At 33.5% G+C, this 144179-nt stretch overlaps 4 protein-coding genes across 5 annotated transcripts in view; 3 read left to right on the top strand and 1 right to left on the bottom strand.

Moving 5' to 3' along the window:
* The first annotated feature begins 5655 nt into the window (after window positions 1–5655).
* On the top strand, window positions 5656–7371 carry LOC132738709 (uncharacterized). The gene has a single exon (XM_060726301.1). It carries the CDS (start codon window positions 5656–5658, stop codon window positions 7369–7371), a length of 1716 nt encoding a protein of 571 aa, XP_060582284.1.
* A 17672-nt stretch (window positions 7372–25043) lies between these two features.
* LOC132738708 (E3 ubiquitin-protein ligase TRIM33-like) lies at window positions 25044–25772 on the top strand. Its single transcript, XM_060726300.1, has one exon. The coding sequence runs from the start codon at window positions 25044–25046 to the stop codon at window positions 25770–25772; it is 729 nt and encodes a 242-aa protein (XP_060582283.1).
* Window positions 25773–42692: 16920 nt separating this feature from the next.
* LOC132738707 (nuclear receptor coactivator 3-like) lies at window positions 42693–101752 on the bottom strand. Its single transcript, XM_060726299.1, has 22 exons — window positions 101703–101752; window positions 88816–88988; window positions 86175–86275; window positions 75434–75523; window positions 71561–71648; window positions 70785–70874; window positions 69237–69353; window positions 68661–68790; window positions 66629–66735; window positions 64793–64940; window positions 63206–63939; window positions 61214–61818; window positions 58695–59533; window positions 57887–58626; window positions 57003–57085; window positions 55996–56163; window positions 53343–53639; window positions 51840–51919; window positions 49191–49627; window positions 48669–48791; window positions 47334–47482; window positions 42693–46934 (listed from the first exon to the last, which is right to left on the bottom strand). Exons 1-22 carry the CDS (start codon window positions 101750–101752, stop codon window positions 46866–46868), a joined length of 5418 nt encoding a protein of 1805 aa, XP_060582282.1. The 3' UTR covers window positions 42693–46865.
* A 38665-nt stretch (window positions 101753–140417) lies between these two features.
* The window catches only part of LOC132738718 (protein smoothened-like), an 18225-nt gene continuing 14463 nt past the window's right edge, over window positions 140418–144179 (top strand). Inside the window, exons 1-4 of one of the 2 annotated variants that reach the window (XM_060726310.1) lie at window positions 140418–140512; window positions 142023–142372; window positions 142787–142912; window positions 143280–143492. In XM_060726310.1, coding sequence (XP_060582293.1) covers window positions 142058–142372; window positions 142787–142912; window positions 143280–143492 — 654 coding nt within the window. In that variant the 5' untranslated portion in view covers window positions 140418–140512; window positions 142023–142057. Of the gene's footprint in view, window positions 140513–142022; window positions 142373–142786; window positions 142913–143279; window positions 143493–144179 lie in introns of those variants that run through there. The other variant, XM_060726311.1, reaches the window with a different exon arrangement.

The following is a 144179-nucleotide window of genomic DNA, read 5'->3' as shown; positions in this document are numbered from 1 at the left end:
AACTTGAATGCTTAAATAGAATACAAAAGCTACCTTAAAATATAACGTATATCAAACAGTTCTCTCTTGATTGACGTAAGAAAAGTATTTGCAATTTAAATCAACAAAATCTGGTTTCAAGCTACGTTTTTATAAACGCATAAAAAAGTTCAAAATGATTAAACAATTATCAAATGAACAAACAATTTTTAATAATACAAATGCATGTTATATGTCAAAATAATAGAATGAAATGTTATTGTGTAAAACCAGAATAGACATGTAGTGATGGAATAGTGCAATCTATGGAAGCCCTGCAGGGACATTTTAAATTAATATTTAAAACTAAAAATGAAATTCTTAATATTCAAAATTTTATTTTAAATATTTAATAAATAAATCTTATCATGAAAATGGACGCGGGAAACCATTCCCTTGACAGATTGACGCCACAAGTAGCGGCAGCGAGAATACGAGTTTTATATACAAGAAAAACTGTTTTTAGAATCACACTAGGACACGCACACGCACATAATTTCATGGTGAGGACTGGCTTGGGCGGTTAATTAATTTATTTTTGCAAAAAACAATCCGTCCCAGATTGCAGGGGTTTAAGGTCAGAATTGGGAATATATGATAAATTGGTACAATTGTTCACCGCCATGACAAGGTGTGTCGCACGTAAGACCCAAGCTCAAAGGTCAAGATCGCATTTACTGGTCTTTTTTATACCTCCATTTTTGATGCAGCTAGAAAATAAGCATTACAATCAAGCAGACTGGACATGCTGCCCTTTAGGATTTAGGTACTGTTAATCTTAAATAAAAAGCCTTTTTTTTCAAGACGAGTGTTTAGAGGCCACCATCATCCTATTATTATGATCATTGATTTGCCTTGGGAATTTACATTACCAGTCTTATAGGTTGAAGTAGTGTGCTTTTAAATGCCTGCAGTTTGCAAAAACCTTGCCACAGGTTTGGTAAAAAAACTTTAGATGTAGATCAAGGAATACTTCCTACATCTAGCAGATTATATTCTCGAAGGTTGTGCTCATTGAAAGTAAAATGACAAATAAATACAATGTCAAAAAATAATCTATGCTGAAAGAAACCTCATTTTACCACAATTTATCAATTAAGAGGCGTTCTAAAATAAATTGCACCCATTAATTGTACAGCAACATCATTACATACATTATTGACTGGTTTACAATACTTCAACATTGTTTAACAGCTGATTTTATCGAAAATGATTGGGAAGGTATAGCTGAAACTTTTAATTTAAGTCATAATATTTTCAAAGATTCTATTATTTATGTTTTGGAGGTTATATAGTTTGATATCAGTTATAAGGTATGTCCCTCTAAGGCTAACATTGTATGAAATTGTATCTTGATAAAACCTCTTATATATTTATTTTAGGCAACTGCTGTGAAGAAAGACAGAGAACAGGCAGTGCATATAAAATGAAAATGGGATGGCAGAACAACCGAGATGGAAAGTACAGAGTTGATACTGAAGCAAAAGGTGGATAAGCACGAGTAATGTATTACACATTTGGGGAAAATCTGGCAGTAGAAAGGATAAGAAATCAAGCGCTTAGTTGCTATTTCCCGGACGAAGAAAGTAACATGGACAGTGTGGAGGACTACGACTTCTCATTGGCTTAAGCATCAGGACAAGTGATTGACAGTTATACTGATGTAGACCAAAATCCATGCAGTTTCACAGAGTATTTTGAGCTTACAGTTTGTATGCATCACAGTGCCATATATACCTGAAAAAAAAGGAGAACAAAGTTTCATGATAAATGGAGTCCCTATAGAAAAGAGCGCAGAACTATTTACATAAAGTACAGCAAAATTACGCACTCATTATATTCTGAAGAACAATCTGAAGTATTTGCCAATCAATATCGCGGTGCTTAATGGGTCTGGTAGTCCAGAAAAAGATAATATAACAATATGATCCGTTTGAAGAAAGATGAGTATGTGGTTTCTAGAACACAGTTTTCCTAGACAGAGATGAAAACGTTTATATTTATCTAGAAGCTTCATCGCAGCAACATTATGTATCGAATGTGCTTAATCAAATATTTTGTTTTTAAATTGATGATAGTAATTGTTTGATTCTTGGTAAATCACAATTGTTCATATTAATAATTACATTCATTTAAAAATAGTTGATAAACGGAAATTTATTTTGTAGTGGTGTCAATCGTGGGTTTGTTTTCATGTGAAATTGTATGCAACTGACATATATGCTGTAGCCCTGTGATAATAATAAGCATACAAACTAATTGACAATTATAGATTATGATGTGATTATGAATATTATAATAATGTTTGCTTCTTTAACATTTTTATCAATGTAAAAGGTTAGTTTTTAGTACCTGCCAAATGCTCAAAGCACATTCGTGGCATATGTTTATTTTTAGTGACAGTTTTTGTTCTATTTAGTTGAAAAATAATCATTTTGTTGAGTTTGCCTAGTTGATCCTTCAGTTCTCACCCACATGGCAAAACGTGTTATGAATACCGTTTTAATTTTATGTTGTATGCTGTAGTTACCCCAGATTGTTATCAATTGGAAGTTGAACCTCCTTTGATTTTGTACTTTGATTAGTCACTGAAATTAAAGAGTAAAAGTTGTTACTGCCTTATTTTTAAAGTGGACTGTAATTATACTTTTTAGCAAACAACTATAGCCTATCTCTGAATGGTTTGCCTGCTTAATGCTCGGGGAAAAGTAAGGGAAATTTTCTACTTGATGGAAACAGTGAATTTGCGTTACTTTGGCAACAGTAGCATAAGGGATGATACCTAAGATGTCAAAGTACTGTACTTCTATTTCTATCGCGGAACCTGTAACCAGACATAACATCAGACATCAATCTTGTAACCAACTGTTTTAAAAAAAGATGTCGAAAATGATGGGGTTTTCTGTCATTGTTAATTTCAGTCATTTTAGCTCACAAGAGTTAGATTTTTTACAATAAACGCAAAATAAACAAAATATTGATGGTTTAAAAGCTTGTCACAGACTTAGTGGATCAAACAGTAGTATACAAAAGTTTATTTGCCAGTTTATTTAAATCAACATTTTAGGTGCATAACTATTTCCATTGAAAACTGTTCAGAAATGAATAGAGCTCTGTGTTTAATTCAATAAAGAAAAAAACCTGATATATCTTGATTCCTTTTTAGCTCAGCTCAAATGTGAGCTACTGTCATTAGCCGCTGTTTGTCGTCTGTCGGTGGGTCTCTCAACATTTCCCTTTTGAACACAATACAGGTCACATTTTGTATCTTCATCAAAAAATTTTTTTTATTGTTTATCTAATTGATTTTCTAGGTCAGCTTGGGTTATCTGGGGTCATAAACTAGGTCACTAGTTCAAATAAAAAAAACATATAAAGAACACTTTGGATGCTGTATTTTTTACTTGAACAACTTAAAATTTTATGAGAATATTTGTCTGGATAATCGTTAGGTCGAGTTTGAACCTGGGTTATATGGGGTAAAAATAGATCAAATTAAAGAAAAACATTTTGAACACTACAGATCGATTGTTTTAGAAGGAACAACTTGTAACTTTATCATAGGTCATATATGTTGGTCAAAGTTGAAACTTGGTCTTTTGTGGTTAAAAAGTCCTAAAATTTGACCCCTTCTGGAGAACATTTGGCAAATTTTTCGTACTGCCTACAAAGAGCTCATAAGGTTTATCTTCTAATTTCCTATATACGGTTTACTTAGCTTTCTAGTAATGTTTACTCTAAGTCAGATTTGTCATGCAATCATTAATGAAAAATCAGAATGTTTCAAGAGAGGTCTCGGGTTTAAGTTCTTTTATTATTTTCTTTTCCGTTTGATTTATGACCTGTTCTAACAATAAGTAACGCGAACTCGCGATCGGCCTAGAAATTTTAACAAGCAGTTAAACATATAAAGCACATACTTCGGAAAACCATGAACATTAATGTTTAATGTTTATTCATTAAAAAGTATATATTATTGCCTAGTGTTCAATCATCTGGATTTGTTTCATATTCAATATCCTACAAATCAACATTAACACCATAATCAATAGAGCTTGATAGTTCTAGTACATTAAACAACATTCTATTTCTGGTCTTCCAGTACAAGTGCCATCATGTTTTTGTGGTCGCATAATGTGTAAATTCCAGTGAAAACAATGCGATAAAGTCCAGCTTGAAGAACATCCGTTACATAAAATCGCAAGCATTCTGCATGAATAGGGTTTGACGTATCAATTCGTCCACGAGCTCTCAAATCCTTCAACGTATTCATCCACCATGGTACAATAAGCCGTCTCCGCTAAACTGCAATTCTTTTACGATTTCTTGTGGAGTATACATGACACGGTGACACCCTTAATTATTACAACGAAGTATCCTCTTTAACTGACGAAGACCAAGGCGTACAATGTGGCGACAAAGGAGAAGTAAAACAATTTCTGCGTACTTGAATCCATCATGAAAATACTGCGTAATCACTTCTAACCTTCAGATGGCAATAGGGATGACACAATTAAATGTTGACACAGGAGTCACTTTCAATAAAATGTTAAAGGCAAACATCAACGGGATCTCCATGTTCACGACCTTAAAAGAAATAGAAATAAATGAAATATAGCGTTATTAAAACAAAAGGGCTGGGGCTATAAACATGTAAATATTGTTATCCACCACCACCAACTAAACATTATCGTTAGACAAACCTAACCCCCTGACTAGCAGCTATATTTCTGTTAGTTTTAACACTTCAACAAGAACAAAATGTAAACTTTCTCAACTGCTGCTTTTGACACCATGTAATCAATTAAATGTAAAGTGGTACCGTATCTAGCGTCTTTGATAAATCTAACATAATCGTTTCAACTGTTAGCATGAAAAATATAAAAATCGAGATATAATAATTGACGGAATGTTTATTGTATACAACCCTCGTATATAAAAAATGGCAATTATCTGTAAGCAGCTACATCGAATTTGCCAGTTTTTCTTCGTGCAAGAGACCGTTCAATTCAAATATCCGCGCCTTATGTATTCTGATCTTATTTTAAGTATTAATAGTTAATTTTTAAATATTAAGAATTAAATTTTAAATATCAAGTTTTAAATTTTAATTTCAAATGTCCCTACAGGGCTTCCATAGCAATCAGTCATCTTTACACAGAATATGTAAAATGACAACATACGTTTTGAGATTTAATATTTTAGAAAGTTTGTTTTCTTGTTTTCAGTTTGTTTTCTTGTTTTCAGACGTGAAATTTTTTTTAAAAAGAACGTATGATGTAATATGATATAGTGTATTTCTATGATCAATATAAATACCCGTATATGATTACTATCAGAAAAAGAAAGGTAAAGTTACTAAGTTGCTCACACATTTAACCGATTTGTTTTCTTCTTGAATATGTTCCAATATTTAAACGTTATGATTATTTATAGACAAAATTTACAACAAGCAGGGAAATATGGGCTTACATTTATTTTGTTTGTAAGAGCAACAATTAACGGATATAACTTACTATCGTAATAGTCAAACTTGAGAAAAAAACTTTAAATATAATTTATATATCACAATTCAAAATTTGAGAGGAATTTCATTGCTTTCATTGTGGTATAAAGATTGATTTTCATAAAAACAAAATGGAAGTATCAGGTCGAAAGGAATGTGATAACAATCAAACAACTTACCAAGGGAGACAACGTCGAATTCTTTGTCAGCCCTGTGAGTGTGAGGGCGACACAATAGAAGCGGTGGCATTTTGTGAAACTTGTAAAGAGTTCATCTGTTCTCCATGTTTGAAGGTTCATCGGAAATTGGCTATAAGTAAAAATCACGTAATCAAGTATAAGAATGAAATGCCAATATCAGGAAAAATGAAAAAAGATCCATGTACGGAGATGTGTTCAGTCCATCCTACCGAAATAATAAAATTTTATTGTGAAGACCATAATTATGTTCGATGCGGAGATTGTATGGTACTTAGTCACAAGACGTGTTCTGTTAAGCTTGTCAATGATGTATCCGACAACTATGATACCAGCGAGGAATTCGTGCAGATCAAGAAAAAGATAGAGACCCTTCTGCGTAGAATTTCATCTGACCAAAGTGATATTGTAAATAACATAAAGGCTTCTGATGAAATGAGAGAAAAAATTATTAAAGACATTTACATTTTTCGACAAGAGATTAACGAATATTTGGATAATGCTGAGACAGATCTGCTGAAGCGAATAGATCAGCTTACATCTAAACAAGTGTCTCAGCTTGGGCATATGCAAAGAGAATTTGAGTCTATGGAAACCGAGATGAGAGAATATCAAGATAAAATGAGTAAAAATTCAGATAAGATTAATCAATTGTTTGTAAAAGCAAAATTTGCTCATGAGAAGATTGAAGCCTGTCAGAATTCAACAGAGGCGCTAGCCTCTAAATGTGAGATCGAAATATTTGACTTTGTAAAGTCTGAAGTGTTAGAAAAACTTGTAACAGGCAAACTTCCCTTTGGTATTATCAATAAGAAAAAACAGAAGTTACGTACACACAGCAAAAAGAGCATGACAGATGTTCAAAGACTGCTGTTAAAAAGATTTGATGCCTGCAGGTCAATTAAAGACACCAAATCTGGTTTCATAACAAAAATGAAATTAATTTCCTGTGATGAACTCTTGATTGTTGATTATGGAAATTATTGTCTAAAACTTTTAAATGTAGAAGATAATGAGCTGACCTGTATTTTAAAAACAGATGGAAAACCATGGGATGTCACTGCAATCAATTTAGGATTATTCGCAGTAATTTTAGTCAATACAGGTAAAATACTATTCGTAAATAAATCAAAAGGTATTTCTAAAAGTCACAGTATTAAGGTCAGACATGACTGTAGAGGAATCGACTACCGTAACGGAGTTCTTGTTGTATCATTCGACTCTCCAGCATGCGTTCAGCTACTTGACATGAAAGGAAAATTAATGAACGAGTTTGATATCGAGAAGCACTGTCCATGGCCTTATTATATAGCTTCATGTAACGACGATAACGAAAGTTTCGTTGTGTCTAATGTCTTTGAAACTACTCTTTTTGAATTCACTGTTGATGGAAAAGTAAAAAATAAGATAAAAAGCAATGGTTTAAAATCACCAAGACAACTTGTCATGACACATGATGGGACGGTTATTGTTTGTTGTGGTGGTATCAGTGATAGACTAATCATGGTAACTCCAAATACAAGAGAGGTGCATCCTATTGCTGTGAAAGGTGTCAAGAGTCCCCTTTGTTTTGCGATTTCCGATGATTTGACGAGGATGTTTATTTATGACAAGTCAAATAAGGATATCAAAGTATTTGATATCAATTGACATATATTGTAGGCACAACTAGATGTGTTTTTGTTAAGTACTTTCGGACCCTCATTATATAATTATGTAGATCTTCTATCTTACTTATCAAATTGTTTGAAATCCATTGAATGAACAACTAAAATATGTTTTCACCACATATTACCGGACACTTTCACACTGTAACATGTACAGAGTTATAATGGATTAATATTATCAATGATATGTAAGATATTTTTTCTATAACTATACATTGTTTTGTTCGTACTCCGAAACCTATCTTAAATACATCTTGACTGTTTGACATATTGTAAATTTTGATGTCGTATGCCATTAATCTGATTTGTTTTGACATCAACTACATCTTTATATTATAAGTCATAGATATTTTGATAGGTTATATGCACACATATAAACGGTTGTTTGTATAACCCGAGTCGTCAAATATTTACAATGATAGCTTTAATTTACAGTCTCACATTTCTTTTAAATCATTCATATTAGAAAATGTTTTGCATTTTGTTACTGAATATTTTTTATTGCAGGGTCTCTTATATAACACGTTTTGAAGTTTTTCTTTTATATAACACTAGACTGAATATCATTTTAAGTTTGTGTATTAATTGATTAAATCTTCACGATCTGATAAACCTTGTTGTCAACCTAGAAAATAAATGAATATTAAATCGATACATTTTAAATGAAGTTTTTGTAGAAACCCGTTAAAAATATGTGTTATACAAAGAAACAAGAGACAAATACAGAACACATTTATTTTTTGTTATTGATATTTATCATCCCTTTAATTAATACATACAAACGACAGGCAAATTATCTACAACATAATATACAATGTATATAATGCCTTACAAAAGCAAACATTTGCTTGTATATAATATGTACTTGTTGTGTACATGCTGTGAGCTAATAAGGAAAAGTTTGTTTAAGATATACAGCATTAAATGGGTATGCTGTGTACCATTTCAAAAATACACAACAGAAAACCAGTTTGCCTCTAAAACACCTCATACTGACTGATCGTTTTGGAGGTAGTCTTTTTATTGATGACCTGTGCAGGTCACCCTTCATTTTTTTATGAAAACCAAATAACCATGTAAAAGTGTGGTCAGTGTAACAATATTATTCTTTTCTTTATCTAATTGAATAAAATCTTTTCAAATTCAAACTGTAATAAATTGTCAATTATTTAAGGGTCGCAAATTAAAAAGAAGCCATTATGACACCTATTCACGAACTAAAGAAGCACGTGTGTAACAAATGAAAATGTCACATGTACAATTAAAGTGCATCAAATGTAGCTTAAGTGATACATATTCAACTTTAAGCGGTACAAATGCAAATAAAGTGATACAATGTAACTAAAGTGGAACTACAAATTTAACTTAAGTGATACAAATGCAAGTGAATGAATACAAATGTTGCTAAAGTGATAGAAATGCATCTAAAGCGGTGCAATGTAAGGATTTAACCCACTTCAGTGTTTTAGCAGAACCTCTATATGCTTGTAGAAATTATGACCACAAAGTAGGAAAATATTGCAGTTTTTGCAAATTCATAGATTTCTCATTCATTATCACTATATAAATCGGTGCAAACAGATGAAAAAGACGTCATCTTGTTTAATCATTACTTGTCCGGTATATACCTAAATACGGTATTTAGTGTTGTGTTCAAACACTTTTTGAAGTCTGACTCCAAATTTAATTTAAATGTTACCGTGGGAATATACCTTTAAGCGTACAAATGTACCTTAAGTCCTACAAATTTCACTTTAGTGGCACAAATGTATCTAAAATCAAATATTTAACATGTAATGCTTTATAAACTGTCAAGCTTATTTGACAATATGAAGTGAACAGAAAGATTTATTTTTCTTAGTTTTCATCAGTAGGCTCATGTCTTATTTAGATTTCTAAGATTTAATGAAAAGTTTCCAAGTAAAATTTCTAAGTTTCTGTTCAATGTTGTAAAATAAACTTTACTATTTTGCACCATGACTGATAACAATACTTGCTATCTATTTCTTTCTAAAATAACCCTTCTTTATTTTGGAATGGATTATATCATGGTACAACTAAGGATTCCCCAATCACGGCGTCATGTAGTTTACTTACCGCGCTTATTTAAAATATCGTATTGAAGTTCTAAGATCTTAACGATTTTCATTAATTTGAAAAATTAGTAAAGTTAGTAAAGTATTATTATAAACTAAAATGCAAAAGAAGATAAACCAAAAGTACCACTACATTTTCTATATGAAATACGATTTATGTACATGAGTAGTATAGGGGCCTCTTTAGCCCCAAGACTGCGCATGCGCGGTGGCCATTTTGTTTTCTATTGATAGTAACTCATTTGCATAAAAGAAATGACCTTACTACACATGCGCGCGGCCGTGTTGAATAACAGACGCGCGGCGGCCATTTTGGATTATTTTTAAGAATGACATTATCACGTTATAAATAGAAATAATATCTCCCGGAAGTATACGGAGCTGACTCGTATACACGATCTTAGGGCTTGAATCGCGGACATTGAAGGTCAGGTCCTCGGCCCTAGATGGGGAGATAATCACCATTATTATAACTACAAATAACCTTTTTATAAATACGTGCTTAACTACACATATCAATTAATAAAATCATTGTTCGAATAAAGTAGAGTCTCTTAAAAAAAAATGCAAACGGCTTGATTATATTTTTAATTAGTAATAAAACTGACTAAATATTAATATATTATTTTTTAATGTGTTTTTCTATAAACATTCCAAATAAAAGAAAATACATTAGTAATAAGATATAATTGAAAACCGACTGACTAATTGACTCTCTATAATACTATCAATAAGACAATTTAATTTATTACTTTAAATTTGTTTCTTTATAAAATTTTAAACATATAACAAAATATATATGAAATTTATTTTCAATTTAATTCGATATTATGACTCTGTCAAATAATGTTTCTATATAAAATAATGATAAGGACATTTACTGTAAAATAATTTAATAAATATCTGCGTAAAATAACATACATACGATGTTGACTCCTCGGCGGTCCGAATCCAAATGACACAAATCATCAGTGTATTATTTCTAAAGTGCTCTGATCACGAGTGTAAAGTCGCCACAATGTATGGCGTGTGTTTATTTAGGGACGGAAACACTAACAATGGCCTATTGAAAATGTAAAAGTTAATCCTTTAAAGTAGCCACTTGGTCTGGCGTATGTTTAATTAAGGGACGGATATGCGGACAATGCTCCATTCAACTGTCAAAGTTTATCGTCTAAAGTAAAAGCGGGTAATTAATTATTCATTGAAGTGTCAGTTTACCACTGGGGCATAATTTTAAACTCATTTTGGAAAAAAGAAACGTTTTAAAACTGATCATCACGAATGTGCAAATTAAAAAAAACTATTATAACCGAACAAAAAAAACAACATAAAAAAGCGTTTTTCGTCTTTTGTGCAACATTTTACGATATACATTTTGATTTTTTTCGCATCAAATGATAGACCTGACAGAAATGCTTCAAAATAAACCCTAGGTTCTCGATTCGATTTTTAAACCGTTTTCGAGTTATGGGCCCATTAGCGTTTTTAAACCCATTTTTTAAAAGTTTATAAAACCCTTAGATTTATATGCCGTTTGAAAGATACAGAAAATGTATTATTATATAGATCTATCTTTTACTGTTTCTGAGATAGGAGAGAAGTTTAATATGGCAAACAAAATCACTCATGCGGAAAAACGCGCATAACGTTTTCGTTTATGAACGAAACATAGTCATGTTTGGTATCAAATTGAAGGTCTTGACGAGTACATTCTGACGCTGGCGATAGTAAAACGTTAATACTGGAAGTCAAAATCACTCATGCGTAAAAATATATATTTTGGTTACTAGAGCAACCGAATCCGATATGATTTTTAATTGTTGACTACCAATTGAAAGATTAGTTCATTACCTTTAATTTACAACCCCCATTGTCGATTCGATTTTCTGCCGTTTTTGAGTTATGACGCAAGAGCGATTTTAAACCCTAAATTGCGAAAGTCATTAAAAACGTTACAACTGTTTACCAATCGATTCGTCTCGTCGCGCTGATTAAGAAAATATATATTTTTTATGGGTTTATCTTTTACCGTTTTTGAGTAATTCGAGTTAAAATTCACCGGAAGTGACGTCACAGAAATTTCAAAATCGAAATCTTCGTTATTACTTGACCGAATATATACGTGTTTGGTATCGTTGGAAAGCATTTTACCACGCCTGTTACCTGACGCTATTCAAAAAAACCATTGGACCGGAACTGAAATCACTGAAGCGTAAAAACGTGTTTTCTGTACCACGCCTGGACCGATCTAAGGCGTGTTTTGGTATCAAATGAAATGTCTCAAGCCGATCTTTATGAATACGGACTAAATCGAAATTAAAATCACTCATGCGTAAAAATCATTAAAATAACTAAAATAAGCTTACCCCAGTCTTAACTCCTCGCAATCTAAATCGGAAATGAATGAATCGCTACGGTTAATCGTAATAAATGGAGTAAAAAGAAGCGTTCTGATTGGTCACTGATAAGACAGTACTTGCACATTTTCATTAGTCTAACTGCAACATGATTGGACTAAACAGGGAGAGGCGGGGACTAGTTGTCTTGTATTACGGGGCAAAAGCAGTAGCATAAGGCTATATAATGGGAATAAATAAAAACAAAACACATAGTAATTTATATTTTTATTTCATACAGAACATTGTTTTAAAACTAGTGATATACTTGTGTTTTGTCACTTCTTTTTTCTAATTAGTTTCTTCATTTTAGACACTACTGAACGATCATTGTGCGACTTCTGATACGGATCAAATTCTTTGACGATGTTTTTCAAAGTCTTTCCCTGATATCGTTTTTATGACAAAGTATGTGCAGTAGAGGCCGCACACATTAGACGAAAGTTTGTTGTAGTTGGCCGTAATTTCTGAGATATTTCTTGTTAAGTATCTTCTCAAATCACACGCCATAGCTTTCTGGACTATTTCCAACCGAGTCGAAAATATTTCGTAAGGTCCGTGTCTAGGAAAATAGAAGGCTATCCAATGTTTTCCCAGTCCGTTACTCGTATCTGTGTTTTGAAATCACAAATCTTCCATTTTGTTTACGAATTTCATCAGCCGCACACACTGTCATTGGGTATCTTTTCAATATATTTTCTAGTCTGGTAATTATCCATTTTAGAAAGTGAACCGAGTCCAGTCAATATCCTTTTTACGCTTCTTAGGCGCCGACGTTTCTATATTGGAATCACATAATCGTTTTACTTCCGACTTTGCCATTCAACCGCTTGTGTTACGGAGCTAACCATATTAACCACAGGGCGTTGTGCATTTTGAAGCTTCTCTTCCGTTTTTAAGCTTTTTCTCCGTTTCTTTGAGCTTCGTTTCTAGTGTCACGAGCCTTCTACGCGAATAACCGCTACCTATAATGTACCGCCTCTATGATCGGGTGTCCACGAAACCGTCTCTCAAATCTTTAAAATGCTGATACCATTTATCTGGGTCATTTATATACGACACCCATTTTGTTGTTATATGATCGTACACCTCTATGGAACCCAAGATCATTCTTACGGTATTTGTATTCTCCATCTGATATGTGATCTTCATTGTCATCATCTTTATTATTCTCACCATTAAATCCTTGATGTCGTGATTGGGCCATAACGCCTCAAACCGGTCTTTTTCTAAGTTTAACGGCTTGTCGGATAGATTCTTCAATGGTCATGTCGTGCTGATGTCTACATTTCTTCGCTGACTGGAGAATTTTGTTGCTGAGTGGGGTCCTCTTGTAATGCGTAAAAGTCAATCAGAAACTGGGCATAATTTGTCTCATCTTCTTTCTCAAATATGGCAACGCATCATTAGCAGTGCGAGCATAAGCCTCATCAAAAGAGTACTTTTTGATCTATGTAACTGTTTTTAGCCCGTCTTTAAATTGTTCTTTACAAGACTGTCGTAAAGGCTTTTGAAATCTTCTATCCCATATGTCATGACGTTTGCGTTCTTCTTTGAGCTCTTCTTTTATACGCTTACCAGGAGGTCCATAAAAAAGCTTGTCTCTTTACACCTCTATCACCACCTCTCTATATGCTCTTTATCAGTATCATCATCTGCATCTTCATCATCATCATCATCATCGTCATTTATCGTCGTGTCAGACGAATTACCTTCACCGTGTAACTGGTTCTCCGGAGGTATGTCCATCTGTTTTCTAAGTTCTGGATTGTTGCCTCTAAATGTCATTACATAAACGATTATGTTCAGGTGTACTGGATTTAAGATCTATTACCAAATAACCGTAATGTTTCGCCGTAGCTTGTTTTCGAACCGTTTCATAAAAAATGGCACTGGATGTGGGATATATTCTTTTGGCCAATGTAGTCGTCACTGCTGTCCGTCGATAGGATTATTGAACAATCTCAGGTACTGGGGTATTTAAAGCGATGTCCCCTGTAAGCTTTTCCTTGAGGAAATAAATTCTGGGTGAGATAGATAATAGATATGTTTTTGTGGTGACTGCCCTTGGTAAAAAAGATCAGCAATTCTTTGATCGCATTTGGCTTCTGTCATTAAATCGTCAGAAACAAACAAGTTCCTTTTACGGGTATTAATAATATCCTCTTTACTATTCAAGTAGTCGGGGATACCTCGTACAAATTCTATCCAGGGTATTCTACGGGGAAGTTCATCGTACAGAGGCTTGCCATTGCCCCGTAACACCGTATGATGTGCTCTGGTGGCGGATTTACTAGATCGGATAAAAAGCAGTGTTTTAGTCCATTCAGTTTTTCCACTACCACTAGGCCCGGAGACGACCATGGAAAATGGGTGTTGAAAATTCATCTTTTCTGAAGTGTCCCTATGAGTGATTTGTTGCGATAATGAATCACTTTTAACAGTGTCATCACTCCCATGTACAATAACGTTGATGTCTCAGCATGACGTCACGTCTTGAGAAAGACTGCTGGCAAACAGAACACTGATTCATTATTAAAGTGGTCACAGAAGTACACTGCGTGTATTCTTTTTCATCTATTGATATGATCCATCCTTCTTACGCTGTAGACAGTTTTCTTTGTGATGGCGGCGGTGGAGGTGGCGGCGGCGGCGGCGGCGGCGGTGGCGGCGGTGGCAGTGACTAAAAGAATTACACTCTTAATTCATGTAATCTCTCCGCTACAATATAAACGGAAATATGTATTTACTTATTATACTTTACTCTTTCTGCAGTGTCATGACCTTGTCTATACTTGAAGTAAACCTCTTTAGGCTTATCCACTGAAGTAGGTTCAAGTCTATGCCGCGAATTGTAGCCGTTCCATTAATGAACTGTCTAATATCAAGGAATACATAATTAGCCTGATTGAACATTGTAGCATATAAAATTGTCTTGAAGATGAAACTGCTCAACGAAAGTGCATACAGTTGGTTCATGCAACTTTGGTCGTATTGTCTCTATCGTTGGCTGGTACACCACAATCCGAGTACACGTAAATCAAGAAAAACAGGTATAGTACATATCAAGGATATCACAATAATCCCTATCCATTTGATAAAGTTTAAAATGATAAGCAGGGATGTGTTTCGAAATGAAACACTTTCCTCAACGTCAACATTTTCCAAGATTTGACGCATTGTCATAGCCAATCATTAAGTGTTTCTGGTTGCCAATCACCACCGCTAGAGTTTTTGAAGTCAGAATGACGAAGGGGGCTAAAGCGCTCTCTTATATACTCTCCACTGGGCAAGTCATATCTTTTTTGGTAAGAACGTTATCGTTCTCCATTTTGATTGGTTGATAAAAAAATAGCAATACCGGTTTAAACCTGTCGTAACTGGACCAAAAACGATAGGCTATAGTAACTTGTCATAAATAGTTTGATAGGCAAGGAGTAAAGACTGGGGGTAAGCTTATTTTAGTTATTTTAATGATTTTTACGCATGAGTGATTTTAATTTCGATTTTAGTCCGTTTTTCATAAAGATCGGCTTGAGACATTTCATTTGATACCAAACACGCCTTAGATCGGTCCAGGCGTGGTACAGAAAACACGTTTTTTACGCTTCGGTGATTTCAGTTCCGGTCCAATGGCTTTTTGAATAGCGTCAGGTAACAGGTGTGGTAAAATGCTTTCCAACGATACCAAACACGTATATATTCGGTCAAGTAATAACGAAGAAATCGATTTTGAAATTTCTGTGACGTCACTTCTGGTGAATTTAAACTCGAATTACTCAAAAACGGTAAAGATAAACCATAAAAATATATATTTTCTTAATCAGCGCGACGAGACGAATCGATTGGTAAACAGTTGTAAAGTTTTTAATGACTTTCGCAATTTAGGGTTTAAAATCGCTCTTTGCGTCATAACTCAAAAACGACTGAAAATCGAATCGACAATGAGGGGTGTAAATTAAAGGTAATGAACTGTTCTTTCAATTGGTAGTCAACAATTAAAAATCATATCGGATTCGGTTGCTCTAGTAACCAAAATATATATTTTTACGCATGAGTGATTTTGACTTCCAGTATGAACTTTACTATCGCCAGCGTCAGAATGTACTCGTCAAGACCTTCAATTTGATACCAAACATGACTATGTTTCGTTCATAAACGAAAAGTTATGCGCGTTTTTCCGCATGAGTGATTTTGTCTGCCATATTGAAACTCTGCTATCTCAGAAACAGTAAAAGATAGATCTATATAATAATACATTTTCTGTATCTTTCAAACGGCAATAAATCTAAGGGTTTTACGAACTGTAAAAAAATGGTTTAAAAACCGCTAATGGGCCATAACTCGAAAACGGTTAAAAATCGAATCGAGAACCTAGGGTTTATTTTGAAGCATTCTGTCAGGTCTATCATTTGATGCGAAAAAAATCAAAATGTATATCGTAAAATGTTGCACAATAGACAAAAAACGCTTTTTCTGTTGTTTTTTTGTTCGGTTATAATAGTTTTTTTTATAATTTTGCACATTCGTGATGATCAGTTTTAAAACGTTTCTTTTCCAAAATGAGATTAAAATTATGCCCCAGTGGTAAACTGACACTTCAATAAATAATTAATTACTCGCTTTTACTTTAGACGGATAAACTTTGACAGTTGAATGGAGCATTGTCCGCATATCCGTCCCTAAATAAACATACGCCAGACCGAGTGGCTACTTTAAAGGGATTAACTTTAACATTTCAATAGGCCATTGTTAGTGTTTCCGTCCCTAAATAAACACACGCCATACATTGTGGCGACTTTACACTCGTGATCAGAGCATTTAGAAATAATACACTGATGGTTTCTGTCATTTGGATTCGGACCGCCGAGGAGTCAACATCGTATGTATGTATTTTACGCAGATATTTATTAAATTATTTTACAGTAAAAATCCTTATTATTACTTTATATAGAAACATTATTTGACAGAGTCATAATATCAAATTAAATTGAAAATAAATTTCATATATTTTGTTATATGTTAAATTTTTTATAAAGAAACAAATTTAAAGTAATAAATTAATTGTCTTATTGATAGTATTATAGAGAGTCAATTAGTCAGTCGGTTTTCAATTATATCTTATTACTAATGTCTTTTCTTTTATTTGGAATGTTTATAGAAAAACACATTAAAAATAACATATTAATATTTAGTCAGTTTTTATTACTAATTAAAAATATAATCAAGCCGTTTGCATTTTTTTAAGAGATTCTACTTTATTCGAACAATGATTTTATTAATTGATATGTGTAGTTAAGCACGTATTTATACAAAGGTTATCTGTAGTTATAATAATGGTGATTATCTCCCCATCTAGGGCCGAGGACCTGACATTCAATGTCCGCGATTCAAGCCCTAAGATCGTGTATACGAGTCAGCTCCGTATACTTCCGGGAGTTATTTTTTCTATTTATAACGTGATAATGTCATTCTTAAAAATAATCCAAAATGGCCGCCGCGCGTCTGTTATTCAACACGGCCGCCGCGCATGTGTAGTAAGGTAATTTCTTTTATGCAAATGAGTTACTATCAATATAAAACAAAATGGCCGCCGCGCATGCGCAGTCTTGGGGCTAAAGAGGCCCCTATACTACTTACATGTACTATAGGCACTTATGCTGCTGAAATTTACTATTCAAAGCCACTTGTTTAGATTTATGTAATGGATAAAATATGCATGCAAATTCTCATTTGAATCAGCTAGAAAAAAATCAAAATGCTTACAAAACAAACAAGTGAACAGAAAAAACCTGACAGTGTTAACAATGCCCTTTTTTCCCCTTTATGTTTTCGTGATGAAGATAGGCTTTTTGTTCATTAATTCACATCACCAAATTTCAAAATATTTGATTTTTTATATCATTATATTCAAAATTGTATTGTTCTGAGGTTTATTTTTTTTAGTTAACTAATCAGTAGATATGTAGCGTTGTAATTGTTAAATGGTAAATAAATACCCCTTCTTAATGTTTCACAAATGAAAACAGGTAACTATTTCGGTCATAAATTTTACCGAATTATTCCCCCCCCCCCCTTGTTATGTTCTAATATTTAAACTTCCTGTTTTACAAGTATTTATAGAAAAGTTTACAACAAGAAGGAAAATATAGGCTTATATTTATTTTGTTTGAACCAGCAAGAACTAAGTATCGTAAAAATTATCGTTGTCAAACATGACGACAAACATTTTATGTCAATAACATCAATATAAATTTGAGAGGATTATATTGCTTTCATTGTGGTAAAAAGATTGATTTTCATAGATTCAAAATGGAGGTATCAGGTCGTAAGGAATGGGACGATAAAAATTCAACATCTAACCAAGGGAGACAACGTACAGTTCTTTGCCAGCCTTGTGAGTGTGACGGTGATACAATAGAAGCGGTGGCATTCTGTGAAACTTGTAACGAGTTCATCTGTTCTCCATGTCTTAAGGCTCATCGTAAATTAGCTATGAGTAAAAATCACGTGATCAAGTCGAAGGATGGCCAATATCAAGGAAAAAGCAAAAAAATCCATGTTCGGAGTTGTGTTCAGTCCATCATATTGAAATAATAAAGTTCTATTGTGAAGACCATAATTCTGTAGGATGCTCCTTAGTCACAAAACCTGTTCTGTTAAACTCGTCAATGATGTATCCGACAGCTACAATACCAGCGAGGAACTCATGCAAATCAAGAAAAAGATGGAAACCCTCCTGCGTAGAATTTCATTTAACGAAGATGATTTGGTAGATGGCATAAAGGCGGCTGATGAAATGAGAGAAAAGATTGTGAAAGATATCCATTTTTTCCGACAAGAGATTAACGAATATTTGGATAATGCTGAGAAAGATCTGCTGAAACGAATAGATCAGCTGACATCGAAACAAGTGTCTCAGCTTGGGCATATGCAAAAAGAATTTGAGTCTATGGAAACTGAAATGAGAGAATGTCAAGACAAAATAAGTAACAATTCAGATAAAATAAATCAATTGTTTGTAATAGCAAAACTTGCTCAAGAAAAGATTGATGCCTGCCAGATTTCGATCGAGCAGCTAGCGTCTAAATGTGAGCTTGAAATATTTGATTTTGTAAAGTCTCAAGAGTTCGAAAAAGTTGTAAAAGGTAACATTGCCATTGGTGTAATTAATGAACAAAAGCGGAAATTACGTACACACAGCAAAAAGAGCATCAAAGATATTCAAACGACGCTGTTAAAAAGTCTTAATGTCAGGTCAGTAGACGACACAAATGAATGCTTAATATCAGGAATGGCATTAATTTCATGTGATGAACTCTTGCTTGTTGATTTTAAAAATTATTGTCTAAAACTTATAAAAGTAGATGAGAAGAATGAGATAACCTGTAGATTCAAAACAGATGGTCAACCATGGGACATAACTGCATTCAATACAGGATTATTCGCAATAACTATAGTCACAACTGGTGAAATACTATTTGTAAATACATCGAATGGTATTTCTAAAAGTCACAGTATTAAGGTCAGAAGGGGATGTAGAGGAATCGACTACAATAACGGAGTTCTTGCTGTATCGTTCAGTAATACAGCATGCATTCAGCTACTTGACATAAAAGGGAACATAATGAAACAGTTTGATGTCGCAAAATATTGTACATATCCTCATTATATAGTTTCGTGTAACGACGGAAACAAAAGCTATACTATATCCGATTACTGTAAAAATGCTCTTGTTGAGTTTACTGTTGATGGGAAAGTAAAGGATGAAATAACGAGCAATGACATGGAATCACCACAACAACTTGTTATGACACATGATGGGGCGATTATCGTTTGTTGTCAAGACATCAGTGATAGAATTAACATGGTTACACCAAATACAAGAGAGGTACATTTTATTGCTGTGAAAGGTGTCAAAAAACCAATTTGCTTGGCGATATCTAATGATCAGACGAAAATGTTTATATATGACTGGTCAAATTATGATATCAAAGTATTTGATATCAATTGACATATATTGTAGGCACAACTTTTGGGTTTATAACGTGTTAGCGGACACTCTCACATTGTATGTGTAGGTCCTCTATTATTTTTTTCAAAGCGTTTGATATCAATTGCATATAAATTTTATATATTATAATGAACAAATATAATAAGTATACTTTTTTGGATATTTACAAATTAAATTTAGGGTAATCACATATAATCAGATCCCCTCAGGTTGTTTATATATTTTATTTGTTCATATGAAATATTTAAGGTATCACAATTTCTGTTCCATATGCATTGATAATCAATGAATTAAGAAATATTAAGAAATTTGTGATAACCATGTTTAAATGCGATCTTCATCATGTATGTTTCAAACATTTTATCAATAAATCAAATTTATATAGATATATGAGGGTTGTTTAACAATAACACAGTGTGACATGATTCATTTAACGTGTACAGATTGATTGATTAATATTATCAAATTCACAATGATATGTAAAATATTTTGTTTTAGGTGGTACATTGAAACTTATCTTAAATATATCTTGAGTGTTTCACATATTTTTTCTCTTTCAAATAGTAAGATAAGCATCTATGTTAGGAGAAGTGAAAGGCACATTATGCCTAAGAAGCGAATAAATAATTACTTCATTTAAATGTTATTATTTTCAAATAATGGTTTAAGAGTATATTACTTGCTTTTTAACCTAAAGAAATTCGCATTAAATGTGACGTTATTTGTCATTGAAGTAGCATAATATAAACAAAATGCTTCTTTGACTGCCATACAAAATATCAATCACTGTTTCTTACTTATTGCCAAAAAACTGTCAGAAGAAAAAGATTAAATACGCTTTTGGAAACCAAACTAACAGAGCTTTTGAGAAATAAAAAAGAAAGCATTTCTTCGACCAATGTGCCTTTAATTAAAGATTCAATAGTTACTATAACATAACTTTTTGCATTATTCAAAACATTTATAGCATTTAAATGATTATTATAATGATTAAAATTATTGTTATATATTACATAGACACTTGAAATATTACGATTTATTAGAAACAGAAGCTTGGATGTCGTGTCAATCATTCTATTTTGATTTCGACATTATGGTTCAAAACAACTACATCTATATATAATAAGTTATATATTTTTTGACAGGTTATAAAGTCCAATATAAACGGTTTGTACATATAATCCAGGCCGTATTCTATTTTAAGAAAAAAATCATAAATCGACAGCAGGATTTTCAAATAAAAAGCGACGTTACAAACGTGTAGTATTTTAAAATATCAAATACTCTCTTGACAGCTTTAATTAACACACTTTTCACGTTTTTTATTCATTTTTTATACTAGAGAATATTTTGTATTTTGTTACTGAACATTATCTTTTTATTATAGTGTCTTTTATAGGACACGATGTAGAGTATTTAATATAACACTAATCTGTGTATCATTTAACATTTATGAATAGAAGAAATAAATCTTGATGAACTGATAAGTCTCGTTGTCAATCTAGAAAAAAGATATAATTATTTAATCGACTTTTAATTTGTTATAAACATCTTGTTACCCCTTTAATACATACAAACACCTAGCATTTTATCTTCAACATAATGAACAATGTAGAAGTTTCCTTACAAAAGCAAATATCTGCAAATATGTGTATAAAATATGTACATTTACTATGTGTGTACATGCTGTGAGCTAGATAGGAAATGTATGTTTTACATATACAGCGTGAAATGTACATGCTGTGAATCATTTCAAAAAGTACCCAGGAGAAAACCAGTTTACATAAAAAGTCATACTGATTGGTCATTTTGGAAGTCGTTTTTCACGCGGAAGTGAGAATTAAAAAGTGAATATTTAGTATTTAAACGACAGGTTATATTTACTGCATTCATCAAATTCAGAACAGTTGTTTAAGGCCTTAGCTTCTGTGACGACTTTTCTTAAACGAATGAATGCTGAAGACAGGTTAACTTCTAACATACACAAAACAGTAAAAATGAGCCGGGTCCTGACAAAACCAACATAACGGGTCTGCGACCAGCATGGATGCAGACCAGCCTGCGTATCCGTGCAGTCTGATCAGGATCCATGCTGTTCGCTAGCAATTTCTTTACTTGTTATAGGGTCTGTAAGCTAAAAGCATTGATTCTGATCAGACTGCGCGGATGCGCAGGCTGGTCTTGATTCATGCTGGTCGCAAGCCCATTATGTTTATTTTGTCATGACGCGGCTCAAATATATGGTTATATGGTACTACCTCATTTAGACTAATGATAGAAATATACCAACGTCAGAGAAATAACACAAAATGTTCATATATCTGTATTTCTAAGACTTTTTGGCATTGTTTTAGTATGCCATATAGTGTTTATCAAAACACTACAATGAAATGCTATACTATGCCCTTTCCGTTCATCTCCGTATATAGGAATCAAACATGATTGACTCTATGATGGTCATTTTTTAAAACCCATATTGACCTAATTGTCTTAATTTTTGTGTCCTGCCTAGCTGTGTCGGCACGTTTTAGGAAATGTTCTTGCTGCCCTTATTTCTGAGTCATTGAATATTTTTGTTATGGTAATTGAGTTTTCTTTTTATACGTGTCTATTGATCATTGATTCTTGCCTTTGACTTATTTCAAATTTTGTTTGTTAAAATTCTCCGTCAGTGCTTTACAGTGTGTCCTCCTGTTTTGGTACTCTGCCAGTGGTCCAGTTTAGCTGTTGTTTGTATGGGGATACGGTAATTGAAGGCAGCCCTTCATTGATGATCTTTGATTGATACATGTTATACAATATTAAATCCTTTATGAGTGTCTATCGTAATTTATTATGAATGAAAGATGCAAATATTATAGAATGAACTTCAAAATAATTATTTTCTACAAAGCAAAGCTACGCCACTCGTGAGAATACTGTTTTTAAAGCCCACTCGATGAAATAAAATTTCATCTTACACACAAACAAACAAATATCCTCTATATAACTTTACTCTAAGGTTTGCACTAAAAGAGGATCATGCGTATTCATCTTAAGTGTTACTGCTAGGAATGAAATGACGTATTAGATGTTTACTGCCGAGTATATGATTTCATGTTTACTTATTTAAAACAAGACCTAAACTTTTTAAAAATTTAACAAAACTGATATTTGATATACACTCTAGTGAACATTTAAGTACAAATATCTTGCAATAAATGCCCATAGCTGCATCGCTCGTAGTTAAAATCAATACATTAATCAATACACTTTATACTTAGATAAAGTACCTACGTTTGAAATTACTTTGTTTATTCACAATATATGGACCAAATCTTTTATGAATTCCGCTACATACACTTATATGTAGAATGTTAAATTCTCGTCTTTCAGCAATAGATATACGCATGTTCATGTGGTGTTTTAAAATTTCTAACGCCATTTGACATTGTTTAACAGAAGGTAAACTGTACAATTCAAATATGAAAGTTACGAATAAAATACTTAAGCAGTGAGTATTAAATTTTTAGATATAAAGCCCATTTATAAAATAAAATGTTCTCAAAATTTGAGATATGACGTTTCTGAGTAGCTCAAAAACTACCTTTAAAGCATAATCAATGCAAATGTATCGTAAAACCTTGTTGAGGAATGGAATGTCAAAAAGAGTACATAGTTGTACAGCCTCTTGCAAAATCAAAATGTTAATCAATAGATTTTCCACTTAGAGATACAAATACCTAAACATGAGCAAATAAAGTATAACATATATAGAGTAGTATTCTCTTGCTAAACGTAAGAAAATTATAAGCAATTTAAAGCAACATAATCTTGTTTCATGCTACGTCGTATATACACAAAGAAACAATTCAAAATGCTTAAAAATATCAAGATGAACACACAATATGTCATGTGTCAAACAAATCAAAAGAAAAAGCATTGTTGTGTGAATAGGAGTAAAGACATGTAATGATAAAATAGTACAGTCAGTCATGTTTTACACATAACATGTAAAAACGTCAAAACAACTTTTGTATTTATACTTTTCTTATATGTATTCGTATATTGTCTGTGATTTAATATTTTGGATAGTTTGTTCACTAATCTTTTAAAAAAAATGTAATATGATGTAATATGGTAAAGTATATTTCTTTACCCAATTTAAATACCCGCATATAATCACTATCAGAAAATATAAGCTAAGTAACTACTGTCCTAGGTTGAATAACTTGAGCCTTTGTTTACATAACAAAAACAATAACAATGCGAAAAATAGGTAAGGCAGATCAATGCCACAACCTATAAAAATGAAAATAAAACTACATGTTATCATATGACTTGTTAGCGCAGTAGGTAGAGCAACCGTGTCGGTAATGTGTTTTACCCGTACAGGCAGAAGTTCGACTACTGGTACGACACGTTTCTTTTACCTCAGAACAGTCAAATGTTCAGAAAACAATGTTGACCCTTTTTTTCATATACATACATGAATACGAGATCGAATATTTTATTACACTGCGATCAAAAAATACAAAAAGAAAATAGAATAGAAATAAAAAAAATTATTTACTATAAAATATATATCATAGGAAAAAAACAAAAAGGAAAACGAAAACTGAATAAATAATAATGATAAAAAAACAGATCAAGAAGTAAAAACTGTGGTTATAAAATGGCACTACGTGGGGTTCGAACCTATCAGTACAAAACATTAAAAGTTACAATAACTACGATCTACCGGCAGAGCCATAACGGTAATACACAAACGATACTGTAAGAATTATGCTATATATAGCATATGTTAGTGTTTACTTTTACGATATTGGATAATAATCCAGATAACCCCGTTTTTGGACATTCCCATGTACCGTTAAGACCAAATTATCATCCTAGGACAGTAAGTCAGTCATAAATTCAACCGATTTGTCCTCCCCTTTGTATATATTCCAATATTTAAACCTTCTGTTTATTTATAGGTAAACATAACAACAAGCAGACGAAGTATTGTATAGCATTTTTTGTGATTGAAAAAGCAATTATTAACGGATATAACCTACTTTCGTATTATTTTAGGTTTTCAACACTTGACGAAAAATATTTTCTATCACAATTAAAAATTTGAGAGGAAATTCAATGTTATAAAAAATATTTTCATAGATTCAAAATGGCGGTGTCGGGTCGTAGGAAATGGGACGATAAACATTCAATATCTAAGCAAGGGAGACAACTTACATTTCTTTGCCAGCCTTGTGAGTGTGACGGTGATAAAATAGAAGCGGAGGCATTTTGTGAAACTTGTAATGAGTTCATTTGTTCTCCCTGTTTGAAAGCTCATCGGAAATTAGCTATAAGTAAAAATCACGTGATCAAGTCGAAGAATGAAATGCCAAAATCAAGAAAAAAGCAAAAAGGTCCTTGTACGGAGTTGTGTTCAGTTCATCATACTGAAATAATAAAGTTTTTTTGTGAAGACCATCATTCTGTTGGATGCGGAGATTGTATGATCCTGAGCCACAAGACGTGTTCTGTTAAACTCGTCAATGATGTCTCCGACAGCTACAATACCAGCGAGGAACTCGTGCAAATCAGGAAAAATATGGCAACCCTTCTGAGAAGAATTTCATCTTACCAAGGTAATATTTTAGATGGCATAAAAGCTACTGATGAAATGAGAGAAAAGATAATGAAAGAAATTCACATTTTCCGACAAGAGATTAATGAATATTTGGATAACGCTGAGGCAGATCTACTGAAACTAATAGATCAGCTGACATCGAAACAAGTGTCTCAGCTTGGGCACATGCAAAAAGAATTTGAGTCTATGAAAACTGATATGAGAGAATGTAAAGACAAAATAATGTCACTTCAGACAATATTAATCAATTGTTTGTAATAACAAAACTTACTTATGAAAGGATTGAAGCCTGCCAGATTTCAACAGAGGAGCTAGCGTCTAAACGTGAAATTGAAATATATGACTTTGTAAAGTCTCGAGAGTTTGAAAAACTTGTAACAGGCAAACATCCCATTGGTGTAATCAATGCACAAAAGCAGAAGTTACGTACATACAACAAAAAAAGTCTAAAAGATGTTCAAACAACGTTGTTAAAGAGTCTTAATGTCAGGTCAGAAAACGACCGAAATCAATGCTACATAACAGGAATGGCATCAATTTCATGTGATGAACTCTTGCTTGTTGATGGTACAAATTATTGTCTTAAACTTTTAAACGTAGAAGAGAATGAGATAACCTGTAGATTCGAAACAGATGGTCAACCATGGGACATAACTGCAATCAGTTCGAGATTATTTGCAGTAACTGTATTCATAAAAGGTGAAATACTGTTCATAAAAACATCAAATGGTATTTCTAAAAGTCACAGTATTAATGTGAGACAGGACTGTAGAGGAATTGACTACAGTAATGGAGTTCTTGTTGCATCGTTCGACAATCCTGCATGCGTTCAGCTACTTGACATGGAAGGGAACATAATGAAGGAGTTTGATATCCGAAAACATTGTCCATCTCCTTATTATATAGCTTCATGTTACGACGACAACAAAAGCTTTATTGTGTTCTGTTCCAATGAAAATGCTCTTTTTGAGTTTACTGTTGATGGGACAGTAAAGGATAAAATAACAGGGAATGATATAAAATTACCAGAACAACTTGTTATGACACATGATGGAGCGGTCATTGTATGTTGTCCAGGCATCAGTAATAGACTTACATTTATTACACCAAATACAAGAGAGGTGCTTCCTATTTTTGTGAAAGGTGTCCAGAGTCCTTGTTGCTTGGCGATATCTGATGATCTGACGAGGATGTTTATATATGACAGCTCAAATAATGATATCAAAGTGTTTGATATAAATTAACATATATTGAATAGTCTGATTTTATCGACCTGTCAATTATGAATACATTACTGGACTCATTAAAATATTCGATCCCACTTAGTCATGGATTGAAAGTCACACCAGCCTAATGTGAAGGTTTTCGTTAATTCACAATATATATTACGCTATAACGCTGAGTGCACTTAGTTTATAGATACAAATTAAATTAAATTCCATCGTACAGCGTACATCTCACGGAACTTACCGAAAATCTACCGAAGATTAATATACTGTGTGCATCGACCTTGTAATCAGTATGTAATTTACAGGTTAATGAAACCAAATAATAGGCACAACTTAGATGTGTGTTTATCACGTGTTTTCGGACAAAGCGTCAACTTTTAATACCAATTGAATATACATGACCAACTTAGATTTACGGTTGTCACATATAATTGGACACTACATATATTTTATTATCATATGGAATCTTTTAAAGTATTTCTGTTTCATAAATAGAGAAATAGAATAAGAAATTTCTGAAAACCATGTTTACATTCGATCTACATCATGTCTATTTCAAACCGTTTCTATCAACAAATTATATCTATTCAAGGATATGTGGGATGTTTATCAATAACACAGTATGTCATGATTAATGTAACATGTACAGAGTGGTTATTGATTATTCTAACACGACTCGCATTTTTCCCTATTGAACATAGAATTACCGAAATTGTGTGTTATTATGCTATAAAATCACTGTTTGACGTTCTATATTTAGACATGTGACGTAATCATAATACACGTGACGTAACCACTAAAAATGGGATTTAGCTCAATACAGGATTGGAGCAGTACCTCTAGACGCTTGCAGAAATCATGATCACAAAATAGACAAATATCGTTTTTTTCGCCGAATTTAACATTTTTCCTTGATTATCGTACTTGATTCGGTGTGAAAAGATGAATTAGACCTGTTAAAGTTCATTCCGTTGGGTAAAAAGACAAGATTTTAGCATTCAAGCGCCTTGTCCGGTATATACCGGAATACGGTATTTAGTGTGGTGCTCCAATCCTTTTTTTAGTCACAGCCCTAAAAATGTGACGCGCTGACAATAAGTACGGAAACAAATCAGGCGCAATTTAGCTAAATATCAGGTACGGCAGCATTTATTTGTTGATGTCGTGTTAGAATCGAAATAATATATCCAAATCGGTGATTTTATTGCTTGATAACATCACTGTTTGTCGTTCGGATGCGCATCATTATATCACTCGGGCTACGCCCTCGTGATATAATTCCTGGCATCCGAACTCCAAACAGTGATGTTATTGAGCAATAAAATCACAGTTTGGGATATATTATTTCTTAAATATCATCAATGATGTGTAACATATTTTTCTTTAACTAATCATTTGGTATTCCGAAACTTATCTTTAATATATCTTGAATGTATGACATATTTTAAGTTTGTCTCTCTCAAATATTAAAATATGTATTTATTATGAAAGTCACATTTTGCCTCAGAATCGAATAATTATTTACTTCATTGGAAGGGCAAATATAAACGTTATTATATCAAGTAATGGTTTTGGAGTATATTACTCTCTTTTTGACTTGCAGAAATTCGCTCTTAATGTGAAGTTATTTTTCTTAAGTGTAGCAAAATATAAACAAAGTATTATTTTGACTTCCATACAAAATATTAAATCACTAACTGCTGTCAATCTAGAAAAAAAATCCATTTTATTTGTTATTGATATCTTTTTTACCCCTTTAATACATACAAACACCTGGTATTTTATCTTCATCATAATGTACTTTGTAGAAAATCCGTTACAAACTAGAAATGTGTCCATAGGACACGGATGCCCCCACACGCCACTGTTCTGTCAATCTTATGACTCTAGGTCAAATATTTTTTGGACTACATGTGCCACAAGTTGAAAACTAATTATCAACAAAGCGCCATAATTCTGTTAAATTTGGTCGCAGCAAAAATTCCTTCCTTTACTACCATCTACACATTAAGGTTGTTAATCCCTGGAAGTTTAAGCAAAATCTGCCATCCGGTTTAAGAGGAGTTGCGTTCACAAAATTTCTACATAGTATCTAGTGAAAAAATCAACAAAGGGCCATAATTCTGTTAAATTTGGTCGCAGCGAAAATTCCTTCCTTTACTACCATCTACACATTAAGGTTGTTCATCCCTGTAAGTTTAAGCAAAATCTGCCATCCGGTTTAAGAGGAGTTGCGTTCACAAGATTTCGGGACGGACGGACTGACGGACGGACGGACAGACAAGTGCAACGCTATATGCTCCCACATTGTAGGGGCATAAAAAACACATATGTACATTTTCTTGCTGATATATATGATGTGAGCTAGAAAGGAAAAGTATGTTTTACATAAAGAGTATTAAATGTACATGCGGTATACCATTTCAAAAAGTGCACAGGAGCAAAACCAGTACACCTCAAATACATCTCATACTGATTGGCCATTTTGGAAACACGTTTTTACACCGAACTGAGAAAATAAATGTCTTTGAACAGAAAATAACACTTATTATTCACTGCATACACTTATCAATTATTAGTACAGTAGTTAAAGGCCTGGGCTTCTGTGAAGACTTTTCCAAAACGAATAAATGTTGAAGAGTCGTTAACTAGTTACATACACAAAACAGTAAAAATATATGGTTATATGGTACTACCTTATTAAGACTAATGATAGAAATATACACAAAGTCAGAGAAATTATTAAAATGTGAAACTATCTGTATTTCTAAGACTATTTGGCTTTGTATCATGTTATGCAAATCACTGCAATGAAACGGTGTTGTGTCGAGCTATGATATGATGAGGTAATAAATGATAAAATAATATTAAATGACATATCATATAACAGTAGTTGTAACACGCTTATTGGCAGTTTTAAAATGTTGCTCCGAACTATTTCAAAGGAAATTATGGATCATCTATTTTCATTGTTTTAGTGTTGAGGATTATGTAGCGCTAAAGCCGATATGATAGAGGTCGTGAGCGAAATTGCATATTCCATCAGACTCTAAATGAAGCTATTTGTTTTTGATGTTTTTGTTGGTTTTTGTTTGTTTGTTTTGTTGGGTTTTTTTTCTTTCATTTCTTTCGAGTATCTAGTATGTGCGCTTATTAGTTATGATACATTTTTTCTCTCTAAACGTCGAAAGGTGAGCTTTATTATGTGGTGTTAAATATAAAAGAAATGTTAAAAATAATGAACGTTTTTAAAGATCCTGTATGTTTTGTGATTGATATTGTTACTGTCTTTAAATCGCGACAATTTCAAGCAAGGATATCAACATTGTCCATAATGTTCAATACATCGTGAAATTTGATGGCATGTTCGTGTATTTCGTTTAACAATTTTCAAAGTCTGTAGTCATTACTAAACAAAAGGTAAATTGGTCAATTGGCTATATATATAGAACCTTCTGTGAAAATTTGCTATATGAGGTTTAAGAGTAACTGTCCAAGAATTTAAACTTTACTTTTCTGTTTAATGTTATTATCTAGTCTGGATTTCATAAACAGTTTTAACATCGTGCATGTTATTTAAAGTTTAGTGCTTAATGATTTTGATTAGCATAAAGTATAAATGGTATCATTTTAAACTTGAATGCTGTAATAAAATACAAAAGCTACCTAAACATGATTAATAAAAATATAACGTAAATACAGTAGTATTTTCCTGTTGAGGAATGGAGTGTCAAAAAGCGTACATAGTTGTATTGCTCCTTGTAAAATCAATATGTTAATCCATAGATTTTATACTTAGATACAAATACCTAAACATGATGAATTTAAGTATAACCTATATACAGTAGTACGTAAGAAAAGTACAAGTAAAATGGTTTCCTGTGGTGAACATTGTAATGATATATATTTCATTTAACTATTTTCAACATAATATTTTTTTTATTTTTTTTTTTTTGGGGGGGGGGGGGGGATAAATAAACGTTTGTATCAGGAATATGGTTGACAATTGAATAAACGATCACTATAGAAAAACTGGTGACCGTTGAAGACCGGAGAAGGTCGAACATAAAACAATTATTTCTTTTTAAGAAAACGATTAAATAGGCCTACCATTTTATGAATAATTCCGAGCAAAAATAAATAAAGTATTATTATCTTTATTTCCTCCATTACTGAAGAGCATTTACATTATACATATTACAGATAGTACAAAAGATCATATATACAGTAGATATAAATACAAGATTGTTTTAGAATTATATAAATTAGTAAAGAAAAGGCATAATTATAATATGTACAAACATACTAAAAGAAAAATAATGCAATTAATCTGTGATATCTATCAACAAATGTTAATTGAATGAATAAATATATATATATAAAGGGAATAAGCTACTTAGTTGCATAGATATCAGGTTCATATGTATATATCAAGAGCATCAGACCTGAGCTTGTTTAGTGTAACAAAATTACTTAGGTGAAGGCAGAGGTAAAATTCAATTCAATTAAGTAAAGTTTAAAGTTACAATAATTTTAATTTTGAGGAAAGACGATGAATAATTATTGAGAAAAAAAAAAACAACAAAAAACAAATTTTATAATATTTAAATGATTGCCAAAAAACACATTAAGTAATTAGCCTTAACCGAAACGAAATTATCAAGGCGATTAAGATGTGTTTAAGCTAGGCCAGTTATTGTTATTTTATATATGAATAAGGACACTTACGCAAACTATCAATTATTGACTATCTAAAATCTACATTGTCTATGATTTAAATTGAGCGATAGTGGAAAAAAAAAAAGATAAAAAGGGATTCTTAATGAAAACAACACTTACATACGTTAACCTTAAACCGAAAACGAAACATTAAGGCGTGTAAGTTGTGTTGTGAACAAAGAGTAATGATATCACAAAAATGTACATTTATAATAAGAAAATTCATAAATCAAACATAAATAATTGAACATATATAACATTCAGTATTAAATCTTTATGTACACGTTCATAACTCAATATAACTTAATGCAATGAAGTTATTCGCCATCTGCTTATATCACAGTTTATACATTGCTTAGGTAGTCATGTTATAGACACTTGCTAGGAACACCTTAAAACATGATACTCTCAGGCTATCGTTCATGTCAAAAGAATCAAAACCACTGAACATTTCTAAAAGTTGTGATTCTGGTGAAAAGGAACAAAAGATTTCGAATTGTTGTATGCCTAACATATGTGACAGGTTAGACCATAATGTAGATCTGATACTCTCCATTTTCTCACAGAAGAAAATAAGATGTAACACAATATAGTCAGTGGGTAATTCACATTTATCACACGTTACTTCATAGCTTCTTGAGAAAAATTTTGAAAGAAGTCTGAATGCATAGACACATTGAATCTGATATGTTTTATACTGGCGACTGAATCTCCATAACATACAAGGTTCATACTTTGAGTGCAAGCGGGAGAAACTAGATAGACTGGCATCGCATAATATTCTATTGCGCCATTCGAATTCAACAGTTTTGTGAATGGCTGATTTGATCGTGTTTTTCCATGCGTATGAGGATTGTATAGTTCCAGTGTTCATGTAAATTCGTAAGAACGAAGTTAGTCCATACCGACCTAATATTTTGTATAAATCTGGGATAAATCCAGACACTTTTCTCGGTTCCAGCATGTACGACGTAAGTCTATTTGAAAATACTTGTTTAATTTTAAATTTTGTATTCAAACGACACAGTAAACCGAAGAAGAGGAGTTTCCTTTTGTCAATGATGACGCCTATCGGATACATGCCTAGGCTGCTTAACACGAAGTCTGTTCTTGAATTTGTCGGAACGCTTTGTATATGTTTTATGCATTGACGGTGAGCTCGTTCAAGGGGAGCTAACTGTGCGTCCGTAATGTCATTCCACAGTTCACTCCCATAAAGCGCTCGCGGTAAAACTACTGATTCATATATTTTCTTAGACGTGAGCGGGTTAAACCCATGTTTTTGTATTCCACAATCCGCACAGCTATAAAATGTTTTGCGGAGTTTAGTACAGCTTTCCTCTATATTTTGTGATAAGGATAAAGACTTATTACAAGGAACCCCTAGGTGCAAATAACTGTCCGTTTCTTCGATTTCTCTGCTTCCAAGTTTCCATTTTACGAGGAACATTAGATTTGTCATTGAAAACAACTACTTTACACTTATCTGGATTGTACAAAATTCGTTCGTTTTGAGCATTTGCATAACATATGTCAAGAAGGTTGTCAAGACCGTGTTTAACATGTGATATAAGCACCATATCATCCGCCGACGTTGGACAACCACATCGTATATCATGAAGTTTGAAGCAATATTCATTATTTTCTATTTCATTCATCAGCTGATTAATGAATACGATATATAGGTAAGGACTTAGGCACTGCCCTTGTCTGGTACCTTGCAGAATCGGGAACCAGTCCGATGTATAGCCTTGTGATTTAACACAGCTAAAGCATTCTGTGAAGAATGATAATATTGCCTTGAATATTGTAATGTCAATTCCGGTATTGTATAATTTGATTAATAGAAGAGATGTCCATGTTCTGTCGAACGCTTGCTTGGCGTCTAGGAAACACGTATATACCGGGGAATTATTTTCTTTTGCGTAGTTGATACATTCACGTAACATATACGTTGTCATCAGGCAGTTCACATTTTTTTGAAAACCTCCCTGTGATGAGTTAAACTCTAATTTCCCGTCATCTTCAATTAACTGCATGAGGACTTTTTCATAAAGTTTAAGCACACAAGAACACAAAGATATTGCTCGGTAACTGTTAGGATCAGTTTTCTTTTTATTGCCTCCCTTGAAAAGTGTTGAAATAATCCCCTTTTTTAAATCGGTCGGGGTGTGGGATAAGTTTAACATTCCATTGAATAACTTTAATAATACACATTGAAGTAAGGACCCACCGTGAGTAATGTTTTCATAATAAATTTTGTCATTTCCACACGCCTTACCATTTTTACATGATTTAAGTGCTTTCAAAAGCATTTCTTCGTCAATTATATGGTGTTTTCCTTTCCGCTGTGGTAATGCCTCTTTTAATGCTTGAAAGTCATTCTCAATTTTAATCCTATAGTCCGGGTTGAATGATGCTTCTTCATTTGGTGAGTAAAGCTCACTAAAATAATGCTTCCAAGCGGAATTAATTTCTTTCGGGTCATTCAAGACACAGCCATTAAAGTTCATTTCAGACCCGGCAGTGAATGGTTTCTTATTTCGTCGCTTATTAATTAATTTCCAAAATTCATTGTTATCGTATTCAGCAGCGGAGTCTATATCCTCCTCTTGATTCTGTAGATAACGAAAAACCGTATCTCTGTGAAAACTCCTAAATGCTCGTTTCGCAGCTTTGTAGTTTTCGTGGGTGGGCGTGCCTTTCAATTGATTTTCACTTGACCATGATTGTCTTTTTTTCTTCATTTCATTATGTAGAGTTGTCAGCGTTTCGTTCCAATATGGTTTAATGTAAGGCTTAAAGCGAACTTTTGGGATGTATAAGTCTGTCGCTAGGTTGACAATAAGAACGATAGCCGAGTATAATTCGTCAATAACTGAAGTTTCACTAATCTCGAGACTTAAAGCGCATTTTAGAACGTCACTATTGTCTAAGAATGATCTATAAGCACATAAATCTTCCTGTTTAACATTTCGCCAGTTAATTATATTTTGTGTACTTTTTCTGAAAATTTCTTTCGCTACATGTACATGATAACAACATACAATAGGCCGGTGTGTAGAAACACTAAGAGCATCGTCATCTAAAATTTGACAATTAATTACATTTTGTACACAAGTATCCTGTACAATTATATGATCAATGAGTGTCTGTCTATCACTATTGTACGGTACATTGCTGAACTTTGATCCTTTACATATAGGAAGAGTGTTTAATGATTTCAGATCAAATTTTGCCATGAGATTTGATAACAGTTTGCTTCGAGAATCAATATGGATAGGAGTTGAAATGCGACTGGATTCAAGTTCAGCATTGTAGTCGCCAATTATAAATAATGTACCTTTATTTTGATATGCACATATAATATTTTCTAAATCTTCAATGTATTTGTAGATTTTCAGTGTAAACAATTTATTGTTTGTAAAATTGAGATAGATATTAAAGAAACATTGATAATTTTCAAACACATCATTCAAGTTTTCCACTTTAAACGGTAAAATAATTATAGAAAATTAGAAATATCACGCAATACTTTTTTTTGTTCTAACGTACCGGCAAACGGTACTTAGCTAGGTTTTCGAAAAGGTCAATTAACCAGTCATGTGCGGTTTACATATCACATGCTCCTCCATGTACCGAAAACAGGTCACGTGCTCCTCCATGCGTCAAAAGTTAAACGCGTACCAATACCCTGCGGTCTCCAGAGCGCAGGGAATAAGAATTTAAAGCAACAGAACCTTGTTTAATGCTACGTCTTTATATACACAAAAGGGAGAGTTCAAAATGCTTAAAATATCAAGTGAACAGAAATACATGTAATGTGTCAAGCAATACAAAGAAATAACGTTGTTGTGTGAATATGAGTAAAGACATGTAGTGATAAAATAGTACAGTCAGCAATGTTTTACACATAACATGTGAAAACGTCAAAATATATTGTTTGAAATAGCAATAATAAATGGATATAACTTATTTTCGTTTATAAAGTTTACGTTGACAAACTTGACAAAAATATTTTCTATCACAATTCAAAATTTTATAGTTTTTTTTCAATGTATTACAAATATTAATTTTTATTAATTCAAAATGGAGGTATCAGGTCGTAAGAAATTGGACGATAAACATTTAACATCTAACCAAAGGAGACAACATACAGTTCTTTGCCAGCCTTGTGAGTGTGACGGTGATACAATAGAAGCTGCGGCATTCTGTGAAACTTGTAACGACTTCATCTGTTCTCCATGTTTGAGGACTCAAAGGAAATTAGCTATAAGTAAAAATCACGTGATCAAGTCGAAGGATGAAATGTTAATATCAAGGAAAAAGCAAAAAGATCCATGTACGGAGTTGTGTTCAATCCATCCTACCGAAATAATAAAGTATTATTGTGAAGACAATAATTCTGTAGGATGCGAAGACTGTTTGGTCCTTAGCCACAAAACGTGTTCTGTTAAACTCGTCAACGATGTAACTCCAAAAAGTATTTGACCTAGAGTCATGAAACATTACAGGAATGTTGATCAACATGTGTTGTTGTGCACCTGGGTATTTTCGTGTGGATATTTTTAGTATTTTTAGAGTTATTGCCCTGACTTTGTAAAATTTTGCAATTTTTTCAACTTGTGTCGCACGTAACTCAAAAAGTATTTGACCTAGAGTCATGAAACTTTACAGGAATGTTGATCAGCATGTGTTGTTGTGCACCTTGGTATTTTTGTGTGGATATTTTTAGTATTTTTCAGAGTTATTGCCCTTCACTTAGAAATTTTTTTTGCAATTTTCAACTTGTGTCGCAAGTTACTCAAAAAGGATTTGACATAGTCTTTAAACCTTATGGGCAGGTTGCTCAGCATATTTAGATTTGCACATGGGGTTTCGCTTGTGGGTTTATCCAGTATTTGTAGAGTTATTTCCATTGACTTAGTAAAAAATTGACAGAACAGTGGCGCGGTGGGGGCACCCGTGTCCTATGGACACATTTCTAGTTATGTATTGCATCACTGTCGTATTGTCGGTACGAATCAGATCATTCTAGGAGTTCACAAATGGTAGGAAATGACACAGCTAACAACACTGCTTTCATTCCATACAATGTATGTGCATAAATTTCTGACTCGCACACCAACGGTTGCACTGTATAACCCTTCATATGTGATCCCCAGCCGTATAAACTTGCATCGGTGGTAATTATATGTGGGTATGACCTTGTTTGAAATTGATAACCCTTCAGAATGTGCTGATCCTTAACCACCACTTCAGATGTAAACGGAGCTCTGGAGTCTGTTAAATTCATTCTGACTGGAGTCCAATTTGTTAGTAAATGTAACTGCATAGGGCGCATGAACAGTCGTGCATTTGGTATAAGCAACAGTCAAGAAGCAATCTGGTCATGAAGAACAAGAAAATGTTTTGCTGTTGATTGAACAGATAGCAAATCGATCACAGACGTCTTTCCAATTTTACTCTTGTTTCTGTCGGAAACACATGACCTGTTTTCAAAAGAAACAACCCCTATATCAACTAAATCTTGACTTGGGATTAAGTTTGACTTTTCTTTGTTTACCATGAATCCTAGTCGTAAAAGGAGACTTAAGATTGAATTTCTCTTCAGAAGTAATTGGTTTCTGGTTTTATCTACAGCTAGCCAATATTCTACGCATATTCTGACGATGTTAATGTGCCGTTACTGTAACTTCAATTCTTGTAAAAACCCTTGGACTCACTGTTGGGCCGAAGCAAAAAGCTCGAAATTGATAAACTTGTTTTTGGAAATCAAAACGAAGAAATTTGCGATGTCCCTTGTAAATCTTTATGTGAAAATAAGCGTCTTTTAAAGGGATATTCAGGCAAAATAATGACAAAAATATTAAAGTGATTTTTCTTGGAGACTCAGCATGAATTTCTGTTAAAATTCTATATATTTTGGGTTTGAAGCGTAAATATATATATATTTTTTGAACAACATTTAGACACCAATAGAATCATCAAATAGTTTTAAAACAATTCAGGTGACTTGAACAAAACCCTTGAAGTTACAATCACAGATATTGTGGATATTTGTGGATAAAAGTCATTCATTTGCCATTATCTTTAACGTTTCCTGAGTTCACTTTGACAACTATGGTGAAATGCTAGTGCTACCCACGCGGGTTAAGTTAGAAAACCACCATTTTATTCTTTATATGGAGACAGGTTTTTTTTCCTTTGACTGCCTTATATATTTATTTTGAGGGTATTTACAAAATTCAAAACTAAGAAATGAACATTTTACCTGTGTCTCCCTTTAAGTCTAATGTTAAACGTTTGAAATAGGTTCAGGACTTTGCTTAGGTGTCCATTTTGAAATAAAGTTTCCTTAAATACTTATTCATATCACCGGTCTTATTTCCCCATTTTCTTTCGTACTAATAATAAAGTGCTGTAAAAACCGCAATGTGCAATGGTTTTGTCTACTTTTTCGATAGCTTTCTTTTTTTAAAAGGTTTTCTATTTCTAAAGCTATTAGATTTGTTTGAAAAGATGGAACTCAAGTTTCCTTTATTCCATTGAAAACTACAATCTTCAAAAAGTCTAGCTTGTAGCCGTATTGAATGATGTCCAGTACCCATTTGCCTGTCGTTATATTTTCAATTCTTGAAAAAAAATGAGACAAACGGCCTCCGATATTTATTTCTGGGAACTTCGCAATAACACTTACCTTGTCATTTTTAACTGTGTATCCTAGTCGTTCCTTGACACTTGAGCGTCTGGTAAAATCTGTTTTCCCTAGAAAAACGTCTTCCCTTATGATACCGAGATTTTTCCCTTTTTTGAATGCGTGGTATGCGAAAATCAGAGAAGTTTGACGGTGTTCTAGAAGTCATGCTTGAAACAGTAGCAGAAGGCTTAGATCTCTTCAAGTTTTGGTACGATTCTTCTATGACTGCCTTACGTTTTCTATTTAAACCTAACTCCTCTGGAAAATGTTCCTTTATAGCTCTCCTTTTGTCTTTTCTATTTTCCAAATTAGAGTTAAGTAGTGAACCAAACAAAAACAATCTCAACCATATCATCAAGAGATGGGACTTCTAAAAAAATTCAGTTCTAGCGTCTACAGGAAATAACTTCTGATAATACGTCAACAGTAGAGGGTTATTATCCGGCGCTTAAAAAAATATGTGGGTTATTAATATGGTAAATAGAGATTATCTAAGGCAGTGTCAGGTTGAAGAAGTATTTACGAAATAAAACAAACTTTTCTTCCATACAGATTATTTATTTTATTTGCAAGAGCAACAATGATTCACTGTACAACAATAGACATACAAGATATCTCATACAGCGGGCTATTATTTACAATCTAATAGTGACACCTATTTACAATAACTCTCTGGTACACTTCTTATATACAATCTCTCATATGAGTCGCGTCAAGACAAAACCAACGTAATGCGTTTGCGACCAGCATGGATCCAGACCAGCCTGCGCATCCGTGCAGTCTGATCAGGATCCATGCTGTTCGCTATCAGTTTATCCACTTGTAATAAGGTTTGTAAGCGAATAGCATGGATCCTGATCAGACTGCGCGGATGCACAGGCTGGTCTGGATCCATGCTGGTCGCGAACCCATTATGTTGGTTTTGTCATGACACGGCTCAATTATTTACAACCCTTTATTCAACAATAGAAGGAAAAAACAATGGATAGGGACAACAACAGAAAAGCCATGATAACAATAAAACTGATCAACAACTTTCCCTTCTTTTCTATTTCTTCTTGGACAGACAGGCTCAATCAAAGCAAGCCCACAACATTTACAATTTTGCCGCTTTGGGCTTTTCTTTAGGGATTCTATTTCACTCTATTTTTTATTAAATTACAGGTACCAAAAAAACGTCTGCTATTATTAAAAGCTCAATCGTTCTGCTGAGATCAGGTTCAATGTATAATAATGATAGTAGTGATTAGAATGAAAAGCTTGCTTATTTCACCATGAAATTTAAAAAAAAACTCTTTAAAAATGATGCAAATATCTATATAAAATACAGACCTATAAAACTGTTTAAACTTATTAAAATATTAGTAACTTTGCTATTGATATAATTAAATCCTCACAGCACAGCCAATTAAACCTAACTGTCCCCCCCCCCCCCCAAACCTATCTCATACAGTTTTCTATCCAAGTTGTTTTGAAACTGTATAATACAACTTTTTTAACTGTCTTAAACTGAACCTAGTTTTAAAAATTTTTTAAATTCTTAATAAGCACAATAATAAAATATTGAGACTTAGGGTTCAGCTATTAAATCAATTTGATAAAGATATAAAAATTACCTCAATAATATAAAATGGTTCATATAAAACCTCTAAAATTTTAAAAGGAAACAATCAAAATTAAAGAGTTTAAGAAAAAAGACCCGAAAAAATAACAGATCATATACATGTATAAAGTGCTTTAGAAAAGGAACAAAATATATCAAAATAACCATAATTTTTTTTTTAATTGTATGGATTCAGCGCTTTTCTATTTTAATAAGACCCTAGGGGATTGTAACAAACATGTTGTTTCTATACTCCTTACTAGAAAGAATAAGCTTAAGCTATGGTCAGACCAAATAATTTTAACCAAAATCCATCAAAATTTCCAACCTACTATTGTTTTGTCAGTGTGTGAACGGTCTAACAGCATAAAGAACCAGGGCAAATCAAAGGAGTTAGGGCATAAAAATCCAATGTTAAAACAATATTTGTCACTCCCTCCCCCCCCCTAAAATGTTGTCATTCTGTAACTAATCTTAATTAATATGTTTACAAATCATTCCCAGTTACTAGAACATAACTCTTGTAATTTGTTTTGTTTTTTATACTTTAACCTTACATGAAATATAATTTACCGATAAACAGTATTCCGAATAAAAATATTATTAAAAATATTCACTTTTAAAAATACACTTGTAAGAGAAATTAAAAAGAAATCATTTGGTGTGTAAAATTACCATAAAATTCTCTATAAAACAATTTCACATGATTGTATTTTGTTTATTTTTAAAGGAGATATGAGAAAAAATAGCAACAATTTTTTAGAAGCGTTCAATACAGATTCCAAGCCTTACTTGATCTTCCAAAATTGACAATCACCCTCAATGTGTTCACCCTGCTTTGAAGTTGGAAGAATAACTTTGAAAAAGAATGGGGATTTCAATATAAAAGCACAAAAATTGAGTTACCAACGCCTGAAAAGACTGCACAGAACTGCAATGTGGCCTGACGTCTATACTACTGGCAAAGGCTAAACACATTCGATTCGAGAAGGTTAAGGGATAAATTCTGCAATATAATAACTGACAATAATGGTAAATAAAACATACTGTTCACTAGGATAACGTGTGATCATCAATATCATCGAATGATTATCCGGTCAAATATCAGAACATGTTCCTCAGAATAAACGAAAAACTTTAACAATCATAACAACCTTCACAAGGAACATTTGATTAGAAAATCAAACAACTAAAATCACACTTGATTCATCATCAAATCCATTTTTTAAAAACTGGAACCTTTTCATGCTACACCACAGAAAATACACAAAATTGTTCAACATATCATTATCTGAGGCGCACTGAATATAACACTTTCTCCAGTGTCCCCTCTTGGGGCAAAAAAACTCATATTTATATACAAAATACTCTCGTATAAAGCATTATTTACAGCAAATTAAAAGTAATATATATATACATATATATATACAGTATACAAAAAAACTTGACAAGATGTAATATATACAAGAGAATTTGATGAGATACTAAGTTTCTTGATTCCCTGCCTGATAGTCTTACAATAATATTTTATAAACATCTTATTTTATAAACATCTATGGACAAAATCGAGTTCAGCAAAAGATTTCAGAGAAAAGTAAAAAATATGAAGAAAAATCTGCCTCCTTCCTGAACAAATGTTCAAATTTGTTGGAAAAGTTTTTTTAAAGTAAATAAAATTCATGATAGTCATTTATTTTGTAAAATTGTGTTTTTATAATATAAACATTACATAATAGAGAGATGTTTTCTTCCAATTTCATCAGAAAGAATATTAGTTTTCTAAGTATGTATTTAAATAATAGACCCTTAAATCTATAATATTAATACATTCCGTTCACTAACTAAAGATCTTCAACTTTGTATCTAAACATATATGAACACTTATACTATATGACATATGGAGCCGCGTCACGACGAAACCAACATAGTGGGTTTGCGTCCAGCATGGATCCAGACCAGCCTGCGCATCTGCGCAGTCTGATCAGGATCCATGCTGTTCACTATCAGTTTCTCTACTTGTAATAGACTTGGTAAGCGAACAGCATGGATCCTGATCAGACTGCGTGGATGCGCAGGCTGGCCTGGATCCATGCTGGTCGCAAACCCACTATGTTGGTTTTGTCATGACGCGGCTCATATAATTTCATTAATATATATATATATATATCTCTTTTTTATTTTCAAAATAAAACAGGTTTTCACATACATATGACCATCTGTTAAAACTTCCTATGTACAAATATAATTCTATATATCTATGTACATGTAAAAACCTGCCGTCAAATAAGGTTTAAAATTGCACTTCAAAAATGTATAAACAATAAACAAATCAACGAATGAATTCTATAAGAATTTAACCTATTTATGTCAAGGAAAAATTTATCCTAGAATCCAAAGCAATACTTTGTCTAGACCTCAAACAGTTGGAATAAAAATCTTTAAACTAAAAAATCTTAAAAATCCTGTTTGACCAATCTATTTTAAAATTTCATAGAGAAAAAAAATTGGAAATTAGCAGTTTAAAAAAAACCCCTAAATTCAGAAAAAAATCATACCCCCCTTTTTGTTGTTGAAAATTTCAAATCATGATCAAAAAGTTCACTGCAAAATGGTGGTGCAGAAACAAAGCTGAAATTTGTTCAATTATAGTCAATGAGAAAGACCCATTAACCCATAACATGCTGAATTTCTTAAAATGGACTTGTCCAGGTTCAATTTCTCGAAAAGTCCATTTTCAATTAAAGCTATATCAGAGCCAATAGTATAAGAGCTGATTAGACTGCATTAGTTGTAGGCTGGCCTGGCTCTATACTAGTGGCAAAGACTTATAACTTTTGTTTCCAGCAAAGTAAGAGTTAACACTAAAGTTAGGAATTTCAAGCATATTCACACACATATACCATTACATATCTCCTCAAATCTTACTTTTTGTTTGTTTTTGGTTTTATGTCACATTGACACATTATAGGTCATATTGCAACGTTCCAGCTTTATTCCGTGCATTATTTCAGGCACAAACGGGCACCTGAGTAGAACCACCAACTAGTAAGCTAACTGGATAGCTTCCTCACATGGATGAATCCAAAGTCCATGTCCGGATTTTAACCCACAGCGGTGAGGGGCAAGTGGTTTGAAGTCAACGACCTTAACCACTCGGCCACGGACGCCCCTCAAATCTTATTTTTTAAGTCCATTCGACATAACATGCGCAATATTCCTTACTCACTATTTATAGGTAACAATCAACTGAACAATGCTGAAATATATTTGACAGGGTTCACAGCTAGAGAAAACTATATAGGACTAGCTGTAAGGCAAGTGTAGTATGATTTCTCCCTGTGTGTATGTGTCCAGATATTTCCAGTCTAGATATTTCCCCGTTCTGTATCTGTCTGATGTTAAATATTTGGTTAATCTTATCTATATTCAAATCATAGGGAGAAAATACAAAGCTCGACCTTATATTATATATCTGACAAGTTCAAATAACATTGTTCAACTATCAGGAGCGTTTTAGCAAGACTCTTTCAGCTTCATTGGTGGAATACGGTCATATACTGCTGTTGGTAATGGTTTTATCATTGATGTTACATGGAAAAGGCCAAATGAACTCAACTGTTGAATATAGGATACCCCGTAATTTTATTGGATGCTGTATTTCTAAAACAAAAAATACTTGACACAAAAAAAAAAATAAGTCACATTTTGACAATTCTGTGTATTTCATTATTTCACTTGCTTTTAAATAAGTCTGGTAAAAAGAGCTGTTCTTAAAAGTCTAAATGCATATTTTCCTTAAATGAGATCCAAAAGTTTCCAAAGACAGATAGACTGTAAATAATTTCATAATTTGGCTGATGTGGCAAATTATATAAAGTGTGGGTTTTGCTTTTTTTTTTCATCAAAATTTACCGAATTTCACGACTAAAAAAAAATCTCATTTGGCCTGACCTTGACCTGTTTAAACACTGGCTATTGCCAAAAGGCTGTTCTAAGTATCTGGTGAGGTATTTCAGTGCATGAAAAATGAAGAAAAAAAAACAACACTTCTACACTTAAGCAATAAATCAAACGAATTGCAAAAGCACATTCTGAAAACTAAAAATAACTACATATACTGACATCATATTCTTGAAACTGAAGCAAAGTTAAAAGTTGTATTTCAAGTAGAAAACATCAAGTTTTTACCTGACAAATTTCTTAAAATTGCCTTCTTAAACTAGTTTCAATTCTTGGAAGCTGTACAATATCCAATTTAGGGAAACCAAAATGAAAATTCTAACATGATCCATATTCTTCCCTATTGAACATAGAAAAACCAAATGTGTGTGTAAATATGCAATAAAATCACTGTTGACAATCTATTTTTAGACATGTGCATAACCATTAAAAGTGTGACACACTGAAAATAAGTACTGAAACAATTCAGACTTAATCCAGCTTTTTATCAGGTATGGCAGCATACATATGTTGATTTTGTGTTAGAATCGAAATAATATATATCGCAAAAAGTTATTTTATAGCTTGATAAAATTTTTGATATTATTTAAAAAAATTTATCTCTTGATATTGCCTTTCAGATGCAGATCATTATATCAATCGGGCTACACCATTATAGCTTCAAGGTAAACTGTCATTATAGCTTTAAGATGTTTTACCATTCACAATAAAGACATCAATGTTTATCATTTATAACTGATATATTTACTGAGGTGTAACTCTAAAAGTTTGTACCCTTGAATTAGATGGGGAAAAAACAAACAAATTTGCTAAGTTCCCGGGTATCTCTATTGCCTGAATAACATGAAGTAAACCACTTAGATATTTATTGTAAACTGCATCATAGATCTGTCAAATATCACTGTTGGGAGCCTTAACAATGATATATCATTTAACAAAAAAAAAAAAGGAGAAAAAATAACACAGGTCAACAAATCATGAAAAAATCTCTTCATAGAACAAATTCTGAGCAAATTCAATACTTGATTTCAAGTAAATTTGACTTGATTAAATGCCTAGAAACAATACTAATAATTGTCTAATAATTGTCACTGGATGCATTGCCTAGCAACAGTTGCCTTATCAATTGCCTAGCAACTGTCACCCGACATAATGTCTAGCAACTGTCACCTGACATAATGCCTTGCAACTGTCACCTGACACAATGCCTAGCAACTGCCACCTGACATAATGTATAGCAACTGTCACCTGACACAATGCCTAGCAACTGTCACCTGACATAATGCCTAGCAACTGTCATCTGACATAATGCCTAGCAACTGTCACCTGACACAATTCCTAGCAATTGTCACCTGACATAATGCTTAGCAACTGTAACCTAACATAATGCCTAGCAACTGTCACCTGACATAATGCCTCGCAACTGTCACCTGACATAATGCCTAGCAACTGTCACCTAACATAATGCCTAGCAAGTGTCACCTCACATGTCAGGCAACTGTCACCTGACATAATGCCTAGCAACAGTCACCTGACACAATGCCTAGCAACTGTCACCTGACACAATGCATAGCAACTGTCACCTGACATATTGCCTAGCAACTGTCACCTCACGTCAGGCAACTGTCACCTGACACAATGCCTAGCAACAGTCACCTGACACAGTGCCTAGCAACTGTCACCTCACATAATGTCAGGCAACTGTCACCTTATATAATGTAAGGCAACTGTAACCTGACACACTGCCTAGCGACTGTCACCTGACACAATGCTTAGAACCTGTCACCTGGAACAATACCTAGCAACTGTCACCTGACAAAATTCCCAGTCACAATGCCTAGCAACTGTAAGAGGACTAATATTGACAATATACCTAGCAACTGTCATAAAACATAATGCCTGGCAACAATCACCTGACACAATGCCTAGCAACTACCACTCCACTAAGCATTAATCACATAGAACTCATATTTGTAGCACAAATCACTAACAAAACACTTAACAAAAAGTGCAGAAATTTCATAATCTTTATAATTATACTTTAATAGATATCCTTAAAAAATTCATTTATATTAAAATATGTGAAGCTTTGTCGATATCAAAAATCCAACCCTCTCCATAGAGATCATGTCTATCTCTGTAAAGATATATATTTTGAGATCAAAACATACTTTATAATAATCAAATTCCATTGTGGCACAGTGAGTTTTAAATCCAAAACAGTTTCATGCGCAAGTGTAAGCTTTCCGAACATTTTCCTTAAAATCGAGGAAAAATAAATATCGAACAGCTTTTGTCTTTTTTTCTCTGTATATATTTTACACTTTATCAACAAAGTCTTCACAAGATGTTTGTGTCATTATTACAGAAAACCCGTACATGGTCAGTTTTCTCAAGGGAGACGATTCTCGCAACAGCGTAGCCAGTAACAAGTAGTCACCATGGCAACTTTCAATCTACTTTCACTTCACAAAATATCACAGCTGTTTGAAAAGCACTTGCAGCTTAACGAAAAGTTGCTTTTAACAGAAGAAAAAAACAAAGTATTTCTTTCGAGCATTAAGTCTTGATCACATTCTTAGTCCTTCACTAATCCATTCACTAATCTCTTTGTTAACAATCAACTTTTGCACAAAGTATTTCTTTTTTAATTCTGTTTTTTCACCAACCCCTTTCTTTCACAATGCAACACAAACTCCCTTCCTTCCACTATTTTTCTTGATTTCCACTTTGTGCTTTAGCACAAGTTATTTCTAGGAAAGAAAAATCTAATACTTTTGTAAAACACTTAATTGCTTTTGTTTCTCTACACAATATCTGTAGTCAGCAAAACATACCCGAGATAATCCAATTGAGCACTAAAATGTGACTTCTCTATTGAAGAGTCTGTTCAAAATAAACTCCCTGAAAGGAGAGTTCCAGGTTCTCTTTTATGAGGAATACTCTCCATTCTTAAAATGGGAGCTTCAGAGTAACTTTATCCAATCCTATTGGAGTAACTTCCCCTTTTTTCTTAAAAAAAAATCCTGCAGAGTGGGGGCAGTAAAAGATACTCTCCCCTGAACTGAGGTACACTTCTTTAAACTTCTGATGAAGAAAATGTATGAAAAATATTTACATCCCTAAATAATAAGCCTTCATCAATCTGACAATAACTGCTGCAATAAACTGTCCTTCTGATTGGCTGGCTTGATTTCTTCTATAGGTGTCTATAAATAGAACAAAGTGTCTAAAATAAGGCATCTATTAATAGAAACATGTGTCTTAAAATAGAACAAGCAAGTATTGGTAATACAGTGAATTTCCAGATCTACTGGTGGAGGAAAACCTCAGGTGCTGCTCAGGCAGTAACGGACACCAGAGTAGAGAACCACAGACACTCCTTAAGCTAGCTGGATAGCTTCCTCACATGAATGAATCCAAAGTCCCTGACAGGTTTTGAACCCCAAGAGGTGAATGGCAAGTGGTCGTAAGTAAACAACCTTAACCACACAGCCACGCATATCCCAAGGATGATTTAAATAGCCTCATATAATACCTCATTAAAAAAATAAAATACTACATCTAAATGATTGATCATTTACGGTGAAAACATGACTAATACTTACCCTTGGTTCATTTTGTACAACATTAACAGACGAATGAGGATCATTGAATGTTGAGGTGCTCGTGTCCGCGGAAGCCGAGGTTGCTCTATCAGCACCCTGAGACGTCAACTGCTTCCGGAACAAACTCGTTGCCTTACTATCAGGATCTGCTGTAATTTAAATAACAACACTATTATTCTAGACATTGTAGTATTGTATATGTTATATTGTATAAGTACTATTTTGACTTATATCACTGTATTGTATATAGCATCACTTCTCCGGCCCTGCCCCGCCCATGAAAAAATCTTCTGCTGTTATACAAGAGGCAGTGTCTTTTGCGAATTATGATACACACGTTAACACATGCACAGATATAACCTAAAAAACATGTTATAAATTTTAGACCCTTATAAATCAATTTTAGTTTGTTATAAATGGAATGAATAAACTGGAATAGAACTATATAGTGCGCGCAAATATGGTCCATTCCTGCTGCGAGGTTAAACAAAACAAAATCGCACAACTTTCACTTTTTCTCTCCGTACTTCACTTCAGTGAGGTTATATTTTCTGGTCCTTCGGGATCAATGAAGCCAGCACTATTAAGTGTTGAGAATTACCGCTCAAGCCTGTGCTAGGGGACATGAGGGATGTTGCACATATTCATTATCCCTCATGTACAGACTCAATCAATTTTGAGTAATTCTTCCAAGGGATCACTTTGTTTCCAGATTTCAGTAAGTACAATTTTAAAATACTCAAAACAAAAATACAAGGCAGTTTGTATCTATTATTGAAATTTATCTAACATTAGAAAGGGGAAACAACTGTGACTTTGTTCACTGCAGCAATACATGACTGTATCAAGTTACCACCGTTCAGTTTTATATACAGATTTTATATCATCTATTCAATGTTACACATTATCCAGGTGTCTTATGGGAATGACCATACTTTCATATAAAGTCTATAGCAAACCATAGTCAATATTATAGGCAATTATTTTGACAGTATTCATACCAATTATAATATATACAGATCACAGAAAAACTCCCAAGGCCACTTCTGAGCATATTTTCTGGCGCTAATGAGATAAGGCCCTGGAAAGTTTCATTTATGCCCTGTTCCCAGCATTATGAATATATAACCATGAGAAACCATAACAATCTTAACCTTAGTGCAGTAACAGGTTAACTCCTATTAAATTTTAATAGGAGTTTAGCCTGTTACTGCACTGAAGTGACAAGCTAGGCGTTAACCTATTACTGTGATAAGGTGGCAAGCTGTGATCCTGCAAAAGGAAATCCCACAAATAACATAGAATTCAAAACTGTTAATATTTTAAACACATTACCTGAATTGGCCAGTTGCTGAAACTTAACGTATCTGCTTTTTGCTTCTTCTCTTTTCTTTGGCACAATCACTTCTTCTTTAAAGTCAGGCTGACTAATGCCATGATCTTGTGTCATCTCATTAACTGGGGAAGATAAGTTAGAAATGGACAATATAAGAACATACATTATTTCAATTAATGGTACATTTGATGCTTTACATCTTGATTTCCATCAATTTAAAATGTTGTCAGTGGGAAATGATTGTTACTTCTTGACTGGGAAATGACTTTATTCAAAGGTTGTTACTGCTTGAATAGGAAACTATTTAATCAAATAATAATGTTTTATTTAACATTGCAAAATTTATGATGTCAAACCTTCAGTACTAAATGCCTATCTCAATAATTAGTTAACACACACAACTGTTGAGTAAAGGCCATTTTATCTATTTTTATCTATAGATACCAAAAATAAATCTTTGGTTAAAGATGCATAAGCGAAATTTCACTTTTTTAACAAATGTCAAAATGTTTTATACTCACTCTGTTCTAAAATATCCAGTGGTAGTTCAGACATTGTGTCTTGTTCCATTGACTGATGCTGCTGCGTCTGCTGCACAGATGACATGAACTGTTGTGTCTGCTGCACTTGATGTGATTGGTGCGCCGACATCATGTGACCTTGCAGAGAATTATGCATTGACACCTGATTCTGTATGAAGTTTTGATTTTGTAGTGAATTTTGACCCTGAAGACTATTTTGAAGTGAACTTTGACCTTGGAGACTGCTCTGAAGAGAACTTTGACCTTGAAGACTGCTCTGCAGTGAATTCTGACCATGCAAGCTGTTTTGGAGTGAACTTTGACCTTGAAGGCTGTTCTGAGATCTTGCATTACAAAAATTGCGCAATTCTTCCTTGATTGTCTTTGGAGGGCCGGGAGTGTTGACACTTAATGGCACATCTATTGGCTTTTTACTGCTGTAATAAAAGTAGAATATACAATATGAATTTCACAAGTTATTATGAAACTTCATAATAATATAAATAACAAGAGCCCGGTTTGAGCCGGGTGATGCTCCCCGAATAGGTTTTGGACACAGGAAAGTACACCTCTTGTAGTTTCAGAGTTATGTCCGTGGAAAAAGTTCAAAGTGCAATAATTCTAAAATTAGGCAAGGCAGAGCTACAGTTCTTTGCACTGCACTTTAATCAATGTGATCTATCAACCTACAAAGTTTCTTGATGATATCTCTTATGATTTCCGAGTTATGTCCTGGACAATTCAAAAAGTAAAAATAAACAAAGGGCAATAACTCCAGAATTAGGCAAGGTAGAGTTATGATTCTTGTGCACTGCACATCTACCCATTGAGATTTATCTACCTACAAAGTTTCATGTTGATATCTCTTATAGTTTTACAACTATGTCCTGGATAAGATTTTTCTAAAAGGGGAGATTATTCAAAAATAAGGCTTAACAGAGTTATGGTTTCTTTTGCACTGCACCCTCTACTCAATGAGATCTATCTACCTACAATGTTTCATGTTGATATCTCTTATAGTTTTAGAGTTATGCCCCGGACAAGATTTTTCTATAAGGGGAGATAATTCAAAAACCAGGCAAAATAGAGTTATGGTTCTTTGACACTGCACTCCCCCTTGATGCCCTCTACCACTGTATGAAGTTTCAACAAATTATCTCCAAGGGTTTTCAAGTTATGTTCCGGACAAAGTTCAAGTTCAAAGTATTAAAATAAACAAAGGGCAATAACTCCAAAATTAGGACAAAAAGAGTTATTGTTCTTATGCACTGCACATCTACGCATTGAGATCTATTCACCTACAAAGTTTCATGTTGATATCTCTAATAGTTTTAGAGTTATGCCCCGGACAAGATTTTTCTATAAGGGGAGATAATTCAAAAACCAGGCAAAATAGAGTTATGGTTCTTTGACACTGCACCCCCCCTCAATGCCCTCTACCACTGTATGAAGTTTCAACAAATTATCTCCAAGGGTTTTCAAGTTATGTTCCGGACAAAGTTCAAAGTATTAAGATTAACAAAGGGCAATAACTCCAAAATTAGGATGAAAAGAGTTATTGTTCTTATGCACTGCACATCTACGCATTGAGATCTATTCACCTACAAAGTTTCATGTTGATATCTCTTATAGTTTTAGGAGTTATGCCCCGGACAAGATTTTTCTATAAGGGGAGATAATTCAAAAACCAGGCAAAATAGAGTTATGGTTCTTTGACACTGCACCCCCCCTCAATGCCCTCTACCACTGTATGAAGTTTCAACAAATTATCTCCAAGGGTTTTCAAGTTATGTTCCGGACAAAGTTCAAAGTATTAAAATTAACAAAGGGCAATAACTCCAAAATTAGGATGAAAAGAGTTATTGTTCTTATGCACTGCACATCTACCCATTGAGATCTATTCACCTACAAAGTTTCATGTTGATATCTCTTATAGTTTTAGAGTTATGCCCCGGACAAGATTTTTCTATAAGGGGAGATAATTCAAAAACCGGGCAAAATAGAGTTATGGTTCTTTGACACTGCACTCCCCCTCGATGCCCTCTACCACTGTATGAAGTTTCTACAAATTATCTCCAAGGGTTTTCAAGTTATGCTCCGGACAAGACAACGGACGGACAGACGGACAGACGGACGGACGGACAGACGGACAGACGGACAAGGCGCCGACTATATGCTCCCCCGAAATTTTTCGGGGAGCATAATAAAATCATATTAAACCGTATTTCATTGTGAGGTTTAAGTAACAAGTTATATGGCATTTTTGACATCTTGCAATGGCAAAGAAAGGTTTTATGTATCCCCTGATATATTATTTCATGTAAAAACGTGCCATCCAGGTAAAACTACATACATACAGGTAAGCTAAATTGATAAAAAATTATGCCTCTGCTTTAAGTTAACAGTTAGCAACTATATAAAACCACACAAGAACACAAATAATAAATAACACAATAAAAAAATATCAGTAGAGGTTTCAGTAAGTACAAAAGAAGCTTATTCAATTCTAAGAGGTGTTATAAGTATTAGTCTAAAAGGAATATAAAAGAACCTTACCAAAACAGAACGGTTAGCCTATAACATGTTGCGAGAAAATTTTATCAAGCTACCGTATCATTAATATTCCTTCGATCAAAAAGTATTACAAACCTGTCGAACAAACTTGTCAGATCAATGTCCATACTGTGTGAATTCAAACCCAGCTGGCCGCTCCCTTGATTCTGAGATTTTTGGGTGCCCGGAAAGGGTTTTTAACCGGGGAGGCCATAACCCCTTTCCCCCAAAAGAAACCCCAAAACCTCCTTGGGGTTTTATGGACTAATCTGCTGCGTCTCTAAATTTTTGGGAAAGTTCGTATCCCATTATAAAAAAGAAAATCAGAAAAGGGTTGGGACCCAGGACCAAGGGATTTGAGATCCCCGGGGAAAACCCCCCCACCTAAGATTTCAAAATTTCCCTTTTTCAAACTCACAAAAATTTTTAAGAGAACAACATAAGAATATACAATGACTGTAAGCAATGAATTCTTTTATAAATAAATATCAAAAAGCATAAAAATATCACTTTTGGATATAAAGGATAAAATACTATTGACAATTCAATACTAATAAGACTTCTTCTGTTTGTTTGATTTAAGTCAAACCAACACTGTACATCGAATGGCGAGCTTCCAGTTTTTCCAGTGGAGGAAGACCTGGGCTGCCTCCTAGTGAATAATTTCAGGCATGAGCGGGCATCTAAGTGGAACCACTAACTTTCTGTAAGCTAGCTGGATAACTTCCTCATATGCAAGAATACAAAGTCTCTGGTGGGATTCGAACTCAAAGCAGAGAGAGGCAAGTGATTTGATGTTGGTCACCTTAACCATTGGGCCATGCTCAAATAAGGAAGCTAAAGTATAAATGATAACATAATCAAAGCAATATGTTAAAACAAAAATTTCCAATGCATTTTAAAAGAAAAAATCTATAAAAAAAATTTAAAGGGAAACTATTTTTCTTTTAAAAAAAATATTTTTCATAGATCTTTCAAGGGTTTTTTTACTTGTTGGGCCCCCTGGGGGGTTGTCCCCCCGCTTTTTTTTATAAACCGTTGTTGTTGGGTTTCTGCTGCTGGGAAAATACAGAAAATTTCCTAAAAATGTTTTCCCCGCATACTGGCCCTTTATTAAAGGGGGGAAACCCTTTTTGGAGGGAAGCCGAAGGGTTTCCGCCAGATAACCATCTATTCTTTATTATATTGAGCAGTTCCCTGTTAATATAAAATTTATTACAATTGATCAATCAAGTATTTTCAGGTACCTACCTGAGTCATATTCAATACTTAAAATTTTTCAAACATCTTTATGTGTTTTTATCAGTCTTCAAAAAACATACAAGCACCAAACCCAGGAATATAATTTCTATTTGCGGTCCAAGTAAAATTCTATTCAGGCTAGCATAACATTTAGGGAACATTGTCTGTCATGCCATGTTTTGTTAACAACTTCTGTTAAAGATTTATGGGCTGGTTAAAATTGGTTCAGGCTATATAATATTGTAATGGACAAAGCCCAACTGGCTATGAAAATTGAACATTTTTCAGGCAGACCATGTTTTATTATTGATGCAAATTTAAATTCAACCACCAGCAAATAAAACAACAACAACTTACCTGCGGGGATATAGCCATACTGGTCGGCCCTGGCCTAATATTCCACTGTTGTTGCTGCTGCTGCTGCTGAGCCTGATTAAAGTTCGGAGACAGCTGCGGATTTGGTGGCATCATTGAACCCATGTTGGGATTCTGGGCCGGCTGACCTGGTAATGTCTGATATCGCGGCGACATTGGACCTGGGATCTGGTTCCGCTGAAGGGTAACGTTCGGTGCCGTCCCACTATTCATGAGCTCCGACAGGTTTTCCATTGGAAACGGCGGCATTACATTATTACCTCCCATAGATAGATTGTCCTACAATTATAAGCCAATAAAAGTCATTGATTATGATACTGTTAGTGTATACAAATTTATTTTAGTTCGATTGTGTTGGAAGCTATAAGCTTATTGAAGCACTCTCAAATCCGTTCCTGGAACCAACCAGTACTAAGCAATGAATGTAAAGTTTCTTGCTCAAGGAAACAACGGCTTGCCCCCTGACAGGGTTTGAACACACACTAGTCAGCAATCCTTAGATTACTAGTCCGATGTGTTAACCACCATGATACTGTTGATGAAAAGAAAAGGCATAAAGTGTTATGTTTAATAACAATCATTCATTGGTAATTCATAAAAATGCTTTCTTTCAAAGCTAAATGTACAACCAACTAATTAAATTCCTATTTTATGGTTTAAGCATATGTTACACTAGTAGAATTTTCTAAAATAGACTTATCAAGCTGACATTTTAGAACTGTCATTGTATCAGTTTAATGATAATCAATAAGAAAATCTCAAGTTGGTCAGCTAACAGTCTAGGGCCTTGCAAGATAGCACTAATTGTCATCTTAGAGCAGTAACGGGTTAAGTCCATCTAAATTAAAAAGAGTTAACCAGTTATTGCACTAAGGTGACAACATGTGCATGCTGGCCGGACTCTATACTGGTGGCAAAATCACAAAAGCTAGTCACAACTTGGGGGTTCTATTGGTTGCTATCACCATTTAAAGGAGCTACATTCATGCCCTGCAATAAATTCTGAACTGATCATCAAATATTTTCAGAGTTTTTGTATGTAAGAATATATGAACAACAAGCAAATTCGTTGAATTTATATCCCCCGCCGAGTACTGGTTATTATTAACACAACAACTGAAGACATAAGGCTTTATTTATATATTAATCATGGCATAAACAGTAATATTCTTAGAACTTGATAAATATTCAGGGCAATAACAGAGCCATAACTTTGTGTTAAATAGTAAAATCTGGAAATGCCAATGAGATGTATGCATACTACATAACTAATCAAGGGCCATAAATCTGAGTTATAAGTATCTGACTGGAACAAGGCGACTATATGCACATCTCCTCTTGATATTGATGATTCCCATAAAGTTTCGTTGAATTCCAGCCAGTAGTTGCAGAGAACTACTCTGGAAACGATTTTTACTCCATATGCATATTTGCATAACTAATCAAGGGCCATAACTCTGAGTTAAAGTGTGTCTGACCTGAACAAGCCGACGATATGCTCATCTCCTCTTGGTATTGAAGGTTCCCATAAAGTTTCGTTGAATTCCAGCCAGTAGTTGCAGAGAAGTAGCGCGGAAACGATTTTTACTCCATATGCATACTGCATAACTAATCAAGGGCCATAACTCTGAGGTAAAGTGTCTGACCGGAACAAGCCGACGATATGCGCATCTCCTCTTGGTATTGATGATTCCCATAAAGTTTTGTTGAATTCCGGCCAGTAGTTGCAGAGAAGTAGTGCGGAAACAATTTTTACTCTATATGCATACTACATAACTAATCAAGGGCCATAACTCTGAGTTAAAGTGTCTGACCGGAACAAGCCGACGATATGCGCATCTCCTCTTGATATTGATGATTCCCATAAAGTTTCGTTGAATTCCAGCCAGTAGTTGCAGAGAACTACTCCGGAAACGATTTTTACTCTATATGCATACTACATAACTAATCAAGGGCCATAACTCTGAGTTAAAGGGTCGGACCGGAACAAGCCGACGATATGCTCATCTCCTCTTGATATTGATGATTCCCATAAAGTTTCGTTGAATTCCAGCCAGTAGTTGCAGAGAACTACTCCGGAAACAAAATTCGGACGGACGGATGGACGGACGGACGTACTTAGCAGACGTGTTTGTGGGGTTATTCCTTTGATCTCTTAACCCCACAAGAGCAAATTTTTTTAACCCCATAAGAGCATTTTTAACCACATAATACATGTCTCTACGGAATGAACACCATACAGAGTGCCTGTACATAAACCTAAACCTCATAATGTAGCTCTCGTCTGCTCGTTCTCACACGACAGTAATTATGTGGCTACTCTATTGTTCTCTCTATTGTTCTTTTTAGCCACACAAAAGAAAATAGCCACATAAAAGCATTACGGAATGAATGACATCAAAGAGAAAGAACAGTTACCTATTGTCCCTCTTAGCCACATAATTACTCTCCTGTGAGAGCGGACGGACGGACGGACAACGCCAAAACTGTATCCCCCTCCCGATTCCATCGGCGGGGGATAATTAAAGAAGCCAACTGAGAACAGTAAATACCTTGGTCTTACTCTGTAAATGTGCAACCTGACCTGGCTATATAATTGCAAATATTGACCAACAGGCCGCAAAAAAAATCTTACCTGTGGTCCCCTTTGACCTGAATACTGCGGACTGAACTGTGAACGTTGTTGCTGTTGTTGTTGTTGTTGCTGCATCAACAATTTCTGTCTATCTTGCTGTTGTTGTACATGTTTGTTCCGTTCCCGCATTTGTTTTAACTTTTGCTGTTGAAGCAGTGATTGTCGTACCTAGAAAGACAGTACATGAGATTTACATAATTTCTTTTTTTAATTAAATTTAACACAGTTACAATATACATACACTACTATTCTAAGGTTATATATAGTTATCCTGACACAATATCTGGGGCGGTTTATGTAGTTTTTTTTTAGATTTTAAGTCACATCAACATTCATTCTAAAGATCATATATGAAAACTTTCTAGCTAAACTGAAAGTGGAAGACCACAGGTTTTCCTTTGTGCATTGTATCAGGCACAATGAACATGTTTTTGGGGTGTGTGTGTGTGGGGGGGGGGGGGGGGGGGCCTTGGATTTACATCACACCAACACTGTATCAAGATATTAACAGAACTTTCACTTCAAAGCGGGCAATTTGTGACTAGTGACTTCAATTTCTTTGCAATATATAAGAAATTTTTATCAAGCAGACAAAACTTTTGACTGCTTGCTTAAGCTCAATAGAGGGAGGGTGCTGATTCAATCCTTGGGCGAAACATTTTTTTTATGATATTGATCTCAGACATAGAGTCTTATGGCCATTAGTTCTTAACTGCTGAATGAGCAAACAATGTGTGATTTGTAATTAGTCATTTGCTCAATAGCTGGTAAATACCGGTAAAATATCCAATTAATACCAGTTAATTTGATTGACCGCCAATATATGACCAAAAATGTGTTAAACTCAGCATTTAAACCAATTAAACAAGCATAAAAAGCCTTCTGAGCATATAGCCTTAAACATCTGGCTCATATCTGTAACTTAGGCAAAGTAATGTTTCTGTTCATTTAACCTGGGGCCTTATTTCTTGTGGGCATCTATATAAATTATTCATCAATATACCAACCTGCATGGCCGTAGAATTGGGATTCGAGTTAGCAAACATTGGCCTCTGTTGTTGTTGTTGTTGTGTTGGAGATGGTAAGGCACCTGAAAAAAAAAAAATGGTCATAAATTACCTCAAAATAATCATTAAATGCATTTACAGTAATTCCAACATGACCCGCATTTTTTCCTATTGAACACAGAATGTGTGTGTCAATTTGCAATAAAATCACTGTTGACGATATATATTTAGCAATGTGATGTAACAATTAAAAATGTGACATGATGAAAATAATCACGGAAATAAATTGGGCACAACTTTGTTTGCTTATAGGTACGGCAGCATCTATTTGTTGATGTCATGTTAGAATCAATATAATATATCCCATGCAGTGATTTTACAGCTTTATATAATCACTGTATGTTGTTGGGATGCACAGAATTATATCACTCAGGTCATGCCCTTGTGATATAATACTTCGCATCCGAACTCCAAACTATTGGGGTTATATTATTTCTTAAATGGCTATTTATTTCACGGATAATTTTACAATTGTAATGTCTGATAAGCAGCCTTGTGTAGAACAAAAACTGGTCATCAACGAGTTATTAGAATTCTTACCAAGGTAAGGCTTAACAATGAATTTTTCATCTTTAGAACAACACTTCCCAGCATGTATTTATTTGTCTTAACAAAGGAAATTGCTCTGCAGAGTTTGTTTTTTTTTGTATACCAAAACAGAAAGGTCCAGTATAGGCTAACAGGAGAGTATGTATACAAAAGATCAGAATTGCCACATGTAAATATATTTAGATAAATAAATTTATGTTATACTACCTATATTGCATCATTTTTCATAAAAAATATTTTTTATATATGACACATAATGCTGTCAAATACCTTACCTTGTGGATGAGGAAGTCTTGGCCCCTGTCCAGGATAATTTTGCCCTGTTGGGGTTGCCTGGTTATACCCAGGCAGTTGCTGATGGGGTCTATTAGGAACACCCATACCTTGACGCAGAGACCCAAGATTTTGAAACCCACTGGGTGCAACCTGATTTCGCTCCGATAACTGATTCCCTATCATATTTTGCTGAATTTGGGAACCGGTTGATTGATTGGGTACCGGAATATTCTGACTAAACCTGGCCTGAACACGTCCACTGTCTAAACTAGGTGTCTGTACATTAGATGCCGACACCCCTGTTGATAACACAGGCATATCCATCATCAACTGCTTCTGAATAGCGTCAATGGCAACCTGTTCATCCATGCTTGACACGTTACTGTTGCCAAGCAATAAATCGAGGTTAAAATTGGATTCATTAAGGGCCTGCTCCAACTGTTGTAAAATATCAGAGTTTATGTTGTTGTTATTTTTCTGGTAGGAATTGTTATTCAAACTTGGGTGACTGGACAAAGATTGAGCACTATTGTTCACCAGTCCGACAGGTTCCGGCTTAACATTTTGATTCGACTCTGGAAAAGATCCCAATGTAATACCCTGCTGAACGTTTTGGGGGCCTTTTTTTGAAAAATCTAAAGGCGACAAGGGGTTCAGTATTGTCTCTAGTTTCCCACTTCGGTTATATTGGGGCCCCCAACTACTACCACTGCCCTTTTTTATAGTAGTTTTGTAGAATCTATGTAATTCATTTTAACTGATTTTAAAACCTGAGATGTTTTAAAACTACTGTCATTTAAAATTTACAAAATTCCCGAATTTGAATTCTGTCCAATCTCCATCATGGCATCGAACGATTGAGTAGAAGAGATTGTATTAATGTCTTGTTTCGGCGCACTTAAAGCACGCTCCAAAGTCGACAACTGGTTATTGTTCCCACTATCCGTACGTGCTCTCTTCGCTTCACTCCCGCTACTTGCGGAAATGAATGACGAGGGATTCACTTTTAAAAGTTTCGACGCGATATTTTGTGGAATTCTTTGTTGTGGTATACCAGATGGCTGTATCGTACTTAAAGTATTCACAACAATATCATTGTTGGCCTTTTTAGACAAAAGCTGAGTTAGTAAAGCATTCTCCTTACTGAGTTTTGATGATTGGGAGGATGACAATCCCCCCGATAATGCACTATTTTGTTCTGTATCACTCTCTAACATGTCTGCTTTCCGTTTTAAACTCTGAATTCGTTCGCGCATTGTCTCTCTTGCCCCGTCGTTCGAATTATCCTCCCACAATAAATGCAATAGTTTATCGATTTTTTTCTCGCGTGACACTGCTACCCCTTCACTCGCCCCTGCCGCATTAGATGCCCTATTGTCAATGGAGCCATTCATCGAGGCAAAGGCACTCGAGTTTGTATTAGTCACCAGATTATGACCCAAGCTAGAACTAGAGTTAAACAATCCTTTCAATAGTGAGGAATCTACATGACTATTCTGTGACTTATTAAAGTTTTGCATCACAGGTGATGTGAGGGGTGAGGAAAGGGGAGGCATGGGTAATGAGTGAGTTGTAGTTGACTGAGGCTCCTGAGGGCCTGACTGGTGCCGTTGGCGGGCAAGTTCTGAATCGATACTTGTACTCTCCTGAAAACAAACAAATCTGTTGTTTTAAATATTCACCTAGCAATTACTATATTACTAATTTTTTTATACTTGAAGTAGTATATAAATAGCAAAAATTTAGAGAATATGTTAATCATCAACATTTAACATTGCAACCTCTCTTAAAACATTTTAAAAAAACCAAAAAATAAAAAATTAAAAATAAATATAACCCTAAATGAAGACCCTTTGTTACATCAAAAATAGTCATTTTTAAATTTAAAATAACCCGCCACCTATTAGGTGAAAGAGGGTGGTTTTTTTCTTAGCCCTTCTTTAAAAAACCCAACATTTAAAAAATACACAAAGTTAAAAAAATTTAGTAAAGATTTTCAAAAATTGTTTTCGTTCGTTTACAAAAAACATTTTTTCGGGAAAAAAAGGGAGGTAATTAAACTCACGGGCGGGAAAACTGGATCTGCAGTTATCTTTTTTCCTTCAAAATTAAAGTTTTTTTAAAATTTAAAAGGTTTTTCCCTGTTTTTCATCCAACATGTTCTTTAAATCTGTGCTCAGGAGTTTTTTAAAAAATTTATCATGTTCAAAAAAGGTTTTTTAAAATTTTTTCCCAAAAAAACCAAAACCTTTTTTTTTTTTAAATTTTTTTTAAAGAGAAAAAGAGGAATTTTAAATTTGAGGGTAAGGTTCAATACAAATTTTATTCACAAGTTGATGAAAAATTATTTTAATCAAACCCTCTGGCGAAGTTTTTAATTTTATTAATTTTTTCAACGAGGTGTAATAAATTCAGTATGACCTTACACAAAATTTTAATATTCTATTTAATCACATACCCAAAATAAAGACTGTTTAAAGTGAAATAAGAGTCATTTTTTTCATTAACGCGTCTATAGTATAATGCTAACATTTAGCGCGTTTGCTTTACACTATGCTTGTATAACGCTAATGACGTCACGTCAAAATAATAGGCACGGCCGTTTAACATGCAATACCAATATTTGTACGGAAAAGTCGCAAAATCACACTCCACCCGGCACGGGCGTGTGTGATAAAACATGTTTATAAATTTCACAATATCTTCATCAATATTTGATCCAACTTTGGAAACAGTTCTGCAGTCCCTATAGCTCTAAAATAGTGTGATAAATTAATTTCTTTACAGCTACACAACACCTGATAAAAGACACAATTTAAAATCAAATTTTAATAAATTTCATCCTGCAATATAAAAATACATAAATTGATGTGCAAACTGGCCCGGCTCAATACTAATAGCACAGGGCTAATTACTTTCTGCGTTCTAGCCGGTTAAATGTAAAAGAGAAATATATGAAGAGTTGAAGTAATATACATATAATCTAAAACCATGTTACATTTAGCATGCTTTAAGTAAAATGTGTCAGAATATTGTATTTTCATTACCATATCTATCAATGTTGTGAACCTTTGGCTTCATGATCCATACAATTTTTTTTTTTTTTTCATTTTGATTGGTTTTACAATGCACTATATATATCACAATTTAGGTCAAATGGCATCAAAACATGCAAGATGATTTTAGCTAACCTCCGGTGTTACAAAGTTTCATTTACAAATGCGTTAAAATTCATTAAAAGAGAACTTTAATTTAGTGATGCTCCAAAATAAACCATACTCTTTTATAATACATACACGTATATTCTATAATTATCAAATTTTAGTTTGATATTTGCTATTTACCTTTAACAAAATGTTACTCGGCTTTTTAGCCTCAGCCTCATTTTTCTCCATCTCCACCGTGCTAGCAGTCTTCACAGCTTGTGCCTCTGCCGTCTGCTCATTTTTCACTGAAGAGTTGTCTTCCTTGACTGATCCGTCATCAGTACCGTCCTCTTGACTAAGTAACGATTTTAACAAAGGATTTGTGTCCTTATGGTCTGTATGAACGACGTGTTCCCCGTCGTCATTAGATGTGCTCTGTGGCTTCTCGGGCGGGCTCTGACCAGGTCCGGGTTGAGGCGATTGTATACTGTCAGCGGGCGACATCTCCATGTACCCTTGTCGACTGTTATGCCGACTCCGCCCACTTTTCGGTGTTCCGGGCTCCGACTTCCTTGAACTGGATGGAGGACTATTATGAGTGAGCAACTGACAGAGTTTTCCTGAGCGTTTGATTTTTTTGTCACCAGTAATACTCTCAAGCCCGGTAAGATGCTGCAGAAGACGCTCGTGCGTGTATGATGATTGGTCATCGAACAGCTGGTGACCCCCGGATTGTCCGGCACTACTGGTCATTGGCTGGTGCCCCCAACCTGATGCTGGCATACCTGATATAAATGCAAGTCTATTAGTCTACATATTACCTTTACTAAGTAAATGATGAAAAAGATAAATGATAAAAAGACAAGAGCGATCAGTGATCACATGTGTCGCCTCATGAAGGCCAATTTCATGTTGGGACAAGTTTTGTGACAGACGGACAGACAGACGGACAGTGCATAACTAGACTTACTTGGAACTAATCATTCCTGTAAAGTTTGGATAAAATTGCACCAGTAGATTATGAGGAGTAGTCCGGACAAACTTTTGTGTATCTGGCAACACACAGAAAAAAAACACCTTTTTATCATAGGGCCTAACTCGGCCAAAAATCATTTACCCGGAAAACCCGTGCAATATGCGCAAGGACTTGAGCTACAGATCAATCCTGTAAAATTTCATTGAAATTGCATTAGTGGTATAAGAGAAGTAGTCCTGACAAACTTTAAAAATAAAAATTATTAAAGGGCCATAACTCTGTCAAAAATCATTGAACCGGAAAATGCTGACAATATGCACAACTAGACTTGGTACTGATCATTCCTGTAAAGTTTAGATGAAATTGCATCAGCAGTTTATGAGGAGTAGTCCGGACAAGTTTTGTGACGGACGGACAGACAGACAGACGACGGAGAAGTGATCCCTATATGTCGCCACTACTCCGTAGAGGCGACACAATAAATGATAATTTATAAATTATAAAACTAAAGATGATATTAAAAAGAATTATGGAAAGATTTCAGACCATGTGTTATTTGAAAAACAATGTTTGTGAGCAGGAATACCTGCTCATTCTGTATCAAAAACAGGAAAAACACATCTTTCTGTATCAAAAGTATGCTTTTATTCTAACATGTTTTTTTTTTCAATATCCTTGTAGAAAAGTACAATAATCTTTTTTCACTATTATCAAGTAAAAGAAACAAACATATCAAGCTAAAAGTTAATGTATTTTTTAACTCATTTTTTCCCCATATTAAAACTATTACAGGTATAAAACATTGACAATTTATATTCTATTTCTTGAAGAGTTAGAAACATCAACCTTCTACACCTTAAAATATGTCAGTTACATTCTCACAACAAGTAAGGCAAGCGATTTTAAAGGCGATGAAAATCAGTAGCCCTGTAGATTCATTAATAAGAGTTGCATGGACAGTGAATAAGAAACCCAAAATTTCTGCTTTGATATGTTTTACAGATAAACCTGTGGACAAAGGCCACCTAAAGGAGAACCCAGACATGGCTTTTATAAACAAGTGGCCTTTATTTAGAGGTTAACATGTTCTATTTAATCAATGAAAGGTTTTTAAAGAATTAAACCTTTATTTACAGGTTTTTTTGGGTTTTTTTCAGAGGTGGTCTATAATACAGGTTAAACAGAAGTTTACTCACCTGGTGAAGGAGAGAGCATTGGAGATGGGGTCCGTGGAGAGAATGGGGTACTAAAGTTACCCTGCCCCATACTAGGTACAGGTGACGCAGCGGGACTACGTCTATTATATCCCATTACACCTCTCTGAGCGGGAATTTGAAATCCCCCATTTCTACTCTGCGTGTAACTTGGACTCTTTTGAGGTTGTGGAATCGGGGATTGACCCTGCATCTGTCCAAGGTCAAGACTTGAACTCCTTTGGCCAAGTTGCCCCAAGAGCACACTTGGTCGTTTGTTTCCCGAGCCAGTCATATTGTTACTATTCGTAACCTGGCTACGCTGCGACGACGTGGACAAGCTTCGCTGCAACTGCTGCTGAACTTGCGACAACTTCACTTGCGACGAACTCCACGAATTTGAAAAAGACGAGGTAGATGTATTTGCAACACTTTGGTAAGTCGAATTCATATGTGAATTTCCCGTACTGCTCACTGAGGAGTCCGATAAATTTCCGTCCCAGCCAAGCTGGTTGAAAAAGTCATCACTACTATTGTCTTTCACTCCGAATAAGTTTGCCGAGTTTAAACCCGGCATAATGTTATTTCCAACTAAAGCCATATTGGCCATGGATGTGTTCACATTTGATATAGGTGTCTGAGCTTTTAGAAGTGTCTGTTGTATTCTAGGTCCGATGATTGATTTCATAAGACTTGTAGAAGCTGAACCTTTGAGTTCATTGTCAGAATCGCATTCCCTAAAAAGAAAAAAAAAAACGAGTAGATGATGAAAGAAAAAAAAATTGTAAGAATTAAATTCCCTGAAAAATATTTGATATGTAAATAATGATCGGACAATTATAAAGAATCACAAGACCTAAAACTGCAATTCCCGATAGAAAAAAAACAACAAAAGACAAAAACAAAAATTATTTCTCAAAAATGGTCAGAATTACCACCTGAAATGTCAGAGGTGTGGATGGACAAACAATATTCTCAGTTTATTAGATTTTCCCTGATCTTTATTAGGCATTTTCTCACATTCACTAGTAAAGATTTCCACTTACACTGATGGCTAGTGTGATTTCCTTTGTTGTTTTTTTTTAGCTACAAGCTCATGAGCCATTGGATGTTGGCCCAATGTGGCTTTGTGGGATTCAGTGGCAAGGGGCAGGTGATTTTGTTTATACAGAATTTATAAAAGTTTGATTTTGTAGAAAGCTATAAGCTTATAGACACACTTTTGATTCTGTTATTGGAACCAATCAGTACTGAGCAATGAGTGTAAAGTTTCTTGCTCACGGAAACAACGGCTTGCCCCGGACAGGGTTTGAACCCATGTGGCCAGCAATCATTAGATTACTTGTCTGACGTGTTAACCACTCGGCCATGACACCACTTATAAGCCAAGTGATTTGAAGATAATGGCCTTAACCAATCAGCATCCAAATGGCCATTTCTGCTTACCATCTTTTTAAAATGAATACCAAACCATACCGTTTTTTAATTCACAGTATCGATTCACACAAAAAAAAAGTTCATTATCGTATTTCACAGACATGTAGATTGTAAATCTGTTTCATAAGCAAGTTCAAGATCAAATGTTTATACCTGATAATTGAGTGAGTGGACATAATAAACTCTGATGATCCATTGATGGCATTCTGGAACAACTTGCTCTTAGTCTGAACAAAGGCATAGCGGCTTTCCTGCATTTTAAAGCGGTACACACCGCTTGTGTTACTTCCATTATTAACAGCTGAAAAAACAAGGTATAAGACTAGAATTTTTTTCAGCATAAAACTTGTATTATCCCTTACACTGCTGGCACCAAGCGTGATTAGCTTTTGCCGGCAGTATACAGCCTGGCATGCCTGTACATCTATGCAGTTTGACTATTGGTAGCTCAATTTTTGTAGTACTATACTCATATCCCTCAAACTTTGAATGGATGGACCCAAATTCAAAGTTGGACAAAATTACAAAATTTAACAGGTTTAGGCAAGACAGACAAATGCAAGGATAGTTAAAACACAACTGCCACCACCTAGTGGGGACCACGCCCAACTTTATCTTATTTCTAAAGTCATACACATCACAGGAAGAACATTATGGTAAAGAGCTAATAAATATGGCCAGCAGAAAGCGTATTTTGTTTCTACGGCAATTTCTGTTAATAAAAAAAAACAAAAAAAAACAAGAGGGCCATAATGGCCCTGAGGTCGCTCACCTGTATATAGGCCCCCGAAAACGGGGCCAGTTTAAACCCCAGGGCTTTTATTTGAACAAACTTGGAATTAAGACACCCATTAGAAGATGTTTCATGATGTTCATGATGTTATGTTTTTGCTATACACATATAAGGAAAACAATGACCTTCTCCCCCCCCCCAGGCAGAGTTAATTTTAACCCAAGGGCTTTTATTTGAACAAACTTGGTAGAAACCCATAAGAAGATGTTTCATGCTAAACATCTAAGCTCTAGCTCATTGGGTTTTTTAAAAGAAGATTTTTTAAGTTTTTACTATACACATATAGTTAAAAACAATGACACCCCTGGGGCAGGGCCAGTTTTGACCCAAGGGCTTTTATTTGAACAAACTTTGTAGACACTTATTAGAAGATGTTTCATGCTTAATATCTAACTCTAGCTATTTGGGTTTTTTCAAAGAAGATTTTTTAAGTTTTTGCTATACACATATAAGGAAATCAATGACCCCCGGGACGGGGCCAATTTTGACCCCAGGGCTTTAATTTGAACAAACTTTGTAGACACTCACTAGAAGATGTTTCATGCTTAATATCTAAACTCTAGCTATTTGGGATTTTTTCAAAGAGGTTTTTTAAGTTTTTGCTATACACATATAAGGAAAATCAATGACCCCCGGGGCAGGGCCAATTTTGACCCCAGGGCTTTTATTTGAACAAACTTAGTAGACACCCATTAGAACATGTTTCATGCTAAATATCTTAGCTCTAGCTCTTTGAGTTCTTTAAAAGAAGATTTTTTAAGTTTTTACTATATGCATATAGGGAAAATCAATGACCCCCCTGGTGCGGGGCCAATTTTGACCCCAGGGCTTTTATTTGAACAAACTTGGTAGACACTCATTAGAACATGTTTCATGCTAAATATCTTAGCTCTAGCTCTTTGGGTTCTTTAAAAGAAGATATTTAAAGTTTTTTCTTTCGGTTGCCATGGCAACCAGAGTTCTGCATGGAATTAAATTCTTTAAACAATTTTTAAAGGTGACCACCAAAGGAACATTCCTGTGAAGTTTGGATGAAATTGGTTTAGTGGTTTATGAGGAGATGTCATTTGAAGCAAAAGTTTACGGACAGACGGACGGACGCCGGACGGCCGGACGCCGGACGAAAAGCGATCACAAAAGCTCACCCTGTCACTTTGTGACAGGTGAGCTAAAAACAGATAAGAACATCAGTTTACCTTCTTGTAAATGTTTGGACAATTGTTGCAAATCATTAGCATGACAAAACTCTTGAATATTCTGACCAACAAAGTCCGGACAGCTAAATCGCCCTGGGGCTATTCCACTGAAACATGAAAAATAGAACATTTCAAACCATAATTTGTTGTTGTTGTTCTTGCCTACAAGTCCAGAAAAAGGAAAACATCCGATGGGCACCTGAATTATTCTTATGTTATTTCACAAAGTTATGAGATAGATTCATTACATTAATAATTTGTTGTTTTTGTTGTTGTTGTTGTCACGGACAGTCGATGCTGTATTACACTGCTTCTTGCTATTCCTATTTTAAGATCAAATATTAATACAAGCATTTCAAGTTGTTTGCTTAAAGTCACATTATGCCTCAGAATCGGTTTTTTTTTTTTTTTTTTGCGTTTTTTTTCTCCAAGTGTTTACCTGGTTTATAGCAAATTTCGTTTGCATTCTAACATAAACAATTTGAAAGCCACTCCATAGTTTCAACACCTTTCATCTCGAAATTTTTATCACACCATTTGTTAGGAACTTGTACGACAGGCGTTAACTACAAATTTGTATATTCCAACAACCTTCATATGCATTTCTACGAATAGTTATCACTCTAATTGTTGTGAAATTGTTACTATATATATAACCTCCTGCAAATCTTTCATAACTAATCAAGCGATGGCCTATGTTGAGTGATTTGCGATATTTTTTTACGTTTTGATCATGATTTCGGGTACTGCTCCAGCATTGTAGCGAGTTAAATCTATTAACAACAGTTTTTTCTAAACAAAATTTAAATAAGTTATTTCTCAGCGATGAAGAGGAGCTAACATAACATTTATGAGGAAAAGATTCTGCATAAACGAATTTACTTAATTTTTTTTTCATTTTACAGAAAAAAAAAGATAAAAAAATTTACCAGTGAAACACCAACTGAAGATAAACAGCACTAATAATATTCCAAATCCATGCAGTAAAACATTATTATCAAGCACACAAACTAAACAATCCAAGTTTTGGGGAAATACTCATAAATCCCTCATCTGAACAACAACTGAACAAAAGATCAAAACACATATCAAAATGATGTTCACAATTACTAACATAGTACATCATCTAGAATCTATTTTTAGCTACAGCTTTCGTAGGATTTTCATTAGCATGAATATGATTGTTCATTTTGGTACAGTTTTAAACACTAGTATCGAAAACAATCAATATATAGGGATACATTTTGAAAAGCTTTTGTTTTCTTGTGCATTAATCATCGGTTGACGCAATTGATTAAATGTCAACAACCCTGATTTCAAGAGTAAACCAGGTGCTTTTGTTCATACATTACTTTCTGGTTCAATACCATCGCTAGGAAGATTTGTCTATTTTCCAAAAATATAGCCGATTTCTCTTTTTACCCAGAGAATTCAAGCTGTTGACGAGATTTCACCCTAAACCTGAATTTCATAAATGAACTTGTCCAGCTTTGAATTTGGAACAGTCTTTTTGAATTTTTTAAGGATTTCATTAATCAATGACGTATAAGGAATAAACTGCCAAGAGTATAGAGCCGTGTATGACTGTACGGATGCGCAGGCTGACCCGACTCTGTACTGACAGGAATCACTTTCTTTTCCAGCAGGTCAGATGTTCTAACCCACAGCATAACAAAGTCATCAGGGATAAAGGGTACTGATTTAATCAACTATAACAACTTAAATCTAATTCTAGAATGACGTAATAACAATCACACTGTATAAGTGGATACTTCGGCATCTCGAAAAGTTAGCAAATTTGAAATTCCAGACATTTCGAGTGATGAAATATAAGCGAATTGTGCAAGGGTAGAATTTAACGACAGGTTTGTTGATATTTACGCTAGAGGAGATTTCAACCCCAATCAGTAGTTTTGGAAATACAAACTTCCGCTCAAAAACTTTATCAAAGTGTGACACCAATGCCTAGGTGAGTACAATAGCTCTCCCTATTCTTCAAATAGTCAAGCTAAGAAATGAGCCAAATACACACCTGATATCACAGCCAATTATTTTTCCATTTAAATCCTGCTTTGTAGTAAACTGTTCCACTCCAAGCATTGTATTTGTCTTCTCAGCAAGAGGGAGTCTACGTGCGATACACACTAGACTGGAGCTCGTGTCTGAAAATAATCAGGTCAAAGGTCATTTGAGAAAATATAATCGGGTCAAAGGTCATTTGAGAAAATATAATCAGGTCAAAGGTCATTTGAGAAAATATAATCGTGTCAAAGGTCATTGTGGTGAATTATTGACGTCAAATGTCATTGTAGTTTGTTAAATATAATCAAGTCCTAAGGTTATTTATGATAAAATAATTAGGTCAAATGTCATTGTGGTAAAATAATCAGGTCAAAGGTCATTGTGGTAAAATAATCAGGTCAATGGTCATTTTAGTATTCTGAACATGTTAAAATATTGGTCATTTGGGGTCAAATACAACATCATCAGTCAAATACAGTTTAATGATTATTATTCAAACATACAAGCTCAAATGAATCAGCTCATATGTAATTGTAAAAAAAAAAATCAAGGTCATTTTTAAAATATCACAAGGCCAAGTACTTACCATTATTCTCCGAGTTTTCAATGAACGTATCAAATGGGTGTAGAATGGATGAAATTTGCAAGCTTTCGTACTGATGGACGTATGTTTGTTTGGTTTCCAAATCATCGTTATCATTGCCTGTCAATGAAACACAAAATATTCCCCTTTATTTTCTAAATAAGAAACTTTTATTCCACTTACATAAACTCTCCTATTATTAACATAAATCCACATGGTCAGTTTCATAAACTCCTACCATATACATTAATCTACAGGGTCAATTCCATAAATTCCTATAATTTACATTAATTTACATCATCAGTTTTATAAACTACAAAGATCAGTTTCATAAATTCCTATCATTTACATCGATCTACATGATCAGTTTCATAAACTCCTATTATTTACATTAATCTACATGGTCAGTTTCATAAACTCCTATCATCTACATTAATCCACATGGTCAGTTTTATAAACTCCTATCGTTTACATTAATCTACATGGTCAGTTTCATAACCTCCTATCGTTTACATTAATCTACATACGGTAGTCAGTTTCATGATCTACATGATCAGTTTCATAAACTCCTATTATTTACATTAATCTACATGGTCAGTTTCATAAACTCCTATCATTTACATTAATTTACATGATCAATTTATAAATTCCCATTTCTTACATTTATTAAAACTGTAATGAATTTCATTTTCTTTTATTTATCACAGTTTATATCAATTTAATTTTAAATTTCTTACATAAAACTATTAAATTAAAATCTATAAACTCTCTAATTCAACACTGAAATCAAATGATTTAATTTCATATAATTTCCAATAACTTTCTAATTTTCTTTTAAATCTTTATTAAAATACTGAAAACAGCACAATACTGTATACCCCTTCCTTAATAAATTAACATAAACTCCCTACGTTTTACCAAAGCACATAAAACAGAGAAACCAAGCAGTTGTTAAAAAATTGACACTGAAAAACTGATAACTCACAATGTTTCACCTTGAAAGTTAGAAATTAAGTAAAGAAGAATAATAATAGTCATCATATGAATATCTGTCCGGAAGGTTCACTCTCATTGGGTGGTAACGAGGCTTGCTACGATGCCACCCATGGGCAGGTACCCAAGGGACAGATATTCTAATCTGAACCGCCAACACATATACCAGATTCTATCATATTTTAAATGCTTTACCTCAATAAAATAAATTTTTCATGGACATCCATAGCTATTTTCATAATGGCAAAATGACGTCAACCAAGACTTGCAGTTTCATTCGTAAAAGGTGCTAAAATGACATCATTGTATAGCACAAAACCCTCTGGTACCCCACATGGGTAAAACTTAAGGAAACGCCAGTCTGATATCCAAGAATTATTACTCTTATCTCACTAGTCCCTGTCAATGTGTTAATTTTTAATTAATTTCCTTCAATATTTTTCAAGTTTTTAACCGGATAAGAGTGTGACGAACAAACAGACAGACAGAGGGAAAGATGGACGGATGGGGAGTCATCACTATGCCCCGCCCCTCTCACAATCCTCTGCAGATACTTACATGAAGGTTTAATAAGCAGCCGACAATTGAATACACGACCTTTTCCACCAAGATTGTCCGACGGCCAACTTATTCCTCCAATGCCACTACCTGAAATTTGAAGTTTATTTCACAAGCTGACATTGATCATTTGTTAAGCTTAAACAAGAGCCAAAGTCAAGCAGACACACTAGAATAAGAACATTGTAGTGAAAGGGTGAAGGGTTCTCAAAGATTACACCATTTTCTTGTACCAAATTCAATTAAAAGTTTATATTTGATCTAGACATATAAATTTTTTTCAGGCTCGGCTGATATGAGCAGAATGGGCTCAGCTAGCCCCTTTCAGCCCATATCAGCCGAGCCTGATATGACTGATAGATATCAAAAGACAGCAGCATATCTTTCTCTTTTAATGGTATGTAATACATACATAATTTCTATAAATTGATCAAGAGTGTTTCAATTGGTGTCCCCTATCTGTACACCGGAAATTCAATTGTTTAAAGTTATGGAACATTGCAAAAACTGTTAGTGTGCTCCAAGAAATTGTAAGTGACATATTTGTTTTCGATAGTATGCTACCTTCATTTTTCACTGTATTTCTTTAATGTTTACATTATTCAATGCCACTAAACTCTAATTTTCACAATAAAATTATCGTTTGTGTAGGTTTTACACTAGAAAAAATTTCAGCATAATTTCTTGAACTTGTATTCGTTCCACATGCTTTAGAAAATGTAACGCCCCTGTGGTGCGTTTATATGAGAATAAACGAAATAAACAAAGTTACTTACTGACTGACATAGGAAGAAGGTTGTTGCTGAACTGAGCATGGTCTCCTACATGGATTATATTGTAAACACTTTTGCCAATTAGATCATCCTGAAAGCAGAAAATAAATAGCACATATATAGAGGATATTGAATGAGTGAAGGTTCAGTATTGAATTTATTGAACAAGTTGAATAAATCTAGTACTAAAGCTTAATGAATCTAAAATTTTATTTATCTCATATCCAAATGAAGAACTGTTTATGGGAAAAATAATAGCTTTTTCTATTTACGCACTCATATTGTATCGCTAACATTCAGCGCGTCTCTAGGCTATAGCAACTGTATAACTCAAATGACGCCACGTCAAAATATATGCACAGCCAACCAATACCCTTCTTAGTGAGTCGCAAAAGCAGCACAGGTATGTTATAAAAATGTTTCTGACACGCTTCAATATATTTCCCTATTAACCCATAGCCTGCGTGCGACATTTGATTTCTACCCACTCAACTAGTCCTTACCAAGATCAGCTGGCACATCCGCACGGTCTGATTATGGTCTGCACTGTACCCACCAAAATAACCCTTAAATTGATCAATGGTTTTGTCCAGATTGGAAATGGACAAGTCCATTTTAGATGATTAGCATGTAATTAAAAAGGTTAAACAGCAGTAAAATATGCCTTGGTATACAATATACGTACAGCTTAAAAATGGAATGCTTACACAACATATGACGCAAAATGTGGCATTAATAAACTAAATGACGTCAGGAAAATTTCTTCTCCGCTCAATGATGTTCAACAAGTATTTATCATTTCTCTTTTTCATTAGCACATTAGAATGGAAATAGATGTCGATATTGTTAAGATGACTCAACAGTATTACTAAACTGTTGTATGTTTACTACGTATTTTGTGCCGGAGGTTTTTTTAGAACACAAATAAAGTTATTTGAGTTCAAGAATCTATTTCTTGCATTGTAGTATAATAATGCCGGCTTTTTGTTCAAATGCTTCCGTAATATTTCATAATTTATGTTTTATTTATCACACACGCACATGCCAATTTTCCTACTCTGTAAAAAACAATATTGCACGACTGTGTATATATTTGTGTTTTACAAATGTATGTTAATGTCACACTATGGGCACATTACTGATAAAATGATTGTTTCTACTATAAACAGTTCTTATAATATTGTGGGGTATGTGATAAATAGAATATTATATTCATGTATTAAACTCACTAGAGATATGCAAATATAATTTAGTAATAAATCTTAGTAAATTTTTTTTCAAGTTTTGTTTTCTCGTCGTATATTGGCTCATCTTGACAGGCATGAAGCCTTAAAAGCAAACAATATTTGAGCCATGTCATGACAAAATCAACATAATGGGTTTGTGACCAGTATGGATCCAGACTGTTCGCTTACCAACTCTATTACAAGTAGAGAACCTGATAGCGAACAGCATGGATCCTGATCAGACTGCGCGGATGCGCAGGCTGGTCTGGATCCATGCTGGTTGCAAACCTATTATGTTGGTTTTGTCGTGACACGGCTCATTCGTGAATAATGAAAACAATGATTCAGGTCGGCTTTTCTAAAACTGCCTGTGGTTGGTTGGAACATGAAGTAAACTACAACGCATCACCTTAGTGCAATAACTGGTTAACTCCTATTAAATTTAGAAGCACTTAACCCGTTACTGCACTACGGTTACAAATGTAATTTGTTCAATATGACAATCCTACAAGCAAATATTCTCGTAAACTGAGCCTTGTCAGAAGAAAACGGTCCCAGGAGTAAAATGCCTCTCCATTGATTCAATCAACAAACAACTAAAGTCTCTTACCAAGTCAACAGCCGATTAAACAATTTAATTATTATTATTTAAGAAGAGTTTTCAAATAAAATATTTCTAAATTGAGTACTTTTTAAAATAGGAAGTTTAAAACATCTTCGGGGGTTGTTTTTTTTTATTTTGATTGAAAATGTTAAGAAAAAGCATGTAAATCTGTTAGTATTTCAATATGAAGGATAAATTACTTGGAAATATCTTTTAAATGTATGTAAACTTACCTGTAATCACTTTATTATGTGATTTAAACTTACCTGCAACCATCATGTAGTTTAAATTTACTTAAACCACAACAAATTCATGTGCTTTAAACTTATCTGCAACCACTTTATTATTTCAAGTGTATAAACTTTACTTTAACCACCATAAATTCATGTGTTTTAAACTTGCCTGCAATCATTCATTTGAGACTTACTTACTTTTAAACCACTATATAATTTCATGTGTTTTAAACTTACCTGCAACCACTTTATTATTTCAAGTGTATAAACTTTACTTTAACCACTATAAATTCATGTGTTTTAAACTTGCCTGCAACCATTTTATACATTCATGCATTTGAGACTTACTTACTTTTAAACCACTATATAAGTTCATGTGTTTTAAACTTACCTGCAACCACTTTATTATTTCAAGTGTATAAATTTTACTTTAACCACTATAAATTCATTTGTTTTAAACTTGCCTGCAACTATTTCATTATTCAATGTGTTTTAACTTTACTTACACCGCTATAAATGCATGTGTTTTAAACTTACCTGCAACCACTTTATTATTTATTGTGTTTTAACTTAACTTACACCGCTATAAATTTATGTATTAAACTTACCTGCAACCACTTTATTTTTTCATGTGTTTTAACTTTACTTTAACCACCATAAATTCATGTGTTTTAAACTTGCCTGCAACCATTTTATTATTTAATGTGTTTTAACTTTACTTACACCGCTATAAATTCATGTGTTTTAAACTTACCTGCAACCACTTTATTATTTTATTTGTTTTATCTTTACTTCCACCACTATAAATTCATGTGTTTTAAACTTACCTGCAACCACTTTATTATTTCATGTGTTTTAACTTTACTTTAACCACCATAAATTCATGTGTTTTAAACTTGCCTGCAACCATTTTATTATTTAATGTGTTTTAACTTTACTTACACCGCTATAAATTCATGTGTTTTAAACTTGCCTGCAACCATTTTATACATTCATGCATTTGAGACTTACTTACTTTTAAACCACTATATAAGTTCATGTGTTTTAAACTTACCTGCAACCACTTTATTATTTCATGTGTTTTAACTTTACTTTAACCACCATAAATTCATTTATTTTAAACTTGCCTGCAACCATTTTATTATTTAATGTGTTTTAACTTTACTTACACCGCTATAAATTCATGTGTTTTAAACTTACCTGCAACCACTTTATTATTTCATGTGTTTTATCTTTACTTACACCACTATAAATTCATGTTTTAAACTTACCTGCAACCACTTTATTATTTCATGTGTTTAAACTTTACTTTAACCACCATAAATTCATGTGTTTTAAACTTGCCTGCAACCATTTTATACATTCATGCATTTGAGACTTACTTACTTTTAAACCACTATATAAATTCATGTGTTTTAAACTTGCCTGCAACCATTTTATCATTTATGGTTTTTTAACTTTCCTTACACCACTATAAATACATGTGTTGTAAACTTACCTGCAACCACTTTATTATTTAATGAGTTTTAACTTTAAACATTATAAATTCTTATGTTTTAAATTAACCTACAACCATATTATTACTTTTATGTGTTTTAAATTTTCTTAAACCACAATAAATTCATGTGTTTTGAAATTTACTTAAACCACTAGATAAATTCATGTGTTTTAAACATACTTAAAACACTATAAATTCATTTGTTTTAAACTTACCTGGAACTATTTTATTACTTCATGTGTTTTAAACTTATTTAAACTACATCATAAATTTATGTCTGCAACTAATTTATAAAGTCATGAGTTAAAAACTTACCTGTGAATATTTTATAAACTGGGTTACGTTGTCAGACACAAATTCAACTTTTCCTTGTGAATTCACAACAAATAAGAACCCATCCAAAGCCTGAAATGTGTACAAAAATATATATTATATATTTCTTTAACCATGCAGCTTATATGTATACTACTGGTGCAATAATATACCAGTACTGGTGGAATAATATACCAATACTGCAATAATGTACCAGTACTATTGTAATAATATAGCAATACTGTTGCAATAATATACCAGTACTGGTGCAATTATATACCAATACTGCAATAATATACCAGTACTGTTGCAATAATATACCAGTACTGGTGCAATAATATACCAGTACTGGTGGAATAATATACCAATACTGCAATAATATACCAGTACTGCAATAATATACCAGTACTGTTGCAATAATATACCAGTACTTTTACAATTATATACCAATACTGCAATAATGTACCAGTACTATTGTAATAATATAGCAATACTGTTGTAATAATATACCAGTACTGCAATAATATACCAGTACTGCAATAATGTACCAGTACTATTGTGCAATAATATACCAGTACTGGTACAATTATATACCAATACTGCAATAATGTACCAGTACTGGTGCAATAATATAGCAATACTGGTGCAATAATATACCAGTACTGGTACAATTATATACCAATACTGCAATAATATACCAGTTCTTGTTCAATAATGTTACAGTATTGGTACAATAATATACAAGTACTGGTGCAGTAATATACCAGTACTGGTACCATAAGATACCAGTACTTGTACAACAATATACCAGTACTGCAATAAATGTACCAGTACTGGTCAACTTAAAGCCATTATTTCAAGACACCTTTGGTCATTATTAAAGTCTTAACTACCAGTCACATAAAGAAAATATGCTAAATCAAGCACATTTAAAGGCACATTTTACATGAAAGTAGCTTTATGTCAATCATAATACATTTAATAAGGGAAATGCACCAACTTCAGGTCATTCAAAGGGACACTTCACAAGGTAAATACATATTTAAGCACATTTCAGAGGCACATCTTATATGAGAAATACAGTAACTTGAGCTACTGCCCTCTTCAAGCCTTCAAAAGAAATGCAAAACACTACTGTAATTTATGAAATCTTATAAATTACCTATGTTTGCAAACAGACTTTAAGTCAATATGTAAAGTCCTTTAACACGCTAGCAAAAGTGGTATTTATTACATAATGCAAATATTTTCATTGAAACATTGAAATCCAGACCTTTTATTACATTTCGTCAAGGCCAGTGTTATCAACTCGTATTGCCTTCACCGTAATGTTGTGTTCACCATAGAAGATAAATATAACAAGAGCTGTCTTTCAGGCAGCGCGCTTGACTATTCTTTGTACTTTACAGTAAGAAAAGGGGCATAACTCTGTAAAAAGGCAATTCAAGAGTTATGGGACCTGCATGTGCCTGTCACACTAGATAATCATAGAAAACAAGTCCATTCCAATCATAAGTTTTGGAGATGACTTAATTGGCACGCAAAAACTAAACCAAAATGTGCGGCAACGCTGAAGCCTAGGAGTACAATACCTCTTCTCTTTTCTTTTAATAGTCATGCTAAGAATAATAAAATTGACAACTTGCAATCAAATTAAATATGGTTTCTTCAAGGTGATAATGTTAATATTTCTTACATAAATACTGAGTCAGAGGATGATACATTTTTGTTGTTGTTTTTACAAGTTTCATGGTAAATTGGAAATCAAAGTTTTTGGATGTCTCATAGAAATTTGGAAAACTGATTGTTAAACTATTGAAATCTGATTGTTAAACTAGAAATTTGCCCACACATTCTACTGTTTTGACAGTCTATGGGCACACAGTGTGACTGCTGAACAGCATGATGAACAGCCGAGGACAAATCTAGCTGTGCTACTCCACCTCCCCCCACTCCCTCCCCAACCAACCCTGCTTAAGTAGAAGCATAGAAAAATCATTCAAAATTCAGCAAACTCCATTAGAAATTTAGAAATGTCAAAAAATATACATAACAGTAATAGGGTAGACTACAAGTTTGAAGTAAACAGGCTCATGTAGCACCATTTTCATATATATTATCTTTGATTATTCAGTTACTTAATATTATATCTATTTTTCCAAACGCAATGCCTTCCCTCCGCTTTTATATAACTTTAAGCACAAAAAAAAGACTCCAATTCAAATTATAGAAAATCTAGCAAGAATTCTATATTTAGAACTCACATCAAAATACCAGTCTCTTTAATGGACTGCTTCTATTGAGGAAGACATTTACTGACACAGCATGCATGCTTTTTTACTGGTAAACATTTAGTCTTTTCAATTCATAAAACACTTTTATATGATCAAAACAACTGTACCTTACAATATGTAATATGTGGTTTCGAAATTCCTCACATTCAACTACCTATATACCGTAAATTTCCTATTTAATGCCCCATGGGGACTAATGTTTTCCAAAGTGGGGGGAGGGGGTGTTTTCCTGAAGAAGGGCGTTTGATAGGAACTTTATGGTAGTTACCCAATACAAATCAAGTGAGCAAATTTTGTAGGTCTAAAAGACTAAAACCACTATATTCTGATCATAAACCACTATATTCTGTTACACAAATACAAAGCTATAATCAGCAAACTATTTGTTTGTACCACAGTAAAAATCATAACAAACTACTTACAGGCACATTATGCCTCAGAAATTACTAGACAATCATTTCTCTCAAGAAATGGCAAATTTGTGTTTTACAATATTTTTATAATCCATTTAGATCATGTTAAAGTGCTGTATGCAAAATTATTTGTAACTGAAGTAGTGAAATGTAAACAAAGTAGTATTTTAACTTCCATACAAAAGTACTAATTCACTATTAAGTTTACTAATGGCCAAAAAGCAAATGAAGAAAAACGTGATTCAGATATAGGGAAAATGATTACCATTCTGGAAACTGTAGAACAAAAAGCTTCTGAAAATAAAAATATTAGTACTTTTTTCAATTATTGCGCCCTAAATAATTGAAATGAAAAAATAATGTTTCTGAGAAAGTGGGTGATACTGCCTTGCAAAATCCCTTAATTAAATGTTAAGTTAGGCATTATTTATGTTGTCTTAAACAAAAGAGATATTTTTTGTTACTTCATCTCTCTCTGCAATTATTATCAAAAGAATCCAAATAATTCTGTAAAGAACCAACAAAGTTTTATGAACTATAACCTTTACATAAAGCCTTGAATTAAGAACAATATCTTATGAACTAGATCTGTTATTTATTTTACATTTAAGGCCATAAAATAACAACACCTCATGAATTTGATCTCTTATATCAGGCCATTAAGCCAATAATTCCTCATGAATAAGAACTTTTATATAAACAACAACAGCTCTTATTAAAAGCATAAAGTAACAAGCAACAACACATGAACTAGAACTCTTTTATAGGACAATGAATAAGACAACATAACCTTGTACTTTGGAATTCCTATATAAGACCATGAACTAACATCACCTCACAATCTAGAACTCTAATATAAGACCATTAATTAGAAGCATCACCTTATGAATTAGAACTTCTATATAGGCCATGAATGAACAACACAACCTCATGAACTTTTACTTCTATTGAAGGCCATGAATTAAGAACAACATCTCATAAACTAGAGCTTCTATATAAGGCCATGAATGAACAACACAACCTCATGAACTTTAACTTCTATTGAAGGCCATGACCATGAATTAACAACAACATCTCATAAACTAGAGCTTCTATATAGGCCATGAATGAACAACACAACATCTCATAAACTAGAGCTTCTATATAAGGTAAGGAATCAACAACAACATGTCATAAACTAGAATTTCTATATAAGGCCATGAATTAACAACAACATCTCATAAAATAAAACTTCTATATGAAGCCATGAATTGACAACAACACCTCATGAACTATAACTTCTATATAAGGCAATGAAAAACAACATCTCATGAACTAGAGCTTCTATAGAGGCCATGAATTAACAACACCATATCATGTACTAAAACTTCCATATAAGGCCATGAATTAACAAGAACAACTTTTAAATAGTAAGTCTTATAATTATACATGTGCAAGTCTATGAATAAACAAATAAGTTTCATGAACTCACAACCATATTTGGTTTATTAAAATTCTTATATTACTTATCGCCATGTATAATTATAAACAAGTACAACTATAACTCAACATTGTTCATGTGTTAAGGAAATAGCATGTTAATTTCAAAGCACGTAGTTTGGTTTTTTTAATAACATGACTAAAAACAATCATTTTTTGTTGTCATATTCGGCACGGATATTAAAAGCCTTTTAATTGCATGTATTTTAGATCATCTTTGTAACTTTCATCATTCTTTATTGATTGTTAGTTTAAAATGCCAGACCGTCAGAGGAAGAGCGTCATGTAACCTACGTATTGATTCTTTATCCTCAATTAGCAAGCTACAGCTCTATGCAGGATGAATCTCTTTTAGAATAATACGAGTCTCGATAATTCAGCGACAGGCCCATAATGCTATCAGTAGTGTTGTAGACTTTTACCTGAGCCCCAGACTGCGCACCCGTACAATCTGACCAGGCTATTCTGTAGGCTATTCCATTAATGTCTCCAGTTCTCAGATTTTGGTTTAAAATTCCTTCTATTAGAGCTGTCATCGATAGAAATGATATAGATGTATCGTCAATAATTTTCTGTACGGAAAATAATCGATACACATTTGAACAAAAAAAAATATTTTGGACTTATTGATTAAATGTCTGAAAATTTTTATGAAAATCTTCATGCAAATTCTTATGAACATATCAGCCAAAACATATACAGTAGCAGGTGTCCAATCAAAAGGACTGGTCTTAAACTTTGAAATTATTACATATTGGATATATTTCAAATCAGTGATGACAAAAAATGGTCAAAAAATCTTCCAATGGGCATTGATAAAACAAGACACATCCTAATTGTTCATATATGAACCAACAAGTATGTAAATAAGTTATAAGTCATTATAAGTAATTATCAATATATTTGTGTATTGTCGATATTTTTATGTCAACTATAATGCTTTGCATAAAATCAATGACAGCTCTACTGTTGATTCTACAAAATTCAATGGACCGCTTTGAAACAGATCATGTCCTTCACTTCAGTTAGTAGGGCCATTTATTTGTTTGTTTGTTTCATTTTACGCCTTTTCCCAACAGTATTTCAGTCATATAGGCGGGTAGTTTCCTAACCATCGTTCCTGGAGATATACACCAGTACTAGACTACCTTCCTCCGCGCTAAACTACCAAAGCATCTCCCGGGGATCGAACCCACGCTAGAGAGGTAACTAGATTAGAAGTCATCGATTCTAACCCCTCGACCACGGAGGTGGTAGTAAGGCCATTATAAACTAAGAGCTACCAATCAATCCTGTAGTGTTTAATTGAAATTGCACTCGTAGTATAAGAGGAGTAGTTCAGATAAAAATCATTAAAGGGACATAACTCTGACAAAAATCACTGAACCATACAATGCCCATGATATGCACAACTTGACATGGTACTGATCATTCCTGTAAAGTTTGGTTGAAATTGCACAATTGTTTCCGAGGAGTTGTCCAGACAAGACGGACAGACGGCGGAAAAGTGATCTCTATATCTCCCCGCTTTTTAGTAGCAGATATTTGCAATGTTTCAACCAAATGATTCAACTTTTTTTCTTCTTCAAAAATTGCTTCTTTATAATTATCAAATATCACACACAAATAACGGATTGGCTACAACAATCATGTCACTCCTTCACACGCTAATGAAATTTCTCCCTGTATTTCATTTCTTTTTTTCTCTCCAACACATGCGATTCCAGTAAACAATACTTCAGAAAATTAACAATTTTCAACTCAACTATATTGCACATTATGTTGAAATGTATAATGTATAATTCAAGGGTTGACTGCAAAACTGTTGTAAGTCCTTCTTTATATCATATGTTACTGCAGTTTTGTGGTCAACTGAAGATATTTAATTTTTACATAAAAAATTTCATCAAACTTCAAATTTGTACATTTTAAAAATTTCAACTAACTTGAAATTACATACAATACAATATCATATGTGCCTGGCAATCCTTTACTTTCTATACAACATACATTGTTAATTCAAGGGACATATACACTGAAGTCTCAAAATCAGCAATAGTGTATTTTCTAATTTCTATGAACTTTAATTTTCAAATGACTTAAAATTTCAAATATCTCTTAAAATTAATCAAGTTTCTGCACTTTGTGCAAATATGTTTATACTTGACAAGAGCCACAGCCGGGCGGGGGCAACGCTCAACTTTTTTACTTTTTCTTAGAGAAAACAAAAAACTGTTTAACTGAAAATTTAAGCAAAAAAAAGTTAAAAGTTCTGTCCTGTCATGTTATAGGTTTTATTGTAAACATGCAGTATCATCCTTTTATAGGACTTAATGTACATGTGCAATATCAAAATCATATTGTGAGTCCAGGAAAATTATATAAATGCAAGCCCTTGGATAGAACTACCAACCTTCCTGCAGGTAAATTTGTTTGAATTTGAACTTTAGCAGATGTATTACAGTGTAAGCATAATAAAACTTCCATTGTTTACCTAAGAATATTTGTATACAAAAAATAAATAAATCTTTAACACTTAGTAGATATGATACCATTTGCTTAAAGGCCCATTATGCCCAAAAAATTTTTAATTTTTGTTTTCAAATTCTAAAAAGCTTTTTATTTTTGGTGTCCTATTTTAGTCAATATTTTTTCCCCACTTCTTTCGCATTTTGTCAGTCAGTACAATTAATAATTTAGTACTTTTTTATCGGTGTCGAAATACTACTTTGTTTACATAAAGCTACCTTTATGACAAATAGTAACACATTCAGCTCTACTTTCCTCAGTCGATGAGCATGTAGCATGCTCTAAAACCAGTATCTAAATGTTATTAGATATATCATTATGTTTAGATATATTATTATTATATGTTATTATTAACTCAAGCATGCCCATTCAAAAGAAGGGGAAAAAAATATTTGTTTCTGAGGCATAATGTGCCTTTAAAGTAACTATTTTTCTGAGGCATAATGTGCTTTTAAAATAACAATTTACTATACTCACTTGTGTACAAGTCACTATCATGCATTTCACTTCCTCAGACTATATGAATCATCTTTAACTGTAATAATTACTCTTGAGGCATTACACCACTAAATTCCTCTTAAAGCTGTCTTTCCATTATACCATGACAATCTATACCAAACATGTTACTTTTACTTGAATGTGACAATTGAAAGCACAACCGATACTTGTAGATATATTTAACTTTGCTGATGGTACGAAAATATATGAAATACGTAAGTAGGTTATAAGTTGTAAAACAGTTGAACGATTGATGTAAGATATATCAACAAAATACGTTCACAATTTTCTGCTGCAGTACATGATGTAGGAGCCGATATCATTGGAAAAAGACGAAAATAGAAATGATAAAATAAAATTATGCTTTTTGTTCAACTGATTACGAATAAAGCACCATATGCATACATTAATTAAATGACAATATGACAATGTAACAGTTTGAAATCATTTCATCTTTTATTGTATGTTTGTTGAAGCAAATAACGTTTAAAAACCAATTGTGAAACAACGTGTATAGACCAGTTAGGAGGTTAGTAGACACACACTTTTTGACCTTTGACCTTAAAGTAAAACTTTCACCTTGAAGGTGCAGAGGTGGGTCTTGCATGTGACACATTATCTGGCTACGGTAAAAGCTCAAGCCCAATATTTTGACATTCCAAGTAATGACAAAATTATTATGGATTATAAAGGTTTTGACCTTTAACCTCCAATAATGACCTTGACCTTGAGGTGCAACACACTAGTAATGACAGTGGTTAAAACATGTGCCAAATAATTCAACAATCTACTAAGTATTGACAAATTTGTAAATCAGACAAGATTTGACCTATGAACTCCAAGTAAGACACTGACCTTCACTACACATAATGTACTTACATTGATCATGTATGTGAACATATACCAGTACTTCAGACTAATACATTAAACCCCTAGCTGTGATCTGACATTTGAGCACGAGACCTAAGTCTTGCACATGTCACATTGGTTTCTTATGGTGAACTGGTGTACCAGTTGTTTTTGATGTGAATTTTTTTTTTTTTTTTTTTAAAAATACATAAACTTTCACACACACATACACACGTACACACTGACATTCTTTTTTCCAGCACGGGCTACTATTCACATAATTTTGTGTAAATCAAAATTTTAATTTCACCTGTATTACGATAATGAGCATGAATACCAATTACACAATCAATCAACCTTTTTCAGAAAAAATTTAGAGGTTTTTTTTATTTTCATTTAAATAATTCATGCTGTAAATTTATCAACCAATCATCCATAACAAACTGTCTGTAGTATATTGATATTGCAAATAATAACATTTGTCATATGTCTTGGTTTGGATCCGAGGGTACTCGCCCATTGGGCAGTTACGAAGCTTGCCGAGTTGCATCCCATGGGCAGGTACCTGAGGGGCAGATATTTCGATCTGTACTGCAAACTTCCTACAATAGCTTACCAATTTACAACTTCATAACAGCGAAATGATGACATCCTAGGCAAGCAGTTTCATTTTTATATGACTCAAAATGATGTTACTTTAGCGCAATTCATTCCTGAAATGCGGTTAAAATGACATCATTTTAAACCAGGTGTCTCATTTGGCACTCCCATGCCAGATGAAGTTTCAGGCATGGGAACACCAGTTTGATATGTAAGAATAACCAATCAAAATAAAAACTAGAAATGTGTCCATAGGACACGGGTGCCCCCACCGCGCCACTGTTCTAAGTCAAGGGAAATAACTCTACAAATACTGGATAAATCCACAAGCGAAACCCCAGGTGCAAATCTAAATATGCTGAGCAACCTGCCCAAGGTTTAATGACTATGTCAAATCCTTTTTGAGTAACTTGCGACACAAGTTGAAAATTGCAAAAATTTTCTAAGTGAAGGGCAATAACTCTAAAAATACTAAATAAATCCAGACGAAAATACCTGGTGCACAACTGCACATGCTGATCAATATTCCTGTAAAGTTACATGACTCTAGGTCAAATACTTTTTGAGTTACGTGCAACACATGTTGAAAATTGCAAAATTTTACTAAGTCAAGGGCAATAACTCTGAAAATACTAAAAACATCCAGACGAAAATACCCAGGTGCACAAATACACATGCTGATCAACATTCCTGTAAAGTTCCATGACTCTAGGTCAAATACTTTTTGAGTTACGTGCAACACAAGCTGAAAATTGCAAAATTTTACTAAGTCAAGGGCAATAACTCTGAAAGTACTAAAAATATCCACACGAAAATACCCAGGTGCACAACTACACATGCTGATCAACATTCCTGTAAAGTTTCATGACTCTAGGTCAAATACTTTTTGAGTTACATGCGACACAAAATGAAAATTGCAAAATTTTACTTAGTCAAGGGCAATAACTCTGAAAATACTAAAAATATCCAGACGAAAATACCCAGGTGCACAACAACACATGCTGATCAACATTCCTGTAAAGTTTCATGACTCTAGGTCAAATACTTTTTGAGCTACATGCGACACAAGTTGAAAATTGCAAAATTTTACTAAGTCAAGGGCAATAACTCTGAAAATACTAAAAATATCCAGACGAAAATACCCAGGTGCACAACTACACATGCTGATCAACATTCCTGTAAAGTTTCATGACTCTAGGTCAAATACTTTTTGAGTTACGTGCGACACAAAAGTGAACGAACGGACGGACGGACGGACAAGGGTAAATCTAAATGCCCGCCACTAACGTGGGGGCACAAAAATCTTACAAACATAATTTTCAAAAGGTAAGATGTTCAACCTTTCGACTTAAATATAACCTAACAATTCAGCTAGTATCATTGTTTTGTTTTTCATAGTATTTCACTAACGTAAAATGGCAATAATAAATACTTAAAAGGCTTAATACTTTGTGAACATAGCTAGCATGGCTTGACTGAACCTCGCCCTTCACTACATGACACTTAGCCATTTCTTCGTAATTTGGCTCAAAAGTTTCTTTAATGACTCATTTGATTTTAGAAGAAACAGGCAATATATACTATAATCTAAAACTATCGATGTAGCCACTGTTATCATCAGTTACGTTCATCTTCCTATCACTTGACCCTGATGACAGGTAAAGGTTCAAACGGTAAAGGTTCAAACCTAACTTATTATACATATATATCAAGAACCGCAACCACTCATTTGGTCAACTGTTGGTATAACCTATATTACGATCTGTACCTACATCAAATCTACCTCAATAGTCAATATGATCTAAAAATCAGTCTGTGTCATGTTTGAATTCACAAAATCTTGACAAATTCGGCTGAAAAATACAAATCGCATAACTGGCCACTTAACCAGCTTTGGAAATTTAAAGTCTTAGGTGCCCATCCATGCACTGCTTATCCGTAATAACGGTAATATATCTGGTATCATATGAAGCATCCAAAGTCCCTTGAAAGGGACAAACAATCAACCATGAGCTGCAAGTTATGAGAAGTCGGCAACCTTGACAATTTCCCAACGGATTGCACAACAAGTAATATACAAACCTCTAAAAGCAAAGGTCCTAAGATGTCGTCTGCTAAGATGGCAGGTTTACTCGATGACACTTGACTCTGTTGTACTGCCGAATCCCCGCCCCCAGAATTTCCTGGAAAAAAATCAATCATTTTCTTCATCAGTTTTTTTTATACAGAATTCCTTTTTATTTTTTGTAAGAAGCAATAAGTTACATATTCTGGAATCTTAGCAATGCTAGAAGTTTCATGCTCGGAAAAACAACAGCTTGCCCCTGATTACTTTTAAAAGTTGTATGCATTAACCATTTAGTGACACCATACTGCAGCTTGTTCATTTATAATCAGCGCTATAAAAGCACAGGTGATCAAAAAAAAATATTCGAGGCAATAAGTGTTCAGTAATGAACAAAAACACACTGCACTTTCTATGCTTTAAAGGGACTCCACTGAAGTTTTTTGACATGACAGGACTGGAGTAATATCTGCAAAAAAAGCATACAGATAGACAAACAAGATAGACAGACCAACAAATACATAATACTATATACATGTACCACCCCTGGGGAACATAACAAAAATATGATTCTCTTACCAGAACTGTAATTAATGCCAATCCATAAGCTTGTCATTTAATATCCAATCTTTCATTTATATAAAAGTTACTAAACATTGTTTTCCAGTAAAAATCTTACCTAAAATATTATAATCACCATACTTAGTTTTATTCATTAAGAAACATTTTCAGTGTAAACAAACCTCTCTCAGCTTTAAAACAGTACATGACTTTTATTACATGCTAATAAAACTTTAACAACTTCTTTTCTCCTTCCACAAATGGTAATGTGCTAACGAATAGAGAAAGTAAATAAATACTATTTCACATTTTTTGAGAAAAAATAACAACATCAAATTTTCTCATTTTTCCATTCATAAGCCTTTAGAAAAACAATTCCTTGGCCAATTTGAAAAGGACTGGCGAGGGATGGAGAAGGTCAGTGGGGGAGGGGATGTTTTGGGGTCTTCATCTGGTTTGTTTACCCTATACTCTATATAATCACAAAATCAATTTTTTGATAAGCATAATTTCAATTCCATGTTTAGTATAAAAGGAAATGATTTATCACATTTTCTAAACAGTCTGATTCTGTGACTTGTTTTTATTTTTTTTCAAACCTGAGTTTATTTCTTCTTTTTTTTTTTCATTTCTGTTTTGTTTTTTATTTGAATAAAAATTCCTTTTTTTTCTTTTTCCTCCTAAACCTAGGTATCTCATTAAACAATATTATCATTGCCAGGTGATACCATGTCAACTCCATGATCAACATGACCTTTGGTGACCTCTTAAAGGTGTCACTATACCATCAGAACCAATCCTATTTCACTTAACATTAAATTAAACCCGTCAAGGCTCCCAATCTTCTTTTCATCCCTTGCCTGCTCTATTGTGGCGATTTTTCAATATATGCATTTGAAATAATAGGTTCGCCCATCGATGTACTGTGTAATTTCTGAATAAATGTCGTTTTCATTAGTTTCTCAAAACAGCGGCCATTCGAATCATTCATTTAATATTCAATGCCAATTTTTCGTTAAGTATCTATTACCATAACCGTTTGAAAGCTGGTTTAAAGCTCCGATGAGAAACCGGGTGATAGACAATAAAAGGTTTGGACATAAAGTTTCATCACTTTGCACGCCTATTATCTATACTAACATACTAATAAAGATATCTGTCTGCAAGTAAGATGTGTTCGTTAAAGGAACTCCACTGAGGCGTAAATTCATAAAATTTGAATTGCTTACAAAGATCATCTGGGGCACTTAAAACAGAAGATTAACCTCATCTTGCCTAGAATAATTTAATCTTGTTTGATTCATCTTCTTCACATCTGGATTGATTTACTTGATAATGAAAATAAAACTTACCTTGTTTGATTAACAGTTATCACCTTCCCTTGAATAATTCAAACTTGTTTCATATATATCTTCTTGTAAAAATCTGATCACATCTTGTTTGATTTGTATGTTTCATCCTTGTTTGATTAACCTTCAATAATTTAATCTTGTTTGATTGACATCTTATTGTAAAAATCTGATCACATCTTGTTTGATTTACTTGATCCAAAATCAGTATGTTTTATCCCCATAATGAAAATAAAACCTACCTTGTTTGATTAACAGTTATCACCTTCCCTTGAATAATTCAAACTTGTTTCATATATATCTTCTTGTAAAAATCTGATCACATCTTGTTTGATTTGTATGTTTCATCCTTGTTTGATTAACCTTCAATAATTTAATCTTGTTTGATTGACATCTTATTGTAAAAATCTGATCACATCTTGTTTGATTTACTTGATCCAAAATCAGTAATTTTTAACCCCGTAATAAAAATAAAACTTACCTTGTTTGAATAACCGTTATAATCTTGCCTAGAATAATTCAATCTTGTTTGATTGACATCTTCTCACATCTTGTTTGATTTACTTGATTCAAAATCAGTATGTTTCATCCCCGTATTGAAAATAAAAATCACCTTGTTCAATCTTGCCTAGAATAATTTAATCTTGTTTGATTGACATCTTCTTGTAAAAATCTGATCACATTTTGTTTGATTTACTTCATCCAAAATCAGTATGTTTTTTATCCCCGTAATGAAAATAAAACTTACCTTGTTTGATTTGTTTAATTTGTTTGACAGTCTCCTGAAGGATTGCACACTTCTCGGGTTTCACGGAGAATGTACTCGACATATCCGTTAAGCTCGCTGTAATAATCTCCGCAAGCTCCTCAAAATAGTGATTCTCTTGGTCACGTCTACGGCGCTCATTTAGGCACTTGTTTCTGTAAATAATAAATAAACATGTGTTATACACCTTAAAATAGAACACCATTTAATAATAATTTATTATTTAAAACATAACTCTTTTTCAGTAAAACTAAGTTATGGTATGTATTAATTAACAGCTTTTATTTTTTTGCCTCTTAGCTGGCCTTTTTCCAAAGAACTCCACTGAAGTCCAATGGCCTTAAAAAAAAAATTGATGTCAAATTATGACATGAAAATTAATTATGATGTCATATTTTGGTCACAAATATTGTCTTATTTTGACATGATATCAAAGTCAAACTTCACATGAAAGTATTAGTTATGAATAATTGAATTTGACATCAAAGTTTTAGTGATAAACAATAACATGCCATGTTTGATGTCAAATAATGACATTATTTAATTGAGATGATCACAATAAAATATTTACAAAATTTTGTTACAATATCATGCTGTTAATCTATGACATGCCAGTTTGATGTCAAATTATGACATGCTTTAATCTCAAATAATGGTATGAAATCATGTCAGATGCTAAATTTTATGACATTAAATCATGTATAATTATGACATGAAATTAACATGTATGATTATTATGTCTTCTTAAAATTACATCAATTATGATACGAAAAGATGTCAAATTATGACACAACATCAGTGCTGTCAAATTATGACACTGAGGAAATGCCTTTGTGAAATCTCAACACAAACATCTCTACTGATCAAATCTGTTCAAGTGAATATTTCTGTCAAAGTTTACCATACCTTCCTACCATTTTATGATCAAAATATATCAGCTTAAGTTATAAATCACCATGTGAAAATAAGACATAAATTCTAATATTCATATTTATAACCAAATAGACTATCTAACTTCTAATATGAATCAAATAATGCCTATGTCATACTGGATATCAAGACATTTATCAACGACTGATCAAAAGTAATGTAAAAGGGACGTGAAATGTCATCATTGTAACTGTGCGCGGTCTTTTTCAGACATAAAAACCAGTCAAATACTAAAAGAATCTCTCTTATGAGAAACCTTTTAGAGACTGTTCTATATATAATCGAAACAGAAGTTTTGACAATGAACTAGACATTTTTTATCAATTAACTTGGAAAAAAATCTTAATAATTATACACTTACTAAGATATAGGGAATTCTAATGGTCATGAAAACTGACAAAATGACAGATGTACTGGGCTTAGTTTAAAAACTCTGAACTTGCAGGAAATGAAATTGTTTAATATTCAACAACTGAAAAAAAGTGGCGCCGTATAAACATGCAGTGACGTGTCATAAAGATAGCAAAATGTAAACAAATTAGTATCTTGACTTCCATACAAAATACTAATTCACTAAATAAACCATTTACAATCAGAGCAAAATAAGCAAAAGAAAGTTTAAAGTAAAATATGGCAAATAAGTCGGATTTTTGGAAACTGAGACAAGATACTTAAGATAGAAAGTTTCTGAGCTATAAAAATTATAGCATTTCTTAGGCATATATTAATGGGCCTTTAAAGAAAATTTAACAAATCCATTACGGACAATGGTCTCCTTTATACCATGCTGGACAAACAGATTCACATCATATCTAGACAGTATAACATTCAAACATAAAAAAACCACATGTAACACTTGTAAATCAAGCCAAGGGGATTTCTTTATAACACCTTAGTTGATAGTAATAAAACATCATGTGTGTGTGGTGGAGGGGGGATGATTTACCTTCACTTAAATATACAATATTGACTTAAAAACTTATTGATCTGTGAATTTTTAAACCTTTCAATTTTCATGTTGAAAACGGAGAATACATGCAGACACATATTTGAACATTATGCATAATGAATACATTTTAATAAAACCATTCATGATTATGTGCAGATATACTTAAATTAAGGCAGCTTTTCTAGCATCAAGTTAGAAAATTTAACAATTTTTTGTTTGTTCTTTTTCAAATATCACTCAAACTGTCAATGGGAAGCTTCATTAACTATAAATGATCCATTCCATTGCATTTTAATATCATTAGATTTTCTTCAAAACTGCTCTTCCGCAAACTGCATTTTTGGGCAATAATTTGACAACTCTGTATAAATGTATGCAAGCCATTTTTTACCAAGTACTTTCAATGTCTCAGGGACTGGATGCATTACTTAAAAAATCAACCAAGCAAATAATGGAACAACTTAACTATATTCAGCGAACATCTTTGTTTAATAATTTTGTGTTCCAGTCTTTTCACTCATCTTTATAGATATAAATGAGCCGCGTCACGACAAAAACTAACATAATGGGTTTGCGACCGGCATGGATCCAGACCAGCCTGCGCATTCGCGCAGTCTGATCAGGATCCATGCTGTTCGCTTACAGACCCTATAACAAGTAAAGAAACTGATAGTGAACAGCATGAATCCTGACCAGACTGCGCGGATGCTCGGGCTGGTCTGGATCCATGCTGGTCGCAAACCCATTATGTTGGTTTTGTCGTGACGTGGCTCAAATGATGTTTCCTGTTTCACCACTTTATAGTCATAGGTACCTGTGCATTAGAAATTAAAGAGGTGACGGGTAATTTTTTTATTGGTGATGTTTAACCACACTTTATGCAAAATGTTTACTTTATAGGCACATTATGCCTCAGAAATCCATTATTTATAAATTCTTTATAAATGCCAAACATGTGTTTGATAATGTTTTAAAACTGGATTAAGAACATAATTTATGTTATATATTCAACAACTGAAACAAGTAGCACTGAACATGCAGTGATGTATCGTATAGGTAGCAAAATGTAAACAAAGTGGTATTTTGACTTCCATACAAAATACTTATTCACTTAATATACCATTTTGAAAACGGAAGATAGTTAATCTATGGCAAAAGAGTATTTTTGGAATCTGTGACATGATACCAAAGGCAGAAAATTTTTGATAAATGAAAATTATAGCATTTCTAAGGCATAATGGGCCTTTATAAGTTATGCGTTTACCATGCTTTCCCTAATTATTATCGCTTTGTCTATCATTGACAACTATTATTAATCAAGCAGAAAGCGCTGTGCTAGTTCGAAAACACCTATACATGATTTTATTGCACTATAAATGACAAAACATCACAGTAGTAATATCCATATCACATGAATCACGTTTGGGTTTTAATTATAGACATATCAATCAAATCTTTATAAAACAGTCAAAATTACAGTTCTCATTCTTAATTATGACATAAATATATGTAATCAGTTTAAAACTATGATAAAATACAATGAAGCAAAGCTTTGTTTAAGATTTTGTGCACATATATGATAATCTAATGCATGGCTTTACCAGATAGACTGTCCACTAAAGAATATGGTCTTAAAGAGACTCCGGTGAGTTTTTTGACATGACAGGACCGAAAATCGAATAAAAATTGATATCAATTTAATACCGTTCTGAATCTTGTTTCAAAGCAGTCTATGAATTCTTTTTATTGAGGAAGAAACCCAGCTGGTTTACAGACAGTTTGTGGTTCTACATGTATCTACTTAAATAAATGTTAAAGGGGGCACCTCAGATCTTCCTCCACAAGTAAAGAAGTAATGTTGCCATAATATTGACCTTTGCAGAGTTTTACAGAAGCATTTTCACCAAATATTCATTTTCATTTGTTCTAATACTCATTTTATAGAGTTGTTCTAATATTCATTCACTGTTTTCTAATTCAATCATGCTGCCCGGCACTGTTTTCTTATTCAATCATGCTGCACTGCACTGTTTTCTTATTCAATCATGCTGCACTGCACTGTTTTCTTATTCAATCATGCTACACTGTACTGTTTTCTTATTCAATCATGCTGCACTTATTTAAAGGCCCATTATGCCTCAAAGATGCTTATAATTTTATTTTCTAAAAAGCTTTTTGACATTGGTGTCCTACTGTAGATTCCGTAGTTACTCAATGGCAAATTACCTGAACCATCTTTTTTAGCAATTGGTGCAGTTAAAGTGATTGAGTATTTTGTATGGAAGTTAAAATATTGATTTGTTTACATTTTGCTTCTTATAAGACAAATAATTTTACATACAGTGCTATTTTTTTCAGATGAATAGCATCTAACATGCTTTAAAAACCATTATTTACATGTTATAAAACTCATGTTTGCCCTTTCTAAATAAGGCAAAAAATTATTCGTTTCTGAGGCATATTGCGCCTTTAAAAAATTTCCCCAAGAAAATGATCAACAATTTTGTCCACAAGTCTATAAAGGACATTCTGTGGGGTAAGGTATAAGAGCAGTACACACAATTTTACAACTTTGTAATAAACATGTTAAAACAGTCACTATAAATTAAGACTTGAAAACTTTTGTTATTTTTACAAATACCTGTGGTTATGAAATTGGAAAGTTCAACAGTTTTCTCTCCTATTGTAAAAAGGTTCAATAACTTCAACAAATACATACCACAGCAGTGATAGCATATTTAGGGCTTGAAAAAAAAAATACGTTACTTACAGGTCACGAAAAGGTCAACACTCTGTTTTCCTTTTTAAATATCTGCCCAACTGTTACATGCCTCATGTACAGATATCCAATAAAAACTATTCTATAGTTCCCATTGTAGAAATAAACAATATCGAAGTAACAAAGTATTTCAGTGTGAACGGACAAAATATATATAAATACTGAATACTGTTTGCCATTTCCACATGTCCACACTTGTTAATAATTTATATTTATTTTTATCAATGTCAAGAAGGTTACGAGTTTCGTTACAAGATTTCTCTTTACTTAAGAGTTATTCTTTTTTCATTTCAGTTCATTGTGAAAAAATCTTGAGGTTTATTTGGCCAGCTGTATAGTAGAAAACATGCAATGCAAAATATTGAATCTTCTGGTTTAGATCTGTTACCCCGGAACTTGGGAAATGTGGGTTTTTTCACAATCTAATCCCGAATGATCGGGAACTTGGGAAATGTGGGTTTTTCCCAATCTAATCCTGAATGATCGGGAACTTGGCAAATGTGGGTTTTTCCCAATCTAATCCTGAATGATCGGGAACTTGGCAAATGTGGGTTTTTCCCAATCTTATCCTGAATGATCGTGTTGCACTGAATTAACTGCGCCATCTGATCATGATGCACACTGTTCGTTTTCTCTAAATCAGTTTTTTTTTTTTAATTTCCCCTTAAAATGATAAATGACGCACGACGCGAGAAAACCGGTCTTAATGACACTACAATAAATGTGCACTACGGCGATTTAAATGACGTCACTCTTATTGCGTATACACAAAGTCATGTAAACACGGAAATGTTTTTTATCGTGTGTTATTGTTTTTAAGTGTGGATCTATTATCGTTAGGATTCACAGAAAAGTTTATATGATGGAGGAGGAGTTAGAAGTAAGTGTCTATAATGTATAATTTATGAAAAACAGCAACAAAAACATATCATGTTTATTAATCAGAGCATCGAATTGATAAATATTTACTGTTGGTATTAAATTTAACACTGACGTTTACAGTACTGTACTCACTACTGTACTGTACTGTATTATTATTAGTCTGTATATCCACAGTACACCAAGAATAGACAGAAGAATAAATTAATCGGCAACGTACATCGGTGCCTTTAAATAGAATATATTTACGTTGTTTTGATCTTAATTAGATCTAAGTCTATTGTAGGGGTTAATCAATTGCTTTCATATTTTATAGACTAATCTAAATTTAGGTTGCTAATCAGCCGCAAGTTACATTAATACTCTTTTTCATTATTCATTTAGAATATGTTTCTATAATTCATTTAGAATATGCAAGCAATAAAATAATATAGATCTATGTCCATCATCATGGAATGAAAAAAAAGTTTTTTAGATTTAATATTGTCTTTTATTGATTAATTAGCACACTTAAGAATTGCTGAGAGAATAGCTCAGTGGATAATGCTGTGGCCTCACATTCAAGCAAATCGAGTTCGTATCCTGGCTGATGCCAAATTTTTATATCCGTTTTTTATTCATTATTTTTTTGTCATTCATAGGATCTGAAATCCCTCTACTCGGATTATTTTGAAAGAACACCTATCAACTCACAAAACAGATTTTTCGAGAGATACTGACTTTGATTTTTCAGACGTGGAAAAATGTGACACTAGTGCAACGACGGCACTGCGGGACCACGTTCTTCTCGCACAAAAAGGTAATAATAGGAAAAATTGTAATAATAGGAAAAGAACAATAATGTAGCAATACACTTATAAATAATTTAAACAAATATCTGCCATGCTTGAATTTTTTCCAAGCGTATTTTTTTATAAGATTCAATACACTAAAGAATTTAAAAGAATGCATGTGATTTTTATTCGGACGATATCATGATTCCTATGACCGTGATTACAAAAATCGTGGTTTTAAAAACTTCAAATTTATGTTTTACTTAGGATATTCTTTTTGTAATTTTATTTGAACGTGATCTATATAATGAGTGCATAAGGCGTAGTGTTGCCACACGTGACTCAGAGGAAAAGTTTGTCCATCTTACGTTTATCCTGATATTTTTTTTATTTTGTAGCAAAATATTTACAATGATATACGGGACAATATGTTTAATATATACTCTAAACCTACCATCTTATAAAATCAGATATACATCTGTACTAGGGATATACTACTAACATACTACAACAACTACTTGTCAACTCATATAGTATCAGTACAAATAGACTTTTGCAGCTTACTCCGATGCGGACAGTAGACGATGGACTACTGATCATTTTCAGGGGTTTTCTCAAAATAATAATGTTTCAGAAAAAAGAAATGAATATTCGGTAGCGCTTTCAATGCTTGCAAGTGAAATAATGAAAATGATTAATGTTCATTAAAATGGAAATAAAGTTTGAAAATTATGTTTCGGCTATCTTAAACATGAAAAATTAAGGGTTAATTGTTTCTTTAATCGTTTACAAGAAGCTTTATTTTCTTCTTCGATTTAGTTTAACTTTATATTATGAAGACAATGTAGATACTGTATAAATGATCCTTAAAGAGTAATAAGCTCTATCTGTTAAAATACTTAATAAAATTAGACGTCCGTGGCCGAGTGGTTAAGGTCGTTGACTTCAAACCACTTGCCCCTCACCGCTGTGGGTTCGAATCCCAACAGGGACTTTGGATTCTTTCATGTGAGGAAGCTATCCAGCTAGCTTCCGGAACGTCGGTGGTTCTACTCAGGTGCCCGTTCGTGCCTGAAATAATGCACGGAAGGGCACCTGAGGTCTTCCTCCACCAGTAAAGCTGGAACGTCGCGATATGACCTATACTGTGTCGATGTGACGTATAACCCAAACAAACAAATAATAAAATTAAAAAAAAAAAAACAGAAAAAAACATAAGGAAATGGTTCTGTAATCACATATAAATAGAAATTGTTGTTACATAGAATGTCTCCACATGTATATGTTCGTGATCAGCATAAAATGTTTCGGAACAAAACATTATGCAGAGGGAATTCGCAACATATATCCAGCTAATACACTTTAATGTGAAATTCTGTAACATTTTTTTTCTGGTTTAATTAGATTTATATGTATACTATACGGATAGTCTTATTTTACAAAAAAAAATATTTTACACACATTTACAGTTGATGAAAATCAGTCATGTGACCAAGTTTACTGTCATGCTCTAAAAACTGTCCAAGCTCTTCCGTTCTTTTAACTTACCGAGTTGTAAATGTGCTCCGAATAATGTTGTTTTTTTTATTTATTAACGCATATAAGGAAATAAGTTTGCGTTATTTTTCATTACGGATATTGATATTTATCATTTTTCTATTGATAGAAAATTCCTGCACTTCCGGTTCCAGTCGAACACACCGGGTGTGGTTATGGGCAAAATAACACCTGAAGGCGAGGAATATTAGATTCAAGTCTTGAAAGAACACGGATTCCGGTTCAGTTCATGTGTCCGTCCAAGCATTATTACGCATAGGGAATGTCAGCAGTGTTGCGAAGTGTGCGTGTGTTCGTCAGTCAAGACAGTTAATCATATTATCAGTGATTAAGGTGCACTGTTATAACAGCTAAGTGCAGATTTAAATATCCAGAACTGTTGTTGTTTGTTGTTAAAATATACGGCCATTGTTTCTGTTATAAAGAAAAAGAGAACTTTTTTATTTAACTATGTTTTTTTCCATAAGTATTAAACGTTAAACGTAGACTTATATACTTTTGTTGATTTATTTCTTTTGGTATTTACCTAAAAATTTGTCTCATTTCAATCTATGTGACCCGGGCATACTAAAACCCACCAACACACCTGTGCCTTCCCGTTCAATATATATTTGTTTTTCAAGCAGTATATAGTCTGAAAAATTCCCGTAAAGATGATGAATAATTTTGTCCACATTAAAGGTATATAGTGTTGTAATGGTTGAAAAAACAATTATTTGCGCCATGTATGACTTGCTTATGGGCGTTGTTATAACGTTGCTAAGCAACGCTAAAATCGAAATAAGCGGGAAGTCTATAGGTTAAATAACTTAATTACTAACTTCTTTACAGCTTAAGCATACTAATGCAGTGAACTTAAGATTTAAATATTATTGCCGTTTTAATTTTCTAATTAACAACGTTAAACGTCAAAATTTAATTTTTCGACGTCATGTGTTTACAAAGTGATCAAATATATGACGTTCGTTAAATTGGTATATCTAAATAACTAACCCTTTGATTTGAAAACGGTTTTCACCGTCGTATTCAGAAAGAAATTCTCTACAATAATATGTGAAAAACAGAATTTCGAAAAAAATGTCATTAAGACCGGTTTTCTCGCGTCGTGCCTCAAATGGTTTCATTGATATTGAAAGATGGACAAGTCTATTTATGGTATTCGGCGTGGTTTTAATTAATAATGCTATGATAATTAACTCGAACAAAATCACTGAGAATAATCTGTCTATCTCAAAATAAACATTTCTACCTTTCCGTTTTTTTTCCTTTTCAATATAAAATAACATACAAAGCTAGCACAGAAAGTGTTATGAACTACCCTTTAGTAACCATCTCTATAATATTAATGTGTAATCAAAACTTTCAGTAATTGGACACACATAAATAACAATGCAATCATGCAAACAACATCGCTGCTCTAACAGTAGTATAATAATTACAAAATACTGCAGTGTGTATTTTCAAATAACGGATATCTTCCTACAAGTATCAATTTTAACAATTCACTATCTTCCTACACAACAACCTGCTTGTTTTCATGATGTAACGCAGGCTTGCATTTAATTACGGAAGTTCGCTGTGGTGTTTTGTTGTGTATTGTAAAAAAAAAATGATACTGTATGGTTTGAAGTGTGTGTAGCAAACGAAATCATTATAATGTAATATAGGCCACTAGAGCAGTATGTCAGTGTGCCAAAAAACATTCATATATATAATATATACAGTAACACAGGATCGTTAAAGTCATGGCAAGGGAGACTCGTAAAATCATATTGATGAAAACAATCCCTCAAGCTGCTTTATTTTTTTTATAACCAAATATGCAAAGCGTGTAGCGACAACTGTTTTTGATTTCTTATTCAGAGGGTTGGTACAACCATTCAATACAGTATTCATAATATAAAAACCACTGATCGTAAAATGTAAAGAACATTTTACTACGATTTATAACTTTTATGATGAATCAATCTTAAACAGTGTTAGACTAGTTCACTATATAAACATGTTTTATTGCTCACCAAACATTTAGTAAATTCTAACCTCCCAATTTGTGTAAATAAGCTTACAATTAAGTCTTTCACAAAGGAAACAAGCATTTGATAGTATTGCGGGCAATACAGTAGTCCCCTACCGGTCCCTCAAAAAGTTCTTTAATTGTCATACACTCCTGTGTATTGCCATTTATAATGAATTTGAGGATGAAGTCTGTATTTGTAAATATCGACCACAAAACATAATAAAATAAGTTTGTCTATATCACAGTAATGTGTTAAGTTTCCATGCTTAGTAAGGAAATTATGTTTATACAACCTTGTCATATTATTACGATGTGGGATTTTAAAGTAAATCCTATAAGGAATGAAGAAGTTGGAGTGAAAATACCAGTTTCTCGAAAAAAATCTAAGTTCAAGGGGGACATAATTCTGGAAATAGTCTTGCTAGAGTATTTAACCTTCTCAAAAATGTCGAGTGATAATAAGAAACATATATATGAAGTTTGAAGTAGATACATTAGGAAATAAAGAAGTTATTTAAAAAAGACAACATTTTTTCCCCTAAAAAATCTAAGTTCAAGGGAGGTAATATTGATATTTTTTGTGCTAGAGTTATAAACCTTGTCACATATGATGTGGTTGATGACCAGGAACTTATATTTAAAGTTTGAAGTAAACACCTTAAGAAAAAAAGAACATATAGTGAAAAAGCTGAAAAATTTAAATCAGAAATCTTGAAATTCAGGCTATTTGTTGCCATAGCAACCAGAATTTTCAACATAGGAAGAGAAGAAAAAGATGTGCATAATCTCCAGACTGCCATCTACCCATATTTCAAGTTTCATAAAAATATTTTCAGTACTTTTTGAGTTATCACTGGATCCAGTTTATGTGTTAAATTTGCCATATTTTCAGACTATTTGTTGCCATAGAAACCAGAATTTTCAACATAGGAAGAAAAAAAAAAGACGTGCATAATCTCCATACTGCCATCTATCCATATATCAAGTTTCATAAAAATATTTTCAGTACTTTTTGCGTTATCGCGGGATCCAGTTTTGTGGACGGACGGACTGACGGACTGACAGACAGACGGACAGACAGACGGACAGACAGACAGACGGACAGACGGACGGAGGGTAAACCTAAAGTCCCCTCCGGTTAAACCGGTAGGGGACTAATAATTCTTAATGAATATTATCTTAAAATTTGTCAAATATCAAAGAATTTCAACGTTGATTTTCATTGTTTAATTCATTAGTTTGAGTAAATTTAATCAGTATTTCAGCATTTATTATCTGTAATGTGCTAGAAATATCTTGGTTTTACTAATAAATGTTTGTCCTCACTCAATTTACACATTTACATTTCTAAATTTTATTATCAATGTAGCCAACCATTATAATAATGCATAGCTGACAATAATGCACACTAATGTTCCACTGAGGTGTTTTAATCAAAATAAGAAGGAAAACATTCAGTGTCACTCAACCTTATAAAAGGCAGCATTATTTAATTCCTCTGCACCTTGTAACAATTAGCCGACATCTTCCAATTTTCTATATTTTTTTTAGTTTTAAGAAGCAAAAAAACAAAAGGCAAATTTATTTATTATTGTTGTAATACATTCTAACAATGCCAATTAAAAAGCAATTAACAAAATGAAATTATCATTATTTATATCTTACATAATAATATCCACAAGTGTAAATCAATTAAGAAATATCACACTTATGACTGGAATGTTTATTTCCTTGAAATTACTATAGTCATACTAATGGTATAAGTGCTCATTTTGATAAGTAAAAAATATTTCCGGCTGCAGATTCTGAATTTGCCTCATAAAATTACAACAGTGTGCAATTCATATTCCCATGTGGGGTTGTCTTTTTTATAACTTTCCAGTGAGTCAAAATATTGAAGTTTCAACCAATTCCCTTCAGTTGTTTTGGAGATATCAACTTTAACCCAAGTGTGACGCAACGCTTAAACATCGCCGCTTTGCTAAGTACAAAAGCTCTCCCTATTCTTCAAATACAGAGAAAGGAAATAAAATTCCATTTCTGATACATATTGAATGTGCCTTAAATTATGTGTATTCTATACCTTTACTTTCACACTTAAGCTACCTTAGAATAATATGTAGACAATAAATTTGTGTAGAATGCACACTGCATACATGTTACATCATCTGTAGTTTGAGTTCAACAACCTGGTAAGCTGTCAACTTTTACAGACCTGTTTTTATCATCCCACAAGGACATCACTTGTCACTATCATATCATTATATCTATATTTATCTACCTGCTTTATAATCCTTTATTATAGTTATATCTACTGTTCATACAAGATCACATGAAAGTTGAATCCCTCCTTCAAAGAAAGATCACATGACAGTTACATGTATATCTATTGTTCATACAATGTAACATGATTGTTATGTCTACTGTTCATACAAGGTAACATGATTGTTATATCTACTGTTCATACAATGTAACATGATTGTTATATCTACTGTTCATACAATGTAACATGATTGTTATATCTACTGTTCATACAATGTAACATGATTGTTATATCTATTGTTCATACAATGTAACATGATTGTTATGTCTATACTGTTCATACATTATGTTTTATTGGCGGCCTGATTTTGTATTTCACGTTTATGCTGATTTCCCAGAAAGTAACAGTGGACTATTCCAAATTAAAAGCTCAATTTAAAATTCAGCACAGCATAAAAAGGTGGTACTTATATTGATCTATTTTATAGTGCAGCATGTTGCATCCATGAACAGAAAAAGGAAATTAATAGAAAGATTATGGCTTTTGTTTTCAACATCTTAAGAGAAAAAGTCACAGATTGTGTTTGCCTTTGTAGTTCTGGTCTAGACCCTTTTATGTTACAATGATTTCATCAATATAACAGAAACTGTTATGACAGGAGTACAATTTAATACAATCTGGTTCCCATACAATCTGGTACTCATACAACCTGGTACTCATACAATCTGGTACTACTACAACCTGGTACACATACAACCTGGTAGCCATACATTCTGGTACCTATAAAGTCTGGTACCCTGAAATCTGGTTATCGTTCAGCCTGGTACCCAAACAACTTTGTAACCATACAACCTGGTAGCCATACATTCTGGTACCTACAAAATCTGGTACCCTGAAATCTGGTTATCGTTCAGCCTGGTACCCAAACAACTTTGTAACCATACAACCTGGCAACCATTCAACCTGGTAATCATACAACCTGGTAACCATACAACCTGGTAACCATTCAACCTGGTAACAATACAACCTGGTAACCATACAACATGGTAACCATACAACCTGGTAACCATTCAACCTGGTAACAATACAACCTGGTAACCATACAACCTGGCAACTATTCAACCTGGTAACCATACAACCTGGTAACCATACAACCTGGTAACCATTCAACCTGGTAACCATATATAGTATTTTCTGTTTATAATTGTTACGGTGTAACGGAAGTCCTTAATGTATAATGGGGGTATATATACTATTACATAAATTTATTCTATTTAATTAAAACTGTAATGGAAGTCCTTAAAGGAAATTTGACTGATTGATTTTAACACGGAAAGATAACAGGTCACACTATCTTGGCAGATGCTTGTACAGTACCATCTTTTAACAACAGTAGTATTACTGCTGTCATAGTTATCAATCTTGTTTTTTAATCTATCCCACAGTAATTATCATTTAATTCTAGTTTTAACCAGACTTTTTTATGTGACTTTATCATTTTTTTTTATCTCTTCCTTTTTTATTTTCTTTTTTTTCTATTTCTTTTTAACATATTTGTCACAATATATAATTGCTGTTGGATTATTACTGTATCAGCTTGTTCTTCAGTAAAGAAGAACAAAAACAGATGCACAGTCAATGAATTTAAGCTTTTGAATTAACTTGCCCTATTCGGTATAGAAGAACAAAAGCAGATGCACAGTCAATGAATTTAAGCTTTTGAATTAACTAGCCCGTATTCCAGTTTTGAATTTATTCTTCTACATATTCAAGTAAATTTTCTTAAAATTTTCACTGTCCCAAACTAATTTTCACTGGTCATGGGCCACCGGCCCAGTGCTAAATTCAATGACTGGATGCAACCAGAAATCTAAACATCTAAAGTTCATTGGAAATCAACCTCATGCATACTTTTAGTTCCAAAATTTCATAATTAACAAACACAAATTATCATATTCAAAATAATTTAATTTAAAAAAAAAAAAAAAAAAGATTTACCTCCCCCCCCCCCCCCCCCATCAGAATCTTTAAAACCCTTGATACGGTCTTTGTCGACTAAACAGCTTGTTTGTTATGCTTCCATTCTTTTTATACTTTAATCAATGATTTTTCCAAGCGGTACAGTTTGCACATTGGTACATGCAACAAAAGCAACTTTTCTTCACTGAAGTAAAAATTGAGCCGCGTCACGACAAAACCAACATAGTGGGGATCCAGACCAGCCTGCGCAGCAGCGCAGTCTAATCAGGATCCATACTGTTTGCTATCAGTTTCTCTACTTGCTATAGGGTGTGTAAGCAAACAGCATGGATCCTGATCAGACTGCGCGGATAAACCCATTATGTTGGTTTTGTCGTGACGCGGCTCAAATATACAAGGAAAAAGAATTCTTTGCACCTGTCATTGATGATAACTTGTTGTTTTTTATACTAAAATCAATGACTCTAACATAAAGATGCAGTTTCCAGTAGCATATCTATGCAACAGAAGCAACAAAAAAAAATTTCACGAAGCTCTCATGTAAACACTGTAGAGAATAATCTGTTTGCTGCTCGGAAATAATAATAAATCAACATGTTATGTTACAATTGTTTGTTTGTTTCATTTTACGCCTTTTTCCAACAGTATTTCAGTCATATAGGCGGGTAGTTTCCTAACCATCGTTCCTGGAGAGTTACACCAGTACTAGACTACCTTCCTCCGCTTTAAACCATCAAAGCATCTCCCGGGGATCGAACCCACGCCAGAGAGGTAACTGGATTAGAAGTCATAGACTCTAACCCCTCGACCACTGAGGCGGTTTTATGTAACAAGTCATCTGCTTTTGCAAGTTATATAATTATATATGATCCTGTAAATTAAGCTGTTAAATTAAACCAAATCCAGCTAAATCAAACCAAATCCAGCTAAATCTAGCATAAATCAACTAAATTCAGCTCAATTTAGCAATTTTAACCAAATTAAAATCAATTTAACCAAATCTAGCTCAAATCAACAAAATTCAGCTCAATTTAGCTATTTAAACTAAATACAAATCAATTTAACCAAATACAGCTCAGTCTAACCAAATCTGGCTTAATTAACCAAATCCAGTTCTTTTTAGCCAGTCAGTCAGCTCAATTCTATCATCATTGTTCTATTATACCACAATGACTATTTTTATTTATATTCTCTATTTTTAGAAAGTTTGTACACAATTTTTTTTTAGTTGGAAGACTGTCAATAACAATCTGCAAAATGATGCGTCCGCCGAGAAACGTCTAAATAGCAAAACAGCTTGCCGCGAGCAAATTGCCGCCACTCTGTCACGTACCACACCACCAGTTATAGAGACAATAGCCCCCATATTTATACATTTATACATATTTAATAACATAGCACGCGCCTATCAGTTACAAAATTTACACACGGAATTACCGCATGCCATTCAGAGAGCTGACAATATTGCCACTGGAATGTGAATTAAAAATTCAACTGGCAGAGTAATTAGGCAGTATCAAGGAAATGCTATCTGCCTGGTTTTTACTCAGAATGTTGTCAGATCTATTCATCATAAACTGCCTTGAATGTTATCTATTTGATTCATCATTACTTATAAGTGTACAATGATGCGGCTTTTTAACATCACTATTGATAATATATGCATAGTAAATTATGCAGTGTCTTGTCAACCTTGAAATTCCGAATTTGTGTATTGGATTTGCCTTGCTTTTAATTTGAGACTTAGTATTCAAATTTTAAGTGTCTGAAAGACTTTATAGCTTTCCTGGTCAAATAAGCTGGCCTGGCTCTATACTGGTGACACAAAATTATGTAAAATTATAAACCGTATTTAAAACTGTCCATTTTCAATACGGAAAAACAATTAACCATTTAAAGCCAAAATTTTAAAACTATATGTATAATTTTACTGACATCAAGCATTGCACTGATGGCACGGATATGCTCGCTGTCTTGGTCTACAATGGTGGCATGGGTAGAATCATTTGTGGCCAACATGATATGGATTAATGCACACAATCAGTTTTAGAGAATCTATGCCGATTTCAAAATTAAGGTGTTAATACAAAAACATTAAACGATAGCCAAGCAACAGAGTCTCATCAAGTCTAAATAGCATGCAAAACGGCTCTCAGGAATTTTTTTTACTAAAATAGACACAATCTCCATGTAACAGTCAAGCACAGCACAGCCACTGCCTGGAGAAGATAGATTCTGATCAATAATTTGCAAACAAATTTTTCTTACATTTATCCCCAGACCTATAGCCAATATATATACACACACACACACACACAGCCTGGCGATATATATATTTTTTTATCTACATTTTTTTTGTTGTTGTTAACTCCACTCTTGGCTATAAATCAATTTTCAATACAGCTTTGCTCCACTACACTCTTTACCATTGCTAGTACTTTATCTTGTTTCGTATGTCTGTTTACAATTTATGGTGGCTGTGTTTTCATTTATTGCTGTTTAAGTAATCTACAGTTTTGTTCTGTTCACTGCACCTGCATTAAATTGATTAACTTCTTTCTTTTCAAGAGTCATTGCCTTTCAACTGCTTAGATAATGGCATGACAACAGATATGTGTTCCGATATGTGTTCCGATACGTGTTCCCATATGTGTTCCCATATCATCACAAATACACAGGATTTCAAATCCAAAATCTATGTGAATGCCAGTGTTCAAATTGTGGATGTCTTAAATATGCAATATAAAAAGAACACAATCAGATCTGGCTCCAGAGCACTATTAAAATTATTGACCCTCAATTTTTCAACAAATAACCCTAAAATTATTAAAGAACATTCACGAATGCCTTAACACAACCGGGTCTTTAACTGAGTAACTTTATCAATACATCTTAAAAATTATTAAGACTAGTAGGCCGGTTGTTTTTTTCTTTTTTAATATTTTTCATCACTTTTCACAATGGGTTTTCAAGATGCTTTACTTCCTGAAGTCCTTCAAACCTTTGTTACAGGCACTTAAAGAAATGACTCAAATAACATATTAAAATAAATGAGACTGACGTATATGGCTTTAACTCTGCGAATGCTGACTTTCACATCATCTTGCCTTTATTATAATAATAATAATTTAATAATAACAATCTTGCCTTTATTCAAGTGCTACCAGTACCTACTGGAGCAAAGTAGCTGGCATTTATGAAAATTGTAATTTTCAGTCTATTGACATTCGACAAATGAGCCGCGTTACAACAAAACCAACATAATGAGTTTGCGACCAGCATGGATCCAGACAAGCCTGCGCATCCGCGCAGTCTGATCAGGATCCATGCTGGTCGCTATCAGTTTCTCTACTTGTAATAGGGTTTGTAAGCGAACAGCATGGATCCCGATCAGACTGCTCAGATGTGCAGGCTGGTCTGGATCCATGCTGGTCGCAATCCCATTATGTTGGTTTTGTCGTGACACGGCTCAATTCATTTTTATTTGATATTTGTTTGATGTGAGTGATGCAAATGTAAAATGCATTATCATTGTTTAAGAAAAATAAAATTTTAAAGTAACATTATGCTCATATTTTCATAGTCAAGTTCAGCTGAACTGACTATATATTTCAAAAGATTAACAGTTAAAATGGTGATTGGCCAACAGTTCATATTGCAAAATGTTTAGAATAAAATTTAAATCTGCCTAAAAAATTAAAAGACTGCCCCACTCTTTTTATGAACTGAATGTTACAGGTAAATTCTAACGAATATTTACGAAAAATTCGTTTGGATCTGTGCGTTGGTTAATGTTTATGTATAAATGTTTATGTATTGTTTATGTATAAATTTTTGTATCAAAGGAATTATGACAAAATGAAAATTTATTTTTACTTTCTCATGTTCACTCATTTATACCCTTGGATGGGCAAAATGTCACTTTAAAGCATCATAAATGGCCAAATAATAACTATTGACAACAGTTAATTTATTACCAATTCCAGAATTTACACACACACACATGCGCACACAAAAACGTACAGATATTTGATAAACTTTTACATCCTCTTTTCCCTCTTTTTGAAATTCAATATGTTCATAAAGTCAACAATAACAAAAACTTGCACAATATCTAGTTTCAACTAGCTGGCTGTTCCAGATGAAATATCATCTATTACAAAATTAATTTGAAATTTCAACATTAATGAATAAATTTTTCACTTCAGTTTATTTGGCATAATCAATATCCATGTAGTTTATTTACATATTTTTCTTTTTTGTTTATTTTATTTTATCATTCAATACAATAAACAAGAAGTAATACAAGCAGATAGATTTCCATACTTTTTTCATTTAAAAAAATCATATGTTGTCAATAAGGAAATTTATTTTTTGAAAATAAAGAAGAAATAAGTTTCTTCGACTTTAAACCAATCAATACTTGTGGGAAATCCGATACGCATGAGTGACGCATCTCCATAGTGTGTGATTATGACATGTTTTCCGTCATATTTTATTATCAAGACTCAGAATTCCCTCAGATTCGTTAACAGACTGCCTCTCTCACTCACTAACGCCATCTATCACACTTTGCACAACACTTTGAGAACTAATCCGTATGTATCAAAAAACAAGCACAAACAATCTTGGCATTACATTAACGATTAGCATGTTTCACATTCAGAAGTGTAAAAACACTGGTGCATGTTGCACAAACTTCCCACACTTACTGCTGCAGTTGCCGTGCTCGTCGACAAAACATTAATATTTTATCAGAGACAAAATTCTATCGTATATTTTACCATCAACAATAAATGACAGGGAATTTTGTAACCAATCATTGTCAGAGAGATAAATGGATGGTATGAAATTCTGTTGAAATCCATCCATGGAAATTGTCAGAAACAGATGGTGAGAGAATGTATGTAACAGTATCCACCTAAGCCCCGCCCCCCACACAACCCTGACTTACCACCATTACATTATTTCATATTCATAAAATACAAATAGTTCCTAAATAATACACTAGAACAGAAGTTCTTGGTAGGACAGCATGCTTGACAACTATCCTCAGAGCTTGATGGTAAAATAAAAGCCTTGACAATGTAGAAATGTTTTTAATTTTGAAAAGGGTCATAATTGTGTCAAAATCAAAGTTAGAGTTATGGGTCTTGAATATTGAACTCCTATTATGTTCTCAAATAAGTGTGACAGCTAGGCCAACATCCAGGCGAGAACAAAATCTCTTCCTAGTTCTTTGAATAAGTAAGTAAGTAAGTAAGTAACTTACTTAGAACAAGTTGCCTTCACTTTCGCAAGGAACTGAAACTTCCATACATGCCAGAGCAGAGGTACAGTGCAAATGACCTTAGAAAGGATTTCATGATCAATCACAACAAAAGTGACCTGCACTGTCCGGGAATCGAATACGGGTTGCCCGATTCACAGTCAAACGCTCTACTTATTGGGCAAACCGGACGGTTTCTATCATTACAAGACTGTGGACTGTAGTTTTTATATGAACTTCTTTCTACCCGGCCGCATCTGAGAAAAACAATCTTGAATATGAATTACTCTACAATAAACTACAATTTAAAGTACCATACATCAAGTTGTTAATGATATATCAATTAACTAGAATAAGTTAAAGGCCCATTCAGCCCTTCAATTGCTATTGTTTTTCACTTCTCAAAACCTTAGTTTTTAATGTCCCATTAAAAATTCCAGAAATGAAATACTTAGGCCTAAAAAAAAAATTTTGTGTCTCCGGTGGCCAGACCGACCCTATTTTTTAGCGCCGACCCACAGTTTTTTATCGATGTACAAAAAAAAATGGCGCCCGTACCGACCGTACCGAAGACGGGTTCTAGTATTGCGAGTCAACAACAATGTGAGGCACAGACTATTCGGGTTCCAATTACGTATTAATGCGCACCGGCTAATATGGCGGCACAACAAGCAGCCGAAGTGTCACTGCTGGCGATTTTCTTTAAAAATACGATCATAGTTTGGCAAAACAGGAAATCAAATTAATAGACCACAGCAAAACAGCTCAAAACATTTTTCGGACGTGCATGGTCATGTTAAGAGTGATAATATTAAAATTGAAGCCAGTTGTTCGGTAAGAATAAAAAAAATGAAAACGAAAGTCGACCTACCGACCCTACTTTTTTTCGCCTCGCCACCAGAAACACATCAATTTTTTTTTTAGGCCTTATTGGCCATACAGTTGAACCATCTTTAGCTTACTTTGCCTTTTTGTAATTAGTACAGTTTCTATTGTGGTTTATATAAATGTTTCTAATGATAACCACTTTGCTTAAAATTTGAAACCTTTTTTACTTCCAGTAATAAGTATCTTATACAAAACGGATATTCAAGTGCTTTTTTCTACAAATACAAGATTTCTTTTCATAGAGTATAGTATAAAATATGATTATTTTCATACCACTCAATGAAAATAAATCCTGTATGTAAAACTATGGAAAAACTTAAATTTTCTGCTTATTATACAATTTTATGCTTTTTCTACCCAGTGATTTTTCTCACTTAATTGGGAAGAGGCCTTAAGATTGCTGATTTGGGAGTTAAAGTTCAGATTTTTGGGAAAACTGCATGACTTTAAAGAAAATTTCAATTGGGAAGAGGCCTTTTTTTGCGGTCTGTTATATCAGTAGGAAAATCACTGCTACCTTACAATCTAAAAGAAATCCCCTATAATTTTGTATATTGGCTGAATTTAGAAGAAATTAGCTCATCATGACACCAGTGAAAATATGGCACCAGTGAAAATATGGAAAATATGTTTCACTGCAATGAAAAATATTTTTTTCACATTGAAAATATGGAAAATGAAAATTTGCATTTTTTTCATCAATATTTCTCCACATTTCATTATAAGTATAATATTATAATAAATGATTATTAAAACATTAATAAACACTTGTATGTTTTCTCCTTTAAAGTAAAAAGAAAAAATATTCATATCTGAAGCATAATGTGCCTTTAATCATTCACTTTACTAGGAATTCTATGTTCCTTTAATTTATAACATCAATAACATCTGCATACCAATTACTGTAATATTTACAATACAAATTAAACAGGACCAACTGTTTAATATAAATATATTATGTTAATTCCTTGTTAAACCATTATGCTATAACATGATAACTCTCTAAGACTAATAAAAAGTGGCATTTTACTGATAATTTCATTTTCTTATTCATTTACAGAGAAAACTTATCTTATCTGTAATATGTGGCAAACATTAGATTTAAAAAATCAATGATTTTTTTTCCTGTTTAAAGTATAATATAGTAGTGTTTGTAACTTAAGGGATTTTTGATCCTGCTTGACCTAACTGATAAGCCTTTGGCTTTGCCACCAGAATAGAGCATTTGCCACCAGGAAAGAGAATTTGCCACCAGAATAGAACCTTTGCCACCAGAATATAGCCTTTGCCACCAAAATAGAGCATTTGCCACCAGACTAGAGAATTTTGCCACCAGAATAGAGCCTTTGCCACCAGAATAAAGCCTTTGCTACCAGAATAGTGCCTTTGCTACAAGAATAGAACCTTAAAAGGCTGCAGAATAGAGAATTTGCCACCAGAATAGAGCCTTTGCCACCAGAATAGAGCCTTTGCCACCAGAATAGAGCCTTTGCCACCAGAATAGAGCCTGAATAGAGCCAGGCCAGCCAGACAGTACTTTTGAGGAATCTAACCAGGCTCTATACTGTTGGCAGCTTTTGATAAATGCAGCTTAAGAAAATTGGAAATTCCTTAAACTCCAAAATGGACAGTTTTAAAATTCAAAGCTTGACATATTTAATTCTACAAATTAATTAGGTCAGGAAAAACCAGAAGTCTACGGAAATGCAGACTGGTCAAAAACATCAGTATCTGTGATAATTAGTCTGCAAGCAACACCTGCTATCCCTTTGCGATATCATGATAACATAACATCTTATGCATTATACATAATATTACATTACAACCACTTGTTGTACAAGCTGGTGTCAAATTTTACCTGGAGACCAAAAAGTGTTGTTTTTTTTTATCAAGTTGTCCAAAAATCAAATACTACACCTTTCTTAATACACCATTAACTACATATGTGTATGTGTGTTATAATTTGATATATGTACTATGTATTACACAAAAACTTCTGTGCACATTTATAACCATTATATAGTAGGGCTGTATTTTTGATACATGCATTAAGAAAAGATCATAATGCCTTTAAGCTATTTCCCAGCTTTCTATTATAAAACCCTTTCAATTAGCCATGCCAAAAACATTTCTTACTTACAATGAAACTATTTCCCAAAGAGTGGATAAAATCTCACTGACCGGTCAACTACTTCGTTCCGATAGCAAGGTCACTGTCTTTACTGTATCTCCACCAATATAATAAACGCTCGGTACACTTCTTTCAATTTTTATATTTTTCAAACACACTTTAAGCACTTTAAACACTAAAGAAACCTTTAAATCACAGAACTTTTTCGTAGATCCAATTACATTAAATATCACACTACCTTATTCCACAGATGTCACAGCACTTATTCCAAGTTTTTTAAGGGTTTAAACCCCTATTTCATTTCCCATACTATTATACCACCTCTACACTATTGCCCAAACCATAACAGCTGAGATAGAATAACAGCCTGTAATCAATAGTCCATACCAGGCTAAAAGCTGTACAGCCTACAAGTTGTGTATTTAACATACCAGCGCAATATAATTCTATACAGTATAGGTAGAAGACGACAATTTGGATCTAAGATAAAAAATTTATATATTTCATGTATCATATTAATGCAGTTATTTTATTTATTTGTATAATTTAAAGGCCCATTAAGCCAAAAAAAAAAAAAATTATAATTGCAATTATCAGAGGCATAATTAACCCTGACTTTAGCATTATTCTTAGTTTAACAAGAACTGTCGGAGGACAGTAAAGCTCGACTATTCGAAAATTTGTCACAAGGGTGTTTCATTGAGTATAATAATGCTTACCTATATGAATACATAAAATTGTCCGAAAAGGTAAAAACTCTTCAAGTTTCAATACATTCCCTTCAGTAGTTATGGAGATACAAGCTTACATACAAAAACTTAACCAAGATTTTCTAAGTTGAAAAAGGGGCATAATTATGAAATAAAACAATTCAGAGTTATGGGACTTGTACCAATCACCTTAGATAATCACAGAGACCAAGTGTGTGAAGTTTCAATCCATTCCCTTCAGTAGTTATGGAGATACCAGCTTACATGCAAAAACTTAACCAAAAATTTCTAAGTCGAAAAAGGGGCATAATTATGTTAAAAAGCAAATCCGAGTTATGGGACTTGTGCCAATCATCTAAGATAATCAGAGAGAACAAGTGTGTGAAGTTTCAATCCATTACCTTCAGTAGTTATGGAGATACCAGCTTACATGCAAAAACTTAACCAAGAATTTCTAAGTCAAAAAAGGGGCATAATTATGTAAAAAAACAAATCAGAGTTATGGGACTTGTGCCAATTATCTTAGATAATCACAGAGAACAAGTGTGTGAAGTTTCAATCCATTCCCTTCAGTAGTTATGGAGATACCAGCTTACACGCAAAAACTTAACCAAGAATTACTAAGTCGAAAAAGAGGCATAATTATGTAAAAAAGCAAATCAGAGTTATGGTACTTGTGCCAATTGTCTTAGATAAACACAGAGAACAAGTGTGTGAAGTTTCAATCCATTCCCTTCAGTAGTTATGGAGATAACAGCTTACATACACAAACTTAACAAAGAATTTCTAAGTCGAAAAAGGGGCAGTATTATGAAAAAAAGCAAACCAGAGTTATGGGACTTGTGCCAATCATCTTAGATAATCACAGAGAACAAGTGTGTGAAGTTTCAATCCATTCCCTTCAGTAGTTATGGAGATACCAGCTTACATACAAAAACTTAACCAAGAATTTCTAAGTCGAAAAAGGGGCATAATTATGAAAAAAAGCAAATCAGAGTTATGGGACTTGTGCCAATCATCTTAGATAATCACAGAGAACAAGTGTGTGAAGTTTCAATCCATTCCCTTCAGTAGTTATGGAGATACCAGCTTACATACAAAAACTTAACCAAGATTTTCTAAGTCGAAAAAGGGGCATAATTATGAAATAAAACAATTCAGAGTTATGGGACTTGTGCCAATCATCTTAGATAATCACAGAGAACAAGTGTGTGAAGTTTCAATCCATTCCCTTCAGTAGTTATGGAGATACCAGCTTACATACAAAAACTTAACCACAGGGACGCCGACGCCAACAAATGGGTGACTGCATTAGCTCGATTATTCTGCGAATAGTCGAGCTAAAAATGAACAAGAGTGATTTTAGGAGTTTAAAACACCTGCAGTTCAGGTAAATGACTGAAAATTTCTACTAGTAAATTTTACCGAATTAATTCACAAGTCAGGACATTTAACAGCAATTTCCCAAAATGCTCGAGGAAATTATAAAAATTCGCCTTTTGTTAACAGCAAAGTGTTGTGAATGACAATTTTGGGTGATTTTTAAATTCAGTTTTTATTTTTCTGTTGGAAAAACAATTCTGTGTTGTTGAAGGTAATTTGGAAAAAAAGCATCATATCACTGTTAAGCCATCTTCAATACAGCGCCCTGGGATCTATTTATAATCAGTAAGTGACGTTCATTTCTAAAAATAGAACATCAAGAAACAAATTGCCTGCTTTACTTATTTAACTTTTACTTATTTAGAGAGCAATCGAAGATCAGAAGTATCTAGGGGTTTCCTAGATACTTCTGACCTATAACATTTTGTATAGTGACAAGTTAAAAACCATACAGTGATTAAATTAATACCGTTCGCACTTCAGTACTTTGATAAAGCGTTGTCATATCAATGATTCAGAATGATGTGAGTGGACAGTTGATTGGCTAAACGTTAACATAATTATAAATACATTATCATTGGAATTTCCGGTCTAAAAATAGATATCTTAAACGTCACTTTGTCATCTTACATCTATAGAACTGCGCACATAAACTACAATAAAGAACATTGTAAAGTAGATATTACAGTATTATTTACTTTATCAGTTTAAAGCTACCTCTCATATGTTCTCTATGATTTCTAAACATAAACTAGTGTTTGTACATTAATGCAGTAAACTACAGGTATACTGAGTACATCTGAGCTAAACACAATGTTCATCAAATTTATACTTGATCAGATCAGTTCCTAAAGCTACAGTCTCACTTACATCCCGGCAGAGCCCCGGCAGAGCCCCGGTAGACGTCCGGAGTGATCCGGGAACGACCGGGATACGACCGGGAACAACCGGACTACATCCGTAACTCTGCCCGCAACGTCCTGGATGATCCGGGATGATCCAGGAAAATCCGGCATTCGACCCCGCATGGAATAAAATATTTAATATCACCGGGGTGGTCCGGGATGATCCGGGGAGGTATAGCTTTGCCGGCTTCATCCTTAGCTCTGCCGGGAACGACCGGGGTTATACCGGGGAAGCACCGTAGCTCTGCCGGCACAAACCGGGGTATGATATAGCCGGTAGAGCTACGGTAGAGCTACGGTAGAGCCCCGGAAATGCCGGCAGAGCCCCGGCAACTACAGGCAGAGCCCTGGATGATAAAGGAAGAGCTACGGTTGATCCCGGTAGAGCCCGGCAAAGCCCGGATCATTTCAAAAAAATAACGACAATTTGCGATGATTGCACTAGTCTTGCTGGTATAAAAACCCCTCCCATTTCCCTTCTATCCAGTATGGCATAAGGATTTTTCAGAAAAGCATCATGAAATACTATTCTGGAACAATAGATATTATATTAGATAACAAGAGCTGTCAGAAGGACAGCGCGCTCGACTTTTTTAGTGCTTGCCTATAAAACAAAACTTTGACAGTTAAGGGCACACAAGACTTTAACTAGGAATTTCTAAGTACAAATCAAGAAACATTTTCACAGAGTTATCTTCTCTTGCTTACAGATAGGTCTCATGATGGCACATAAGAACTCCAACTTCCAAAGTAATATCTCAAATGGTTAGGTCAACAAGTGGACAAGAATGAAAATTTTAACTGAGTTTCTAAGTCAAAAAGGGCCATAATTCAAATAAAATCCTTAACAGAATTACCTTCTCCTGCCCATGTTTGGGACCATGATGGTAAACAAGTATTCCAACTTTCAATTTAATATCTCAACCAGTTCAGTCAAAAAGTTGACTGGTACAAAAAACTTAACCAAGATTCTAAGTCGATAAAAGGCCTTAATTTTTAAAACAAATCCCTGACAGAGTTACCTTCTCTTGCGTACAGATGGGGGTAATGATGTGAAATAGCATTAAAAGTTTCAAAGCAATATCTCAAAGGGTTAAGGCAATAAGTGGATTTTACCCATATTCAATGTATTTTCTAAGTCAAAAAGGGGCATAATTCTGTCAAAAACCTTGACAGAGTTATGTCCTCTTGTCTGTTGATGAAGGTCGTGATGGTAAACAAGTATGGTCAGTTTCAAAGCAATACCTCCAATGGTTTTGAAATAAAGTGAGGTGGTACAAAAAACTTAACCAAGCTCAATACACTTTCTAAGTCAAAAAAGGGCCATAATTCTGTCAAAAACCTTGACAGAGTTATGTACTCTTGTCTGTAGATGAAGGTCGTGATGGTAAACAAGTATGGTCAGTTTCAAAGCAATACCTCCAATGGTTTTGAAATAAAGTGAGGTGGTACAAAAAACTTAACCAAGCTCAATACACTTTCTAAGTCAAAAAAGGGCCATAATTCTGTCAAAAACCTTGACAGAGTTATGTACTCTTGTCTGTAGATGGAGGTTATGATGGTGAACAAGTATGGTAAGTTTCAAAGCCATACTTGTAATACTTCTGAAATAAAGTGGGGTGGTACGAAAAACTTAACCAAGGTGTGACGCCAACGCCGACGCTAACGCTAACGCCGACGCCGACGCCGGGGCGAGTAGGATAGCTCCCCTTTTCATAGAAAAGTCGAGCTAAAAATTATGTATCAATGTTATCTTTTTCGGGCATTTTCAATCCACCGGGGTTCTACCGGGACTTTTCCATGGATCATCCTGGGCTCTGCCTGCATCGACCGGGGCTCTGCCTGGGTCAACCGGGGCTCTTCCGGCGTCATCTGGGAAGTACCGGCATGAACCGTAGCTGCACCTGGGCTCTGCCTGGATGATCCGGAGCGCATCCTGGGTGGTTAGTTAAGAAATACCGTAGTGCTGCCGGGGTAAGTGTGACCGCAACAAAAATTTCACCCCAGATCGTCCCGGATCATCCCGGTAACTTACAGGGATGATCCTGGGCTCTGCCGGGATTAAGTGAGACCGAGGCTTAACTAATTAAACAAAACACAACCACTTCTTCCACATCTTTACATCTATAAGGGATATGTAGACATTTAACTGCCCAAAAACTCCAAACTTAATTTATTTTCTCAATAAAAACTTTTAAAGCAGCAGGTCTCCAGATGGTAAAATGAAAATCAAAGTACTTGAGTACAGGTGGACTGGCACTCACAACCACCTTAGAATATCATCAGTATGAAAATTATAGACTAATAAAACAGGATTTCCTATGTGTTTTAAGGAAATGAAAGGAAATGTGAAAATTAACTGGGAAGATAAACAATCAAGTAATTAAGTACAGTAAAAACTGTTATACACTGTCATAATTGTAAAAAAAATCAGGTTATTAGGTAGTTGTTGTTTCAGTTTTGTTTCTGGCATTTTTTTAAATTTTTTTTAAATTTTTTTTTTTTTTTTTGGGAGGGGGGGGGATGGATTTGTGTTTTTGGGTTTTTTTTTTTTTTTTTTGGGGGGGGGGGGGGGGGTAGCCTTATCAAGTAAATGCTAAATGTTTTCCTGATTTTAATGCTATATCATTATAATCATCAACAAAATGTTGAATAGTAGGAAAATATTGTTATAATGTAACAAAATAATCTACATAAAGTTGTGTATACATTGACTTTTATTGCATTTGTTCTAAAATATTTATCTGCATGCATATGTTCTAAAACATTTATCATATATTAATAGTTTATGGGCAGATGACATTTTAATAATTATTTGTTCAATCCTCTGGAGTTTTATATACATATTTGTACTGGAATAAAAAGGAACATAAACTAACCAATACCAAAATAACATGACCGCCACAATCATATTTCAAGCTTAACACTCAATCAATACACAGTTCATTATATACATAATGAAACAAATAATTTATAACCTTTATATCGCCACAAATTAAGACAAATGTCCAAACCTAAGCAGTTTATTCAAAATTCCTATATGTTTAAGATGATCCTGGATTCTGGGTGTGCCTGATAATGGATCCCTACTTAAGAAATAACCCAGATCTAAGAATAAAGGTAAATCCCAACGATGGAAATGTAAACTTGATGACAGAAATGCAAACCATTTTCAAAGCAAAAATGTTGAAATGTGCATGTTAAAAATACATTTTTTTTCCTTTTTATTTCAACTACTTTATGTATTTGAAGATAGATTTTGAAGCTTTCCTTGAATTTAGGAAAAAACACCATACTTCACACCGACACAGTATAGGTCATTTGGCGACGTTCCAGCTTTACTGGTAGAGGCAGACCTCAGGTGCCCCTCTGAGCATTTTTTCAGGCATGAATGGGCACCCGAGTAGAACCACCGACGTTCAATAAGCTAGCTGGATAGGTTCCTCACATGAAAGAATCCAAAGTCCCTGTTGGGATTCGAACCCACAGCGGTGAGGGACAAGTGGTTTGAAGTCAACGACCTTAACCACTCGGCCACGGACGCCCCCTAAAAGGTAAACATAAATTTTGTTGTTGTATCAGTTAAATATCAAGACAAGATTCAAACCTTTTCCAAACCAATGCGTCAGTGGGTGGCAAAATCATAGACCAACTGCATGCAGGCTATTTTTCCCTTATTATGATGAATACTAATATGAGGTACTATAAACTCACTAGGGGACTGAGTAACTCCCCCCCCCCCTCTCCTCCAAAACCCGACTTTCTCACAAATTTTCAATGGCAACTCAAAGATGACATGAGCATAATTATTGATTTTCTTCATCCTTTTACTTTTTTCAAAGCTTCATATGCTAATGCAATTAGCATATCAATGAACATGTCTACAATATGTAACAAATATTAAATGTCATATTGTTTCAAATGGCATATTGACTATATAGTATAATATACCACAATGGATATCTCAAAACTATTAACTGTGAAACAGTCAAACTGTGATCAGACAGCAAATATGTTGACTCACACAGGTTTTAATTTCTGGCAGAGCAGGCCGAATTATAAATAATGCAACAATTGTTTTAGACTGACTAAAATGACAAACTTAATGTAAGCACTATCAAATAATACATGTTTTTTATTAATTCAAGAATGCCAAAAACTGATACTTTAGCTTTAAGACTGTATATGTTACAGCTCTTGTAAACTAAACCTCTGAAAGTCATACTCCTCTTTTTCGCTGAAACATAATTGTTTGTTTTTGCCTTTTATTGTTTTATTGTTTTTTTCTTCTGAACTATAGGCAGTAAAACAGGTGGTCTACCTGGCAGACAGGGGATCATCTTAAGGCACCTTGGTAATGGGAGAGCTATATTGACAATTCTATGGTAATATCATAGGATACAATTTTCTGTGACGATTTTCCATAAATTTGATTGTTACAACATTGTGTCAAATGCCATTTGCAGTAACTAATTTCCGATACAAATGCTTTATTATGAAGAAGATGACAGTCTTTTAGGAATCTATTGTAAATCAATGTTGCTTTTTTAAAGAGACAACTGGATTGTGGGGTATCTATTATTATGACATTCGAATATCTGTTCCCTATCTGTACTGCACAATGCACTGCAATTTTATGGCGGTTTTTTGTCTTAACTTACTGTAATTAACTTTTTCTTTCTGCTGCTATAGCTTCTTTAGGATCATTAATTGAACACAGTTTCCTATGCCATGATGGATCAATTGTATATGAAAGTATGAGCCCAATTTTTCAGTAAACATAGTAAAGAGTTTAAAAATAGAAATCTAGAATTTACTAAGACAAATCAGATGAAAAATAATTTTCTACTTAAACACCTTCAAGTTTGTAGAAGTTTTAAATGTTCCTTAATTAATTTATCAAAATGTTTCTCAAATTTTTTTCCAAAGAACCTTTGTGTCCCCACATACACAAAACCAACTCCCCCACCCCCACCGCAAAATTTTATTCTAAGGTTTTTTCGTGTTCCTTCAAAATTTCATTTGAGACAGCCTTTTTTTCCTTTTCTTATATTCTTTTAAGCTCTTGATATAATAAAGTCACAAAAGAAGTCAGAATCATCATAGGATGGTGACAATATTCAAAACTGATTTTACGTAGGGTACTGACATTTATCACATTTCTTTACATCATTGATGAACTATAAAGATATATCGTAACAAAATGAAAACCATTTAAGGCACATAATGCCTCCATTTCTTCTTCAGAAAGCAAACATGTTTTTATTAATGTTTCAATAATGGATGTGAAGCCTATTAGATGCATATAACTTCAAGTAGATTATCGCTATTAAAATGTGAAAAAAATTGTCACAACAGTGACGAAATATAAATAAAGTCTTTTTTGACTAATCCAATCACTATATCTGTATACATATAAATTGCCTAAAAGCAACAGAAGGAAATGATTGATGAGAAAATGAAAATAATAGCATACAGTGTAACTTCCGATTCCGGAACTTCTGAAATCCGGAAACTTCTAAAAACCGAACATTTTTTTGATCCCGAACTTTTCCCTTCTATTTTCTATTAATATAATACTTCTGAATTCCGGAACTTCTAAATTCTGAATTCCGGACGATATTTTCATAAAATTAGAGTCAAATCAATGCAATTTTACCTCCAAAATCCGGAAATATCCAAAGGTGTGAAATACATTGTAAATCGAGAATGTTTACCCTGCAGGAAGATTTAATCTCCCTATCGATTGTTTACCAATTCGCGGTGATCGTTTAATTTGACACACGTTAAAATCACAAACTGTGAAATGGTAAGTTTGAAGTGATGCAGTTAATTAAAATAATTTACGGTGGTCAGTTAATTTGAAGTGTTTATTAGTGACAATTAATGACAATTAGTTGGGACAATGTATGCATGGAATGTCTTTAGAGATTTTATTGCATTTGATGTACTGATTAATTAACTAGCATCGGACAATATGTAAGTTTATGCAATTAACAACATTTCTACAATCTGATAGAAATTCAAAGGCATTTGCAGTATTAAAAAAAGTGTTAAATATAAATATTTTCTTTTCCTTCACATCTTTATTTTTATTTAAAGACTATTTTATATGATATTACAGTAATGACCACATTTCCCTTGACATTTAGTGGCTTAGTCTTGTCCACATTATCCGAAACCTCTGAATTCCGGAAACCTCTGAAATCCGAACTTTTTGACAAGTCCCATTGGTGTTCGGTTTTCAGAAGTTACACTGTATTTCATGAGCTTGATGGGCCTTTAAGTCAAATTTAAAAACTGTTTCTGAAATTCCCCCACAAAAAAACCAACAATATTATTGTAATTGGCCTATTCAACATAGTATCGATATCACTAAGATTAGATTTCAAGGTAATTGTATGATGTCACATACATTTCGACACGGTGTCAATATGTATATATGTCAAAATTACTTATAACACCAATTTCATGAAGGAAGCATGGAGGCAACGTTGGACTTACATTATAAAAAGTTTCTGAATCTAGTAGTTCAGTATATGTAACAGCTATACTGAAAGAGCAAAATAATACATTAATTTTCACTGCTGATCTTCCAATGTAAATACTTTCACAGAAATAATTGTAACACTGGTTAAATTTTAAGGCACATTATTATGCCTCAGAAATAAATAAATTTTTACTCCTTTAGAGAAAGGGCAAACATGATTTTTATAATGTTTGTTTAAATAATGGTTTTAGAGAATGTGAGGTGATTGTTACCTAAAAATAGAAGTAACGATAAATGTGAAATAATTTGTCATAAACGTAGCAAAATGGAAACAAAGTAGTATTTTGACTTCCATACAAAATGCTTATTCATCACTATAAAATGTACTTTTAATATCGTAAAAAATCAACAGATGAAAGAGTTGGTTCCAGGAATTGGCCAATGAGTAACTTTATGGATACAATAAAAGTACACCAAAATTATAAAACTTTCGAGAAATTAAAAATAACAGCATTTCTGAGTCATATTGGGCTGCATAGCAAGCAGTATGTGTGTTTTACATTTTGTTTAATTTGAGTTACAATGTCAGCTAAAACTTAATTAGTGTTACTCGTTTCGGCAATAAATCTTGCACAATTCCTGCATTATTTTCACATTCATTCCATTAATAGATGATAACATATAGGAAAAGCATAATTTTTGATCTAAGCAGTCAATTAAAGCAAAAATTATTTAAATCTACCATCAAATCCAGCAATAAATTTGAAAAAGAAAAAAAAAAATGACAAAATTTCTGGACATACTGCAAAATAACATTTAAAAGTTCTTCCTATGACTATATGTGGTTTTACTTTTGTTTCTACGACTTCAAGACTGATGTTCATATTTCAGCAGAACTTGACACTATCGGTTGACACCAGTACTAAACATTAGCAATACCAGATCATTATTACTTCAGCTTTTCTGCAGTTTTGAGGAAGATAAAAATATAAAGAACTGAGAACCGCAACAAAAATCAAGATGACACTACAGATAGTAAATTAAGAAGGCTGAATAAGTATGAGTTTCAGTTTTTCTATACAAAAGCCTCATAGTAGTAATATAGTATGGAAAATAACTTACGACAAAATTATTATTGTAATGCTTTTTATTCAAATGAAATAGGGTTGCTAGCCCCTCCGTCCTCTTCTGAAGCATTGACAAATACTTTAAAGTAGCAGCACAAGATAATAAGATAATTATATTGCCTTACTTTTTGTTTAGCTCGGCAAGTTTCTGACAGATCTCTTATAGATGAACAAAAAGAAGAAACTTGGCAAGTGACAGTAACACCCTAACAACCCCCCCTCCCCCCTGGTGCCCCCCACCCCGGGTCGCCTAACCCCCATAACTGCTATATTAAAAATTTCTGACACCCAAAAACCCAATTAAACCCAACCGTAAAAAAAAAAATAGCAAACTCTAACTAAGGACTAAATAAATGCATTCAACAACAAATAAAAAACATGTGCTCAAACTTAACATTACAGAATCCATATAAATTTAACCTTTATACTGCGGGAATTAACCAAAACTGAATAGCCTCATAGCCTCCGCCAACTTCCCTGTCTCGGACCAGGCTTTTCTATACCATTTTCTTATTTGGATAATGAAATCCTCTAAAACTACTGTCTTATGACAGTTGAAAATTTAAAACATATTAAATGTTACTTTGGTATAAACCATTGGCTCTATTTACTTTGATAAGAGATCTCTTTAAAAAAAATCACAAAAACCAATGAAACATTTCTATAAACCATATCCAACTTTATTAGAATATTTTATGTCCGAAAAGAACATCAAATAAGACCATGTTTCCAGAACTAAAAGTATTAATTATACAATAAAACCCTACAAACTCAATTAGCTCCATCAAGCTGCATCATCGAATATAATCAGTTATCTCACTAGACTGGTTTACAGTACAATGTATATACACAGTGAGAATTTACTACACTACAAGCAATTGCATATGTAAGGGAGGCAACTCCAATCATGTGGTAATGGCATGTGTTCTGTGTAAACATAAGAGCAGATTTTTCAAGGCCACATGTAAACATAAAGCCTTGCAATATCAATATGGTATATAAATGAAATTGTTAACCCAAGGTTATCATATCACAAAATGTGTGACTTTAGGGACACTTTGAAACCAAAAGAAAACGAAAAACCCATTCTTCCATTTCTAGAAAAAATTTATTTTAAGCTCGTCGTAAAAATTGGTTTCTTTTTTACATGAATGAACATTCTGTCTTTTTTTAATCATTTGAAATGGTTCCCATGGCAAAAGTCTTGGAAACAAGTAAACTGGAAAAATCTTTAATAAGCTGGTATGTTTTATCAAATATGGAATGGCTTCAATCAATATTTCTTGAGTCTTAGCGACGTCCAACGAAAGGACATAAATTTGAACATTTTTGACACTCATAAACTGTATTCATTAGGGTTTAACAGCCTGTTCAGTTTAAACGTCACACCTTTCTGAAAAAACAACTCACATGCATATCAAAAGACAATGTTTGTGTGAGCCAATAATATGAAATTAATCATCTTTAAAAGTCGCTCCTCAGTAACCTCGCTCATTTTGAGATGTTTAAATTGTTAAAAAAAAATTATCAGTGCCGAACTATTACATAACCACTGGAAAATAAGAGGCTATCTCTGTTATATAGACACAAACACTCCTTTTGACTGGAAGGTGCTAAAAAATTACTAGACACAGAAGAATGTATATTTATAAATGTTGAAGAAATACAGATATTCAAGACCTCACACAAATGCATTTAAATGCTGATCAATCCTTAAAGGAACTCCATTGAGGTCCTATGTAAAAACAAAATAAAATTTGCTGGGTCATTTAAAAACAGAAAAATTCATTAAAGATATTAATAAATAGAAATTTGTATTATTGAACTATTATTAGCCTGTTTAAGCGGAAAGCACTGCAACAATTTTAAATTTTGGGTATTATTTTCACTTTTAGAAAATTAATTATGATTAAAATAATTTATTCTGGAAAAACGGGAAGAGAATGATCTGAATTTTTGCACACTTGACTTACATCTTACATTAATCTTGAAAAATTATTTCCAGTACCATCATGTAAAAAAAAAACCGAGTGGAGTCCCTTTAACCAGTTAAGTACAGGGTGTTGCCATTAAAACCACTGTTAATGTTTTTATTCTTGTGTCATCTGACAAAATTCCATGACAAACGTAGAAATTTTGAAAAAACCACAATTTTGTCCCGAAACAAGTTACGTAATGAGTTCAAAAAATTTATCTGAAAAAAAAACGGAAAAAATTTAAATGGGAAAATTGTCCCCCCTAATACATTATCCAAAAAACAGTCAATTATAAAATTAACAGTACCGTAAATCAACCTCGTCCAAAAGGAAAAGTAGATTTTTATCGATCAAAAAAGGAAAAATCTTGTGCACTTTTTTATGTTATTCTAAATATAATGCTCAAAGAAATTTACAATTTTTAAGTTTAGAAAAGCATAATTTTTAAAGTATTTCCCAATTCACATTTTATGTCAAAAAAGGGGGTAAAATTGAAATTTTTTTTCTTTAAAAAACAAAAGAAATGAATGCTATAGTTTTTAAATTTATTACATCTGAAAAAACATTCACAGTACATATTTAACATATTCTCTGATGTTTGAAAATTATTTTAGAAGAATAATTGTATACATATATAAAATTTCATTCAAGTCTTGTTAAATTCTTAATTACAACATACAGGATCTTTAACAGAAATTTGCCGTCCTAAGTTTTTGAAAAGCTTCACAATGGCAGAATTAAGTAAAACATAATGCTTTACTTTAAAATCACTCTCAACTCTTTACTTTTTGCCAATTAGCAGCCAGAGACATTTCCTTTTTTTCATGGGCAGTGGCTATTCAACAAGCTGTAACTTCTTGGCTCTTCCTTGGCCCACGTTCAAACCCTGCTGGAGGCAGAAAGCTCTAAGAGTTCTTTTCAAGTATTAAAGAACTGGCCAGAATGTAACACTGAAGATGGCATACTGACCTTCATTTAGGCAGCTCCCAAACTCACATGAAAGAGATTCATTGCTGCTGATATTAATTCAGCCCAAACTGACCAGGACACCATTCACTTATCTAGCAACTGAATGAATGTCCACAGTAATTAAGTTTATGTCATCTAAAAGGTGTCAACCAAAAAAACCAATACCACATTAAATGACTTAAACCTTATTATTTTTATAATTTTACCCGTTAAAAAGAAAGTAAAATTTCACTAGTGATGCCCCCGCTCTTGTCTCTTTGGGTTTTTGTCCCGAGTGCTATAAGGTCGGTGTCACGAAAGTTTCCAAAAATAATTTCCTGAAAAAGAGAAAAAAATGTTTTTCATTTCCTTCTTCCAAAAAGATTCATATTCTTAAATATACATCAAAATCTTTTTATCATCTATTTTTTTCATGACAAAAATACGTTACCCTCATCTTCTTATTTTCTATTTGCAGCTTGCCCCCATATCATTTACTTTATCATCATCATCATCACTCACATCAACACCATCATCATCACTTTCATTACAATCATTGTTAACTTATCAACTTTATTGAAATCATTTATACTTAATATCATCACAATCATCATCATCTTCTTCTTCTTCATCATCATTAACATCACCATCATCATCATGATCATCACCACTTACAAAATCATGATCTTCTTCATCATAATAAACATCATCATCATCATCATCACATTCATCATCATCATCATCACCATCATCATCATCATATTCCAACAAATCTTGGACAAGAGCTGTCCAAACTGCATTTGTTTTTGGTTTTACATCACATCGACACAGTATAGGTCATATCGCGTGGTTCCAGCTTTACTGGTGGAGGAAGACCCCAGGTGCCCTTCTGTGCATTATTTCGGGCACAAACGGGCATCTGAGTAGAACCACCGACGTTCAGTAAGCTAGCTGGATAGCTTCCTCACATGAAAGAATACAAAGTCCCTGTAGGGATTCGAACCCACAGCGGTGATGGGCAAGTGGTTTGAAGTCAACGACCTTAACCACTCAGCCAGGGACGCCCCCGCCCACAGTGCAGCCTGCTCCACTTTTCTCCATACTTGGCAAAATTATCTGCCCTTGATAATACATTTCACTATTTTGTTAGTTTATGCAGTGGATCTATTTTATTTTTGTTTTATTTATAGTAAAACGGCCCAACTATTTAATTAAAACAAGCCAGCAGGATGACAAGGGAAAATCAACATTTATCCCCAGCAAGTTTTGCTTGCCTCATTGACTGATGGCGGTTTTTGTGTCAAATATGCTCTTGAAATTGTTCAACAAGTAAGCAGGCATTATAAATTTATACAGAAATCATTGGAACAATTTATAGTGAATCAAGCATGTGAAGCATTTCCAAAGTCATAAAATATGAAACACAATGTTTCAGCTTGAGTAGAGTCCAGAATACTAAATGAAATAACAATCAATATGGGAAAAATTGTTTACCGTTCAAAGCACTCATGCTGTTTTTAGTCCATTACTCTACAAAACAGTACAAATTAAAATTAACATGGTTGTTGTTGTTGTTGGGTTTCAATAACATGGTCATAAAAGCAACATTTCAACATAACTAATGGTGGACAAGATTCTCCTTTATTGAGCTCATCATGGCAGAGGTGTTACAAACAAAAACTCGGAGCTTGGTAAGTTACAATGTACAAGTCTGTATTATGAAAGGAAGTCTTAACCCTGTGATGAGTTAAGAAATGAACCAATCTAGAAATGCTACCAAATTTAAGATAGATTCATTTAAGTTAATAAAATACAGAATAAGTGAACAACAAAAGTACAGTATAACTGGATTAAAATAGAGAATTAGTAAATAAAATACAGAATAAGTGGACAACAAAGTACTGAATGTGCGAACAAAACACAGAGTGGTGACTTAATGCCCAAGTACATGTGTGTTTACATTTATTGCTGGAGAACTAATTCAAATGAGTTTTAGTAAATTTGGCCTCATTAAATAGTACAGAAAAAAAAGAATACAATTTCTGATGTATTTTTAATTTGTTTTAAGTTCAACAGCTGTTATTTTGTGTGTGTGTGTGTGTGTGTGTGTGTTTTTGTTTAATTTATTCTTCAAAAAATCAATATATCACTTTATAAAATATACAAATTGGTTGCAATTAAGTCCTATAAATATACCAAGCTAATGAAATCAACCCTATATTCTCTGTGGAAAAAAACCCAGCATTTTTCACAGTATTCTGTCAAATCTGGATCTGAAGTATCGAATCAATACACTGCATAGCGCAGCCACACTATTAATTCAATAAAAGCCAAGTTTTTTTCCCATTCCCAAAGCTTTCTCCCCTCTGTAACATTTGGATTGCAAATATCTTATTACAAAATCAACAGGCGGCAATTTAACCTAAGTTTGACCCAGTAGCAAAATATTGACCAGTTTGCCTGAATAGGGGTCAACGTTCTAAGACAGTCGTGGTCACTCACACTGTGGCCGAAGATGGTCAACGTACTTTAAAAGTTATAGCCAGTACAACTGCATGAGAGTGGCCTCAGATAACTGAAGTGGGGGTAACTTTTCTTGAATAAGGTCAATGTAATACAGCCATATAGTCCAGGTCTGACGCCCTAGTTACACATAACTGACGCCCTATTTACAGTGACAGCTGTTTCATCCATTACCCAAAAACCACATCTGTTTGATCCAGATTCATAGCCCTCATATTCAATTTCACAGCACATAGCTAGTTTCCATTTATTTGGCCATAGGTTGCCGTATCAACCATAAATGTATCAATTTCATTAATATGTAGCTGTTTTGGCCATAGGTAAACCCATATCAGAATCATTATCAACCATTTTAAACCATATATGTAGCAGTTTTATTAATATATGTAGCCATTTTGGCCATATGTAAAGCCATATCAGGATCATTACCAACCATTTTTAACCATATATGTAGCAGTTTTATAAATATGTAGCCATTCTTAGGCCATAGGTTGCCATATCAGATACATTATCTACCAGCTACATGTAATAAGTAACCCTTGCGGCCAGTGGTAAAGCTATTTTGTCCATAATCATAAAGGCAACAAGGCAGACAAAAGCTGTAGATAATGTTTTTAGATATGTAACTTGAAGTGTCTTGATTAAATATCTGACATGATCCACTCTATTTACAGCTAATTCTAGCAAAAAATTTTGCAAGATATCATTTAATTTGAATACACAGAACAAATTATAAGAGTACCTGAGGTAAAGCAATGCGGCCCACTCTGCAATATGTCATAATAACATTATGTCAACATTTTGTCAATGTTTCTACTATCCAAAGTATCACTTCTGTGTAGGATACACTACTGAAGTCAAGCCACCTATACAAGACTTACACAAAATGTATTACTGTCAAAATGTATTATTGTTAAGTTTTTACAGTCTAAAATTTGTGAGAAAAAAATATACTGCAAACTGTTGGATGTGTGTTTCCTTTTTCTCAACCGTTAATGACAATTGGCATCCCATTTTGCTACATACTCTTCATCTTCTTGTAACGTATTTCTCATGACTTTCACAAAACATTCTTGTATATTTTCATTTCAACACTGCCTTAAGTGTAAAATTGGTAAAATTTAGAGTCACTTTCTTGGCCATGTCAGCGTCGAAAGTTACCATTTTTATTATAATTTTAGCACTTTGTAGGTCGTAAACAAATATGTCTTCGATTCCCTCGGCATTACATCATATAGCGTCATACATACAGTAAATGTCAACGTCAGATATGGGGTAAATGTCACGTCAGATATGGGGTAAATGTCAACGTCAGATATGGGGTAAATGTCAATGTCAGATATGGGGTAATCGTCAATGTCAGATATGGGGTAAATGTCAACGTCAGATATGGGGTAATTGTCAACGTCAGATATGGGGTAAATGTCAACGTCAGATATGGGGTAAATGTCAACGTCAGATATGGGGTTAATGTAAAAGTCAGATATGGGGTACATGTCAACGTGAGATATGGGGTAAATGTCAACGTCAGATATGGGGTAATTGTCAACATCAGACATGGGGTAAATGTCAACGTCAGACATGGGGTAGATGTCAAAGTCAGATATTGAGTAAATGTCAACGTCAGACATGGGGTAAATGTCAACGTCAGATATGGGGTAAATGTCAACGTCAGATATGGGGTAAATGTCAACGTCAGACATGGGGTAAATGTCAACGTCAGATATGGGGTAAATGTCAATGTCAGATATGGGGTAAATGTCAATGTCAGATATGGGGTAAATGTCAACGTCAGATATGGGATAAAAATGTCAATGTCTTTACATTACACAGATGTTCTAGCATCATCGATTCTGTTACTCCCTTTTGAAGACAATGAGTTAGATTTATAAGTTGACAATCTTTGGCTTGGTCTGCATACACACACCTCAGATCTGTATTCATGCTTTAATATTCATTGTACATGTATTTATGCATTCTTGAAATAATGCTTCTTATGTATCTTTAAAATGATGAAGATACATTTATGCAAAATCATTTGAGGCTTGGGTGTTTTTTGTTTTGGTTTTGCATTTGGCACGACTTTTGGGGACAGCCCTACTATAAGTACATATACATCAATCCTACATAAATGTCTATTTATTTAAGTATTTTCCCATCCGGTCACTCAGTAGTCTTTGCCTATAAATCCTCAAGAGAAAGGAAACAACAAGTACACAGTATTACTATCTTATTTCCATTACTGGCATCTTTGTAAAAGCATTACGTACAGTAAATCCACAAAAAAAAGTATGTCTAAATTGCACTCATTTTTACCTTAATCATCTACATTGAGACAAAATAGAGTTGACTTCCATGTATTACAAATAAAAAATCAATGTCATCGGAAATGCTCTTTAAAGGTATCTACATATATCTTATAAGAGGTGTAAGTAATTCTCCTACTTAGGTGTTAGTGTTGCTATGACAACCAGAAATAAATCACTGTCTGCATGTAAATTGTTGCATCATATCTATAGTGCTTTGATATTAATATATCCCTCCAAAATATGTCTTCTATTCATAACAATACAATAAAAACAAACTTTGTCACATGGATAGTACAACAAACCATTCTCTGCGCTTGGCAGTTACGCTAGGATTTACATGTAAATAAGGCCAAACAGGAAAGAAAAGCACCAATTAAAATCCAGTAGCTACATGTATCGGTCATGGAGATATATCTAAAATTTTGTCAATTTATGTATTTTGCAAAAAAATCCAGTCAATGCAAACGGAGATCAAACTAGCATGTAAAGCCTTATTTAACAGTACTTAACATATATGCTAGACTTCCATTGGGCCCCGGGAACACTTAATGTCTGTATCAAGAGCTGTCAAAAGGACAGCATACTCAACTATTCTCAGTGGTTGTTAGTAAAACAAGTCCCTGGATAATGTACAATCAATTTCCTAAGTTCAAAAAGGGCCATAATTCTGTCAAAATCAACATTCAAGAGTTACGAACACTGGATGGTGACCACCTATTATGCTCTCAAATATGTGTATTAAGTTTCAGCCCCTTCCTTTCAGTAGTTTTAAAGATACCGACTTGCACGCAAAAACTTAAGTAGGTCGACAACAATGGGGCAAGTACAATAGCCCTCCTTATTCAAAAAGGCAGGCTAAAAAGATTGATCTACAACATCAGTACACCTCATACAAAAACGAAAATAAAGAACAAGATACTTACCTTCCTACAATAATTCTTTTATTCAACTGAATAGACCTTTGAATATTTCTGAAAAGAACAATAAGAGACAAGAATGAATGGATTAGATGACACTAAAACCTTGGCAGGTTAATTCGAGATCATAATAAAATTTAACCCGTAATAACTCATTTTGACTATGCAATCTAACCAATATAAGGGTCAAGTTGTGGGGTCTGCAGGACTGATTCTGACTTGCTGGTCTGTTTTACCCGACACATTTCTTTACTTGTCCGTATGATATTTTTATTGTAGATTCTGGAAAAAATTTGCTTGTCCGCACAGGCTGCAGGACAACCTGGCGATACAGACAATTGATATTGCAGCCCCTGCGATTTGACAATGCTGCCTGCTTAAGTTGTGCACTATGATATCAAAATCCCTATCTTATGTAAAAGCCAATTCAAAATTTGAAGCTGGGCAAGGATTTTATTTTTTAAAGGCATTATACATGTACTTACTGTACATTAAACCTAGCACAGAAAAATCAAAATTTGTTTTCCTTTCTATCACCTGTCAACAACACTGCTTAAATTGATGATATCTTTTTATTGAATAATAAAAAGTACAAGTACAAACTCCACCTGTAATAATGTTGAGGCAGTTTTAGTGTCCAGTCATAATTTGACTGTACATTTTACGTGCATGACTGACCACCTCTGAACTATGCAATGACCTCCAGGGGGATTTTCACTCTTGTTAAAAGATTTACTCAACCATCATAGCAAGGTAACATTTCAACTAAAATTACCATAACTTGAAAACATTCAACCCAAGCCTACGAAAGAAATCACAAAATCGCAATCACTTGACCTTTTCAGCGTGACCTCAGCATGAAGAGGTCATTTCGGCTATTTTGCAAGAGACGGCTAGCTAGAGAGAGAGATTTTTTTTATTCTCACATGAAATTAATATACAACATGAATAGCCAAGATAACTTTGTTGTCAGAAATAGCTTTATTACTCTATGTCCACTTCCTATGGTAAATTCAGGGGATGAGTCTACTCCTCCTATCTTTTATAATATAATAAGTATATGAATGTGCCAAGAAAAAAATTGTATCACACATGAGAAGACGAGGCTTAAATCGATAGCAGTCGGGGAAACTGTTTCCAAATCAGATAATAGTCGTTAAAGTAACACACTTGCTGATTATTATGGTTTGAAAAAAATATAATTTCCTGTTCTCCAAAGTTTTCTTAGATCTTTTATTCCTTTTCTTAGGATTTTCTTTTTTTCCCTTAATTTTTTTTTCTGAGATTTTTTTTTTATTCCTTTTCCATTTTTTTTTTTTTCATTTTTTCTGTCTCCTAGGATTTTTTTGTGAAAGTAGAAGAGAAACTGATGTAAGGAATATATTGCTTACTTTATCTTTTATTTAATGAAAGGCAAGAAATGTTGCATCAAGGATATAGTTTATACTGTAATACTTTAATGATTTGGCAATTCTTGATGGCCAAAATCATCATCCATGCATTTGATTTTTGCACAATATTAAATCAACAGTCTTTCCCTCTATAAACAGTTTAACACCACTTGTCTATGTCTCCCCTTACGGTTTAATTTTGTATATAGAATTATACACTTTAACCTGCTGAATCTGTGTAATGGATTTTCCATACTTTTTAACTTGGCACAATTCATTTAATGTTTTAAGATTTCCATATCAAAATATGTCACGAGCATTGCATGCAGTGATAGCACTTATCTGTTAAGGGCAATGACTACAATTGAATGCCCAAGACAAAGAAGATAATGTGGTTTTCTTGACTGTTCTGCAGGTCTTTGCATCAGTAAGAAGGCTAACAGGTATAGCAAAGTGAATTGGTTCAATGTGTTTTTTTGCCCTATGCTCAGACTCAAATAAACTTCTGCTTTAAATCCTTTTGATTTATAAACTGTTGCATTTACATTGCAAGCACATACATAATGTACCCCTCCAGAGTTAAGTTTCATCTATGCACAGCAATTGTTCCATTTCCCCTAATAACAAACTACCAGTGCTGTGGCTGAAAGGAACATAATGTAAGTACAACATTACAACTTTTCTTATTTGTGAAAATTGTTACTTTACTTATTTCCTATAACTGTTTGACTTCTGGAAATAGTAACTTTTCTTATTTCCAGAAATTGTCACATTCTGTATTTCCTGAAACTGTTCTTTATATGTGGAACTTGTTACTTTCCTTATTTGTGGAACTTGCTACTTTCCTTATTTGTGAAAATTGCTAATTTCCTTATTTCTGGAAATTGTTACTTTCCATATTTCCTGAAACTATTAAGTGTAAAAAATTCATTCAGAGTGCCACTCAAGCCAGTGCTATGGGATGTAAGGATGTAAGGGATGTTCATTATCCCTCATGTACAGACTCAATGAAACCAAGTCTGCAAATTTCATGTAATTTTGTTGTGGTTAATGCTTCCGCGAGTAATCACCCTTTCTCCAGATCTTTCTTTATTCATGAAAATTGTTACTTTCCTTATTATTTCTGGAAATAACTATTAATTTCTCTTTGTAAATTTAATTAAGGACTGTGTGGGAGGAAAATTCTCTTATGGTGGCACACCTCCACATTAGCAGCACACCTTCACATTGGTGGTTTTTTTTCAGTCTTTTACACCTAATTAAACAGACTTTTGATCATAACTTAGCTGTTGATCCATCTAACTGGCTTTTCTGGATAACTAACCATTTATTACTAATTTCTTCGCAAATCGGTAACTGCTAATTAGAACTGTAATCGATTCTGTGAAACGCAAAATTATTGATAACATATATATCGATATTGGATGATAAATATTAACAATCTGATACATCGATAATTACTCGAGTTGTCTCTAATTCTCTTTCCTACTTTTTTAAATGATTTCTCTAATACAATTAGGAATGGATACATGTGCCAATAGCCTGTAAGGACAAGTGGAAATTTTCAAGAATTTTCTATAAACATGTAGTATCATGCGGACAAGTTAAGAAATGCTTCAAATAATAGGAGACAAATAAGTCAGAATCAGATTTTGTCGGCCCTGTGAAATATGTCTATTACGTTAACTTAACAACAGCATTGTTTTAGACATAGACACCTTATTCTGTATCTTTTATTATGTTTTGTGTAATTTTTCATAATTTCTAGACATATAATCAATCAAAATCAAAATAATTATTTGGTTTTTTTTTTTTATAAAAATAGATTCACAGAATAATATCCACGATACATTGATATTGTCTGAAATCAGCAGTCAGAGACAAATGACCATTAAACTCAATGTCCGATAACGATTGTCACAGAGAAATTACACCACACCTGAGGATCGAAACAGCGACCTCTGTATTACAAATCCTATGCTCTCCCTATTGTGCTAAATGCGCGCCACCATGAAAACGTCATGGAAAGTACTACTCTCAAGTCAAAATATACTAAAATCTTTGTCAAGAAAACATTTTCATATAGAAAGTTGACTGAACCTTTAAACCACACTAAATATTTTAAATGGACTTGTCCATCTTTTAATATTTTTTTAACCCTGATACAGACGAGAAAGAGTCGAAACATCACATTGGTTATCATCATTAAATAAACCTTAAAACTTATGTGTTGATTGTTTGTTCCACTTGTATAATTTTTCTTAGTAACTGGACAAAACTGTTTATCACCTTTTATGGAAAAGTACCAACTTTGTACTGACTGAATAGCAAACAGTGGGGACCATGATCAGACAACACAGATGGCCGGATGGACTAAAGGTCTGCACCGATCGAACCAAAAAAGTACACCACAATTTGCAAAACAATGATTGAATCAAAAAGTTCACTACACTTTGCAAAGCACCGATCCAATCAAAAAGTTCACTACACTTTGCAAAGCACCGATCGAACCAAAAAGTAGGCTACAATTTGCAAAGCACCGATCGAACCAAAAAGTAGGCTACAATTTGCAAAGCACCGATCGAACCATAAAGTAGGCTACAATTTGCAAAGCACCCATCGAACCAAAAAGAAATAAGCAAAGTTTGGAAGATTGACAGTCATCCAAGCTATATGTAGGGAAAACTAACCACAACTGCTACAAAATCAGATGAGCTTAAATCAAAGCTTATGCATTACTCTTGTTAGTGCCTTAAAATTGTAATTAATCAGTGATGTTCACCTTAGTATACCACTCAAGCAGGTGTTAGGGGGCATGAGGGATGTTGCACTTTTTTATTATCCCCAAAATATCAGATTCAATCAAATCAAGTCAACAAGATCTTTGATTTAATTATGAATGTAAAGTTATTATTTTTCAATTAATTACTGTGTTAAAAACAATGTGATAGATATATCTGTGATAAATTGTCTTAATTTGTTTTGTAATATGACATATATATATATATATATACACAAATAAATCAATCAATCAAGTCTGCAATTTTTTTTGTAATTTTGAGGTTTTTAATGCTTCCGAGGGATCACAGTTTTTTCCAGATATTTATATAACATAAGTATCCCAATCAAAATTTTCTTTAAAATCATGCAGTTTCTCCAAAATTTTGAAACTTACACCAGCTTTTTACTTCCCAAATTAGCAATTTAAGTACAAATTTTTCCTTAAATCAAGAGAACAGGCCTCAGTGGAAAAAAACAACTCTTCATATTGATTGCTAAGATTATGTTTTTCTAACTGTGAAAAAGTTTGTGTTACAAAAACAGACAAGAATGCAATATAATAAATAATTGTATCTATGCATGTACAACATATGTTACATTTATTTAATTAGAAAACATTTAATAGATGTAGGACTGCTATAACAAAAAAATTGTAAACTAATTTTAGTTTCTGCATTAAATTAAGAAAAACAACATTTTTTCTCCTCAGATAAACATTTTATCATCAATTTCATGTAAACATGTAAAAATATCTGGAAAAAAATGATCCTTACAGCAAAAGTACATGAAAATTGCAGACTTGATTTGATTGAGTCTGTACATGAGGGATAATGAAAAATGCAACATCCTTCATGCCACCTTAGCACCGCCTTGAGCGGAACTCAATTCTCAACACTTTAAAATGCTGGACTGAATGATCCAAAAGGACCAGAAAAATATACCAACACTGAAGTGAAGTACAGGGCAACTTTTTACGACTGCCACACAGCACTTGACACCTGCTGTTGCAATGTATAAATATCTGGAAAAAAAGTGAACCCTCTGAAACATTAAAAACAGTTCAACATTTCTTACAAATATAGATTTACAATCAAAGCACTTTTTTAGATATCATCGAGTATCTCATTACTTTCTGTTTAAGTTAACAGCTATGTAAAAAGTCCATGAAAATAAAGGCTAACAATATCTATATATATAGGTCTTTACCATTACTGCCTCTGGATATACACATGACTTAGATCTTTAAAACCTAGAAAGGGAATTCCTAATTCTAGTAAGGGGAATATTAATTAAATCCATTCCAGAGTTATTCACCTTTATAATCCTGAAACCATTGAGCATCAGTGCTAATTAGTATACGGAGTAGCATACATGTAAGTGTTATATGTATTATAGCATGTATATTGTGGATGAACTTGCATACAGGTACATTTACATACATATATGCAACTTTCGTTATAATAACTATTCACAAAAATATCAAGGGATTATTAATCCAAACTGTACAAAGTCATCTGCAGATACATGTATCATGTTGTATTAGGGAACATCTTGAGCTACAAGGTCTTTTGCGTACAATAAAAACATTTAAGAACCTAGAACTGTGTACTTTGGGACCCCTGATGTGCTTATATAACCAGAGACACTTGACGATAAGCCATCCAGTATGACAATTGGACAATAAACGGTAAAAGTTTGTTTGTTGGCAAAAACCCATATTTGTAAATATATATATTTTTTGCTGCCATATACTCGGATAATACTAAAAGATATTTAGATGTAGCAGAAACGTTTTTAAAAACTGTTACACGATTGAAAATATGCGCTGCAGTCTGTGTCATGTTCCCGTTTTCGAGTTCCTATGTTAGCCACTATCCAGTGCTACCGCTTATTCCACAGTTTTCATTTTACATTTAAAATTGAAAATAATGGGAAATGAAGAGAATTTCAGCAATCTAGCTCAAATTATTATTTATCAATATCATCACGTGTTTGCAATGAATTTTTTCATATATGACATATCCCCATGTGAAATAGGCCTACTCTGCAACATAAACAAGATTGGAAACCCATAGATGTATTTCTACATAAATTATTTCTGACTGAACCACACACACACACAAATTAAACTAATCAATACCACAAAATTGAACCACCATTTTATTGATCTTAATAAATTATAAACAGATTGCTGATGTCACTTGCACAAAAAGTGTTATTTTATTTTTCTCCATTTTCGTCAAACCTCAAATTTTCGTTAGGATTTGTTGATTTTTTTCAACTGCATTGAAGCAACCTGATTCTTTTACAACAGCATAAATGTGCTATAAAGATCTATGCAGAATAATCATTCAAAGAAATCAAATATAAATTTATACCTTGCACAAAATTGACGAGAGTCTTTCTATGTAACCAAAACACCTACCAGTCTGGATGAGGTCGCCATGTTTTTTATTTTGATGAGGCATTAGCATAAAAAGTATACTTAAAACATTTATCTAACAAAATATCTTGTTATGGCGTTAAACGGTACGATTATTATTTCTTTCAATTTTGAAATATCAATAACTTGCAAGAATAAAGTGCGACCAAAAACAATCTGATGATTTAGGCTGTCAAGACAATAAAGTTTAGGAAATTTTAAATATGCATTTTCAGGTCATTGATTGCCATTTTGTGGCGAAATGTAAGATAACTCTTATTCATAAGTTTTCTTGAATTAGTACGAGTAGTTTCCCTTGTGCGTCTCTGCAGGGTCTATCAGACTATCACTGAGAGTACGGGTCCCGGACTTATCTGTCACCAGTCATGCTCTTAAATTGCATTATTATCTATAGTGGTGTCATAATTGATTTGAATTCAGTTATTGACTGCATGTTTCCAAATAGGTCAATTTCCTTAAAATTCTTTTTGTGTAAGTTTATGAAACACATGCACGGTCCATAATTGACAAAATTTTAAGGTCCGTGGGAACACATAGTTTCCTCTTCCATTATCAAACATTTTACCTACTATAACATCCTTTACCACCTCTAACACGGTATCAGGGGAAAATGGTCATGTGTTACGCAACTTGTTACGTTGGTAAAATGACCTGATAACCTAGGTATATGAGAAAAAGCAATTATGTACATTGTAAGTAGATCTGATTCTCTTAGATTTTCAGTAAGGCTTTCGATAAGGTCAGTCGTGAGAAAATACTGCTGAAAATACATGACAACGGAATCACAGGTCAAACTTTAAGATTTTTTTAATTTTTTTTTTATTTTTAGCAACAACATAGATCCAATGCATGAATGTAAAAAAGCTCATGAAACTCGGACCTATTTTCAAATATGAGCAGTAGATTTTTACCTTGACACTGGGAACGAAAAAATTCTAATTTCATTGCAAATCTATTTAAAGTAAAAACTGATAATATAATGTAGTCAGAGTTTTTCGTAAAATTGGTCTGTCTCCAGACCATTCTATTTGAAAGACCCTGAATCACAGTAGTTTTGCATTATCACAGAAAGAAAGGCACAGGAAAAAATAAGATAACTAAAAAAAAATAAAGTTTTGCGTACTTAAATTATATGTCGCCACTTAGTAATATAAAAAATCACTTTGATGTTGCGCAGCCCAAATTGAAGCAAGATGGCTTTTAACAGAAGTTTTATATAAAGTTGGATTTGATATACATTTTACATCATCTGGCAAACTATTCCAATCTTTAATACGATTTGGGTCAAAGGTTTTCTAGATAACAGACTGCAGATTGTTGTGTTAAATGGCAGCAGCTAAAATCAGATCCCTGTATCCTCATGTGTCTCCAATTTTTAGGCTCAGTTCTAGGACCCCCTCCGTTTTCTCGCCTATACAGATGACCTCCCACAAAACATTATAAATGCCCAGGTCCGCTTACAGTTTGCAGACGAAACTGCAATATACATTGCTTTGACATATGCAAACCAATCAGTCAACCTCAAAAATGACCGAAATCGAATTGGTTACTTCAGTTAAATATGTGGATGTAACAGAAAACCTTACATTGGATGCTTACATACAAATAGATCCAAGTACTCGTGTGATATGAGGAAACATGAATTCCTGCATTCTATTAAAAGTTTGTCTATGGCAACAGATGTCTGTGACGTGACGTCACATATTCTTTTATATGGGGCTAGCAACTAGACCATGGTGGATCTTTTAGAAAAAAAATAACCTGGCATCTATACGCCTGAATTCCAGTTTTCGTAGGTTAAGGGATGAAGCATGTCTGTGACGGTAGAGTACTGCTAAGTTCTAGGAAAGTTAGTGCTACAACGCTCCAGAAAGCGTTCTCAGATAAGTCGCAAGCTTGCATCACAGTTATGACTTATATGTTTAATCTTTAAACTAATAATATCATTTTATAATTAATTAGACACGTCAAAGATACATCGACTCGCAATGTCTTTTTTCGGATGGTTTCACAGTACAGTAGGAAAATATTGGGTCAAACTCACACCAAATTAATGGATTAATATACATAGGCTATGGATAGTCCCGAAGTGTAATTTAGCAGAATACATGTATGAATATTTAACTAATCATCAATTAAGTGTTCTTCTTCAACCTTTCTTTCAAAAGTTGTCGGTCTACACCAAATGTCCAAATGAAAATTAATGGTGTATTGTAAATGAATTGGATGCTTTTCAACAAAAAGCTTTAAAATTGACAGTCTACTGCTAGTTTTTGTAAAAATTGGCGCATATATTTGTCTGGTTTTACATGGCTTGTGTATATTGGCGCACTGAAAAAGTCAAATTCTGGCCATAAAACGGCAGTAGGAATGAGTAATATCTGGGACATAGAATAATTTGTTATTTAATGTTTCAGATAATGTATAATTGGGAAAAATCATTAACTTTCCTCGAGCAGATAGTTTCATACATATAAATTGCATTGATGGAACTGATCATCCGTCGTTATATAATGAATGATTTTATTGAAAATCATGTATGAAGAAATCGTGAAATTTAACCTGCTCAGGTGAATTCTATTAAAGCCATATCTGTTAAAAATGTGTTTTTTAAGTGTCGCTTGAGAGGTGTCCCGGGATGTGTTTATTCGTTTAAAAAGCGTTCATCGCAGATGTTGGTAATTTCGCTGCATCGTAAGTTGAAAATAATTGTTTGAATCGGGAGCACTTTTAGAATCTGTCAGCAGGAAAAATCCATGTTTTAAAACCCTAACCCATAACCCTCTTACCCATCACTAACCGTAACCCATAACAACGTACAAACCCTAGACCTAATCTGAGTGATTTCGTAGATAAACATAAATATTTAAGACACAATTGAGTAAAATTGCGGTCTAGCCGGTTTGAATCAAATTATGCACTTTTTTTAACAGGAAGCAGTACAAAAATTGTTGATGATTCCGATTTATAGTGTCTAACAGACACGTTAAAATACATTTATGTATTTATATATCTAGATCTGTGTCTATACAGACAAAAACAGACGTATTTTCATTTATTTAGTTCTATTCTAATAATTTCCGGAAATATAATAAAGAATAGCAAATATCTTTTTATACAATTGCGCAACACTCCATCATGGAGCTAAATATGGTATATTATATGTATATCTGTGACTCCACTGTGTCTCCAAATAAAAGTCGATATCCTCATAAAACATAAATTCTAGACGAAAACGATTATCTGAAATCATTCGTTATCATTTCTATCACGTGACATTTAAGTCTCCACAAAGAAAATCTTATTTTTAGTTAAAGAACTTTTTCTAGATAATGCCATCAAATGAAAGATTTTGAGTCAGGTAAACCAGTAACATCTTTCATGCCCAGTACGGTATTTAATTTTATTGATTTTTTGTCTACAATTTATGAGAGAATACTGAAATCAATTAATTTGACAGGCCATTCGTACCTATATTTTTCGTACCCAAAATGTTACTGTAATAATAATGTATCGTAATTTAACAGTGTACCCCGATACCCGATATATGTAATTAAAAATACTCTAAAACAGGATACAACTCAGGATGGTAAAAGATTATAAAGATAGTATATCTTTCAGTGCCAATACCATTATCCATGTCCCCTCAGGTAATGTAGATCTATCCCAGTAAAAAGAATGATTTGCAACTGCAGTGTTTTTGATCATAGACTTAAAATGTTATGGATACTAAAAGTTAGAGATACATCGGTTGTATATTAGATTACAAATTTAAATAGACATTCAAAAACGCCCAAAAGGTTGTGAAAAAAACCATAATTTACAGTTTCTTTTCTTTGAAAAATATTTCATCTCATATAGCTTTTTACACTGTAAGTGTTAAGATGCATGATAACTTGTTTATTTACATAACACAGGTTTTATTTGAAATAAAAAAACTTTTATAATAATTGACCTTTTCGAAAACCTAGCTAAACACCGTTTTCCGGTACGTTACCGTTTTAGCTCTGGGGAATTACACCAAATGAAGTAGTCAAGTACATAACACAGTTACGAGATATGTCTATTTTTCTATCATTATTTACCCGTTTAAGGTGAAAAAATTGATGTTTTTGAAAATAATCAATATTCGTTTAATATCTATTGCAAATTATTAAAAAAAATAAATTGTTTATAATAAAAATCAATAAAATTCAAACCGACGTAGTGGAATCTTACATAATAAATAAGGTTATTTTCTGCGTAAACTTGTGTATTTACTTTATTTTTTGTATGGAATTATTCATACAATGATATTTAATTATTTTCTTATAAAGAAATAAGTGTTTTATTTCAGTTTAATTTAAAAAAAGGCCGAAAACTTTGAGTTGGCTATTACACTCCATTAGGTGAATTCCCCAGAGCTATGTACAGAAAGTACCGGAAAACGGCGTTTAGCTAGGTTTTCGAATTCGTGAATAATAATATGAAATTAGGCAAAGCCTATGAACGGTGAAGTCGTTAAAAAATCCCTTCATTCTTTCCGTTTTAAAGGTGTCATTCGGTATTACATGTACCGCTTCCGTTTTCACTCGGGACACTCAACGATTATTATTAATCCGAAAAGTTGAGATTTGTTCCGTTATCGGAATACCCCCACCTATTATCATTGAGTTACATTGTAAATGGCGGCGCCTGACTAGAACTGACACTGAAAATTTCATTGATAGGTATAGAATTCTATATATTTTTAATTGTTTTTTATTTCATTTTCTTTTAAATATACACGTCTATAGCCGGTCAAGCCAAACCCCGGACCCGCTTCGCGGGCCCGGTCTTTGACTTCCCCGTATAAACACCATGTGATACAATGTAAAGAATCTCTTTTTTAGATATAATAAACTACAATGTGATGCTGTGATAAACAATGATGGAAAATGTATGTGGAAGGTTTATTTTGGCTGTTTCCTCTGTACTGCTGTGTGCTCTCCATTCAGTGAAGAGTGAAGGTTGCTACTACAATTCAACATGTGTGCCCATTAATGCATCCATGTGCTTGACCACGAAGGTGACATTCACGCATACATCTCTTGTGTATACGAATTCAACTTTGACACAAAATGAGATACTGGAGCAGCTTGAAGTGTGGCGACAGCTGCAGGGCGTGCCAGAATGCTGGAATCTCATTCAGCCTTACTTATGCTCAGTTTACCTACCAAAATGTGACGCAGGAAACTCAAAGGTTTAATGTTATTGAAATACCATAAAGTTTTGAATCATATTTCTTTCAAATTTGAAGTTTTATTGGTAGATTTTTCTTTAGAAATTCACTGCATTGTGTGCTTATTATAGAAGAAAAGGAAAGTAAACAAGAAATGTTTGTGTCTACAGTGTATTATAAATTATTGAATTAATCATTTTGGTTTCAATTATATAATGAACTTTTTTAGCATCAATAATATAATACCATAGAATAATAAATTCTACAAGGAATAATATTTGAATATTGTATCTTGAAATTGTTAATACTAGAGCTGACTTAACTTCGTACATGTAAGTTGTAAGTGCCAATGTGTAACAACTGATATTATCTTTCATGTTGAGATAATCTTGTCTTTAAGAAGGAAAATTTGTAAAAATGTTAGATATTTTTTAGGTTGAAATGCCCAACAAAGAATTATGTGAAAGAGTGCGGGAACCATGTGAAGTAGTAAAGCATTACAATGGTTCATGGCCTTGGTTTTTGCAGTGTGACCAATGGTTTTATGCCCAAAGCTGTGGGGTAAGTTATGATTGTTTCAAACCATGACATTTTGTTTTAATGGTGTGCAGGGTATGTTATCACTTTAATGACTTCAAAATGATAGGTTTAGGCATGCAAATAAAATTCAAGCACCATACAAAAGTCAGAATAATGCTGTGAACAACATTACTTTTGAGTAAACAAAACTGAAACTTAAGTTGATGATCAATATTGTTTGAATGCTTTGCAAGACCCAACTTGTAAATTTGCATAGTTTCAACTTTAAATGGTTTTCTTCATACATATTTAATAGTAGTTCAATTGACACAGTTTCCAAAAAAAGGCATAAAACAATTTACATGTATTTGTATACAAGATCCTGTTTTATTCACGTTTTTGTTTCCAGCAAACTGTGTACGAGACTTCTAATTTTGACACAAGCAGCAGTTGTACGTCCCCGCTCATAGATACCAGCCTAGAGTCGAACTGGTACGAGCAGATAAAAGGTTGCGGTATTCAGTGCGAGACTCCACTTTATACAAAGTCCCAGCATGAGACCGCCCATATTGTTGTGGCCACATTGGCAGGGATATGTCTACTGTGTACATTGTTCACACTGGTATGTTTTAATTTGTTATACGTGAATGCTATGCGTTGCCTGAAAAAGGTAATTTTTGTTTGAATGGGTGCGTCAAAAAAGGGGGAAAAGTGGAAAAATATTTTATATGCCAGAACAGAGATCAGATATGTTATGAAATGAATTGTCTAGAAACTTATTTGGTATCACAATTGTTTATAGAATGCATACAGAAAGCAAATAACTTGTATTTTAAAAATTTACGGAACAAAGGACAATGTGTTTTTTTTTCCACTGGCAAATTTCTAAATATTTAATTGACATTTTTACTTTGCAAATGTTACTAGTTATTTTTGGATGATCAGAATTCAGGCACTGTTAATACTTGTTGAAACTGCCAACCAGTTAGACTAAGATACTTTTTCTCCACCCCAGCACACACACAAAGAAAAAAAAAGTTGGTATCTTCAAAACTAAAGAAGGCAATGGGTTGAGACTTCACACACTTACTTGAGAGCATAATAGGGGGTCACACACCAACACCCATAACTCTAACATGGATTTGGACAGATTTATGACCCTTATTGAATTTAGAAAATCCTACATTATCCAGGCTCTTGTTTTACTATTAAGCACTGAAAATAGTCCAGCATGCTTTCTTGCTGACAGCTCTTGTTTAAAATATACATGTAATCCTAAAAGGTAAAATCTTAACACAAATACAAATAC

This window comes from Ruditapes philippinarum, unplaced genomic scaffold (assembly GCF_026571515.1).
Source record: "Ruditapes philippinarum isolate M1 unplaced genomic scaffold, ASM2657151v2 ctg777_1_1_1_1, whole genome shotgun sequence".
Taxonomy (NCBI): Eukaryota; Metazoa; Mollusca; class Bivalvia; order Venerida; family Veneridae; genus Ruditapes; species Ruditapes philippinarum.
This window is presented reverse-complemented; position numbering and strand designations above follow the sequence as displayed.

Bases quoted from the DNA above. Each gene is read 5' to 3' on its own strand.
- LOC132738709 (XM_060726301.1), top strand. From the start codon at position 5,656: ATGGAAGTATCAGGTCGAAAGGAATGTGATAACAATCAAACAACTTAC.
- LOC132738708 (XM_060726300.1), top strand. From the start codon at position 25,044: ATGGCGGTGTCGGGTCGTAGGAAATGGGACGATAAACATTCAATATCT.
- LOC132738707 (XM_060726299.1), bottom strand. From the start codon at position 101,752: ATGTATGGCTACCAGGTTGTATGTGTACCAGGTTGTAGTAGTACCAGA. The intron at 88,989-101,702 runs GTATGAGTACCA...TATTATTTACAG, and splicing joins GGTTGTAGTAGTACCAGATT to AAACAAGTGCCTAAATGAGC. The intron at 64,941-66,628 runs GTAAACTGATGT...TTGTTTTTTCAG, and splicing joins GTCCAAACATTTACAAGAAG to CTGTTAATAATGGAAGTAAC.